At 34.7% G+C, this 127681-nt stretch overlaps 1 protein-coding gene across 1 annotated transcript; it reads left to right on the forward strand.

Annotated features, from left to right (window-relative positions):
* The first annotated feature begins 6397 nt into the window (after positions 1 to 6397).
* On the forward strand, positions 6398 to 115803 carry LOC148954880 (uncharacterized). Its single transcript, XM_089099003.1, is given in 7 exon segments — positions 6398 to 6537; positions 73718 to 73820; positions 107122 to 111296; positions 111299 to 111824; positions 111826 to 112789; positions 112792 to 113159; positions 113161 to 115803. Coding segments are annotated over 5 exon segments (6891 nt in total). The 5' UTR covers positions 6398 to 6537; positions 73718 to 73820; positions 107122 to 107250; the 3' UTR covers positions 114148 to 115803.
* The last annotated feature ends 11878 nt before the right edge of the window (positions 115804 to 127681 follow it).

Raw genomic sequence — 127681 nt, forward strand, 5'->3', positions numbered from 1 at the left:
GTTACGTATTTAGTATATGCTATGTTTTACCCCCCGTCCCCCTAATGTGCAAATATATAGCCCAATTTTTTTTCTGAACTATTATATATTATTTGAAAAAACTACGTTTTTTAAAGAGTTAAAGAGGCTGAGTCACAAGTTCGAACCTTAAAACGTACAGGGATTAGGAGGTACAGTAGGGGGGCTGCCCCCCCCCAACCCCCCACTTTTGCAGCTTCTTTTGTTAAGATTTTTATTTTGGGGGTCTGCCACCCCCCTCAACCCCCGCTTTTTCCCTTGCAAAGAAATGCTTTGCAACACAAATGAAGTCTGCTTTAATTTTTTACTGTAAGAACATCCTATTACATCTCTTTGATTAGAAACAGTACTAAGCCTGTTTGCTGGATTTTTTTACAGGAGATTTTTCCCTAACCGATAACAAGCTATAATGTGATGAACTTGGTACAACCAACTGATTGCAGGCTACATAACTGAAAAAACCTTAACAAAAGAGGCTGCAAAAGTGGGGAGGTTTGGGGAGCGGGAGCCCCCCAACTATACCTTCTAATCCCTGTACGTTTTAAGGTTCAAACTTGTGACTCAGCCTCTTTAACTCTCTAGAAAACGTAGTTTTTTTCAAATAATTTCTGCACGTTTTGTACAGTTTATTACTTATTATTGCTTGACTAACTGTTAGCTGATCCTGTCAGGAGTTAAAGTTGGGGAGCTGCCGCCCCCCAAACCCCCCGCTTTAGAAGATTCTTTTGTTAAGGCTTTCAATTCCTGAATACTCAAATCAAATGCACAATAAGATTTTCTTTTTTCAACTTTTCTTCAAGCATGCGGGTATACGGCATGTTATCAAAGTAGTGGAGACTTATATGTAAGCTGATGGCCGACTGTGATATTCTTCTGGAGACTTCTTTTGAGCCGAAAGATTTAATAGATTGGATTTAAAAAGGAAACTGAGTATCTTTTTTTGAACTTTAAATTTAAGAGATACTACTTTAAATTCAATATATAAAAAATTTACTCTAACGGGGAATCGAACCCGGGTCTTCCTCATGACAGACAGAAATAGTGACCACTGTACTAACTGAGTCTCCTGGTAAAGTATTTTTAGTCTCTGCAATCTATTTTTGACGCAAGCAAATACAAAGTAAAATGTCGTTTTTCGACAAAAAAAAACTTCTGAGAAAGAGCTGGAATTTTTGGAAGCTTGCAGTTGGTCTTGTCAGGTTAAGAGGACTATTTTGATCTAATTTAATACTGAAATACTATGCTTTTAGGAATTTCAAAAATTAGCATGGGCTCTTATGGGAAAACGAGGTTTTTCGTAAATGTGAATTCAGAGGATAATTTTTTGGTCTGAAAATATCAAAAGGCCCTAACAGGTCAAATTGCGGTTCGAATGAGTCCTCAATCACCCGGATTTGTTGCCAACTGTGGCCTGTAGGCGTGGCTGATAAAAAAAAATTGATGAACATTAAGTGGCTATATTTAGTTTTTGGAAAACAGGGAAGGAAAGATCGGATTGAGCTGAAAATTTTGAGGATAAGCTCCCAGGCCCTAGGAAAGCTTATCCTCTAAATTTCAGCCCGATCGTCAAAAGGGAGTTGTGGTGGGAGGGTCGAAACTTCCGGCCCACTTTCCCCCATGAAGATAAAGTTTCGGAGGGGTGAAATTTTGTATGTTTCTTAGTTTGAGCTTAGGCTACAAAATGCGATCACCGCCGTCTCTCTGCGACCGCTAGGACCAGAAATCGTTTAACATTGTGGTGGGTCGACTCTTTAAAGAGGCACAAGTGTGCCTCCTTGATTCATCCTATTTTATTGTATTTCATTAGCATTAACCAAACTTGACTTCTTTCGTGTGTACCATATAATGCACATTTACCTGCACAAGTACAAATTAAAATATATCTCAAATCTCAGGATGCAAACAAACAAACCTGTTTTACGCAGACAGATCAAATCAAAATTCCTGTATGGGGTCGCTATAATACATAAATACCTTTCTGGCTATTAAAAGAATCAACATATAAATATTTTTCCTGTGTGTCGGTTTCATTTTTAAGTGATTTACCTACTGGGCTTGGAAAGTGTCGCATAGGCAAGCGGGTGGGATTCTCCAAAAGATTTGGGAAAGTAATCTTAGACACCATTGAGGAAGGCTCATCTACAAATGGAACAAAAAATGATAGCCGGACGAAAGAACAAGCTTTACAGAGGTTGAGGAAATCATCTCAATCAGGATTATGATTAGTATCGGTGAAAGTTCGATAGAAAAAGACGTCCATTGTATTACACATACGTTGGATAAGATATCTTGCGTAAAATTACTCTTTGTCAAGACATTTTGTCACTAGAGTGAAGGGTATCTGATTAACTTCCTTGGTTGGGATGGAAAATTGACCACGGGAAAGGAGGTGGTGACAAACGAAACTAACCTAGAATGCCTGGTCTTTGTACCAGGAGATGCACATCTGATGGCAGCTTTTGTGTGAAGGATACCTTGATTGGGCCCGACGCCGGAAAGGCTAGTTAGCTTTACGGTCTCCTGTTCAAGTTCCTTGGTAAGTTCAGTTAATTTAATTATGATTTTACATAGCAGATACTATCAATCCAAGTGGCCGTTAAAGAAAGATATGAAAGCATTTGGAATGAGAATAAAGTATAACAAGTCTCAAGTCAAGGGAAATGGGAGATTTAATAACTTCGCCACTGATTTGACACTAGTTGAAGAAATTGAGAAGTCTGGTTTCTGGCCCAATTGGGAAAAGGGGATATATGTTTCTCAAACTGGTTACAAAAAAAGGCAACAAAGCCTTCTAGCACAAAAAAGTTATGACTTTCACCCCTCCTCCCCTCTGGGAATGGGACAATGAATGCTGGCAAATCAATCATTCATCATTCTCGGACCATCGAATCAAAAAATTCTTTTTCTATATGTCTCAAAAGCAAAAAAATCTTAAAGGAGAAATAAAGAAAACAATTTGGCTCACCTTTACCTAATAACACAGGTGAAACCAAGAAAGACCCACATACAGAGGTGAGAACACTTGTTTTCAGTCAAGCAGCCCCGCTGACACTAATCGAGAAAGGTGAGGAAATAAATGGTTGATGGACTTCTGAGTTAAATGACAGAAGAAAAATCTACCAAAGCTAATGAGAATTGCAATCCAAACAATCTACCCAGGAAATTGGCAGATATATCTAGAAGGTCCAAAACTCTTTAAAAAAAGAAATGAGGAGAGTAACGAGAATCTAATTAAAGAATTTCCTTGAAAACATAGACCTGAAAGAAGTTAGTATCAAGCTAGAGAAGACTAAGAAAAAGGACACCCGGGTCTACATAGATAGTGTCTCGAAGGAAGATAGCACTCCCAAACTGAGCCAAGAAGAAACCCTGGACCGTAAACCTAGTAGTTATTAGCCATAAACCAAGGTATCTCAGGTTTTAAGGGTTGATTGAATCAAAAAGCTATGTATATTTTCCAACCTTTCCAAGGCTCAGGCGCTCAAAGGATTTATCTCATCATTCTCCAAAAAGAATGGAAAATGTAGAAATGCATTGAATCGCAAGTAGAAGAAGGAGTACCAGCACTAGGGGGAGTCCATACATGGGCATTGACCTACTAATGGGAGTGACGCAACACGCTCAGTGAATACAACCGGGACAAGATCTTTGACCTCCAATCAGAGGACTAGAATCCTGTGCGAACAAGATCAACGACCGGGACATGTGACATCATCAGATAAGGAAATTTCACTTAGTGAACATTCTCATCAGGGAGTTAGAAATACTGACGGGACAAGATATCGGTTTAACACAATTTTTCTGTGAAACATGTATATAAATTTGGAACGTTTCATAGGAATTTAAAATGTATCTGTGCACAGTTGCCAGAACATGGGAAACGTCAGAGATAAATTAATGTTTTATGGGATTTGAAAGTAGAAACAAAAAAATTAAGGCATCTCAGGGAATGCTAACTCTATTAAGAGATACATTTTTTTTTTGAGGTATGTATTGAGAATTATTATTTTAAATTTCTGAAACTTTGGTAGCCTTGATGTAGCATTCTCCTTCCCGAGCCTTTACCAAGGACACTAAATCTCGTCCAGGCTTTTACCAAGGATAGTAAATCTCGTCCAGGCTTTTACCAAGGACATTAAATCTCGTCCAGACTTGTACCAAGGACATTAAATATCTTCCAGACTTTTGGCAAGGACATTAAATCTCCTTCCCAGGCTTTTACCAAGGACATTAAATCTCGTCCAGCCCTTTACCAAGGACATTAAATCTCGTCCGGGCTTTTACCAAGGACATTCAATGTCGTCCAAACTTTTACCAATGTCATGAAATCGGGTCCAGGCAATTACCAAGGAAATTAAATCTCGTCCAGACTTTTACCAAAGACATTAAATTTAGTCTAGACTTTTAGCAAGGTCATTAAATCTCGTCCAGGCTTTTACCAAGGACATTAAATCTCGACCAGGCTTTTACCAAGGACATTAAATCTCGTCCATGCTTTTACCAAGGACATTAAATCTCCCTCCCAGGCTTTTACCAAGGACATTCATTCTCGTCTAGGTTTTTACCAAGGACATTAAATCTCGTACAGGCTTTTACCAAGGACATTAAATCTCGTCCAGACCTTTACCAAGGACATTAAATATCGTCCGGACTTTTACCAAGGAGATTAAATTGCGTCCAGGGTTTTACCAAAGAAATTAAATCTCGTCCAGACTTTTACCAAGGACATTAAATCTCGTCCGGAGTTTTACCAAGGACATTAAATCTCGTCCAGGTTTTTACCAAGGACATTAAATCTCGTCCGGACTTTTACCAAGGACATTATATCTCGTCCAGGCTTTTACTCAGGACATTAAATCTCGTCCTTCCTTCTAAACTAACTATAATAGCAAAGTTTTACCCTATATTATTAGTATTTTCGTTGGTTGTTTGGTACTATGGACTGAAAATTCTTCCTACAAATTAACTACAATAGCAACATTTAACCATATACTATTACCGATTTCATGTGTTTTTGGTACCATTGATTGAATATTCTCCATATAAACTAGGTCCAATAGCAGCATTTTAGTCTATATTATTAGTATTTTCAAGGGTTTTTGATAGCCTTGATTGGAGCATTTTCCTTCTAAACTAGCTATAATAGCAGCATTTTACCCTATACTATTAGTATGTTCAAGGGTTTTGATAGCCTTGATGGACCCTTCTTCTTCTAAACTAGCTGCAATAGCAACATTTTACCCTGTATTATTAGTATTTTCAAGGGTATTGGTAGCCTTGATGGATCATTCTCCTTCTAAACTAGCTACAATAGCAAAATTTTACCCTATATTATTAGTTTTTTCAAGGGTTTTTGGTAGCCTTGACGGAGCATTCTCCATCTAAACTAGCTACAACAGCAACATTATACCCTATATTATTAGTATTTTCAAGGGTTTTTGATAGCCTTGATTGGAGCATTTTCCTACTAAACTAGCTACAATAACAACATTTTACCCTATATTATTAGTATTTCCAAGGGTTTTGGTAATCTTTTTTCACTCCCAACATTACTTTACGACTTTTTGCATACCCCAAAACCAAGAATTTAGAGGAAAGTTCAAATTTTACGTTCAAATAAAGGTAATTTTCATAATCACCATGATTTAATGCCGTAGTCTAGACCTCGATTTTGTTGTTGTACGCCTGTATATAGAAATATGAATTTTACCTCTTCAAAATGAACCCCAACCTCAAAAAGATAATCTTTTTTTTTGTTTTGCGATGAAATAAAGATGATTTCCATAATCACCATGATCTAGTACCGTATTCTAGACATCAATTTTGTTGTTTTATGCCTTTATATGGAAACATGAATTTTATCTTCTCAAAATCAGCACATGTTTTTTTTTCTGTTTTAAGTCAAAATAAGGATGATTTTCAAAATCACCTCGATCTTGTACCATATTCAAGACATCAATTTTTTTGTTATACGCCTTTATATGGAAAACGAATTTCGCCTCCTCAAAATCAACCTCAACCTCAAAAAACCTGATTTTTAGTTTTACGATCAAATAAAGGTGATTTTAATAATACCCAGATCCTGTACCCTGTTCTAGACATCAATTTTGTTTTTGTACACCTTTACATGGAAGCAGGAATTTCACCTATTTAAAATCAACCACAATCTAAAAAAAATAAGAATTTAAATTTACTTTCAAATAAAAGTGATTTTCATAATCACTGTGATCTATTACCCTATTCTAGACATCAATTTTGTTGTTGTAAGCCAATATATGGAAACACGAAATTTACCCCATCAAATTCTTCCTCAACCTAAAAAAGTAAAATCCATGATAAAAGCTGACGTCAGACAAGTACACAACTAGATAAAAAAAAGTAAATAATGGATATCAGTAACTTAGTATTAGCAAACACTAAAGTAAGAAAACAAAACAATTTCTATCGCTTATCTTACCACAGTGCCTCAATAGATACACAAAAAAGGTAGGAATAGACAGTTGCAGAAATCAAATCTAAGTAAGGAAATTGCTTTGTTTTTGCATTTTAATTTTGTTTTATCATTCTGGATACTTTCAGAATCAACAGGTCGTGTAGACTAAATTTAAAAATTTTCATAGATTTAAGGGAAACCTAATTATTTTTGTCAGTTTCAATCGTGTGTTGAAACAAGACATTACAGCGCTTGGAAATTATTAATGGGCAAAGTATTAAAATTTAAATTTTCTAGCTATTTTTGGGGCCTAAAAAAATTCAATAAATCCAATCAAAATTAGTGATGAAGGCTTGTACTGCTTAAAATATTTCCTGAGTAAAGCAAAAGTTTCAAAACTCAATATAGTGGCCTTTTTCATTTTTACATATGTTAATTGAAAAAATATTGTTTTTCAACTCAGTGTAAGGAGCAACATTGAAACTTAAAGTAACCTAAATTATATCTATGAACGGTGCTGCCCCCTCCTCAAAACCCCACTCTTTACGTTAAAAGTTTTGTAATTTTAAAAAGTATTTGTTTCGGAGGAAGCAACAATTGCGTGTCAGGATTAATTCAAAAAGAATTGGGACATAAAATCAGCCTTAAGCGTAAAAAAGGGGTACAGAGGGAGGCAACACCTTCCCAATATGGAGCAATTTCCGTTCGTTTTACGCCTTTCCGTTGAAAAAACACTTGTTTTTTATTCAATTTCTGATCATTTTTCAAATAATGCCTGGTAATTCCCCCCCTCCCCTCCATGGATAAGCTTTCCCCCTCCCCCAAAAAATATTACTCCCTGGAAAGTTTCCCCGTGCAAAGTTTAATCCCCTAGAAAATTATCCCTTGACAATTCCACAGTCGCTATGGAAAATTTTGCCACGGAACTCCCCCCACCAAATGTAGAAATCTTTAAGAAAATTCCAACTTTGGCAAATATTTTTACCGTACAATTCCCCCAGAATGTCTCCACACATAAAACCAAGTCATCAAAGAGAAAGTAATACAAATAAAACGAAGTTCCTATGTATGTTCTAGCCATGTCCCACCATGTAAAACAACTCCTGGGAAATTTAACCCCGAAGACTTCCCTCCCAGCAAAAAACTCCCTATTATCCCCCCTCCCCCCCCCCCCCGCTGAAAATTTCTCGTTCCCCTGAAAAGTCTGTATACTTTCTATTAACTAATACAATATTTAAATAATGGGCAAATTTCATATCTTACAGCCCTTTCATCTGATTAAATAAAAAAAACAAGTTTTTTAAACTGAAAGTAAGGAGCGACATTAAAACTTAAAACGAACAGAAATTATTCCATATATGAAAGGGGCTGTCCGCTCCTCAACGCCTCGCTCTTTACGCTAAAGTTTTTTATTGTTTTAAAAAATAAAGTTGTGAGACAGAGTCAAACTTTAGCGTAAAGAGCGAGGCGTTGAGGAGGGGACAACCCCTTTCAAATACGGAATAATTTCTGTTCTTTTTAAGTTTTAATGTCGCTCTTTACTTTTAGTTTAAAAAACTTGTTGTTTTTTTATTTAATTTCTGATCGTTTTTTAGTTGATGTAGCTTTTATTTTGTCTCACCGTTATTGAATAAGCAAACAAAATTTGGATAAAAACTTTACTTTTCTTTTGCTAAACGGCTGTCTCTAAATTTTGCTCTGACGTGATTTACAAATTAACTTACATAACGAAGTTCTATATTCGTATATTTTGCTCCTGGCAAAAAATACTAAGTTGCAGATTTTTGCAGATATGAGATTGGAACCTATGTAATAGGGTTTTTTGATACGCTGAATCTGACGGTGTGGATTTTCATTAAAATTCTTTCACTTGTAGGGGATGATTCCCCCCTCTTTAAAAAATCAGGTAAATTTTCTGAGGCTCGTAGCCTTTGATGAGTAATATTACACTTAATAAAATTTATATATTTAGAATCAGCATTATAAGCCCATTCTTTTGATACATCAAAATTCTGTTTTTAAAAGTTTTGATTACTATTGAGCCGTATCGCTTATTTTTTATTATTGTTTTGTTTATTACGTATATGTTATTACGTATATGAGGGGGTTCTCCCCTTAGTCAATACCAAGCTCTTTACGTTAAAAGTAAAAAAAAAATTAATTCACAAACCCCTGAATCACAGAGGCCGTTTAATTAGAATAGATAGCTCTTTCGAAAGCACTAAAAAAAAAACTGGAGTGTAAAGAGCAAGGTATTGACTTGGGGGAGAACCCCTCATATACGAAATAATTTCTGTTCGTTTTAGGTTCTAATGTTGCTTCTTACTTTCAGTTGAAAAAACGTGTTTTTTTTAAATTTAATTTCTGATCGTTTTTTAAATAATTCTTGGAAATCCGGCGCCCCCTTCATAGAAATGTCCCTTACTCCAAGGAAACATCCTCCACGGAAAGACTCTCCCGAGTAGCTCCCTCCTCCAGCCCCCCACCCCACCAGAAATAAATCCTTCCTGAAAATGTCTGTATGCTTCCCAATAACCAATACAATATGTAAACAATTGGCAAAGTTCATAACTTGCAGCCCTTGGGAACCGTGGGGGATTAAGTCATCCTAAAAGACATGAGTAGTAACCGCCCAATTCGTTTAAAACCTAAACGCAAACCTACGCCTAAGGCATGGATATGTGTGTAGGTTTTAAACGAATTGGAGGTTACCATGGTCATTTGCATAGAGGTACCGTTTCTAGAGATGATATAGTAATTTGAAATAACATGAGGAATTTGCTTGAAGGTTTATGCTTTGCATACTGGCTCCTACCAGAATGGTTGGTTATAATCTGTTCTGGTTCAAGTTTTTTCTGACACAATTAACTGAATTTCTATTTCATGACAAGCAAGTTTTTTTTTTTTAGGTTAGATCCGTGTTGGAAAAACCGGTGTATCTTTTTAGTTTTCTTTACATTACATATTAGTAAGAGAATTGAATTCAAAGAGAATAGTTTTTATTTGCAGGGATATTAGTAGAGGAAAAAAATGAGGGATGCATTTACATTATTGGAGATTAATGATGGAGCTAACAACAGTGATGTAATTACTTCTTTAGTTTACGAGATTTGCGAATTTTTGCGAAGAGGTATTAGCGTAAAAGTATTGCAATGGTTAAGAATGCCTCACGGGATACTTAAAGAATGGGGTGCTTACATCAGATACTTAAGAGATTTGACGATTACAAGAGACATTGCTAGAGTCAAATATATTTGGTGTTGGTGATATTATGACCCTCCAAGTCCCCTGAGGAAAGGGTTGCACAGTGTATCGGTATCGGACTTATTATTTTTGGGCGTATTGCTATCGCTGTTATCTATACAGATTTTTAGTTGCTCGTATAAAAGATATTATTCATATATACGTTACTCCTATAAATTCAACCATCAGCAACTTCAAAACTGCAATAAAAACGGCACTTTTGGTGCAATGTCTCAAGTGGAAAAGTTGGGGCTTGTGGACTACCAGCACTTTTAGATTGACGTTTAATGGGTCATTCGAAAGCTAATGCTCGTATCTACGTGATGTTTATCATTTCTACCATCAATAAAAAAAATACTTTTTATTTCAATTATTAATTATATTAAATAAAAAAAAAAAAGTTTTTTTTTTAAGATTAAAGCAAGGAACGACGGTAGAACTTAAACCGAACAGAAATTATTCCGTATATGAAAGGGGCTGTCCCCGCCGCAACGCCGCGCGCGTTTCGCTAAAGGTTTTTATTGTTTTAAAAAAAGAGTCGTGAGAAAGTCAAACTTTTGCGTAAAAAGCGAGGTGTTGAGGAGGGGACAGCCCCTTTCATATACAGAATAGAGTTTTATGGATATTGGTAAAAGTCGTATTTTACTTTTAAAAAGTTCAATATTCGAAGCTAGCTCCAGCAAGAGCTTATGTTAGTAGTGGTGACAATTGAGATATAAGGAGCAATTGCCCCCTATTTTTTGAAAAAATACATTTATGTGGCATTTATACTTTTAAAAAATACAAAGTTCAATATTCGAATCTAGATTCAGAAGGATCTTAGGATAGTAGTGGTGACAATTGAGATATAAGGAGCAATTGCCCACTATTTTTGAAAAAATACCTTTTTGTGTCATCTATAATTTTAAAAAATACAAAGTTAAATTTTCGAATCTAGATTCAACAGGAGCTTAGGATATTAGTGGTGACAAGTGAGATATAAGGAGCAATTGCCCCCTATTTTTGAAAAAATACCTTATTGTGGCATTTATACTTTTAAAAAATACAAAGTTCAATATTCTAAGCTATATTCAGTAGGAGCTTAGGATAGTAGTGGCGACAATTGAGATATAAGGAGCAATTGCCCCCTAAATTTGAAAAAATACCTTTTTGTGGCATTTATAATTTTAAAAAATACAAAATTCAATATTCGAAGATATATCCATCAGTAGCTTAGGATAGTAGTGGTTACAATTAAGATATAAGGAGCAATAGCCCCCCTATTTTTTAAAAATAAAAGTTTTTTGCATTTGTACTTTTATAATATAAAAAGGTCAATATTCGAAACGAGCTACAGAAGGAGCTAAGGATAGTAGTGGTGACAATTGAGATTTAAGGAGCAATTGCCCCCTATTTTAGAAAAATACATTTTTGTGTCGTATACAATTATTAAAACTACAAAATTAAATATTCGAAGCTAGCTTCAGCAGGAGCTTAGGATAGTAGTGGTGACAATTGAGATATAAGGAGCAATTGCCCCCTATTTTTGAAAAAAAACTTTTTTGTGGCATTAAAAAATTTAAAAAATAAAAAATTCAATATTCGAAGCTAGCGCCAGCCGGAGCTTAGGTTAGTAGTGGTGACAATTTATCTATAATAATCACGTTCACCCTTATCATGAAAAAAATACCTAGTAGCTTAAGTTTTTATAATATAAAATTCAAGATTCTATGCTATAGAAAGAGGTAGATAATGATAGTAGTGTTAAAAAGTTATATATAATGAGAAAGTGCCACCTATTTGTGAAAAATAACATTTTGTTGCATATACAAAATTAAAAAATACAAAATTAACTAGTATATCCGATCTACAGCTGAAGTTTAGGATAGTAGTGGTTACAAATAAGAGATAAGGAACAATTGCCCCCCTATTTTTTAAAAATACCTTTTTGTGTCATTTATTCTTTTAAAAAATACAAAGTTCAATACTCGAAGCTAGCTTCAGCAGGAGCTTAGGATAGTAGTGGTGACAATTGAGATATAAGGAGCAATTGCCCACTATTTTTGAAAAATACCTTTTTGTGGCATTTATACTTTTAAAAAAAATACAAAGTTCAAAATTAGAAGCTATCTTCAGCAGGAGCTTAGGATAGTAGTTTTGACAATTGAGATAGAAGGAGCAATTTCCCCCTATTTTTGAAAAAATAACTTTTTTTTGCATTTATAAATTTAAAAAATACAAAGTTCAATATTCGAAACTAGCTCCAGCAGAAGATTAGGATATTAGTGGTGACAATTGAGATATAAGTAGCAATTGCCCACTATTTTTGAAAAAAATAAATATATGAGGGGGGTAGCATCTTCGTCAATACCTCAATCTTTAGGCTAAAGCTTGTTTATTGCTTTCAAAAGAGCTATTTATTCTAATTAAGCGAGCTGTTTGATTCAGGGGTCATTTTTAAAGAATTGGAACAAAATTTTAACTTAGCGTGAAAGGCGAGGTGTTGAGGAGGAGGGAACCCCCCTCATATACGTAATAATTTTGATTCATTTTAAGTTTTAGTGTTTCTCCTTACTTTCAGTGGAAATTTTTTTGTGAATATTTCTAATGTACTAAAACATAGCGCGCTACAAAAATCAGAATCAACTTTAGAGGGAAAATTTATATTTAAAAGTAGGGTTATTATTTCCTTACTAAATTTTTCTTCTTCTTTTTTTTTAAGGAGGATGTGGTTTATTGCAATTACTCTCCCACTGAAAAACGAACGAGATGGAACGATACCACATCGATGCAAGCTACCAAAATACATGGTGAAAATATCCCTTTACACATTGACAAAGATTCGAGTGAAACAAGAAAACAGTTAAGGGCACTTCTAAAAACACAGAAAAAGGACAAACATACCCTTCTGTATAATGGTAGATATGTTATACGCTTTATTATTTTAAAAAAAGAAAATAAATAACCGTTTATATCTTTTTACCCCGGTTTTTCTTTTTTCAAAGAATTCCAAAACAAGAAAATTCTTACGCCAAAAAAGAGATTTTTTTTTTTTTTTTTTTTTTTAATTTTTTCTTTAAATTGTGTTTTATAAATTAAAGGATATTAAATTTTTAAAAAGTTAAAAAAGGTTAATATTTTTTTTTAGATTTTGGGTTACTATTTAGCCTTACGTGCATGAAATAATGAATTAGAATATTTAATTAGCTGTTTGGGTTTTCAGACACCATAGCTAGTTGAAACTCTGCATAAATATCTTCATTTTTAACCTAATTGCGTACAGTTTAAATAATTCTAGGAGGATGAAGTATTTTTCTACTTAACAACTACATTAATAGCTTCCAAGATGACAGGACAGTATGACACAGAATTTATCAGTTACCGAGAGTTCAATAACTCCCCTCGCAATGACTTCCAAGGGTTGTATGACTCCTCCCCACAATGAATTCAGATGGTTTTAAGACTCATCTCAATAGTCATAACTCCATTCAACCTTGAGCGAAGGTATAAAAGTTTGATGAAGTATTTCTCTGCTTAACAACTACATTAATAGCCTCCAAGATGATAGGACTGTTTGACACCGAATTTATCAGTTTGAAAAAATCATCTTGCGGTGTTCTATTCGAATGTGCCTTTTTATTATTGTCTATGGATCTCGAAGAAATTGACTGTTATCATTGGTTAGTGAACTCTAATCTGTTTGAGTATGATAAAAGCTTGTGGAGTACTACATTACGTTATATAAACAGACTGGGATTCTATGATAGAGTGATTACACCACTTATTAATACTAGTCAGGAACTGAGAAATGTCCAGGAGGAAGTCAGTGAAATTTGCAGCTTTTTCGGAGTTGAAGCGCTCTACGTAAAGGGCAATGTACCTACAGATAAAGTTTTAATTCAAAAGTGTGACCCTAGGATTCCACTTTTCAATCTAGAAGCGTTTAAGTGTCCTAAATTTGAATGGGGCTATCACCGTCCTGAAGACGAGGTTAGGTTCTTCGCACAGTGGATACCTAAGAACATACCTGATCGGGATAAATCCATAAGACATTTTAAAAAATATCTTATATCATGGGACCATCGTGTGTTGATGTTTAAGAGTGAACTCTAAGTACTATTTTTATGTAAACATTTGTTGTTGTTGTTTTTTTTCTCAAAAAAAAAAAAATCTGTTAATACATTTAGGAAATAAATATCTTTAAGCTTAAACCCTTCAAGTTATTTATAATAGTTATATTGTAAGCAAGTGACAAACTCTTTCGTGAAGTCACCTCTTGGATACACAATACAGAAATTCCTACTATACCTTAAATACATTCAGATATTTTCTTTATAAAACATGGTTGTTACTAAATAAGATGGTTTTGTGATGCAGTGATTTGTTACTATTATTTGAAATTTCGTTTTTTTTTTTTCAAGCCATTCATAATATACCTTAAATGAATTCAGATATTTTATTGATAAAACATAGGCGTGACTACATCAGATGGTTTTGTAGTGCAGTGAGTTGTTACTAGTAGTAGTATTACTTTTTTTGAAATCCATTCATACTATACATTAAATTCATTAAGATTTTTTATTTATATACCATTTAATTTAATAAATCATTTTGGTTTGTAGTAAAGTTAGCTTTTAATTGTATTAGTAGTATTTTTTTTTTTGCAATCCCCTCATACTATACCTTAAATGCTTCCAATATATTATGTATGTAAATCCTTTTCTTACATCTCCGATGTTTTAATAGACATTCTAAACGTTTGATATGCTAGCTTACTCTAAAAATAATGAACACATAACAATGTAAGGTATAATATATTTTTAATGAAATAATGTCATGTAGAATTGAACAACTTTGGACATTTTGAATCTGTTACATAAAATGCTTCACCATGAACTCTCTTGATAGTATAGCTATTGTCTTCTCTTAGTTCGTAATCAGTAGAATAACCATTATTCCATTTTGACTCATACATTATTTTAATAGGTGTGTCATCGACAGGGTCAATATGCTTTTCGTCTTTGGTATTATTTGTATTCATTGACTGTTTGATCAATGGCAGTAACGTTTGCTGGTACTTTGTTATTCATCGATTCATCTTTATATTCCTTAGTGATATTTTCTGATAATGCCCTTTTTATTTTTCTAGAAATTTCACTATCTATTTTCACACTATTTTTACACAGGTAACAGTTCCGACACGTAGACAGGATATGGTCTATGATATTAGTAGAAGAGTAGGCCTTTCTTTTCGTCTTTGCTTTCGTTTGAATGCTAATACCCGAAAGCTGACGATATGGTTTAACACTGGGTAACATGTTACCACAAGCACTAGCAAGAAGATACCCCTCTTTAGCAAATATTATTTTTATGTTGGCAGTCTCTTTGAGTGTAATTAGCCCCGGATATCTCCATCTTGTATATCCACCATCATAAGAGTGGAATTTTTTTTGGTACTCCAAAAAAATTCAATTCCTTACTGTCATGAAAACACAAGCATACGTTCCCGATCGTACTACCACCTGTACTTATTTCATAGTTTACATACTTCTCCTTGTCAGCATTCAATGCTACAATAACACGATCATGTGAACACACTTTCTTAAAATGCTTCATCTTCACTTTTTTAGAGATATTAGTTATGTGTTTATCGTTCCACTGTGTAAGAAATACTGATTTAATATATGCAATAAACTAGGTAGTGTCGATAACCGGTCATAGAGCAATAGTGGGAAATCCACATCGTGTCTCAGGGACAAGCATAGAGTACAATTCATTCAAGAAATTGTGAAAATATTTGTAAGCAAGTAATAAACACGTTTTGAAACTACATGCTATTTGCATGCCTTTCCTTGGCACCTTTTCAAAAATGAGCGGGGATCCCCCACTGGTTCCTGCACATTGCAAAAAGTGAGCAGTACGAAAAACTTGAAACCTTTCCAAACGAGTGGGGATTCCCCACTGATTCCTACACCTTGCAAAAAGTGAGCAGTACGAAACTCCATGTTTTCAACCATCCCGGTTTTTTAGGGACCAATCAGGAGAGACATGCAAAGTCGACATAGCTTTATTTCATTTTTTTTAAGGTTCATTTAGACTAGGTTACGTGCGCGCACGGAACCTCGTCTATATGAACCTTCAAAAAATGAAATAAAGCTATGTCGACTTTGCATGTCTCTCCTGATTGGTCCCTAAAAAACCGGTCTGGTTGAAAACGTGGAGCTTTCGTACTGCTCACTTTTTGCAATGTGTAGGAATCAGTGGGGAATCCCCGCTCGTTTGGAAAGGTTTCAAGTTTTCGTACTGCTCACTTTTGCAATGTGCAGGAACCAGTGGGGATCCCCGCTCATTTTTGGAAAGGTGCCAAGAAAGGCATGCAAATAGCATGTAGTTTCAAAACGTGTTTATTACTTGCTTACAAATATTTTCACAATTTCTTGAATGAATTGTACCTATGCTTGTCCCTGAGACACGATGTGGCTCCCCATTGCTCTATGACCGGTTATCGACACTACCTAGTTTATTGCATGTATTAAATCAGTATTTCTTACACAGTGGAACGATAAACACATAACTAATATCTCTAAAAAAGTTAATATGAAGCATTTTAAGAAAGTGTGTTCACATGATAGTGTTATTGTAGCATTGAATGCTGACAAGGAGAAGTATGTAAACTATGAAATAAGTTCAGGTGGTAGTACTATCGGATACGTATGCGTGCGTTGTCATGACAGTAAGGAATTGAATTTCTTTGGAGTACCAAAAAAATTCAACTCTTATGATGGTGGATATGCGAGATTGAGATCTCCGGAGATGATTACACTCAAAGAGAATGCCAACATAAAAATAATAGTTGATAAAGAGGGGCATCTTCTTGCTAGTGCTTGTGGTAACATGTTACCCAGTGTTAAACCACATCGTCAGCTTTCGGGTATTAGCATTCAAACAAAAGCAAAGACGAAAAGGCCTACTCTTCAACTAATACCATAAATCAGATCCTGTCTACGTGTTGGTACTGTTACCTGTATAAAAATAGTGTGATAATAGACTGTGAAATTTCTGGAAAAATAAAAAGGGCATTGGCAGAAAATATCACCAAGGAATATAAAGATGAATCAATTAAAAACAAAGTACCAGCAAACGTTACTGCCATTGATCAAACAGTCAATGAATACAAATAATACCAAAGACGAAAAGCATATTGACCCTGTCGATGACACATCTATTAAAATTGTGTATGAGTCAAAATTGAATAATGGTTATTCTACTGATTACGAACTAAGAGAATACAATAGCTATACTATCAAGAGAGTTCATGGTGAAGCATTTTATGGAACAGATTCAAAATGTCCAAAGTTGTTCAATTCTACATGACATTATTTAATTAAAAATATATTATACCTGACATTGTTATGTGTTCATTATTTTTAGAGTAGGCTAGCATATCGAACGTTTAGAATGTCTATTAAAAAATAGGAGATGTATTAAAATGATTTAAATAAATAATATATTTTAAGCATTTAATTTATAGTATGAATGGATTGCAAAAAACACGAAAATACTACTACTAGTAACATATCACTGCACTAAAAAACCATATGATGTAGTCATGGATATTGTTTATAAAGAAGATATCTGAATGCATTTAATGTATATTATGAATGGATTGCAAAAAAAAAATACTACTAATAATAGAAACAACTCACTGCACTAGAAAACCATCCGATGTAGTCAAGCATATGTTTTATAAATAAAATATCTTATTGCATTTAAGGTATAGTATGAATGGCTTGCAAAAAACACACGAAAGTTCTACTACTGGAAACAAATCACTGCATCACATAACCATCTGATGTAGTCACGACTATGTTTTATCAAGAAAATATCTGAAAGCATTTAAGTTATATTTGGAATTTATTTATTGTGTATACATGATGTGACTTCAGGAAAGAGTTTGTCACTTGATTACAATAGAACTATTCTAAAGAAAATGAAGTGGTTAAGCGTGAAGACACTTATTGCCTAAATGTATTAACAGATTTTTTTTTGAGAAAAAAACAACAACAACAAATGTTTACATAAAAATAGTACTTAGAGTTCACTCTTAAACATCCACAAACGATGGTCCCATGATATAAGATAGTTTTTAACATGTCTTATGGATTTATCCCGATCAGGTATGTTCTTAGGTATCCACTGTGCGAAGAACCTAACCTCGTCTTCAGGACGGTGATAGCCCCATTCAAATTTAGGACACTTAAACGCTTCTAGATTGAAAAGTGGAATCCTAGGGTCACACTTTTGAATTAAAACTTTATCTGTAGGTACATTGCCCTTTACGTAGAGCGCTTCAACTCCGAAAAAGCTGCAAATTTCACTGACTTCCTCCTGGACATTTCTCAGTTCCTGAATAGTATTATTAAGTGGTGTAATCACTCTATCATAGAATCCCAGTCTGTTTATAAAACGTAATATAGTAGTCCACAAGCTTTTATCATACTCAAACAGATTATAGTTCACTAACCAATGATAACAGTCAATTTCTTCGAGATCCATAGACAATAATAAAAAGCACATTCGAATATAACACCGCAAGATGATTTTTTCAAACTGATAAATTCGGTGTCAAACAGTCCTATCATCTTGGAGGCTATTAATGTAGTTGTTAAGCAGAGAAATACTTCATCAAACTTTATACCTTCGCTCAAGGTTGAATGGAGTTATGACTAGTGAGATGAGTCTTAAAACCATCTGAATTCATTGTGGGGAGGAGTCATAAAACCCTTGGAAGTCATTGCGAGAGAGTTATTGAACTCTCGGTAACTGATAAATTCTGTGTCATACTGTCCTATCATCTTGGAAGTTATTAATGTAGTTGTTAAGTAGAAAAATACTTCATCATCCTAGAATTATTTAAACTATACACAATTAGGTTAAAAATGAAGATATTTATGTAGAGTTTCAACTAGCTATGGTGTCTGAAAACCCAAACAGCTAATTAAATATTCTAATTCATGATTTCAGGCACGTAAGGCTCAATAGTAACCGAAACTCTAAAAAAAAAACTATTAACCGTTTTGAACTTGTGAAACATTTAATAGCCTTTAATTTCTAAATCACAATGTACAGAAACATTAAAAAAAAAAAAAAAATCTCTTTGGTCGCTGAAGCATTTTGTGTTTTGGAATGCTTAGCATAACGATATCACGGGGTATAACGATATCACAGGGTATTTCATTGCGTGATTTAATAGACTAAAGCGTCTCACATCTCTACCATTATACAGAAGGGTATGTTTGTCCTTTTTCTGTGTTTTTAGAAGTGCCCTTAACTGTTTTCTTGTTTCACTCGAATCGTTGTTAATGTGTAAAGGGATATTTTCACCATGTATTTTGTTAGCTTGCATCGATGTTGTATCTTTCCATCTCTGTCGTTTTTCAGGGGGAGAGTAATTTCATTAATCCAATTACAAAAAAAAAAAAAAAGTATAAAAAATTATAAAGTAAAAAAAAAAACCAAATTTAAATATAAATTTTCACTCTAAAGTTGATTCTGATGTTTGTAGCGCTCTAAGTTTTAGTGCATTAGAAATATTCAAAAAATTTCCACTGAAAGTAAGGAGAAACACTAAAACTTAAAATGAACCAAAATTATTACGTATATGAGGGGGTTCCCTCCTCCTCAACACCTCGCCTTTCACGCTAAGTTCAAATTTTGTTCCAATTCTTTAAAAATGACCCCTGAATCAAAAAGGTCGCTTAATTAGAATAAATAGCTCTTTTGAAAGCAATAAACAAACTTTAGCCTAAAGAGTGAGGTATTGACGAAGGGGCGAACCCCCTCATATAGGTATTTTTTTCAAAAATAGGGGGCAATTGCTCCTTATATCTCATTTGTCACCACTACTATCCTAAGCTCCTGCTGAAGATAGCTTCGAATATTGAACTTTGTATTTTTTAAAAGTATAAATGCCACAAAAGGTATTTTTCAAAAATAGGGGCAATTGCTCCTTATATCTCAATTGTCACCCCTACTATCCTAAGCTCCTGCTGAAGATAGCTTCGAATATTGAACTTTGTATTTTTTAAAAGTATAAATGCCAAAAAATGGTATTTTTCAAAAATAGGGGGCAATTGCTCCTTATATCTCAATTGTCACCACTACTATCCTACGCTCCTGCTGAACCTAGCTTCGAATATTGAATTTTGTATTTTTTAAAAGAATAAATTACACAAAAAAGGTATTTTTAACAAATAGGGGGCACTTGCTCCTGATATCTCATTTGTCACCACTACTATCCTAAGCTCCTGCTGGAGATAGCTTCGAATCTTGAATTTTGTATTTTTTAAAAGTATAAATTCCACAAGAAGGTATTTTTAAAAAATAGGGGCAATTTCTCATTATATCTCAATTGTCAACACTACTATCCTCAGCTCCTGCTGAGGCTAGATTCTAATATTGAATTTTTAAAAGTATAAATGCCACGATAAGTTATTTTTTCAAAAATAGGGGACAATTCCTCCTTATATATCAATTGTCACCACTAATATCCTAAGTTCCTGCTGAAGATAGTTTCGAATATTGAACTTTGTATTTTTTTAAAAGTATAAATGCCACAAAAAGGTATTTTTTCAAATATAGGGGGCAATTGCTCCTTATATCTCAATTGTCACCACTACTATCCTATGCTCCTGCTGGAGCTAGCTTCGAATATTAAATTTTGTATTTTTTAAAAGTATAAATGCCACAAAAAGGTATTTTTTCAAAAATAGGGGGAAATTGCTCCTTATCTCTCAATTGTCACCACTACTATCCTAAGCTCCTGCTGAAGCTAGCTTCGAATATTGAACTTTGTATTTTTTTAAATTATAACTGCAACAAAAAGGTATTTTTTCAAAAATAGGGGGCAATTGCTCCTTATATCTCAATTGTCACCACTACTATCCTAAGCTCCTGCTGGAGCTAGCTTCGAATATTTAATTTTGTATTTTAAAAGTATAAATTCCACAAAAAGGTATTTTTCAAAAATAGGGGCAATTGCTCCTTATATATCAAGTGTCACCACTAATATCCTAAGCTCCTAATTAAAATAGCTTCGAATAATTAAGTTTGTATTTTTTAAAAGTATAAATGCACCAAAAGGGAATTTTTTCAAAAATAGGTGGCACTTGATACTTATATATAAATTTTCACCACTACTATCCTAAGCTACTGTTGAAGCTTGTTTCGAATATTGAACTTTGTATTTTTTAAAAGTATAAATGCCACAACAAGTTAGTTTTTCAAAAATAGGGGGCAATTGCTCCGTATATGTCAATTGTCACCACTACTATCCTAAGATCCTGCTGAAGCTAGATTCGAATTTTGAACTTTGTATTTTTTAAAAGTATAAATGCCACAAAAAGGAATTTTTTTTTTCAAAAATAGGGGGCAATTGCTCCTTATATCTCAATTGTCACCACTACTAACATAAGCTCCTGCTGAAGCTAGCTTCGAATATTGAACTTTTTAAAAGTAAAATACCACTTTTACCAATATCCATAAAACTCTATTCTGTATATGAAAGGGGCTGTCCCCTCCTCAACACCTCGCTTTTTACGCAAAAGTTTGACTTTCTCACGACTCTTTTTTTAAAACAATAAAAAACTTTAGCGTAAAGAGCGAGGCGTTGAGGAGGGGACAGCCCCTTTCATATACGGAATAATTTCTGTTCGGTTTAAGTTTTACCGTCGTTACGTGCTTTAATTTAAAAAAAAAACTTGTTTTTTTTTATTTAATATAATTAATAATTTACATCAAAATTATTTTTTTAATTGATTGTTGAAATGATAAACATCACGTAGATAAGAGCATTAGCTTTCGAATGACCCATTAAACGTCAATCTAAAAGTGCTGGTAGTCCACTAGCCCCAACTTTTCCACTTGAGACATTGCACCAAAAGTGCCGTTTTTAGTGCCGTTTTGAAGTTGCTGATGGTTGAATTTATAGGAAGAACGTAGATATGAGCAATATCTTTTATACGAGCTACTAAAAGTCTGTATAGATACCTGCGATAGCAATACGCCCAAAAATAATACATCCGATACCGATACACTGTGCAGCCCTTTCCCCAAGGGACTTGGAGGGTCATAATATCACCAACACCCAATATATTTGACTCTAGCAATGTCTCTTGTAATCGTCAAATCTATTAAGTATCTGATGTAAGCACCCCATTCTTTAATTATCCCGTGAGGCATTCTTAACCATCGCAATACCTTTACGCTAATACCTCTTCGCAAAAAATTCGCAAATCTCGTAAACTAAAGAAGTAATTACATCACTGTTGTTAGCTCCATCATTAATCTCCAATAATGTAAATGCACCCCTCATTTTTTTCCTCTACTAATATCCTTGCAAATAAAAACTATTCTCCTTGAATTCAAGTCTCTTACTAATATGTAATGTAAAGAAAACTAAAAAGATACACCTGTTTTTCCAACACGGATGTAACCTAAAAAAAAACTTGTATGTCATGAAATAGAAATTCAGTTAATTGTGCCAGAAAAAACTTGAAGCAGAACAGATTATAACCAACCTGTTTGGTACAGGCACGTACGCAAAGCATATACCTTCAAGCAAATTCCATATGATATTTCAAATTACTATACCTTCTATAGAAATGATACCTCTTTGCTAATGACCCTGGTAACCCCAATTCGTTGAAAACCTACACACATATCCATGCCTTAGGCGTAGGTTTGCGTGTAGGTTTTAAACGAATTGGGCGCTTACTACTGACATGTTTATTATATTTTCAACTATGCTGAACAAAATGGCTAGCTCAAAATTTTAATTGGGTGACTTTGAGAAAAAAATGAACGTGGGAGGGGGCCTAGTTGCCCTCCATTTTTTGTCACTTAAAAAGGGCACTAGAACTTTTAATTTTTGTTCCAATGAGCCTTCTTACGATATTCTAGGACCACTGGGTCAATACGATTACCCCTGGGGAAAAGAAAAAAAACAAAAAAAAAAACAAATAAACACGCATCCGTGATCTTTCTTCTGGCAAAAAATTAAAAATTCCACATTTTTGTAGATAGGTGCTTGAAACCTCTACAGTAGGGTTTTCTAATACGCTGAATATGATGGTGTGTTTTTCGTTAAGGTTCTATAACTTTTAGGGGCTCTTTCCCCCTTTTTTCAAAAATCAGCCAAATTTTCTCAGGCGCTTAACTTTTGATGGGTTAGATTAAACTTGATAAAATTTATATATTTGAAATCAGAATTAAAATTTGATTCTTTTGATCCATCAATTGGTATCAAAATTCCGTTTTTCAAAGTTTCAGTTATCATTGAGCCGGGTCACGGGCCAAAGGCATAGACGGGGGGGGGGCTAGTTGCCCTCCAACCTTTTCGTCACTTTTAAAGAGCACTAGAACTTTCAATTTTTATTCAAATGAGTCCTGTCTCGATCTTCTAGGACTACTAGCTTGATATGATCACGTCAAGAAAGAATGATAATAATAATAAAAAAAAAACAGGCATCTGTAATCTTTCTTTTGACAAAGAAGAAAGATTCTACATTTTTCCAGACGAGAGCTTGAAAACTCAACAGTAGGGTTTCTAAGTACTTTGAATCTGGTTGTGCGATTTTAATAAGATTCCTTGACTTTTAGAGAATATTTCTCCCGTTTTTTTTTAATATCAGGTAAATTTTTCTCAGACTTTTAACTTTTGAAGCCAAAAATTAAACCTAATGAATCTATTTTTTTGGACCCTAGTCTTTCTTACATTGTTTCGATATTGTTTTATTTTGTTTTAATTGTTCTATTTAAATTTTTTATTCTATTTTGACTTAAACCAATTAATTATTGATATATGGAAAATAGGATCTAGTTTTTGGTCATCCTAAAGCCATTTTGTTTTTCATTATGTCCTCAGTTTGATGTATTTGAAAACGGTTATATCATGTTTATACGTTGTAAAATGTTAGCTTGTCTAGAGATAGTTTTAGTAGAAGTAATAGTAGTAGTAGCCGTAGGAGTAGTAGTAGTAGTAGTAATAGTACTAGTAGCGGTAGCAGCAGTAGAAGTAGTATTAGTAGCAGCAGCAGTAGTATTATTAGTAGTTGTAGAAGTAGTAGTAGTTGAAGTAGCAGTAATAGCAACACTCATAATTGCAGTTCCATTTAGTAGTTGTACAGACAGAGATTCAGCTCGCCTTTCTATCCCCTCACTTCTACAGCAGTTCATTTTCTAGCAGAGAAGTACAGAAGAACTCGCTTAAATCCTATTGAACTCTTTCCCAATCTTTCCCAATTGAAGTCGTTCTGGTCAAGATAGACACTAACCAAAGTGAATCCCTGACTACAGATCAAGAAAACAGCTTGTTTTCTAAGTTTCTCCACCCGACTAGGCTGCGGATGAACTCTTCAAGTAAAAATACTAACAATACAAGCACTACTCATGTAGCAGCAAATATTATCAAGGCACAGGAAAAGAGAGTTCTGTTTTTTTGTTTTTTTTAGTGAGAGTAGAAGATAAAAAAAAAACTCCGATTGACTAGAATTTTAAACTAACTACTTCTACACTTACCCGGAGTTAACTGAAATCGCATGCATGCATTTTGCAGTGCCTTGAAAAAACAGAGATATCTGTTAAAACGGCGCTTTGTTTCAATAAAACCGGCCGTTTGTGTTTCTCGGTAACAAAAAAACAGGGAAAAGTAATTGAGTTACATTTTTTTCTATTTTTGTTTCTGTTTATCTTTTTGATTGCCGTTTTTTTCGGTTTTTGTTTTATCCAAAAACAGAACCGGTGCCGATCCCTAACCCCGACACCCCTAAAAATTTCATCTTAATGCCCTTAACCATACCCAAAATTTGCAGATATGCTCATTAAACATCCATATTTAACTAAACATCCCTCTCAAAATGCTCTGAAAGCTTCAACTTAGTACTTTTATTGGCTCCTCAGATATAACAAATACTCGCTTATAAAAAAACTTGGATGCACACAGCGTATTTTGATTTTGTCCAAAATCTCCATTAAACTTGACTTGACTTAACGCTCATGCTCAGCAGGGTCACCACTCGCCAGCGAAGAGGAAAAAAAAAACAGCCTTCCGAACGAAGCTGTTAAGAACAACACCAACTCCTCCTATTCTTTTGGTTCCGCCAGACCAGAGGAGTGTCCGTCCTCCTCCGATGTCTTCTACGCCGATTCCAGTGAGGTGTGTTTCTGTTATGCTTACCATATCCACTTTGTATACTTTTAATTCTTTCGCTAAGAGAAGCTTTGAACCAGATTGTTTCTGTGTTAATACAGTCCAAGCGGCAATATTTATGCCACTTTTGCTATCAATGTTCAAAAGTATAAGGTTGCCCTGTTCTGAGGACCAGAAAAACACAGAGGTAAACAGAAGGCTTGCTCCTTCACCCCTTTTTAACGCATAGCTGTTGCCTTAAGCAGACTTTGGGTAACTTGCAATACTTAACTCTCTTCCTTAACGTATCGAATTGAATCTATAAAATTATTTACCCGAAGTTCTTAAGGGAACAATCAATTAATTCGGTACCGTAATTGACTGAGGTGATTTAGTTCTTTCTTAATCAAAATTCGGTGACAACTAAATGTTGCTGTTAAATTTGATAAGAGTAAAAAAGAGGAGAAAACGTCGTATTCCGCGGTATTGAATAAATATTCCCCAATAGTTTACGTCGGAATTGACTGGTGTGGTATGGTGTGTGCTGCAGTTACAAGGAAGTTTTCTCCACTGCTCATATGTCGTCGCCGAGAAAAAGAGTTTATAGTAAAGTTTAGGACTACCGAATATTTCTAATAGAGTAAAATACACTTAAATCAAACAGTTGGTGGTAACGAACTGTAAGCAAGGAGCGACCCGGCTCAATGGTAACCAAAATTCTAAATAACGAAATTTTGATACCAATAGATACATCAAAAGAATTAGATTTTAATGCTGATTTCATATATATTAATTTCATCAAGTTCAGTCGTACCCATCAAAAGTTAAGCGCCTGAGAAAATTTGCCTGATTTTAGAAAAAGGGGAAATATCCCCTAAAAGTTATAGAACCTACTTTTTGTGGGAGGATCTTTCCATGGAGGAAGTTTTCATGGGGAAATGGACATTGGTATGAAGAGGGTGCCGGATTTCCCAGTATTATTTAAAAAAAACTATCAGAAATTAAATTAAAAAAACAAGTTTTTCAACTTGTTTCCCCATTATTTAAAAAACGATCAGAAATTAAAAAAAAACTAGTTTTTTTTTAACTGAAAGTAAGGAGCGAAATTAAAACTTAAAACGAACAGAAATTATTCCGTATATGAAAGGGGCTGCCCCTCCTCAACGCCTCGTTCTTTACGCTAAAGTTAGGCTCTTTCTCACAACTCTATTTATTAAAACAATAAAAAACTTTAGCGCAAAGAGCGAGGCGTTGAGGATGGGATGGCCCCTTTCATATACGGAATAAGTTCTGTTCGTTTTAAGTTTTACTGTCGTCCTTACTTTCAGTTAAAAAAAAAACTTGTTTTTTTTTATTTAATAACTAGTTAAGGCTCGAGTCTGTGATATTAGAATCTTTTAGTCCAAATTATCAAATGAGGTAAATTCTACTAAATAGGTTAGAAATGGGGTACTACTATTACAAGTTATATTTGATCAGTCAAAGTGTTTCAAACAGTATGCGAGAAAGTAAATTAGAGGCTTCTAAGGTGAGCTAAAAACTTGGAGTAACAGCAATTGATTACACACAAATTTATCAGTTCAATTCAAAACAAGGTATTTACTAATTATTTCTTTTAGCAAAAGTAAGTGTTCCTTGGACTTTAGGTAAACTTTAACTTCAACAGGAAAGACCCTTGACTCAATTTACAGAGACTATGGAAAGAACTTTAAATTTCTAGCTTGACTAACAACAGTTCCTTCTCCCCTAGCCCCCCTGTATTGACATAGCGGCTAGCTTAGTTGTATAGACAGTAGAAAAAAGATTGGGGAGGTAAAAGAACAAGCTGGAAGGGACATACCTCTCCTCAGGATTCAGACTCTATCGTATAGACACTAGAGAACAAATATAGGAGTAAACAAAACTAGAGTCTAGGAAATTCCAATTTCTGTGCGTGAGATCTATTATAAACACTGTGCTTCAGTTCCAAGAAACACTAAGCTGAAAAAAAGGGGGGACAATGCTCTTATAACTTTCTATCCCTTGTTTTGAATTACTATATTAACAGCTGGTTATTCCAAGTTAATCCTCACTCCTGTACAATTAATAGTAATTTTAGGAAACGGACAAATCTTCAGATTAATTAACAATGCTGGTTTTAGATTGACCTGGGCCTGACTAAGAAAGGGGATAGGAGACAATTAAAAGGCCTGTAACCAAAAAAAGGAAAAATCTAAGAAGGATCTTAAGTTAATTAGAAGGTAATCACAGCCTTCTGCTGTGGTCTGAATATAGCTTAATAAAATGTCTTGGTCTGAATATAGCTTGATAAAATATTTGAATCAAAGGAATTAAGTCGGAGTAAACCTAATACCTCAAAGATGTGGTCCTCCAGGGTTAGATACTGCTCTAACTAAAGTGAAGGCTAAGACCCAAAATCGAATTCAAAAGGTTTAATTGAAAGCTTATTTCAATACAAACATATAATATCTCGGTTTAAACAAAGCGAAAAGGTCTTGTAATACTATTTTAACATTACATTCAAAGAAGTTGAGACCAGACAGGTGGTTGCCACAAATTAGTTAAAGAAAGGTTACTTACCAACAGCTCCCTTCTTTCTTAACTTGATATTAATACAAGACAACCCCCTCTCTCTTTCAGATCCTTCTGTTTTATTTGCTTAGCGCTGCTTTGCGCTTAATTGTGATTTTTTTAGAGACTGGTTTTGTTTCGTCCTGTATCAAAATTTTAGCCAATCACAGCTTTCAGTTAAATTAGCAGTTTCTTTTTTTCTTATTCGTTCTAAAATCGTGTATGTGTCGCAATTATTATTTTTGTCTTTTTTTCCTACTAGTAATGTTGGACTGAATTAGGTCTTGTTATTTATTGTGGGTTCAAATGTTGTTCAGTACTTGAAACAAAGAAATGTCACTTCAAATTTATGACTAGGTAATTTATGACGACCAATATAAAGGGAACGTATTCTCAAGTTAAGCTGTGTGACAATAGCGGGTTTATATCTGATTTATTGGACCAAGGGTGGTTTCAAATTGAGTTAATAAGGCTACATAAAAATAAGGCATTCTTAACAAAGAGTGCATACTTAGGTAGGCCTCGGTCCAATAAGGAAAGTGGGTGATGAATCCGAGGCTTTTCTAGTTTCTTTCGTAGCGATGAATTTCATAAGTAGGGCTGCAAACCAAACCGTCCCTATGTGAATTTAGTTCTCCGGTGGCTAACCAGATATCCAGAAGCAGGTGAAGTCAGCGTAAGCCACAAATCCGCGTGGGGGGGGGGCCGAACTTCGAATATGCAAATTCTAATAGAACGCTCTAAAAAATGCAACGTAGTACTTCAAGCTTTTACTGGAATGTGGCCTGTATACCCTGTTGACAACCTGGTACACACAGTACCTTTTGATTTAGTTTTGCATCACCTCAACTATCCCTAAAAAATAAAACTTAATAATCTTATCTGTTCCAAAAACATTGTATCTGTGCTAATTTGCAACCTGGGTGTGCTTCAGCAAATTTGATTTTCTTTTTTCAATTGTAGTTTCAACAGTGGCAATAATAGAAGCCTTGAAAGTTTCCACTTAACACCCTAAGCTGTTTTTTTGTAGAGACATCCTATTGCTCAGACCAGTAAAGCATCGTAAAGCATCCTATTGCTCATTTAGTGTAAAGCATCGTGAACTTCCCCTGAAAGTTTGTACTTAGTACCCTATTCCAGTCTTATTGTGCTTCTGTTGTGGCATTTTTTAAACATGGATACACCAACTATTTTGATTTAGTTCACATATAGCAGTAATTATCATAGTAGTTGTAGTAGTACTAGTAGTAGCAGTTGAAGTAGTATTAGTAGTATCCATGTCAAACTAGCCTTTTGGTTGGTTCTGTTGTGGCATTTTGTTGAGGGGGATATCCCCCTCAACATGCACTGAAAGTTTCAGCTAAATGCTCTAAGCTGTTTCTGGGATATAGAGGTTTGGTCATTCCAATACACCGCATCAAAATAGTGTGTTTAGATTCCTTTAGTAGTAGCAGGAGTAGCAATAATAGTGGTCGTAGTAGTAGAAGTTGTGGTATTAGTTGCAGTAGCAGTTGTACCAGTAGTAGCAGTTGTAGTAGTAATAGTATGCAAAATGCCGTTTCCTTAGCTCAAAGCCCCTTAACGTCTCCTAAAAGTTTCACCTTAATATCCTTTGTCTCAGTAGTAGTAGTCATAGTATTAGCTGTAGTAGCAACAGAGGTAAAAGCCATAGGAGCAGCAAAAATATGCACAGCAGCACAGAGTGCATGCTGGTTGGTCAAACAACAGTCTCAACATGCCGTGAAAGTTTCAACTTAATACTCCAAGCTGTGTCTGAGAAATAGATCAAAAATCCTTTTTTGTCAACCTGAAAGTAAACACCCTGTTTTGACATAGTTAATCAGCCCCCTAGATATTCTCTGAAAGTTCCACCTTAATATCCTTAACCTCAGTAGTAGTAAAAGCAGTAGAAGTATTTGTTGTTGTAGCAGTATTTGCAAAAGTAGTAGTAGTAGTAGTATGCACTTAAGAGCCTTTTAGCTAGTTCAGCATCTGGCAGTTTTGACTTAATAATTCAAGAAACTCCAAAGAAATCGCTCCTAACCCTTTTGGTAACCTGAATACACATGGTGTGTTTTCTTTTATTTTAAAAGCCTGCTTTCACCACGTGTATTTTGATTTACTTATAATTCCCCCCAAACTATCCTTGAAGGTATTATCTCAATGCCATTAGATCCAGAAATAGTAGTAATTGTAGCAGTAGAATGTTCGAAGCACCTTCTGGTTAGTTTAAGTTCATACCCCTCAAAATCATCAAAATATTTCAAGTCAATGCTCTAAGCCGATCCTGAAAATAGCTAATAAACCTTCTTGACAATCTACTTGTAGACATTGTGTTTTAATTTAGTTCAATATGCCTTAAAAATTTCATAAAAGCTTCATCTTAACATCATTAGCTTCAGTAGTATCAGTCACTAAATAACTAGCAAAAGTATTAGTAGCAGTCCGCTCATGGTGTTTTCAACATCCCTTCAATATACATTAAAAGTCTCAGATTAATATCCTAAGCTGTTCCTGGGACATCGCTGACATGAAAGTTTGTCAACTTGCTTACAAATAGTCAGTTTTTATTTATTTCAACATCATCTCAATATTCTCTGAAATTTTCTCCTCAGTACCCTTGGCACCGCTGTAAAACTAGATCTCAGCCGTAAGCAACGATAAACCAGACCTAGACAAAAAATCACAGTGAACTTTGAACCCCGTTTCTTTAAAAAAAAAAATTCAAATGTATATAGATATAATAGCCTTTAAAGGGCAAAGGACTGTCTTAGATAATACAGGACAATAATATCTGCATTCCGGCACCAGTTGAAAGTCAGCATACCCTTTTAAATTTGAATTAACTGCCATAACTTTGACAGATATCGTATTCCATTTTTCTAATAACACACCTTATATTTGACGCTATCTCCAACCATTTTGCTCGGAGCTGCATTGAGCTGAGAAATCTAAATAGTCTTGACCACTCTTACTTGTAGTAGAATTTAACCTGACGAAAACTTTACCTGCCAGCCAACAGTTGTGGGACGACAGGTTTTCATCTACCTCTGTCTGCACAACCCTAGCAATTCATTTCAGTCATTCCGTGTCTCACCCTCTTCCGTGTCAACAAAAACGTTCTTTGGTGTCGATGTCTGTTCCAGTCAATGATATCCACAACTTACTGTGCCCCCCCCCCCCACGCATTTATTCCATGTGACTTAATACTTTATTGACAAGTAGATCTTCCGGTCTGTCTTACACATGGCTGAACCAAAATATCCCAGTATTTTCATTGTTGAGAAAGAATCACTAGACGGATATTAGTGTTTAAGTATCAATGTGTTGTCAAAATGATATCTGAGGAAAAACATAAATTGCCAAGGACATTGATCCCCCCCCCCCCAAAAAAAAGGTCAGCGGAATCATCTTAGGTATATTCACAGCTGAAAATAGCGATTTTCCAAGATTTGTATTTGACTGCTACAAAATTATGAAGTGTTTAGGGCAGTGCCGTATTTTCGCCAGTGCTGCCACGTTGAAACGTGAATTACAGGATTGGCGCCAGCCCCTCCACCCCCTCTGCCTTCTTTAGACTAGACCGCAAATTGTACTTTACTAAAAACAATCTTTATTTCGAGCTATGTGTTCTTATTTCTCATCATAGGCAGCGCAATCGCGCTGCCTAAGTAAAGAACGATAGTGGAACAATGTATTATTATTTTTTTTCCATACCAGGGCACTTCGTATCGAAGGAGTTGTCGTACAAAATTCGAAAAGGGCTCATTCGATTGGAAATTGGAGTGGCTTGTGCTCTTTTTAATATACGAAAGTGATTGGAAGGCCACTAACACCCCTTCCACGCCCACCATTTCCTCAAACACATCCGATCAACATTTGGAGATAGCCATTTTGTTCAGCTTAGTTGATTTCCAGAGAATATATGTTTTTGAGGAGGACAATCCCCAATAACCCTCAGGGTAAGAGTTTTAAGTAATGCCCCGAGGGCATATAAAAACGATGTTGGCACAATGTATTATTTATTATTTTGTTTCCTTAGACCAGGGCACTTCGCATCGAAGAAGTTGTCGTAGAAACTTCAAAAAGGGCTCATTCAATTTGAAATGGGAGTGGTTTGTGCACTTTTTAATAGTCGAAAATGATTGTAAGGCAACTGACACCCCTTTCCCGCCCACCATTTCCCAAAACACATCCAATCAAAATTTTGAGATAGCCCTTTTGTTCAGCGTAGTTGATTTCCAGATAGTATTTATGTTTTTGAGGTGGACACTCCCCCAGAGCCTTCAGGACAAGGGTCATAAGTTATGCCTTGGGTGCATATAAGGTCTTAATAAAAAGCGTTGTCGCAGAAACTTCATAAAGGGCTCATTCGATTGAAAATTCAAAGGGCTAGTACCCTTTTTAATAGTCGAAAGTGATTGGAGGCAACTGACCCCCCTCTTAAGCCCCCCTTTTCCCTAAACCCATCCAATCAAAACTTTAAGATTACTATTTTGTTCAATGTAGTTGAAAGTTCTGGAAATTAGGTCTTTGAGGATGACAACCCCCCCCCCCCCACATCTCTCAGGGCAAGGGTTGTAAGTTATGCCCTGGCGGCATATAAAGTTTTTTTATAGAAAGCGTTGTCGTAGAAACTTCAAAAAGGGCTCATTCGATTGGAAATTGAAATGGCTAGTGCCCTTTTTAATAGTCGAAAGTGATTGAAAGGCATACAACACCCCTACAACACCCCTAAAAATAAGGTCTTTAAGGATGACGACCCCTCCACCCTACAGCCCTCAGGGCAAGGGTTGTAAGTTATGCCCTGAGGGCATATAAGGTTCTTATAGAAAGCGATGTTGTAAAAACTTCAAAAATGGCTTATTCAATTGGAAATGGAAAGGGTCAGTGCCCTTTTTAATAGTCGAAAGTGATTGAAGGGCAACTAACCCCCCTGTCACGCCCAGCATTTTCCCAAACTCATCCAATCAAAATTTTGAGATATCCATTTTGTTCAACGTAGTTGACAGTTCTGTAAATTAGGTCTTATAGGATGATAACCCCCTCAGAGCCCTCAGTGCAAGGGTTGTAAGTTATGCCCTGGGGGCATATAAGGTTTATATAGAAAGTTGTTTTAGAAATTTCAAAAAGGGCTCATTTGATTGGAAATTGAAATTGCCCTTTTTAATAGTCTAAAGTGAGAGGACAGTAATTAACCCCCCTCTCACGCCCACCATTTCCCCAAAAATATTCAATAAAAGTTTAGAGATAGCCATTTTGTTCAACGTAGTTGAAAGTTCTGGAAATTATGTATTTAAGGATGACAAACCCCACAGAGAACCCAGGGCAAAGGTCGTAAGTTATGCCCTGGGGGCATATAAGGCTATTATAGACAGAGTTGTCGTAAAAACTTTAAAAGGGGCTAATTCAATTGAAAATTGAGAGGGCGATTGCCCTTTTTAATAGTTGAAAGTGATTGGATCGTAACTAGCCCCCCTCTCACGCCCACCATTCCCCCAAACACGTCCAATCAAAATTTTCAGATAGCCATTTTGTTCAACGTAGTAGAAAGTTCTGGAAATAAGGTCTTTGAGGATGACAGCCCCCAGCCCTTAAGGCAAGGGTTGCAAGTTATGCCCTGGGAGCATGCAAGGTTTTTATTGAAAGCGGGGTCGTAGAAACTTCAAAAGGGATCATTTGATTGGAAATTGAAAGGGCTAGTGCCTTTTCTAATAGTTGAAAGTGATTGGAGAGCGACTAATGCCCCTCTCAAGCCCACCATTTCCCCAGACACATTCAATCAAAATTATGAGATAGCCATTTTCTTTAACGTAGTTGAAAGTTCTGGAAATTAGGTCTTAGAGGATGACAACCACCCTAACAGCCCTTAGGGTAAGGGTTGTAATTTATTTCCTGGGGGTATATAAGGTGTTTATAGAAAGCGTTGTCGTAGAAACTCAAAAAGGGCTCATTCGATTGGAAATCGAAAATTTGATACCATTGGCAAACAAATCTGTTTACTTTCTTTGATAGCTTGGATACACTTACGCTATTCTGATTTGGTTAAAATTTAATAGCAGAAGTAGCTCCGAAAATTTGAAAGTAAGAAAGCGATTGGAAGGCTTGACATTTTTATAGTACAGATTGACGTGGGTATAATGTATTATTTTTTGTTGTTGTTGTTGTTTAGACCAGGGCACTTCCTGTCGAAGGAGTTGTCGTAGGAACTTCGAAAAGGGCTCATTCGACTGAAAATAGAAAAGGCTGATGCCCTTTTTAATAGTCGAAAGTGATTGGAGGGCAACTAATTCCCCTCCCATGCCCACCCTCCCAATTGCCTATTGTTCGTAGTGCTAGCTACCACTGGCACCACTTCTTGGGGTGTAAGTACGGGTGTCGCCACTTATTGATGCAAAAATGGCGCAAAAAGGTTGCTATGCCACTTACTCGAAGGGGAGAACCCCTTGTTGGCCAAAATATTAGTGAGATTCCCGCTCTTACCCCAACAGTTCTGCAAATATCGGGTTTGGTACTACCCTATTTACAGTATACCCTGTCCCAGGGTGTGATAACGGGATCGAGTGGTCAAATGGCCACTTTCTAAAGCCAAATATACCTACCTTAGGTTACGGCTCTAAAATCTCTACTCTCTCCTTGGAGGTAATAACCCTCCCTTTCAATATAATAATGACGGTACCTCGTAGTTCTATTCCTACCCTGCCTGGGTTACGGAAAATAGTACACGGTTTGTAGAAAATACCTTACTTGTATTCTTCCAAAAAAGGGTCACAAATATCAATAGAAATATCCTTCCCCAATTGGGGTCAAAACGCAGAATCTTTCCCCAAGCGGGGTCAAAACATAGACTAAAAAATAATAATAAATTTTACAGCACTGTTTGTATGGGTGGACCTCCGCTTGGCCCAGCCAATCAGCTACCTCCCCATTCAAACCCAATTCATCCTCTTAGATTTATCTTTCAATGACTCCCAAACCAGGAAGTATACAAATAACTTGGTTCAAAGCTTCCCTATTGCAAAACCACTATCGCTTAGTAACGGGAATTTAACCTGTCTTTTGAAATTATACTATAAGCAAACGTAATTAAGAAACAGAAAACAGGTCATTTATCTGAAAGGAAAGAAACAGGGGTGGAACCCCAACACCTCCCCCCGTAAGATAAATGACCGCCCACGCCCTACCTTGTCCACCCTTACAAACATAAGCACTTAACTTCAACTTTACAAAATCCATTAGCCTTCTCTCTTCCACCAGTGTCTGTGCTGCTACTTCCACCGCTTGGCACTGGAACGGTCGTCCTCGCCACGTCTCTACTGTAGGACCACCATGGTCTAGATCGCCTGGCATCCACCTTAGATTTTGCAAGTTGAAGTTTTCAAGATTCATAGACAATGATTGTGCGTAGCACAATCAAAACAAGAAATTTTCTCGCTCTCACGAATTTACATTTGAGAAGAGCAGAGAATCAGTTTCTGGCACATTTGATGATGCCAGCCATCATGAAAAATTGGCTGCACTAGCCTCTTAATTTCCATCTGTGGAAACAACCCCACATCTCAATAAAAAAATGAATTGCCCCTTGGCAAAATTTCAAATAGTCTAAGGCAGAAAATACAAAGGCCTGTGAAAACGATAAGGGTTCAGGAAAATGAAGTAAAAATCTGAGCGAACCATGAATCGCTTTTCTCTGGGTCCCATCCCCCGGGATAATTAACTGAAGAATATATGTTGATGCTAATTAAAAATTAAATTTGGATACATCTCCCACTAAATACAATTTGCCGGAAATAATTGTCGATTCCCATGAAGAATAACAGCATTGAACAGGGTTGCAGGACAACGGTTTGGGTGATGTATGAAGTGACTGGGAAAGAGTATCCCCCATGGACTTCAGATCAGAAAGGCATCTGGAGTGGCATACCACTATCGCATAGTAACGGGAATTTAACCTGTCTTTTGAAATTATACTATAAGCAAATGTAATTAAGAAACAGAAAACAGGTCATTTATCTGAAAGGAAAGAAACAGGGATGGAACCCCAACACCTCCCCCCGTAAGATAAATGACCGCCCACGCGCTACCTTGTCCACCCTTACAAACATAAACACTTAACTTCAACTTTACAAAATCAATTTGCCTTCTCTCTTCCACCAGTGTCTGTGCTGCTACTTCCACCGCTTGGCACTGGAACGGTCGTCCTCGCCACGTCTCTACTGTAGGACCACCATGGTCTAGATCGTCTAGCATGCGCATTCGATTTTGCAAGTTGAAGTCTTCAAGATTCATAGATAATGATTGTGCGCAGCACAATTCAAAACAACAAATTCTGGCTCTCACGAATTTACATTTGAGAGGGGCAGAGAATCAGTTTCTGGCACATGTGATGATGCCAGCCATCGTGAAAAATTGGCTGCACTAACCTCTTAATTTCCATCTTTGGAAACAACCGCACATCTCAATCAAAAAGTAAATTGCCCCTTGGCAAAATTTCAAATAGTCTAAGGCCGAAAATGCAAAGGCCTGTGAAAACGATAAGGGTTCAGGAAAATGAAGTAAAAATCTGAGCGAACCATGAATCGCCTTTTTCTGGTTTCCCTCCCCTGGGATAATTAACTGAAGAATATACGTTGATGCTAATTGAAAATTAAATTTGGATACATCTCCCACTAAATACAATTTGCCGGAAATAATTGTCGATTCCCATGAAGAATAACAGCATTGAACAGGGTTGCAGGACAACGGTTTGGGTGATGTATGAAGTGACTGGGAAAGAGTATCCCCCATGGACTTCAGATCAGAAAGGCATCTGGAGTGGCATACCACTATCGCATAGTAACGGGAATTTAACCTGTCTTTTGAAATTATCCTATAAGAAAATGTAATTAAGAAAAAGAAAAAGGGTCTTTATCTGAGAGGAAAGAAACAGGGATGGAACCCCAACACCTCCCCCCGTAAGTTAAATGACCACCCACGCGCTACCTTGGTCCACCCTTACAAACATAAACACTTAACTTCAACTTTACAAAATCCATTTGTCTTCTCTCTTCCACCAGTGTATGTGCTGCTACTTCCAACGCTTGGCACAGGAACGGTCGTCCTCGCCACGTCTCTACTGTAGAACCACCATGGTCTAAATTGCATAGCATCCGCCTTAAATTTTGCAATTTGAAGTCTTCAAGACTCGTAGGTAAGAATTGTGCGCAGCATACTTCACAACTAACAAATTTTCTCGCTCTCACGAATTTACCTTTGAGAGGAGCAGAGAATCAGTTCTGGCACCTGTGATGATGCCAGCCATCATGAAAAATTGGCTGCACTAGCCTCTTAATTTTCATCTGTGGAAACAACCGCACATCTCAATCAAAAAGTAATTTGCCCCTTGGCATAATTTCAAATAATTAAAGGCCAAAAATGCCATGGCCTGTGAAAATGAGAAGGGTACAGGAAAATGAAGTAAATATCTGAGGGAACCATGAACCGCTTTTTTCTGGGATCCCTCCCCTGATATAATGTGCTGAAGAATTTACGTTGATACTAATTGAAAATGAAAATTGGATACATCTACCACTGAATACAATTTGCCGGAAATAATTGTCGATTCCCATGAAGAATAACAGCTATGAATAGGGTTGCTGGACAACGGTTTAGGTGAAGTAGGAAGTGACTGGGAGAGAGTATCCCCCATGGACTTCAGATCAAAAAGGCAAAATCTTGGTAAAGGGATCACAATTGGTCCGCCAGTTGTGCATTTAGAAGAAGTGCTACCTTTTGCAACTTTCCGCAGGGGATCTTCCTCAAGGAATTCCTTCCTCTCATACAGGATTGACATACTTCTTGGATTAATAATACTAATCTCAGATTCATTTTCAAATTTTTAGACTTTGATTTGACATTTGATATCTCCCAAATCTCCTCCAATCAGTTTTATGCCATCCATCTCTCTTTTGTAACCATCTTCTTTTAGTCCCCATGTGTCTTTGACCTTTTTTTTCCCCTTATTATCCATATTTTCAAGGCACAGCCCATCCAACATTTTATTTTTCTCCGTATTATTTATTTTAGCTAGGCACAGCCCAGATAATTTTTTATTTTTCGCCACTGCAGGCTGAATCTCCAAATTTTGTCTCTTTTTTACACTCCTCTTTTCGTCTCTACTTTTCTCAATTCTGTCATTCGCGCAAAATAATAAATCACCGTTATATCTAATTTGGACTCCAGTATCCACTATCTTTAATTGCATTACTTCATTGTAGCTTCATTAAATATCTCTTTTCTCTCTTTTAGTCTTCTTTATTTTTACCACCGAACCAAATAGTTCGTTATCAAATGGGAATTGAACTCTGACATTTGGTTTTTCATATTCTACCAAAATTTCTGGAACTTTCCGATGAAAAATGCGTACAATAAATTTCGTCTCCTTTTTCTCTGGTTCAATCAGCGTTTCATTCTGGCAAACATTTTTCGGCGTCTCACACTCATTAAAAGTATTCTCAAGTTTTCCATTTTCTGGGAATTCGGATTTCCGATTACCGATATCTCCAAAGTCTCCTCCTACTAAAACATCCACTGCTAGAGTATGTACTAAGCCTACTTTTATTGTTTTTCTCTGGACCGTACCGTCGTTCCTTGCAATTTCTATTCTTACCCAAGCAGACGGGCATTGGTTCTTATCTCCATAATAACATAATGTTGTAATATTATTTTTATGGTCTATTTCCGTCTTTTTAATTAGGTCCATCCGCACAAAAGTTTGCTCACTCCCTGAGTCAATTACCATTTCGGTCAATTTTCCGTTTAATTTTCCTCCTATTTTATGTGATTTCAAAAACTCGTCAATATTTCCTTGATTATGTGCTATAGCCCAATTCGATCTTCTATAGCTTACTTTCTTTTCTTTATTTTGGCAATTTTTAGAAAAAGGCTCAGAGAAATCAATTTTTTCAGATTATTATCATTTTGACTATCAAGCATTTCTTTTTTCCGATAGGACGGCACAGCCTTCCAATTTGTTTTATGGGCCGGTTCACCTCCCCCCGTAGTTAGTGAAGTTGTATATTTTCTCCTAAAAGTGTTTAATGTTTAGTAATTTTTTAATTTCTTGCGATTGATTCTTAGACAAATTATTATGGCTATCTGACAGCCTAGAAGTTAGTTGTGATAAAATCTCACTTTCTAGAATTAGACCTATCATGGCTCGTCTAAAAGCTTGGTGATGTCTTTCCTCTTTCTGTCTACCTATTTTATCATTCTCCTTTTTTTCGTTCTCTGGCTATTCTATCAGCCTCTTCCTTTCGTTCTCTGGCTATTCTATAAACCTCTTTCTTTCGTTCTCTATATACCCTCTCCGTCTCTCTTTCTTGTCTCTCCTTATTTCATTCTTGTCTCTATTTATCACTTTTTCGTCTATCTTTCTCACTTTCCCGTCTATCTTTTTCAGTTTTGTCCATAAGGGCCTGATGAAGTATTTCATATGCTTGACTATCTTTTTCTATTTGATATATCTCATTCTGTAATTTTTTCATATATTCTTGGTGCTCTCTCTCAAAGGCCTCCATATTAGCCTTTCTTTTTATTTTCCTAATTTTTCTATGGGCTTCACTAGCCCTTTTCGGTCTAGAGTTAATCTCATCTCTGTCCGACATAATTTCAAAATTCCGTTAACTTCAAATTACCTCTTCAGTCTAAATGAAAATTCTTCTATCCATTCAACTTCCGGTTCTCTCGCGGAAAATTGTTTTGACACGCAGCAATTTTAGCCTCATATTTTTGATCACTAATTAGTTGCGTGATATATTCATTTGTAGATTTTCCAATAGTGCTATCACAAGGCATAGCCCATAATAGATCTTCATAATTGTATTAATTGATTCAGTATTTCTTTCTTTTCTCTTTATATGTAACCACAATAGGCTACTTTTGTAGGCTAAATTAACCTGTCTCTTCGAAAATGTAGAATTCTTTTATTATCAATACTGTTAATAATTCCTGTTCTTGCTGCCACCAATGTTCGTGTTTACTTATGCCGCTGCCGCCAATGTTCGTAGTGCTAGCTACCGCTGGCACCACTTATTGGGATGTAAGTACGGGTGTCGCCACTTATTGATGCAAAAATGGCGCAAAAAGGTTGCTATGCCACTTACTCGAAGGGGAGAACCCCTTGTCGGCCCAAATATTAGTGAGATTCCCGCTCTTACCCCAACAGATCTGCAAATATCGGGTTTGGTACTACCCTATTTGCAGCATACCCTGCCCTAGAGTATGATAACGGGATCCAGTGGTCAAATGACCACTTTCTAAAGCCAAATGTACCTGCCTTGGGTTACGGATGTAAAATGTCTACTCTCTTTTTGGAGGCACCAACCCACCCTGTCAATATACTAATGACGGTACCCCGTAGTTCTATTCCTACCCTGCCTGGGTTACGGAAAATAGTACACAGTTTGTAGAAAATACCTTACTTGTATTCTTCCAAAAAAGGGTCACAATTATCAATAGAAATATCCTTCCCCAATCGGGGTCAAAACGTAGACTCTTTCCCCAAGCGGGGTCAAAACGTAGACTCTTTCCCCAAGCGGGGTCAAAAAATAGACTAAAAAATAATAATAATTTTTACAGCAGTGTTTGTATAGGTGGACCTCCGCTTGGCCCAGCCAATCAGCTACCTCCCCATTCAAACCCAATTCATCCTCTTAGATTTATCTTTCAATGACTCCCAAACCAGGAAGTATAAAAATAACTTGGTTCAAAGCTTCCCTCTTGCGAAACCACTATCGCTTAGTAACGGGAATTTAACCTGTCTTTTGAAATTATACTATAAGCAAACGTAATTAAGAAACAGAAAATAGGTCATTTATCTGAAAGGAAAGAAACAGGGGTGGAACCCCAATACCTATTATGTTTAAAAACTAAATGTTGCCTTAAGATTAAATCAAAATGCACTGTGTTAATGCTAATTACCAATAAGACATCTCAGCAGTATCCCAAGAACGACTGAGGGTATTATGTTCAAATTTTCGGGGCTATTTCTGCTCTTGAAGTTTAACCAAAATCAGGATAGCATAAGCGTATCCAAGCTATCAATCAAAGTAAACAGATTTTTTTGCCAATGGTATCAAATCTTCCATTTCAGGTCAACTAGAGGAGGTATGAAACTAAATTAAACACTACTATTTTTGTCTAGATTTTAAAAGGGTGTCTTCTGTTAAAAATTGCTGAAAATTTTTCTCCAGCATACAAATAGCAGGCCAAACTATAAAGTCTTAAAAAAAACGAAAAGATTTAAAGTATTATTTTCTTTTTCCCTGAGATAACAGTAGTAACCATCTATTGAATTCTGGGCCTCCTATGTACCAAACAGGCTTTTCTAGTAGGTATTCTATTCTACAGGTCATTACACTCTTTCAAAGAGGAACGAGTACGTAATACCGGTCCTAGTGTGATACTATCAGACTGGTTTCGTTTCATGGGTTCATTAATAGAACGACTAATGTTTTTGAAAAGGGTAATTACTTCTTTAGTTTACGAGTAGAAAAATCTAAAACCAGTATTGTCTATAACTTAATTTACGTAGATTAAACTTCCGATGGTTAAGAAAGCGTAACGGGCAATTAAAGTATGAGGAATGGGATGTTATAATTAGAATGGTTTTAAGTTGAAAATTGTGACGTAAAAATAACTCTATTTGCAAATTTTTTGTGAAAAGGTATTTGCGTAAAGTTATTGCGTTGGTTAAGAATGCCTCACGGGTAATTAAAGAATGGGATGCTTGCATCAACAATACAAAAAATATGCTCAGATACTTAATAGATTTGACGCCTACAAGAGACATTGGTAGAAGGTATTCAATAGCTTAATTGAAAAGTAACGATAGAATGACATTGTGACTTGACCTAGCTTTACCTATCCGATGTGGTCTGTATAATACACAAGTAACGTTTGAAAAGTATTGTCAATTTAAAAAGAAATGGCTGAAAAGTGTTTTGAGGGGGATGGGTTGCATGGAGGGTTGAGGTGCACGAGGGTTCAGTTAAAGGGGGTACAGTTACACGGGGGTTTCGGTTATACAGGGGTTCAGTTACAAGGGGGGTTCAGTTGGGGCGGGGGCTAACTATTTAGTTTAAATAATTCTAGGAGGATGAAGTATTTTTCTACTTAACAACTACATTAATAACTTCCAAGATGATAGGACAGTATGACACAGAATTTATCAGTTACCGAGAGTTCAATAACTCCCCCCGCAATGACTTCCAAGGGTTTTATGACTCCTCCCCACAATGAATTCAGATGGTTTTAAGACTCATCTCACTAGTCATAACTCCGTTCAACCTTGAGCGAAGGTATAAAAGTTTGATGAAGTATTTCTCTACTTAACAACTACATTAATAGCCTCCAAGATGATAGGACTGTATGACACCGAATTTATCAGTTTGAAAAAATCATCTTGCGGAGTTATATTCGAATGTGCTTTTTTATTATTATCTATGGATCTCGAAGAAATTGACTGTTATCATTGGTTAGTGAACTATAATCTGCTTGAGTATGATAAAAGCTTGTGGAGTACTACATTACGTTATATAAACAAACTGGGATTCTATGATAGATTGATTGCACCACTTAATAATACTGGTCAGGAACTGAGAAATGTCCAGGAGGAAGTCAGTGAAATTTGTAGCTTTTTCGGAGTTAAAGCCCTCTACGTAAAGGGCAATGTACCTACAGATAAAGTTTTAATTCAAAAGTGTGACCCTAGGATTCCACTTTTCAATCTAGAAGAGTTTAAGTGTTCTAAATTTGAAGGGGGCTATCACCGTCCTGAAGACGAGGTTAGGTTCTTCGCACAGTGGATACCTAAGAACATACCTGATCGTGATAAATCCATAAAACATGTTATAAACTATCCTATATCATGGGACCATCGTTTGTGGATGTTTAAGTGTGAACTCTAAGTATTATTTTTATGTAAACGTTTGTTGTTGTTTTTTTTTTCTCAAAAAAAAAATATGTTAATAAATTTAGGCAATAAATATCTTTAAGCTTAACCCCTTCTTTGTTCTTTAGAATAGTTCTATTGTAAGCAAGTAACAAACTCTTTCCTGAAGTCACCTCTTGGATACACAATGCAGAAACTTCATTTAAGAAACTATGAAAAAAATTGTAAGTAAGTAAGTAACAAATTCCTTCTTGAAGTCACCTCTTCGATACACAATATAGAAATTTTCATTAAAGAAATTATGAAAAAATTGTAAGAAAGTAGCAAATTCTTTCTTGAATTCACCTGCTGGATAAACAAAGACATTTCGTTCAAGAAATTATGACAAAATTCTAAGTAAGTAACAAACTCTTTATTGTTTACATGACTTAGATACACGATGTAGAAATTTAATTCAAGAAATTATGAAAAAATTCTCAGTAAGTAACAATTTCTTTCTTGAAGTCATCTCGTGGATACACAATATACGGAAATTTCATTCAAGAAATTATGAAAATATTTGTAAGTAAGTAACAAACTCTTTATTAATTTCACCTCTTGGATATACAGTACAGATACTTCATTCAAGAAATTATGACAAAATCGCAAGTAAGTAACTTTTTTTTCTCTGTATCACAAACAATTTTCACTTAGCTAAATGATGTAGAAATTTAATTCAAGAAATTATTAAAAAATTCTCAGTAAGTAACAATTTCTTTCTTGAAGTCAACTCTTGGATACGCAATACGGAAATTTCATTCAAGAAATTATGAAAAAATTGTAAGTAAGTAGCAAATTCTTTCTTGAATTCACCTGCTGGATAAACAAAGACATTTCGTTCAAGAAATTATGACAAAATTCTAAGTAAGTAACACATTTTTTATTGTTTACACGACTTAGATACACGATGTAGAAATTTAATTCATGAAATTATGAAAAAATTCTCAGTAAGTAACAATTTCTTTCTTGAAATCAACTCTTGAATACACAATACGGAAATTTCATTCAAGAAATTATGAAAATATTTGTAAGTAAGTAACAAACTCTTTATTGAAGTCACCTCTTGGATACACAATGCAGAAACTTCATTTAAGAAACTATGAAAAAAATTGTAAGTAAGTAAGTAACAAATTCTTTCTTGAAGTCACCTCTTGGATACACAATACAGAAATTTTCATTAAAGAAATTATGAAAAAATTGTAAGTAAGTAGCAAATTCTTTCTTGAATTCACCTGCTGGATAAACAAAGAAATTTCGTTCAAGAAATTATGACAAAATTCTAAGTAAGTAACAAACTCTTTATTGTTTACATGACTTAGATACACGATGTAGAAATTTGATTCAAGAAATTATGAAAAAAATTCTCAGTAAGTAACAATTTCTTTCTTGAAGTCATCTCGTGGATACACAATATACGGAAATTTCATTCAAGAAATTATGAAAATATTTGTAAGTAAGTAACAAACGCTTTATTGATTTCACCTCTTGGATATACAGTACAGATACTTCATTCAAGAAATTATGAAAAAATCGCAAGTAAGTAACTTTTTTTTCTCTTTATCACAAGCAATTTTCACTTAGCTAAATGATGTAGAAATTTAATTCGAGAAATTATTAAAAAATTCTCAGTAAGTAACAATTTCTTTCTTGAAGTCAACTCTTGGATACGCAATACGGAAATTTCATTCAATAAATTATGAAAAAATTGTAAGTAAGTAGCAAATTCTTTCTTGAATTCACCTGTTGGATAAACAAAGACATTTTTTTCAAGAAATTATGACAAAATTCTAAGTAAGTAACAAATTTTTTATTGTTTACACGACTTAGATACACGATGTAGAAATTTAATTCATGAAATTATGAAAAAATTCTCAGTAAGTAACAATTTCTTTCTTGAAATCAACTCTTGAATACACAATACGGAAATTTCATTCAAGAAATTATGAAAATATTTGTAAGTAAGTAACAAACTCTTTATTGATTTAACCTCTTGGATATACAGTACAGATACTTCATTCAAGAAATTATGAAAAAATCGCAAGTAAGTAACTTTTTTTTTTCTCTTTATCACAAATAATTTTCACTTTTCAAAATTATGAATAAATTTTATTAACGAAATTATTAAAAAACTATAGTTGAGTACCAGTTTATTTTAAGTAACTTTTTTTCTCTTTATCACAAATAATTTTCACGTTGATACATTATGCAGAAATTTTATTCCATAAATTACTAAAATATTCCCCTTAAGTAACAATTTCTTTCTTGAAGTAAACTTTTGAATACACAATACAGAAATTACATTCAAGAAATTATGAAAAAGTTTGTAAGTCAGTAACAAACTCTTTTTGTTTTCACCTCTTGGATATACAGTACAGATACTTCATTCAAGAAATTATGAAAAAATCGCAAGTAAGTAACTTTTTTTCCTCTTTATCACAAACAATTTTCACTTAGCTACACGATGTAGAAATTTAATTCAATAAATTATGAAAAAATTCTAATTAATTAACAATTTCTTTCTTGAAGTCAACTCATGGATACACAATACGGAAATTTCATTCAAGAATTTCATGACTTAGATACACGATGTAGAAATTTGATTCAAGAAATTATGAAAAAATTCTCAGTAAGTAACAATTTCTTTCTTGAAGTCAACTCTTGGATACACAATACGGAAATTTCATTTAAGAAATTATGAAAAAATTGTAAGCAAGAAACAAACTCTTTCCTGAAGTCACCTCTTGGATACACAATGCAGAAACTTCATTTAAGAAACTATGAAAAAATTGTAAGTAAGTAACAAATTCTTTCTTGAAGTCACCTCTTGGATACACAATACAGAAATTTCATTAAAGAAATTATGAAAAAATTGTAAGTAAGTAGCAAATTCTTTCTTGAATTCACCTGCTGGATAAACAAAAAGACATTTCGTTCAAGAAATTATGACAAAATTCTAAGTAAGTAACAAACTCTTCATTGTTTTCACGACTTAGATATACGATGTAGAAATTTAATTCAAGAAATTATGATGAAGTTCTCAGTAAGTAACCAAATCTTTTTTTGATTTCACCTCTTGGATATACATTACAGATACTTCATTCAAGAAATTATGAAAAAATCGCAAGTAAGTAACTTTTTTTTCTCTTTATCACAAACAATTTTCACTTAGCTACACGATGTAGAAATTTAATTCAGGACATTATGAAAAAATTCTCAGTAAGTAACAATTTCTTTCTTGAAGTCAACTCTTTCCCCACCGGTTCCTACACATTGCAAAAAAGTGAGCAGTACGAAAATTCCACGTTTTCAACCAGACTGGTTTTTTAGCTAAATCTTTGAAAACAGCCCAGCCTCTATTTCTGACCGTTTAAGTTTTGATGTTAGTGTTGTCAGTCAAAAGCTATGACCTTGAGAATAGAGCTTGAGAAAATTGCCTGATTATCGAAAAATGGGAGAAACATCCTCCAAAAGTCGACGTACGGAAATTTCATTCAAGAAATTATGAAAATATTTGTAAGTAAGTAACAAACTCTTTATTGATTCCACCTCTTGGATATACAGTACAGATACTTCATTCAAGAAATTATGAAAAAATCGCAAGTAAGTAACTTTTTTTCTCTTTATCACAAACAATTTTCACTTAGCTACACGATTTAGAAATTTAATTCAAGAAATTATGAAAAAAATTCTCAGTAAGTAACAATTTCTTCCTTGAAGTCAACTCTTAGATACACAATACGGAAATTTCATTCAAGAAATTATGAAAGTATTTGTAAGTAAGTAACAAGCTCTTTATTTATTTCACCTCTTGAATATACAGTACAGATACTTCATTCAAGAAACGTGATTAAACACGTTTTGAAACTACATGCTATTTGCATGCCTTTCCTTGGCACCTTTCCAAATGAGCGGGGATTCCCCACTGCTTCTTACACATTGCAAAGAAGTGAGCAGTACGAAAACTCCCCGTTTTCAACCAGACTGGTTTTTTTAGACAACACGAGAGACATGCAAAGTCGACATAGCTTTATTTCATTTTTTAAGGTTAATTTAGACGAGGTTGCGTGCATGCCTTTCCTTGGCACCTTTCCAAATAAGCGGGGATTCCCCACTGCTTCCTACACATTGCAAAAAAGTGAGCAGTACGAAAATTCCACGTTTTCAACCAGACTGGTTTTTTTAGACAACACGAGAGACATGCAAAGTCGACATAGCTTTATTTCATTTTTTAAGGTTAATTTAGACGAGGTTACGTGCGCGCACGCAACCTCGTCTAAATTAACCTTAAAAAATGAAATAAAGCTATGTCGACTTTGCATGTCTCTCGTGTTGTCTAAAAAAACCAGTCTGGTTGAAAACGTGGAGTTTTCGTACTGCTCACTTTTTTGCAATGTGTAGGAAGCAGTGGGGAATCCTCGCTCATTTGGAAAGGTGCCAAGGAAAGGCATGCACGCAACCTCGTCTAAATTAACCTTAAAAATTAAATAAAGCTATGTCGACTTTGGATGTCTCTCGTGTTTTCTAAAAAAAAACAGTCTGGTTGAAAACGTGGAGTTTTCGTACTGCTCACTTTTTTGCAATGTGTAGGAAGCAGTGGGGAATCCCCGCTCATTTGGAAAGGTGCCAAGGAAAGGCATGCAAATAGCATGTAGTTTCAAAACGTGTTTAATCACGTTTCTTGAATGAAGTATCTGTACTGTATATTCAAGAGGTGAAATAAATAAAGAGCTTGTTACTTACTTACAAATACTTTCATAATTTCTTGAATGAAAGTTCCGTATTATGTATCTAAGAGTAGACTTCAAGAAAGAAATTGTTACTTACTGAGAATTTTTTTCATAATTTCTTGAATTAAATTTCTAAATCGTGTAGCTAAGTGAAAATTGTTTGTGATAAAGAGAAAAAAGTTACTTACTTGCGATTTTTTCATAATTTCTTGAATGAAGTATCTGTACTGTATATCCAAGAGGTGGAATCAATAAAGAGTTTGTTACTTACTTACAAATGTTTTCATAATTTCTTGAATGAAATTTCCGTACGTCGACTTTTATAGGATGTTTCTCCCATTTTTCGATAATCAGACAATTTTCTCAAGCTCTATTCTCAAGGTCATAGCTTTTGACTGACAACACTAACATCAAAACTTAAACGGTCAGAAATAGAGGCTGGACTGTTTCCAAAGATTTAGCTAAAAAACCAGTCTGGTTGAAAACGTGGAATTTTCGTACTGCTCACTTTTTTGCAATGTGTAGGAACCGGTGGGGAATCCCCCACTCATTTGGAAAGGTACCAAGGAAAGGCAAGCAAATAGCATGTAGTTTCAAAACGTGTTTAATCACGTTTCTTGAATGAAGTATCTGTACTGTATATTCAAGAGGTGAAATCAATAAAGAGCTTGTTACTTACTTACAAATATTTTCATATTTTCTTGAATGAAATTTCCGTATTGTGTATCCAAGAGTTGACTTCAAAAGAGAAATTGCTACTCACTGAGGATTTTTTCATAATTTCTTGAATTAAATTTCTACATCGTGTAGCTAAGTGAAAATTGTTTGTGATAAAGAGAAAAAAAAGTTACTTACTTGCGATTTTTTTTCATAATTTCTTGAATGAAGTATCTGTACTGTATATCCAAGAGGTGAAATCAAAAAAAAGATTTTGTTACTTACTGAGAACTTCATCATAATTTCTTGAATTAAATTTCTACATCGTGTATCTAAGTCGTGAAAACAATGAAGAGTTTGTTACTTACTTAGAATTTTGTCATAATTTCTTGAACGAAATGTCTTTTTTTTATCCAGCAGGTGAATTCAAGAAAGAATTTGCTACTTACTTACAATTTTTTCATAATTTCTTTAATGAAATTTCTGTATTGTGTATCCAAAAGGTGACTTCAAGAAAGAATTTGTTACTTACTTACAATTTTTTCATAGTTTCTTAAATGAAGTTTCTGCATTGTGTATCCAAGAGGTGTCTTCAGGAAAGAGTTTGTTACTTGCTAACAATTTTTTCATTATTTCTTAAATGAAATTTCCGTATTGTGTATCCAAGAGTTGACTTCAAGAAAGAAATTGTTACTTACTGAGAATTTTTTCATAATTTCTTGAATCAAATTTCTACATCGTGTATCTAAGTCATGAAATTCTTGAATGAAATTTCCGTATTGTGTATCCATGAGTTGACTTCAAGAAAGAAATTGTTACTTACTGAGAATTTTTTCATAGTTTCTTGAATTAAATTTCTACATCGTGTAGCCAAGTGAAAATTGTTTTTGATAAAGAGAAAAAAAAGTTTCTTACTTGCGATTTTTTCATAATTTCTTGAATGAAGTATCTGTACTGTATATCCAAGAAGGGAAATCAAAAAAAAGATTTTGTTACTTACTGAGAACTTCATCATAATTTCTTGAATTAAATTTCTACATCGTATATCTAAGTCGTGAAAACAATTAAGAGTTTGTTACTTACTTAGAATTTTGTCATAATTTCTTGAACGAAATGTCTTTTTGTTTATCCAGCAGGTGAATTCAAGAAAGAATTTGCTACTTACTTACAATTTTTTCATAATTTCTTTAATGAAATTTCTGTATTGTGTATCCAAAAGGTGACTTCAAGAAAGAATTTGTTACTTACTTACAATTTTTTCATAGTTTCTTAAATGAAGTTTCTGCATTGTGTATCCAAGAGGTGACTTCAGGAAAGAGTTTGTTACTTGCTTACAATTTTTTCATAATTTCTTAAATGAAATTTCCGTATTGTGTATCCAAGAGTTGACTTCAAGAAAGAAATTGTTGCTTACTGAGAATTTTTTTATAATTTCTTGAATCAAATTTCTACATCGTGTATCTAAGTCATGAAATTCTTGAATGAAATTTCCGTGTTGTGTATCCATGAGTTGACTTCAAGAAAGAAATTGTTACTTACTCATAATTTTTTCATAGTTTCTTGGATTCAATTTCTACATCGTGTAGATAAGTGAAAATTGTTTTTGATAAAGAAAAAAAAAAGCTAATTACTTTTGATTTTTTAATAGTTTGTTGTATGAAGTATCTGTACTGTATATCCCAGAGGTGAAAACAAAAAGAATTTGTTACTTACTTACAAATATTTTCATAATTTCTTGAATGAAATTTCCGTATTGTGTATCCAAGAGTTGACTTCAACAAAGAAATTGTTACTTAATGAGAATTTTTAAATAATTTCTTGAATTAAATTTCTAAATCATGTAGCTAAGTGAAAATTGTTTGTGATAAAGAGAAAAAAAGTTACTTACAATAAACTGGTACTTAATGAGAATTTTTTAATAATTTCTTGAATTAAATTTCTTCATCATGCTGATAAGTGAAAATTATTTGTGATAAAGAGAAAAAAAAAGTTACTTACTTGCGATGTTTTCATAATTTCTTGAATGAAGTATCTTTACTGTATATCTAAGAGGTTAAATCAATAAAGAGTTTGTTACTTACTTACAACTATTTTCATAATTTCTTGAATGAAATTTCCGTATTGTGTATTCAAGAGTTGATTTCAAGAAAGAAATTGTTAATTACTGAGAATTTTTTCATAATTTCATGAATTAAATTTCTACATCGTGTATCTAAGTCGTGTAAATAATAAAGAATTTTTTACTTACTTAGAATTTTGTCATAATTTCTTGAACGAAATGTCTTTGTTTATCCAGCAGGTGAATTCAAGAAAGAATTTGCTACTTATTTACAATTTTTTCATAATTTCTTGAATAAAATTTCCGTATTGCGTATCCAAGAGTTGACTTCAAGAAATAAATTGTTAATTACTGAGAATTTTTCAATAGTTTCTTGAATTAAGTTTCTACATCATTTAGCTAAGTGAAAATTGTTTTTGACAAAGAGAAAAAAAAAGTTACTTGCTAGCAAATTTTTCACAATTTGTTGAATTAAGTATATGTACTGTATATCCAAGAGGTGAAATCAATAAAGAGATTGTTACTTACTTACAAATATTTTCATAATTTCTTGAATGAAATTTCCGTATATTGTGTATCCAAGAGATGACTTCAAGAAAGAAATTGTTACTTACTGAGAATTTTTTCATAATTTCTTGAATTAAATTTCTACATCGTGTATCTAAGTCATGTAAACAATAAAGAGTTTATTACTTACTTAGAATTTTGTCATAATTTCTTGAACGAAATGTCTTTGTTTATCCTGCAGGTGAATTTAATAAAGAATTTGCTACTTACTTACAATTTTTTCATAATTTCTTTAATGAAAATTTCTGTATTGTATATCCAAGAGGTGACTTCAAGAAGGAATTTGTTACTTACTTACTTACAATTTTTTTCATAGTTTCTTAAATGAAGTTTCTGCATTGTGCATCCAAGAGGTGACTTCAATAAAGAGTTTGTTACTTACTTACAACTATTTTCATAATTTCTTGAATGAAATTTCCGTGTTGTGTATTCAAGAGTTCATTTCAAGAAAGAAATTGTTACTTACTGAGAATTTTTTCATAATTTCATGAATTAAATTTCTTCGTCGTGTATCTAAGTTGTGTAAACAATAAGAAATTTGTTACTTACTTAGAATTTTGTCATAATTTCTTGAACGAAATGTCTTTGTTTATCCAGCAGGTGAATTCAAGAAAGAATTTGCTACTTACTTACAATTTTTTCATAATTTCTTGAATGGAATTTCCGTATTGCATATCCAAGAGTTGACTTCAAGAAAGAAATTGTTACTTACTGAGAATTTTTTAATAATTTCTTGAATTAAATTTCTACATCATGTAGCTAAGTGAAAATTGTTTGTGATAAAGAGAAAAAAAATTTACTTACTTGCTATTTTTTAACAATTTATTTAATGAATTATCTGTAATGTATATCCAAGAGGTGAAATCAATATAGAGTTTGTTACTTACTTACAAATATTTTCATAATTTCTTGAATGAAATTTCCGTATATTGTATATCCACGAGATGACTTCAAGAAAGGAATTGTTACTTACTAAGAATTTTTTCATAATTTCTTGAATTAAATTTCTACATCGTGTATCTAAGTCATGAAAACAATAAAGAGTTTGTTACTTACTTAAAATTTTTTCATAATTTCTTGAACGAAATGTCTTTTTGTTTATCCAGCAGGTGAATTTAAGAAAGAATTTGCTACTTACTTACAATTTTTTCATAATTTCTTTAATGAAAATTTCTGTATTGTGTATCCAAGAGGTGATTTCAAGAAGGAATTTGTTACTTACTTACTTACAATTTTTTTCATAGTTTCTTAAATGAAGATTCTGCATTGTGTATCCAAGAGGTGACTTCAGGAAAGAGTTTGTTACTTGCTTACAATAGAACTATTCTAAAGAACAAAGAAGGGGTTAAGCTTAAAGATATTTATTGCTTAAATGTATTAACAGAATTTTTTTTTGAGAAAAAAAACAACAACAAATATTTACATAAAAATAGTACTTAGAGTTCACTCTTAAACATCCACAAACGATGGTCCCATGATATAGAATAGTTTTTAACATGTCTTATGGATTTTTCACGATCAGGTATGTTCTTAGGTATCCACTCTGCGAAGAACCTAACCTCGTCTTCAGGACGGTGATAGCCCCCTTCAAATTTAGGACACTTAAACTCTTCTAGATTGAAAAGTGGAATCCTAGGGTCACACTTTTGAATTAAAACTTTATATGTAGGTACATTGCCATTTACGTAGAGTGCTTCAACTCCGAAAAAGCTGCAAATTTCACTGACTTCCTCCTGGACATTTCTCAGTTCCTGACCAGTATTATTAAGTGGTGTAATCAATCTATCATAGAATCCCAGTCTGTTTATATAACTTAATATAGTACTCCACAAGCTTTTATCATACTCAAACAGATTATAGTTCACTAACCAATGATAACAGTCAATTTCTTCGAGATCCATAGACAATAATAAAAAGCACATTCGAATATAACACCGCAAGATGATTTTTTCAAACTGATAAATTCGGTGTCATACAGTCCTATCATCTTGGAGGCTATTAATGTAGTTGTTAAGTAGAGAAATACTTCATCAAACTTTTATAGCTTCGCTCAAGGTTGAACGGACTTATGACTAGTGAGATGAGTCTTAAATGCATCTGAATTCATTGTGGGGAGGAGTCATAAAACCCGTGGAAGTCATTGCGTGGGGAGCTATTGAACTCTCGGTAACTGATAAATTCTGTGTCATACTGTCCTATCATCTTGGAAGTTATTAATGTAGTTGTTAAGTAGAAAAATACTTCATCGTCCTAGAATTATTTAAACTAAATAGTTAGCCCCCGCCCCAACTGAACCCCCCTTTTAACTGAACCCCTGTATAACCGAAACCCCCGTGTAACTGTACCCCCTTTAACTGAACCCTCGTGCAACTCAACCCTCCATGCAACCCATCCCCCTCAAAACACTTTTCAGCCATTTCTTTTTAAGTTGACAATACTTTTCAAACGTTACTTGTGTATTATACAGACCACATCGGATAGGTAAAGCTAGGTCAAGTCACAATGTCATTCTATCGTTACTTTTCAATTGAGCTATTGAATACCTTCTACCAATGTCTCTTGTAGGCGTCAAATCTATTAAGTATCTGAGCATATTTTTTGTATTGTTGATGCAAGCATCCCACTCTTTAATTACCCGTGAGACATTCTTAACCAACGCAATACCTTTAGGCAAATACCTTTTCGCAAAAAATTCGCAAATAGAGTTATTTTTACGTCACAATTTTCAACTTAAAACCATTCTAATTATAACATCCCATTCATCATACTTTAATTGCCCGTTACGCTTTCTTAACCATCGGAAGTTTAATCTACGTAAATTAATTTATAGACAATACTGGTTTTAAATTTTTCTACTCGTAAACTAAAGAAGTAATTACCCTTATCAAAAACATTAGTCGTTCTATTAATGAACCCATGAAACGAAACCAGTCTGAGAGTATCACACTAGGACCAGTATTACGTACTCGTTCCTCTTTGAAAGAGTGTAATGACCTGTAGAATAGAATACCTACTAGAAAAGCCAGTTTGGTATATGGGAGGCTCAGAATTCAATAGATGGTAACTACTGATAACTATGTCAATATAAAATCAACAGAAATTAATTTAAAAAAAAATCCACAAGATAAGTTTTTCAAAGAAAATTAATGAACTCCATTAAACAAAAAATTAGCAATAATAAAATCAAATAATCTACCAAGCCTGAAACTACCACAAATCAGCATCGATAAATAAATGAAACCCAAAACGAACAGAAACTACAGTAAATAACCTAGTCAAACTCAAAACGAGCAAAAATTAACATAAATTGGGCTCAAAACCCCTATGCCTTTTCAAGTCCAGAACAAAATTTGCACTTTACTGAACAAATACAAATGAATGTGCATTGTCATTTTAATACACATATGCTGATATTTAGTAATCAAAATGTTAATATTATTTGATTTATTATTTGATTTATTCGCTAAACAATCTTGACGTTTCACTTGATTAACTACAATTAAACGACAGGCAAGCATGAAGAAAACTACCTGAAAAGAGGGAGATTTCAGAGCCTTCAAATTTTTTAAACAAGCAAGTCTTTGTATAGTTTCCACCTCAAACGAACGGATCAACTGAATAACTGAAATGAAGAGCGTTGAAATTTAATAAAAAAAAATGAATGAAATAACATGTCAAATAATTTAGATCAAACAGTTCGTGGTAACTACTTGTAGGTAAGAAGCGACCCGGCTCAATGGTAAACGAAACTCTAGAAAATGGGTTTTTGATACGAATAGATGCATACAAAGAATCAGATTTCAATGCTGAATTCAAATATAACTTTCATCAAGTTTAGTCCTATTCATCAAAAGTTACGCGCCTGAGAAAATTTGGCTGATTTTCGAAAAAAGGGGGAAAGACCCCCTAAAAGTTATAGAATCTTAATGAAAATCACACCATCATATTCAGCGTATCAGAGAACTCTATTGTAGAGGTTTCAAACTCCTATCTAAAAAAATGTAGAATTTTGCATTTTTTGCCAGAAGAAAGATCACGGATGCGTGTTTATTTGTTGTTTTTTTCTTTTTCCCAGGGGTGATCGTATCGACCCAGTGGTCCTAGAATATCGTGGAAGGGCTCATTGGAATGTAAATTAAAAGTTCTAGTGCCCTTTTTAAGTTTCCAAAAAAATGGAGGGCAACTAGGCCCCCTCCCACGCTCATTTTTTTCCCAAAGTCACCTGATCAACCTTTTGAGATATCTATTTTGTTCAGGATGGTTGAAAATATGATAAGTATGTCCTTTAGGATGACTTAATCCCCCGAAGTCCCCGGGGGGAGGGGCTGAAAGTTATGAACTTTACCCAATGTTAGCATATAGTATTGGTTATTAGGAAGTATACAGACGTTTTCAGGGGGGATTTTTTCTGGTATTTGGGGGGTGGGTGGGTTGGGGGTTATTAAGGAAGATCTTTCCATGAAGGAAGTTTTCATGGGGGAAGGGACATTGCTATGAAGGGGGCGCCGGATTTCCCAGCATTATTTAAAAAAAAGATCAGAAATTAAATATAAAAAAACAAGTTTTTCAACTGAAAATAAGGAGTAACATCAAAACTTAAAACGAACAGAAAATATTACGTGTATGATTGGGTTCACCCTTTAGTCAATACCTCGCTCTTTAACCCTGGAATACTCTCGGTTCCTAAAAGTTGCATTAATACTGTTGTTTCGTAAATTTTATGACTTTGACTTTGAATGCCTGCAAAAAATCGAAATATTACGTGTATGATTGGGTTCACCCTTTAGTCAATACCTCGCTCTTTAAGCCAAAGATTTTTTGGTACTTTCATAAGAGCTATTTATTCTAAATAACGGCCTTTGTTATTAAGGGGTCATTTTTAAAGAATTGGAACAAAATTCGAACTTTAGCTTAAAGAGCGAAGTATTGACAAGGCGGCGAGCCTCCTAATATACGTATTAAAAATATTTGAATATAGAAGTTCGTTACGTAAGTTAATTCGTAAGTTAGGCATATTTATTACTAATAAAAACGTTCGTAAATAAAATTGAGCAACTTTTGAGGAAGCAATTTAACCCAATAAAGATAAAAGTTATATACAAATTTTTTTTTAATTATTCATGTACGGTGAGCAAAAATAAAAAGCTGAATTGATTTAAAAATGTTCAGAAATTAAATAAAAAAAAAAAGTTTTTTTAACTGAAAGTAAGGAGCGACATTAAAACTTAAAACGAACAGAAATTGTTCCGTATATGAAAGTGGCTGTCCCCTCCTCAACGCCTCGCTCTTTACGCTAAAGTTTGACTTTCTCACAACTGTAATTTTTTTTTAAACAATAAAAAACTTTAGCGTAAAGAGCGAGGCGTTGAGGAGAGGACAGCCCCTTTCATATACGGAATAATTTCTGTTCGTTTTAAGTTTTAACATCGTTCCTTACTTTCAGTTTAAGAAACTTGTTTTTTTTTAATCTGGATAGGACCAAATTTCTTGTAAGATGTAGACAATCAAAAAGAAACTTGGAAACTTGTTTTAATTGCGCCAGGGAAAAACTTTTTGAGCCCTTTATAGTGAACTTGTTAAACCCTTTTTAGGAGTAACCATCACTGTTTTCTATGTTTCTTTCTGCTTTAGGGTACCCATAGTTTTAATAATTTACCTTATAAGCTCCAAATTTATTTTAAAAAAAAGTATCTTTGGGCACCATGCCCCTAAGACATTTTCGTTGTCCTGTACAATAAATTACTGTTCTTACAAGAACTTGAGGCTTTGAAATTTAAACTGACGAGTAACAAACGTTTTTTATCTTACTTCATGATGCAAAATCCCCCTTCTCTTTTTTGTTTTTATTCTCTGTCACCCGCCACTTGTTTTTCACTGAGCGTAAGCTAATTGTCTCTTAATACAGACAGATGAAAAACCGGTTCTAGGTTTGTTCTCGAGTTGAGTGGGGTACATTCTAATAGGCCAGTACATTCATTGCATTCATTTCAATGCGCCATAAGTGCTACTTTTTCTACCGTGCACGTTGCACTAATAATCTTTTTTTTATCAAGTGCTAATTAAAGAAATTTATCACTACAACACTATGTAAGGAAAAACAGATAAAACATTGCAACACTATCAGACGAGTTTTGTATAATTTCAAAGTTCAATTTTCAGCAGCCAAGTCAATATTTACTTTGATTAAACGATCAATTTAATACAATTTAAAGACTTTGAGCCAAAAAGAAAAAATAAGACCTACGAATCCATGAACTCATAAACTTTGCAAACAAACACAAGTGTGGAATTATTTCTTATCATTCATCGTTTTTTATTGCATTATTTTACTTCCTTTTATTACTTCCTATTTACTTCCTATTTGTATTATTTTACTTCCATTATTTTTGAGGCTTTGTTACCAAAGCGTTCAACTCTTCATCTTCACTTATTCTCAGTCGAAGCGACTTAGTCTTTTTAACATTAATTTGCAGACCTATTCTTGAACCCTGAACTCTCAGGACCTCCAATAGTTTATTTATGTTACTTTCTTTATTTACTTATAGTAATTTTTAAGTTCATTTTCTTCATTTTAATATTATTTATTTTCATCTAGTTTACAAACTCAGTTCACCAGCGTCATCTAAGTTTTTCCTTGTTCGTTACCAAAGGACTTTAAAACTACTACTACTACTACTACTAACAGCTCATTGCAGCACCAAGCCGCCTGAGGCCAACACAGCTACGCACGCTCCTCCTCCATTCCAATCTATTCAAAGCCTCCCTTTTTACACCCGCCCTCGAAGTTCCCATTTCCTTTAAATCTTTCTTTATGACGTCCTCCCACCCCAGACGGGGACGACCTGCTTTCCGTTTAGCCCTAGAGGGTTGGCCGAAAAGAACAATCTTCGGCAATCTGTCATCCTTCATCCGCACAACATGCCATAACCACCTCAACCATTCTTTCATTATAGACCTAGAAAGCGGTATTGAACCACATTTTTCGTATAGCCTATTGTTTGAAATACGGTCAGCTAGCCGGGTACCCAGAACAATCCTTAAGCAATTTCTCTGGAAAAAATCTAGCAAATCTTCATTCGCTTTTCGGAGCGTCCATGCTTCAGAGCCATATTTGACCACTGTCATCACTGTCACCAAAGGCAAATAAAATATATATTCTACGAGTAGAAAAATTTGTAATGTTTGTTTATTCACTATTGACGATGGATTATCAAATATTATGATATTTTTCTTTGTGTTTTGTTTTTGTCCCCACAATGGGATGAACTCGAACGCCCCTCCTGCCCAGTATTTCTTTTCTTCCTTCCTTCTTTGTTTTTTAGGTTTTTGTCGTTATTAATTTGTTTGTTAATTTTTGTTATTATTACTATTATTATGACGAGATGTTTTGGTTTCAAAATTTTTAGCCACGGGTAACTTGCATAACTTACAGCCCTTAACTCGGGCCCTGTGGGGGCTTATGTCAACCCTGGAAGCAAGTATGGAAAAAGTTCCAAAGCTGCAAGTAGCGGAATTCGACAGAATTCCAAAAGCTGCCGGTACTTGAGCTGTAGGTCATAAAAACACTTTCTTTTCTTCCTTCCTTCTTTGTATTAGATAAAAAAAACAAGTTTTTTAAAGTGAAAGTAAGGAGCGACATTGAAACTTAAACGAACAAAGATTAGTGCGTATATGAAAGGAGCTGTCCCCTCCTCAACGCCTCGCTCTTTACACTAAAGTTTTTTATTGTTTTTAAAAATAAAGAAGTGAGACAGAATTAAACTTTAGCGTAAAGAGCGAGGCGTTGAGGAGGGGACAGCCCCTTTCATATACGGAATAATGTCTGTTCGTTTTAAGTTTTAATGTCGCTCCTTACTTTCAGTTTAAAAAACTTGTTTTTTTTTATTTAATTTCTGATCGTTTTTTAATTCATACAGCTTTCATTTGAATAAAAATTTTACTTTTCTTTTGCTAAATGGATGTCTTCACAATTTAACTTACGCAACTAACTTCTATATTCATATATTTTTCTTCTGGCAAAAAATAAAATGTTTCAGATTTTTGCGGATCTGAGATTGATACCTATTAAAGATGGTTTTCTGATATTCTGAATCTTACGGTGTGATTTTAATTGAAGTCTATTCACTTGTTGGGTATATATCCCCCCTCTTTAAAAAATTGGTTAAAGTATTTGAGACGCGTAGTCTTGGATGAGCAACACTAAACTTAATAAAATTTATATATCTAGAATCAGTATTATAAACACATTCTTTTGATACATTTATTGACATAAAAATTCCGTTTTTAAAAGTTTCGATTACTATTGAGCCGTATCGCTTGTTTTTTTATTGTTTTTTTTTATTACGTATATGTTATTACGTATATAAGGGGGTTCTCCCCTTAGTCAAGACCACGCTCTTTACGTTAAAAGTTAAAAAAATTTGATTCACAAACCCCTAGATCACCAAGACCGTTTAATTAGAAGAGATAGCTCTTTTGATAACACTAAAAAAACTGTAGCGTAAAGAGCGAAGTATTGATTCGGGGAAGCCCCCCATCTTCTGTTTGAAAATTTCTATTCATTTTGTTTTCTAATGTTGCTTCTTACATTTCAGTTGAAATGTAATTATTCCGTATATGAAAAGGGCTGTCCCCTCCTCAACACCTCGCTCTTTACGCTACAGTTTTTTATTGTTTTAAAAAATAAAGTTGTGAGACAGAGTCAAACTTTAGCGTAAAGAGCGAGAGAGATATCCAAAAAGTTGGGTTGATCTCGTTTCACTTAGTGTGGCGCGCCACACAAAGTTAACCTATAAAAACCCAACTTTTCGGATATCTCTCTCACTATGACTCTGTTTGTGTGTCGTGTCAAATTTTGACTGCACAATTTCGGAAAAAAGAGGCGTGAGAGGTGGCGTAGTTATCATCCAATCTTTTTAACATCAAAACTTAAACGGTCAGAAATAGAGGCTGTTTCCAAAGATTTAGCTAAAAAACCAGTCTGGTTGAAAACGTGGAGTTTTCGTACGCCTCACTTTTTTTGCAATGTGTAGGAACCGGTTGGGAATCCCCGCTCATTTGGAAAGGTGCCAAGGAAAAGACAAGCAAATAGCATGTAGTTTCAAAACGTGTTTAATCATGTTTCTTGAATGAAGTATCTGTACTGTATATTCAAGAGGTGAAATCAATAAAGAGCTTGTTACTTACTTACAAATATTTTCATAATTTCTTGAATGAAATTTCCGTATTGTGTATCCAAGAGTAGACTTAAAGAAAGAAATTGTTACTTACTGGGAATCTTTTCATAACTTCTTGAATTAAATTTCTATATCGTGTAGCTAAGTGAAAACTGTTTGTGATAAAGACAAAAAGAAAAAAAAGTTATAAAATTTACGTATTGTGTATCCTAGACTTGACTTCAAGAAAGATTTTGTTACTTACTGAGAATTTTTTCATAGTTTCTTGAATTAAATTTCTACATCGTGTAGCTAAGTGAAAATTGTTTGTGATAAAGAGAAAAAAAAGTTACTTACTTGCAATTTTTTCATTATTTCTTGAATGAAGTATCTGTACTGTATATCCAAGAGGTGAAATAAAAAAAAAAGAGTTTGTTACTTACTTACAAATATTTTCATAATTTCTTGAATGAAATTTCCGTATTGTGTATCCAAGAGTTGACTTCAAGAAAGAAATTGTTACTTACTGAGCATTTCTTCATAATTTCTTGAATTAAATTTCTACGTCGCATATCTAAGTCGTGAAAACAATTAAGAGTTTGTTACTTACTTAGAATTTTGTCATAATTTCTTGAACAAAATGTCTTTTTGTTTATCCAGCAGGTGAATTCGAGAAAGAATTTGCTACTTACTTACAATTTTATCATAATTTCTTGAATGGAATTTCTGTATTGCGTATCCCAGAGGTGACTTCAACAAAAAATTTGTTACTTAATTACAATTTTTTCATAGTTTCGTAAATTAAGTTTCAGTATTGTGTATCCAAGATATGACTTCAGGAAAGAGTTTGTTACTTGCCTACAATTTTTTCATAATTTCTTAAATGAAATTTCCATATTTTGTATCCAAGAGTTGACTTCAAGAAAGAAATTGTTACTTACTGAGAATTTTTTCATAATTTCTTGAATTAAATTTCTACATCGTGTATCTAAGTAATGAAATTCTTTAATTAAATTTCCATATTGTGTATCCAAGAGTTGAGTTCAAGAAAGAAATTGTTACTTACTGAGAATTTTCTCATAATTTCTTGAATTAAATTTCTATATCGTTTAGCTAAGTGAAAATTGTTTGTGATAAAGAGAAAAAAAAGTTACTCACTTGCGATTTTTTCATAATTTCTTGAATGAACTATCTGTACTGTATATCCAAGAGGTGAAATCAAAAAAGAGACTTGCGATTTTTTCATAATTTCTTGAATGAAGTATCTGTACTGTATATCCAAGAGGTGAAATCAAAAAAGAGTTTGTTACTTACAAATATTTTCATAATTTCTTGAATGAAATTTCCGTATTGTGTATCCAAGAGTTGACTTCAAGAAAGAAATTGTTACTTACTGAGAATTTCTTCATAATTTCTTGAATTAAATTTCTACATCATATATCTAAGTCGTGAAAACAATTAAGAGTTTGTTACTTACTTAGAATTGTGTCATAATTTCTTGAACGAAATGATAAAGAGAAAAAAAAGTTACTTACTTGCGATTTTTTCTTAATTTCTTGAATGAAGTATCTGTACTGTATATCCAAGAGGTGAAATCAAAAAAAGAGTTTGTTACTTATTTACAAATATTTTCATAATTTCTAGAATGAAATTTCCGTATTGTGTATCCAAGAGTTGACTTCAAGAAAGAAATTGTTACTTACTGAGAATTTCTTCATAATTTCTTGAATTAAATTTCTAGGTCGCATATCTAAGTTGTGAAAACAATTAAGAGTTTGTTACTTACTTAGAAATTTGTCATAATTTCTTGAACAAAATGTCTTTTCGTTTATCCAGCAGGTGAATTCAAGAAAGAATTTGCTACTTACTTACAATTTTTTCATAATTTCTTTAATGAAATTTCTGTATTGTGTATCCAAGAGGTGACTTCAAGAAAGAATTTGTTACTTACTTACAATTTTTTCATAGTTTCTTAAATGAAGTTTCTGCATTGTGTATCCAAGAGGTGACATCAGGAAAGAGTTTGTTACTTGCTTACAATTTTTTCATAATTTCTTAAATGAAATATCCGTATTGTGTATCCAAGAGTTGACTTCAATAAAGAAATTGTTACTTACTGAGAATCTTTTCATAATTTCTTGAATTAAATTTCTACATCGTGTATCTAAGTCATGAAATTCTTGAATGAAATTTCCATATTGTGTATCCAAGAGTTGACTTCAAGAAAGAAATTGTTACTCACTGAGAATTTTCTCATAATTTTTTGAATTAAATTTCTATATCGTGTAGCTAAGTGAAAATATTCATATAAAAAAATTCAAACGGATCGCGGTAGTGAATTTGTTAATCCCGATGTTGCAAAAGTACTAGAGAAATATAGTACACTGCTCTATCATAGTCACAGTCCTATAAAGGCTGCAATGGCCGAATGATTGATAAGAACTATTCGACTTTTAATTTCAAGATATTGTACATTGAAAAATACACCGGCTTTTATTCATGATCTTGATAAAATAATGTTGATTTATAATCAACGACCTCAACGATCATTGTCCAACTCTACGCCAACGGAAGTTCATCATTCTGATTATGATACAATTGACACCTTTCTTAAACAGTATTCCAATGAATCGTCGGCTGTCAAGAAGGAGAAGAAAAATAAATTTATTGTTGGTGATACTGTTCGAATTAATAGAACAACTAGTGCTTTTGAAAAGGGGAATTACTTGTGGTCCACGGAACATTTTAAAGTGTAAAAAATCTTAGATACTAAACTTACAACTGATCGCCTGCGTGATACCAAGGATGAAGAGAATTTCGGCGGCTTTTATGACTATGAATTACAAAAAGTTAAAAAGGCAAGAGAAATGTATTAAACTGAAAAGATATTAAAGACACGTACTCGCAGAGATAAAAAAGAGTTAGTGTTTCGGTGGCTAGGGTACGACTCTAATTTTGATTCTTAGATCGGTGTTGAAGTCTTTGACAATGATCCGTGATTTCTATGTAACATTTACGTCCAACGTTTCCGATCCTCTCTACAATGAATTGAATACGACAAGTGATTTTTGGACAAAACTCTCCCCTATCATCAAATTTTACAGTGCATATGAAGTGGCTCTTGTCGACTGTATTCTCAAAAATATCTATGACATTCTGAGAAAGGATCGTGTCTATGATATAAAAATTATACCATTTAATCGACATGTGAACGGGCTGGGCTATGCCGACTATGAATAGATTGAAGCAATTAAATCTAGTGACTATCGACATGTCAGATTGAAATAGATTGAATATGATAATATGGGGGATTTTTGTCGTACAATCAATAGAAACATCTCATATCGCAGGAATGGTACATTCCATTTTAATTATTCATTGGAACATTATAGGATTTACATTAGCTCACCTGTTGACACTGAAAAAATTATTCTCAATGATAATGTGAGAGATGTTCTTGGATTTAAATAGAATATGATCAATTGGAAAAATTCTGGCACCGTTGACATGACGATTCAAGTTATTTGTGCTGATTATCCACCTGATTTCGCCTCGAAATCTTGCATATTTCTCTATGCATCCCTTGTGGAAACATTGAGAGTCGGTAATTCAATATTTCCCCTCTTACGTTTTCTAGAAGAAAAAAACACTCGTGAACTTGTTCATCATTATAATATCAAGCATCTTCAATATATTCTTGTAAACAATTCATATTTTCAATTCTGTCGGTTAACACTACGTTATTAATTTAATGATCCTCTAGCAATTACTATGGGCTTAGCAGTGATTGCATGTAAGTTTCGACCGATGGTCAACGAGATTACAATCACCTAAAATGAACAATAGGGGAATTCCATTAGTCTGTCCCGATATCAACTGTTATGTTGGGGCTTTGAGTCCACTTCAAATAGGCAATGGATTGGACTACTACAAGGGGCGTACTACAATGTCTGGCTATGGTCTTGGTAGCTGGTTTTCTAGGCTATTTCGTTCTGCACTACCCCTTGCCAGAAAATAACTTGTACCTGCTGCATCAAATTTTGCTGCCTCCACACTACAGGACTGGGGGTCGGGCAAGAATTTCAATGAGAGTGTTGAGGAAAATATTAGATCTTCAGCAAGAGCCGTTAGAGAGCAACTAACATCTCGTCAAAATGGAGAGGTGTTGAAAAGGATGCGTTCGCGTCATTCACTTATCAGTTTCCACCCAAGCAAGAAGTAAAGGACATCAACAAGGACTTTGGGGAATAAAACAACGAAGCCCAATAAGCAGAAGAAGAAGAAGAAAAAGAAAAAGATTGTTAGATCAAAGAAGGATTTCTTCTCTTAAGATGACTTATCTCCCCCTAAAGGGATCACATCAATTAATCTGTTCCTCTTTAAATATATACAATGCTCAATATGCTGATGTCAGTGTCAAATTTGGACTACTATGAATAGTTGCACCCCCAACAACCTCTTTCAGAAAAGGTAAACTATCCAACATTTTCTAATGAAGACTATTTGATTGATTTGTCATCAACATTTATTGATTTAAATGTTGTAGTGAAGAAAAAGTCAGGTAATACAACTCCAAATGCTAGCGATGGTCTCTCCTATGAAAACTGTATTCTACACAACCTATTAAAAAAAATTAATGTATTTATTAATGGAACATTGGTGTGTACTAGCAATAAATTATCGAACTATGCTAGCTATATACAATTTATGATGATGACACCAAAGTCATAAAAGGAGTTGAGAGGACAATCATTGGGCTATGAATATCGATCAGGTGTTGATACTGACGGTGACTTGACTACTGCAGTGACCCAAGAGTATCATCTAGTTGGAAAATTAAATCATGAGATATTGAATATATCCCAATCGCTACCCCCCCAATGTCAAGATTGACATAAAGTTACTGATGGCACCATCGAAGTTCATTTTGAGAAAAACACTTCCTGCAGCACCTGATGCAAATTTCATTATCACATCGGCAATTCTCCACGTCCGAAAACAACAAGTTATGAGCTCTGTTGCATTGGCAGTGGAAAAGCTAAGAGCCAATGGTAACAACATTAAACTTCTTGTCACCCATACGATCACCAATCAACGTCACATTGCCACCGGCTCTCGTAGCTATAGCGATTCATCATTTATCAATGGACAAATCCCATCAAAATTGGCTTTGGCCTTTTTGAAAAGTGGCGGTGCCGTTGGATCCTGGACTGAATCCCCCCATGATTTTAATATTTTCGGTCTATCTAGCCTTGTGTGCAAAGTGAATGGTATTTCACTGTACACTCTATCACTTGACAAAAAATCCTATAGAACTCTGTACGAGTTTACCATGCAATCCCTAGTTCATGTTTCTCAACTATTTGAAAATGGAATAACCAATTCAATGTTTTCAAAAAATCATGGGGTTATTGTTTTGGACTTGTCAGGCACACAGGATATAAGCATAGTACGAACAGGGAATGTACGTTTAGAGTGTACATCTGCAGATGCTCTGACTGAGAGTATCACGCTAATATCACTGAGTCAATTTGAAACCTATTGGGAAATCAGACCCGACGGCAGTGCTCTACTAGACCTAGCACCATGAATACAAACGAAATAATCAACGTATTTAGTATGGATCCAAGTCCTATTGCATACCTTCGGACTTCATTGAGAAAATTCCAAATGTTAACAATACCCTAATCATTGTTAATAGCAGTCCATCGACTTTGAAGACCGGTAATTGGCTGTGCATCTTTCAAACAGCGAAGAATATTGAATTTTTTGATCCTCTTGGCCTATCGTATAAATTCTACGCACCATACATCAACAACTTTATTGAAAGCAGGGGGAAAACCATTATTCAAAATCAACGAAGAGTACAGGATTTAACGACTAAGACATGTGGCTTTCATGCACTACTCTTTTTCATGTTCAGATGTCGTGGCTACACTTACAAGCAGTTTTCGACATCTACGTTGACTTACGTCAATTGAACGACTTTCTAGTGGAGAATGTACTTACAAGTGTATTTAATATTGATTTTAGTGCCCTAAGAATAAAATGTTCTAAAGATGTATGTGAAATTGTTTATTGATAAAAAAAAATTTATATACTCTATAAAATGACTTTTCTACTCTTTATATTGCATCCACTACTAGATATTTGTCGACAACGACTAGTGTAAGTAGATTATCAGACTTCACAGTGTACTGATCCTGATGTACTGCAACGTCAGGGTCACATTTTCTACAGTAGAGTGTGACTTCACTCTTGTCATCATCTCTTTGTATATTCAATGATACTATTCTCGTTCATTCTATAGAATTCACATGTTTCAATTTGCTTATTTGAAGCACTTTCACAAACAATATCCTCAATTGTCGAATCACATTCTATCACTGCCAAATAAAAATCACTAGGGTTGTAATCATAAGACACAGTGTCTTCATAACGATGACATAGAAACCATATTCTCTTGTGGTTCCAGCAGTTGAATCGTTGACCTGGTTCCTCCTCACAGAACAATCTAAAAACAACGACGATACCAATCTCGCAGCAATAAACTAAAATCACTGTTAGGATTCTTTCCAATCATACCGGGATATGTATTCTCCCACTGATTACAATGATCATAATGACAATTGGAGCATAGGTGGCCTCTAGGATGAGAGTCACACACATCTTCAAGACAGGAATTACAACCTTTAATTTGTACAGCATATCCTCTAAGCAATTTACATGGTTTGCACCATCTACACTTTTCATCATACTCCTTAATTATAGTGCAATTCTCACATGATGATGATGACCAGCTGCCCTGCCTGTATATACATAACGGACATGTATGGAACATTTTGTCATGTGTTGACACTCTCACTACCACAATGAAACTGAGCTAGCAACAACAAAAATTGTCTGAGATAGAGAGAGAGAGAGAGAGGAGTAAATCATCCTTGAGCTCTATCTTTCTTATGAAAAAAAGTCTTTAATATCAAAACTAAAGTTTAAAAGCAAATCCACAAGATGATTTTGCCGTGTCTGGATCAATATATCCATAAATTGTGTAAATGCATTTGAATCACTATGTAGAAGCTTCATACAATAGTCTAATGATGGAGAATCAGTTTTCATTATATCAACAAGCATTCCCCGAGAAAATATCTTCCTTTGAATAGACAACTCTAGAAAATCGTCATCTAGAATCAAACGTTTTTCCATAAGAACTAGATTCCTCATGATTTACTCTTTCTCGAATCTATCCATTTTTTTAAAGTCCTAACTCTCTCACAACCAACTTCAGACTAACCAGAATTTCTTTTTGTACTCTAAAAAATATACTATAGTCTACTATAGAAAAACAAATCATTGATTTAGAAACATTTTTATTGAACATAATTATAATAATGATATTCACTGATGCATCTTGTTCTCATCAATATATTTCGATACGACATCTAATGCTGACCGAAGTTTATTTATATGGATGATATTCAATTTCCCAGCAAAACATAGTTGCTCCTCCTGCTTAAACTTCCTTAATGATGTCACGTATCTTGCATACATAATGTCCCATTCAAGGTATAGGCTACAGCCAGCGGTTATTTCCACAGCTACATTGGGTACTCGTATATCATTGCTGCTGCTGCTGTCGTTTCCATCATTAATCTCCAATAATGTAAATGCACCACTCATTTTTTCTCCACTAATATCCTCTCAAATAAATTGCTCTCTCACCGAAATCTAGTCTCCTTCTAAACTAAACTACAATAAAAATTACTCATTATATCAGAATCCAGCTACCAATCAAGTTTGTTTGTCCGCCACTCTCTCTCTCTCTCTGTTTGACCTCCAAAAATGAGTTTCATAATAGAAAACCCGTCTGGTAAGGTAAGTATCGTTCATTGTAATAGGTCACTGGCCTGTGGTAAGGCATATTACGCAATCACGTTCAGAATCAGCACCTCTCTTACTACTATTAAGTCATCCTAAAAGACATATTTATCATATTTTCAACCATGCTGAACAAAATGGCTATCTCAAAATTTTGTTCGGGTGACTTTGGGAAAAAAATAAGCGTGGGAGGGGGCCTAGTTGCCCTCCATTTTTCTTGGTCACTTAAAAAGGGCACTAGAACTTTTAATTTCCGTTCCAATGAGCCCTCCCACGATATTCTTGGACCACTTGGTCGATATGATCACCCCTGGGAAAAAAAAACAGAAAAAAACAAAAAACAAATAAACACGCATCCGTTATCTTTCTTGGCAAAAAATGCAAAATTCCACGTTTTTGTAGATAGAAGCTTGAAACCTTTACAGTAGGGTTCTCTGATAAACGAAAGATGATGGTGTGACTTTTATTAAGGTTCGATAGTTTTTAGGGGATCTTTCCCCCTTTTTTGAAAATCAGCCAAGTTTTCTCAGGCGCGTAACTTTTGATGGGTGGGACTAAACTTGATGAAAGTAATATATTTGAAATCAACATTGAAATTTTATTCTTTTGATATATCTATTGGTATCAAAAACCCGTTTTCTAGAGTTTCGGTTACCATTGAGCCGCGTCGCTCCTTACTTACAGTTCGTTACCACGAACTGTTTGATTTTAGGTTTTTGTAGTTATTGATTTGTTTGTTAATTTTTGCTGTTTTTACTATTATTATGACGAGATGTTTTGGGTATGAAAATTTGAGCCACGGGTAACTTGCATAGCTTACAGAACACAAGTGTTTGTGTTTGTGTTTGTCTTCAGATTTTTCTCAAATATAATTTTTAGGATAAAAATTATCTTATTATAATAATATATATTATCCTATAACAAAAGGGCTCCAATGTTAGCCCTTTTGAAGTTCATCGTAGTGACAATTGACTTTTTCTTAAACAATATTCTAATGAAAAGGCAGGGAAGAAAAAAATTAAGGGTGGTGATACTATTCGAATGAATCGAAAAAAAAATTTGAAAAGGGGAATTACTTGTGGTCCACTGAACTTTTTAAAGAGTCAAAAGTCTTGGACACGAAGCTTATAACATATCGACTTCGTGATATCAAAGAGGACGAGAATTATGGCGGTTTTTATAATTATGAATTGCAAAAAGTTGGAAATAGTGGATTGTACGAAATTGAAAAGGTATTAAAGACTAGAACTCACAAGGGTAAGTGACAGTTGCTTGTTCGCTGGCTAGGATACATTTGCTTGAAAATAATTCAGCATTGATGAATGCAGAAAAATACCCAAAAATACAGAAAAAGAATAATTAAAACGAGTTTTATGTTATCATTTATATTGAAGTGGGTATTTTAATCCAAGTGTTTTTTTTGGCCAACGTATTTTGTAAAAGTTAAGTTTACCGAAAGCAATATTTCTGGGTCATTGAAATATACAAAGCATCGCAGAGTGGAGACGGTAAAATGAAATCATAATTAATTACAATCTCGAAAAACGTCGATCGCAAATCAAGCAAAGGAAACTAAACCTTCTTTAAATCTTGCTTACTTAGTTCTGGATGCTACTGTATCAAATATTATTTTTAATTCCCCCCCCCTTCTCAAATAGTCACAAAAGTCAAAGTCAAAAATAGTAAAAAAGTCACACTTTTTTGTGCCGTCTTTAAAAATTATGACCCGTTACACTGGGCACCAGAGACGGCTGCGTGCCGTCTCTCATCTTTGGCCTTCGTCAAAAAGTAAAAATGGCTCAATCTCTGGAATGGCTTCAATTTTTGTTTTGTCTTTTTTATAAGACAGATAAAGAGAAAACTTTCAAAATTTATTCTGTTTTCAATAAAGTGCATTCTGTTGATTAGAAGGTACGAAGGGTGTCTGCCCTACTCCTCTTAGTTTCTGCTCATTTTAAATTTGACTTAGCGACTTGTTGTAATTTCTGCTCGTTTTGGGTTTCATTTTATTTATCGATGGTGATTTATGGGAATTTTATGCTTGAAAAATCATTTGACTTTGTTTGTGCCCATATTTGGATTAATATATTTCTTGCTTTTCTTTGAAAAGCTGCTTTTGTGTAAAAAGTGTTATTTTAATTAATTTCTGCTTATTTGTAATTGACAGTCTTTTTCACTGGTTAAGAAAAAGATATTTTAAATCATTTCGGTTTTTCCCAATAAAAATAATATTTTGTCTTATTTATGACATGTTAGACTAAGTTTTTATAATAGTTGTAGTTTTATATAATAGTATAATACCTTAAATTAATGCGCACGAGGAAAAATTTTCTAACATATGGATTGGAAATTTGCAAAATATTTGGAATTAAAATATTGGTGTAGACGGAATTATAGCCCAATCTTAAATTAGCCTCCAATAGTGACATAAATTAATCAACTCTCCCCCTCTGCATGCCCTGAAATGTCAACTTTATTCCCTTTACCTTTCCTGAGATATTGAAGAGGCACCCTTTAGAAGGCCTTAGATGCACTTAGTGCATTTTTATTTAGCTCAATTTCTCACTTAACATGCCCTGACAATTTACACTTAATACCCTCAGCCCTTCGTGAAATATTGCTGATAAAACCTTTTGACAGCCTCTGTTCACATAATGCGTTTTGATTTTGTTTATAAAAAATTGCTGAAGTTTGCTTGGGGAGGGGGAATCTATTTTATTCCCTTTCCCCTTAACATACCCTCAAAGTTTAAACTTTGTGCCCTAAGCAATTCCTCGGATGTTGCTGATTAGTCCTTTCGACAGCCGGGATGTACGCAATGTATTTTGATTTAGTCAAACATCCCGCCACCAACATTTTGTTTAGTTTTTACCTTAATACCCTTACGTAGTGGTAGTGGGAGCAGTAGCAGTAGCAGTAGAAGTAGTTTTAGCAGTAGTAGTAGTAGTAGTAGTAGTATTAGTAGTAGAAGTAGCAGCAGTAGTAGAAGTAGCAATAATAGTAGTAGTAGTACAAGTAGCAGTAGTAATAGCAGTAGTAATAACAGTAGAAGCAGCAGTTGTACTAGTAGTTGTAGCAGTAGTAATAATAGTAGTAGTAGCAGTAGTAGCAGTAGTAATAGTAGTAGTAATAGCAGTAATAGTAGTAGTAGTAGCTGTTGTTGTAGTAATGTTATTAATAGAAGTAGTAGTAGTAGCAGTATTAGTAGTTGCAGTAGAAGTAGAAGTATAATCATTCAAATATTTCCTTTTGGTTAGTTCAAGATCCCCTGCAACAAGCCCAGTAAGTTTCAACTAAATAATTTCAGTCACTCCTAAGATATTACTGATACGCTCTTTTGGCAAACTACCTGCGCACAGTTTGTTTAAAAACAATTTAACTTTCCTCTCCCAACATTTCCTGAAATATTTATGCTCATACCTTTAACCTTAGTAGTAGAATTAATAGTCAAAGTAGTAGTAAGAGTCTGAGCAGTAGTAGAAGTAGTAGTAATAACAATAGCATTACTATTAATGGTAGAAGAACCAGTGAAACTAGTAGTAGCAGCAGTTGGAGTATTAGTGGTAGTATGCTCATATTATCTTTTGGTCTATTGAATATATACCTCACCATACCCTGAAAGTTTCAACATTATACTCTAAGCTGTTTCTAAGATACTGCTGATACGTCCTTTTGAACATCTGTATGCAAAAAGTGCGTTTTAATTTAGTTCAACTTCCCCTTGACATTACCTGAAATTTTTACGTTAAACCCCTCAGTCTTTTTAGTAGTTGCAACAGAAGTAGTAGTTGTAGCAGTAGTAGCAACAGTGGTAGCAGACGTAGTAGCAGCGGTAGTGGCAGAACGCACATATTGTTTTTAAGTCAATTCATTATCCCCCTCATTATTTCCTGAAAGTTCCGACTTAAAGCCCTAAACCATTCCTAAGATACGCTCTTTTGACAACTTGCATGCATATAGTGAGTTTTGATTCAGTTCGACTTCCCTCCATTATTTCCTGATTTGTTTTTACTTTCAAATCCTTAGCTTTAGCAGTAGTCATAATTATAGCATAAGAAGTAGTAGTAGTAGCAGTAGTAGTAGTAGTAGTAGTAGTAGTAGTAGTAGTAGTAGTAGTAGTAGAGTAGTAGTAGCAGTAGTAGTAGTAGTAGTTGTTGTAGTTGTAGTAGTAGTAACAGTAGTAATAATGACAGTAGTAGTTGTAGTAGTAGTAGTAGTTGTTGTTGTAGTAGTAGTAGTAACAGTAGTAATAATGACAGTAGTAGTTGTAGTAGTAGTAGTAGCATTTGGGGAAAAAGCACGAGGGGAGGAGGGCTTTCATCCTTTGATCAGTTTCAACTCTTAAAAAGGGCAAAATAAATTTCGGTTTCCAATCGAATAAACTTCCTCTAAAGTTTATACAAACACGCCTTCCATAAAAGCTTTATATGTTAACGATGGGATGCTCGTATAACTTAGGCCGTCCTGGCTAAGTGGACGTACGCTGGGTTGAGAATTCTTTGTCCGAGGGGCGCGGGTTCGTTCCCTGGCGTGGCCAGCTTTTTGGATTGGGACGCGGGTCAGTGGTTTGACTCTGTAAGCTTAGCCAGAGTCAATACACTTTCGACTGAGTTCCAGGAAAAATCCTGAGGAAGGTAAAAGGGAAGCGTGAGCGAAAGTACAGGACGGCTAGCCCCCAGCCCCCCATTGCACTTCCTGGCTGAAGGGCCACGAAACGGAGATCAGCACCGCCGGTTTGGACTTTAAGGGTCAAGTGCCGTCATATTTACTTTACTTACTTTACTTAGTATAACTTACGGTCATTCCCCCCAGGGCTTTGGGGGGGGATTCAAACCCAGAACCATAGTTAATTGACATTTGGATGATGTTGAACAAAATGACTAACTCAGAATTTTGATCTGAAGCATTTAGGAAAAAAGGATATCGGGGGGGGGGGGTGGGGGGTAGCTTACCGTCTGATTACTCTTGACTTTTAAAAAATGGAGCTAGAAGTTTCGATTTAAATCGAGTGAGCCTTTTCCGAAGTCTATACGATTACCCCTTCGATAAAAACAACATATATTAACAACGGACAGCTTTCATATCTTACAACCCTTGCCCTTGGAGTAGTGGGAGTTTTTCCAACACTGGTGGCATAGTTATTTCAAATATTTCAACGTTGGATTACTGAACATAATGGCCTTATTAATATTTCGATCAGATGCATTTGGGGAAAAGAGGGCGTGGGAGGAGGATGGGCATGTTTCCCTCTAATCCCATTTGACTTTCTAAAAAGGGCATTAGAACATATGAATTCCAATTGAATGAGCCCCCTCCGAGGTTTGTAACACCCCTCTCCCTTGCCTATGAAATGCCCTTGGGGAAGAAATCATAATAAAATATTCAAGAATTTATTTTCAAAAAACAAAAAAAAACAATGCAAAAAAAAAAATTTTAAGATTTATTCATTCATATTTGCACCTGCTATCTTTAAGTTTGAAATGATTGTTAATTTTATTTTATTTTCGTTTCTGGTTTTATTTATTCTTTAAAAGATATTTCTGGTCGTTTTTAGTTTTAATTATAATAGTAAATAATTTTTGCTGGTCTTGAGTTCAATGTGGATTTTTTCTTTTATTTGGAAAGCTTCTTTTTATACAATTCCTTTTAATTAATATTAATAAAACATTGAAGTCTTATGGCTTATGCATGCCTCTGATAAATCATATTTGTTAAAAAAAGGACAAATATAAAAGGTTCAAGAGATTGAAACGAGAAAAATATCTTCAAGAAAGAGCTTCAAAAGATCTTCAAATTTGTCCTTTTTACAGACTATTGCCCTCTTGTCCCAATACAAACCTTGTATGTTAACAATGTGCTACTTTTGTAACTTACATATCTTGCCCAGTGAACTATAAGGGGTTATCACATCTCTTGAGGCATATTTATTGTACGTTTGGAAACTTCTGAACAAAATGGCGGCCTAAAAATTTGATCAAATATCTTGGAGGAAAAAAGAGCGTAATAACGGTCTAGTTTCCTTTTAATTTTCTGCCTGGTTTACTCTAATAAAAAATACTAGATCAATGAATTTCCAATCAAATGATCTCTTTGTGAAGATTTTATGACAACTTTTGCCGTATGAAGTAGATCTGGGACAAAAGGATGTTTTGAAGCCTTGTGTCTCTTTACTACAGGTAATGCTAAAGCGTTGCCTCTGAATGCAGGGCAATGATGTAATGATATTCTTTCACGGAAGTGTATACTCATAAACAACCAATTTCATCTTATAGGGAGCTCATATCTATCTGACGGGATATGTGGATGTACCTTATTGTGCTGACTAATGTGTTTTGACAAGTTCTAACAATTATTGTCAGTGCAATCCGAGCCTTGGTAAGTTTTCTTTATATTATTTTTCACTTTTATATGACCTTTTTTTTACTGAAAAAAGCCTAAAATCCCTAGGACAGTAGAAATTAAATCTGTTCGTTAAGATCGCCAAGTGGAATCTCACACAATCATACAAATCTTAAAGAAATAAGAAAAAAACGGAATTAATTTTTACTGAGGAATAGCTTGTGAATGCGGCTCTGGAGTGCTTGGTAGCACTTTGTGCCAAATTTGAATAAAACGAATGTGAATAATCAGAAAAAAATAGCTATGAACGTAAGGTATCAAACAACTTAAAGGTTTGTAACTGTCCTGTGAAGGTATATTTGTCTTTGGGAATCAAGAAAGTCTCTATTTTACGAACAAAAAGTATTGTCTTGTTTAACTAACCGATTCTGCTACATTATTTTCTGTCGTTTATTGTGGTTAGAAGGAATAAATATGATACTGCCATAAAAACCATAATTTTGAAACAACCAATTAAAAATAATTGCAAATTGAGATTGTGAGAGATTAAAAAGCTTAAGATAGGTCAAGGGAAAAATAGTTGTTGCAAAATTAAGTCCAAATTTAAATTCCAAGTCAAAATCTTAAGCAAGGAATTCAAAAAGAACAATTTTTAAATATCCTTTTTATTTACCAATAAAAGTCAAACTTTTCATTATAAGAAAAGTTTTCAGTCACAGCATGAATATTACACAGTAGAAAAATTTCCTTTACTCTCTGTTAACTGAAGCAACTGACCAAAGTCAGTTGCTTTGGTGTTCTCATCGAAGTAACTTTAATAGCTTCTTTTCCCTACATGGATCAGTTGCAACAATTGTATTTTAATGGTGATTGTTTTATTTGTTTTTAGTTTAGTTTGGTTTGTTATGTTGTTTTTCTTGTGCTAAAGACGCCTAGTTTTGATACAGGCAAAATATCCACGTTGTTTTAGTTTTTCCTCTTTTTCTCTCTACTGGCCGCAGTGTCATTTTGTCGTTTTTCATTGAGTTTTTTCTCTCTTTGTTAGTTTTTTATAGCACTAGTAACGGTAGTAATCGTGTTAGTATTAGTAGTAGAGGAAGTAATGGTAGGAGTGATAGCAGTAGTAAATGTGGTAGTATTGGCAGTGGTAATAATGTAGAAGTAGTACTAGTAATATTAGAAGTAGGAAGCACCTGAGAGTTGTAATTTCGTACCTTCAGCCGTTCCTGGCATGTTTCTGGTGCACCATTTTGAAAAATTTCATGCATATAATGTGTTCTAATTTTTTCACATTCCCTTTGACTTTACAGGAAAGTTTCAACTTAATATTCTATTCAAGTCCTGATATATCCTTACGTTGGTTATTTTAACAATCTCTATGTACATAAGCTATTTCGATTTTGTTCAATAGCAGTAGTAATAGTAGCAGTAGCATCATAGTAGAAGTAGACGTAGACGAAGAGGTAGTAGCAGTATTAGAGTATTGGTAATAGTAGTAGAAGTAGCAGTAGTAGTAGGACCAGTAGTAATTCTAGCAGTTGAAGTATCAATAATAGTGGTAATACTATAGGAAAGTTTTAGCTTAACGCCTAAGGTGTTGCTGAGATATTGTTGATACTCGCTTTAATAACCTGTGTGTATGTAGGGTGTTTTCATTGAGTTCACTATCCCCCTCAAGAATTGCTGAAAGTTCAATTGTCTTCATACCCTTAGCCTTAGTAATATTAATAGTTGTAGTAGTAGTAGCAACAATATGCACATAGGGCCTATTCGTTTGCTCAATTTTCCCCTCTAGCTGCCCTGAAAGTTTTAACTTAAGACTCTAAGGTGTTTCTGACTAATGGCAGACAAGCCTTTTTGATAGTCTGCATACACAGTCCGCAGTGTTTTATGAATTGGCTCAACTTCTTTTTGAATATTTCCTTAAAATTATACCTTAATTCCCTTAGCCTTGGCAGTAAAAGCAGTTATAGTAATAGTAGAAGTAGCAGCAGTAGTAGTAGCAGTAGATGTAGCAGGAGCAGTATGCACATAGTGCCTTTTGATCTCTCCAACATCTCCATCGACCTGCCCTGAAAGTTTTGATTTAAAACTTTCAGCGAGTCCCTGGGTGTTGCTTATACGCCGTGCCTTATTAGTCTTAGCATAAGCAATAAGAGTAGTGATAGTAGAAATAAAATTAGTGAAAGCAGTAGTAGTGATTTGAGTAATAGTACTTACATAGTGCTTTTTCGGCTAGTTCAATTTCCCTTCAACAAGCCCTAATAGTTTCAAATTAATACTTTACTCTGCCATTCCTGAGTAGAGTAGAGTAGAATATTTTTATTTATAACACGTACATAAATAAATGTCACAAAACAGCGCACATTCCTGGTGGCATACTTTAGCGCTGAAAATATTGCCAACCAAAATACACAGCCATTTTCTTACTAAATTTTACAACAACGAAAAAGAAAACCCTAATGAACAAAATGCTTAGCGTGTCGTAAGATATTTCTTCACCAGTCTTAGAAAATGTCACTTGTTGCTGCATTCTCGAACTGATGCTGGAATTGAGTTCCAGATTTTTGGGCCAATGTGACGGATGCCGAATCCCGCTCTCGATGTCGGGCGAATTTCGCACGAAACGTCTGAACGATGCGTAGTAGGATAATTATGAAATTGAGAATTAGTCGGAAAAATGCCGGAGAAATTTACAGGTAAATTACTATATTGATAATCGTGACAAATGCTAGAGATAGAAATTATATGAAGTTGGTCCAAGGAGAAAATTCCTGGAGTGCGATATAGGTGTCTAACTGAAGATCCGCAATCAACATTAAAAACAATCCTCATTGCTTTATTTTGAAGTATTTGGAGAGATTTGAAAACAGACGAAAAGGTAGATGCCCAAACCGAAATGCAACAGAGAAAACGCGGGGGGAAGAAAGAATAATAAATAGATTTTAGAATAGCTTTAGGAAAGAAATGACGACGACGAGTTAGCATGCCAATATTTCTGGAAATTTTTAACGTTAGTGTTTTTACATGTTTATGAAACAACAAATTTTCATCTAAAATAATCCCAAGATATTTGAACTGATCTACCCGTTTTAATTCAAGACCATTCAAGAAAAGAGAGAAGCTATCTGACACTACTGATCCAGTTCACGAAAATGACATATATTGGCATTTTTTTTATTAAGAGCTAGTAAATTCCTTGAATACCAATTAGATACAGTTAGTAACGTACTTTCGAGGTTCTGGAAAAGAACTGATAGGTCCCGGTGAGAAGCAAAAATTACTACATCATCAGCAAACATTATAATTTTACAAAGAGGCAAAACTTCTGGCAAATCATTTATAAAAAGAATAAATAGAATAGGCCCAAGGACAGAGCCCTGAGGCACTCCGTAATTTATTGGAAAAGTTTCGGAACGGATATCACGAGATTTATCAACACAATCTAGTCGTCTCCCAAAAAGGCAAGATGAAAAAAATTTAACAGCTTGTGTTGAAAACCCATAAGACTTTAGTTTAAAAAGAAGCAACGAATGATTTACGGTGTCAAACGCCTTGGTGACATCAAGAAAAATCGCCAACGCGTGTTGACCATCATCTAGTGAATTATCAATATTTAGTAAAAGCTCATGAATTGCCAGTTCAGGTGACTTTCCTTTTATAATACCATATTGAGACGTGTTTAAAATCTTACTATCAAATAAATATTTCTGTAATTGACTATTTTCATGTTTTTCCAAAATTTTGCTGAAAACCGAAAGTAGAGAAATGCCTATAATCTGAAGGGTCAGTTGAACTCCCAGCTTTAGGTAATGCTATAACATTTGCGATCAGCGAAGCATGTTTTCTTTAAAACTTTGCAACACTGAACATAGGGCGATGGCCAAGGTGATGGGCGATGGGCTATTACTTCAGGCTAGTCTAGGTTATAAAGTTGATATTTACAGAGCATATTGAAGGGGAAGTTAAACCGAAAAAAGTCTTAGAGTATTAAGTTGAAAGTTTTAAGGCAAGCTGATATAGATGCTGATCTAATTAAAAGGCAATATGTGCATCCCACAACTCCCGCTGCTTGTAGTACTACTGATACTGCTTATCCTACTGTTACTTCGGTTAAGTCCATTAATTTGATACTTCCATGGATTGTTGAGAGAGATGTTAAACTCAATCCAATACCCTATGTACATACAGGTTGTCAAAAGGGCATATAAACAATATCACAATATTTTAGCATGTCATAAGATATTTCTTCACCAGTCTTAGAAAATGTCGCTTTTTGCTGCATTCTCGAACTGATGCAGGAATTCAGTTCCAGATTTTTGGGCCAGTGTGACGGATGCTGAATCCCGCTCTCGATGTCGGGCGAATTTCGAACGAAAAGTCTGAACGATGCGTAGTAGGATAATTATGAAATTGAGAATTAGTTGGAAAAATACTAGAGATAGAAATTAAATGAAGTTGGTCCAAAGAGAAAATTCCTGAAGTGCCATATAGGTGTCTAACTGAAGTTCTGCAATCAACATTAAAAAGAATCCTCATTGCTTTATTCTGAAGTATTTGGAGAGATTTGAAAACAGACGAAAAGGTAGATGCCCAAACCGAAATGCAATAGAGAAAATATGGGTGGACGAAAGAATAATAAATATATTTTAGAATAGCTTTAGGAAAGAAATGACGAAGACGAGTTAGCATGCCAATATTTCGGGAAATTTTGAACTATAGTGTTTTTACATATTTATGAAACGACAAATTTTTATTTAAAATAATCCCAAGATATTTGAACTGATCTACCCGTCTTAATTCAAGACCATTCAAGAAAAGAGAGAAGCTATCTGACACTACTGATCCAGTTCAAGAAAATAACATATATTGGCATTTTTTTCATTAAGAGCTAGAAAATTCCTTAAATACCAATTAGATACAGTTAGTAACGTACTTTCGAGGTTCTGGAAAAGAACTGATAGGTCCCGGTGAGAAGCCAAAGTTACAACATCATCAGCAAACATTATGATTTTACAAAGAGGCAAAACTTCTGGCAAATCATTTATAAAAAGAAGAAATAGAATAGGCCCAAGCACAGAGCCCTGAGGCACTCCGTAATTTATTGGAAAAGTTTCGGAACGGATATCACGAGATTTATCAACACAATCTAGTCGTCTCCCAGAAAGGCAAGATGAAAAAAATTTAACAGCTTGTGTTGAAAACCCATAAGACTTTAGTTTAAAAAGAAGCAACGAATGATTTACGGTGTCAAACGCCTTGGTGACATCAAGAAAAATCGCCAACGCGTGTTGACCATCATCTAGTGAATTATCAATATTTAGTAAAAGCTCATGAATTGCCAGTTCAGTTGACTTTCCTTTTATAAAACCATATTGAGACGTATGTAAAATCTTGCTATCAAATAAATATTTTTGTAATTGACTATTTGCAAGTTTTTACAAAATTTTGCTGAAAACCGAAAGTAGAGAAATGCCTCTATAATCTGAAGGGTGAGTTGAACTCCCAGCTTTAGGTAATGCTATAACATTTGCGATCAGCGAAGCATGTTTTCTTTAAAACTTTGCAACACTGAACATAGGGCGATGGCCAAGGTGATGGGCGATGGGCTATTACTTCAGGCTAGTCTAGGTTATAAAGTTGATATTTACAGAGCATATTGAAGGGGAAGTTAAACCGAAAAAAGTCTTAGAGTATTAAGTTGAAAGTTTTAAGGCAAGCTGATATAGATGCTGATCTAATTAAAAGGCAATATGTGCATCCCACAACTCCCGCTGCTTGTAGTACTACTGATACTGCTTATCCTACTGTTACTTCGGTTAAGTCCATTAATTTGATACTTCCATGGATTGTTGAGAGAGATGTTAAACTCAATCCAATACCCTATGTACATACAGGTTGTCAAAAGGGCATATAAACAATATCACAATATTTTAGCATGTCATAAGATATTTCTTCACCAGTCTTAGAAAATGTCGCTTTTTGCTGCATTCTCGAACTGATGCAGGAATTCAGTTCCAGATTTTTGGGCCAGTGTGACGGATGCTGAATCCCGCTCTCGATGTCGGGCGAATTTCGAACGAAAAGTCTGAACGATGCGTAGTAGGATAATTATGAAATTGAGAATTAGTTGGAAAAATACTAGAGATAGAAATTAAATGAAGTTGGTCCAAAGAGAAAATTCCTGAAGTGCCATATAGGTGTCTAACTGAAGTTCTGCAATCAACATTAAAAAGAATCCTCATTGCTTTATTCTGAAATATTTGGAGAGATTTGACGAAAAGAACGAACAGACGAAAAGGTAGATGCCCAAACCAAAATGTAATAGAGAAAACATGGGTGGACGAAAGAATAATAAATAGATTTTAGAATAGCTTTAGGAAAGAAATGACGAAGACGAGTTAGCATGCCAATATTTCGGGAAATTTTTAACGACAGTGTTTTTACATATTTATGAAACGACAAATTTGCACTTTACTAAAAAATATAAATGTTTTTACTTTTATAACTTTAATAAATCAAATAATATTAACATTTTGATTATTAAATATCAGTATATGTATATTAAACTGACAATGCACATTCATTTGTATTTTTTCAGTAAAGTGCAAATTTTGTTCTGGCCTTGGGAAGGCATAGGGGTTTTGCGCCCAAATTGTGTTAATTTCTACTCGTTTTGAGTTTGACTCGGTTAATTATTGTAATTTCTGTTCGTTTTGGGTTTCATTTATCTATCAACGCTGATTTGTGGTAGTTTCACGCTTGGTAGATTATTTGATTTTAGTTTTGCTCATTTTTTGTTTAATGGATTCTTTACTTTTCTTTGAAAAACTTATTTTGTGGAAAAAGTTTTTTTTAATTAATTTCTGTTTGTTTTATATTGACATAGTCTTTTCAGGGAAAAAGAAAATAATACTTTAAATCTTTTCTTTTTTAAGACTTTATAGTTTGGCCTGCTATTTGTATGTCGGAGAAAAATTTTCAGCAATTTTTAACAGCATACACCCTTTTAAAAATCTGGACACAAATAGTACTGTTTAATTTAGTTTCATAACTCCTCTAGTTGACCTGTAATGGAAAACTTGATACCATTCGCAAAAAAATCTGTTTACTTTTTTTGATAGCTTGGATACACTTATGCTATTTGGATTAGGTTAAATTTTGAGAGCAGAAGTAGCTCCGAACGTTTGAACATAATACCCTCAGTCGTTCTTGGGATACTGCTGAGATGCCTTATTGGGAATTAGCATTATCACAGTGCATTTTGATTTAATCTTAAGTCAACATTTAGTTTTTGAACATATAAAAAATTGGATTTGAGGAAGACTAAAATCTATTTTATAAATCATATACAACAACTTTCTTTATAAACCTTATATGCCCCCAGGGCATAACTTACAACCCTTGCACTGAGGGCTCTGAGGGAGTTATCATCCTAAAAGACCTAATTTTCAGAACTTTCAACTACGTTGAACAAAATGAATATCTGAAAATTTTGATTGGATGTTTCTAGGAAAATGGTGGGCATTAGAGGGGCGTTGGTCACTCTCCAATCATTTTCAACTATTAAAAAAGGCACTATCCCTTTCAATCTCCAAGTAAATGAGCCCTTTTGAAGTCTCTACGAAAACGTTTCCAATAAAAATCTTATATGCCCCCAGGCCATAGCTTACAACCCTTGCCCTGAGGGCTTTAGGGGGAGGGGTTGTCATCCTTAAAGACCTAATTTCCAAAACTTTTAACTACGTTGAATAAAATGGCTATCTAAAAATTTTGATTGGATGTGTTTTGGGAAAAGGTGGGCGAGAGAGGGGGGTTAGTTGCCCTCAAATCACTTTTGACTATTAAAAATGGTACCAGTCCTTTGAATTTCAAATCAAATGAGCCCTTTTTTAAGTTTCTACGACAAAGATTTCAATAAAAGCCTTATATGCCCCCAGGGCATAACTTATAATCCTTGCCCTGAAGGTTGTTGGTGAGTGTCCTCCTTAAAAATATATTTTCTATCTGGAAATCAACTACCCTAAACAAAATGGCTATCTCAAAATTTTTACTGGATGTGTTTAGGGGAATGAGGGGTGTGGGGGGAGGGGCTAGTTGTCCTCCAATCACTTTTGACTATTAAAAAGGGCACTAGCCCTTTGAATTTCCAGTCGAATGAGCTTTTATTGAAGTTTCTAGGACAACGCCTTCTTTACAAACCTTATATACCCCCAGGGCATAACTAAAAACCCTTGCCCTTAGGGATGTGGGGGAGTGTCCTCCTCAAAAATGTATTTTTTATTTGGAAAACAACTACGCTGAACAAAATGGCTATCTCAAAATTTTGATTGAATGTGTTTGGGGGAATGAAGGGCGTGAGGGGGGGGGGGGCTAGCTGCACTCAATTCACTTTCGACTATTAAAAAGGTTACTAGCCCTTTGAATTTACAATCGGATTAACCTGTTTTGAAGTTTCTACGACAACGCCTTCTATAAAAGCCTTATAAAAAGGGCTATTGTCCTCCAATCACTTTCGACTATTAAAACGGGCACTAGCCATTTGAATTTCCAATCGAATGAGCCTTTTTTGAAGTTTCTACGACAACACCTTCTATAAAAACCTTATATGCCCCCGGGCATAACTTAAAACCCTTGCCCCGAGGGTTGTGGGGGAGTGTCTCCTCAAAAAGAAATTTTCTATCTGGAAATCATCTACGCTGAACAAAATGGCTATCTCAAAATTCTGATTGAATGTATTTGGGGGAATGAAGGGCGTGAGGGGGGGGGGCTAGCTGCACTCAAATCACTTTCGACCATTAAATAGGTTACTAGTCCTTTGAGTTTCGGATCGAATTAACCTGTTTTGAAGTTTCTACGACAACGCCTTCTTTAAAAGCCTTATATGCCCCCAGGGCATAACTTAAAACCCTTGCCCTGAGGGTTGTGGGGGAGTGTCCACCTCAAAAAGATATTTTCTATTTGGAAATCAACTACGCTGAACAAAATGGCTATCTCAAAGTTTTATTGCATGTGTTTGGGGGAATGATGGGTGTGGGGGAGGGGGCTAGTTGCCCTCCAATCACTTTCGACTATTAAAAAGGGTACTAGTGCTTTCAATTTCCAATCGAATGAGCCTGTTTTGAAGTTTCTACGACAACGCCTTCTATAAAAACCTCATATGCCCCCTGGACATAACTTAAAACCCTTGCCCTGAGGATTGTGTGGGAGTGTCCTCCTCAAAAACATATTTTCTATCTGGAAATCAACTACGCTGAACGAAATGGCTATCTAAAAATTTTGATTGGATGTGTTTGGGGGAATGATGGGCGTGGGCGGGGGCTACTTGGCCTCCAATCACTTTCAACTATTAAAAAGGGTACTAGCCCTTTGAATTTCCAATCGAATGAGCCTTTCTTGAAGTTTCTATGACAACGCCTTCTATAAAACACCTTATATACCCCCAGGGCATAACTTAAAACCCTTGCCCTGAGGGTTGTAGGGATGTGTCCTCCTCAGAAACGTATTTTCTATTTGGAAATCAACTACGCTGGACAAAATGGCTATCTCAAAATTTTGATTGGATGTGTTTAAAGGAATGATGGGCGTGGAGGGGGGGCTAGTTGTCCTCCAATCACTTTCGACTATTAAAACGGGCACTAGTCATTTGAATTTCCAATCGAATGAGCCTTTTTTGAAGTTTCTACGACAACACCTTCTATAAAAACCTTATATGCCCCCGGGCATAACTTAAAACCCTTGCCCCGAGGGTTGTGGGGGAGTGTCTCCTCAAAAAGAAATTTTCTATCTGGAAATCATCTACGCTGAACAAAATGGCTATATCAAAATTTTGATTGGACGTGTTTGGGGTATGATGGGTGTGGGGGGCTAGTTGCCCTCCAATCACTTTCGACTAGGAAAAAGGGCACTAGCCCTTTGAATTTCCAATCGAATGAGCCTTTTTTGAAGTTTCTACGACAACGCCTTCTATAAAAACGTTATATGCCCCCAGGGTATAGCTTAAAACCCTTGCCCCGAGGGTGTGAGGGAGTGTCCTCCACAAAAAGATAATTTCTATCTGGAAATCAACTACGCTAAGCAAAATGGCAACCTCAAAATTTTGATTGGACGTATTTGGGGGAATGATGGGCGTGGGGGGGGCTAGTTGCCCTTTAATCACTCGACTCTTAAAAAGGGCACTAGCCACTCCAATTTCCAATCGAATGAGCTCTTTTCGAAGTTTCTACGACGACTCCTTCGATACGAAGTGCCCGTGTATTGAGAAAAAAAGCACATTGGGCCCACATCTTTCTTTCTACGACAACGTCTCCTATAAAAACCTTATATGCCCCCAGGGCATAACTTAAAACCCTTGCCCTGAGGGATGTGGGGGAGTGTCCTCCTCTAAAACATATTTTCTATCTGGAAATCAACTACGCTGAACAAAATGGCTATCTAAAAATTTTGATTGGATGTGTTTTGGGGAATGATGGGCATGGGGGGGGGACTAGTTGCCATTCAATCACTTTCGACTATTAAAAAGAGTACTAGCTCTTTGAATTTCTCATCGAATGAGCCTGTTTTGAAGTTTCTATGACAACGACTTCCATAAAAACCTTATATGCCCCCAGGGTATAACTTAAAACCCTTGCCCTGAGGATTGTTGGGGAGTGTTGTCCTCGAAAATATATTTTCTATCTTGAAATCAAGTCGCTGAACAAAATGGCTATCTCAAAATTTTGATTGGATGTGTTTGGGGGAATGACTGGCGTGGGGGGGGGGGGGCTAGTTGCCCTCCAATAACTTTTCGACAATCAAAAAGGGCACTAGCCACTCCAATTTCCAATCGAATGAGCCCTTTTCGAAGTTTCTACGACAGCACCTTCGATACGAAGTGCCCGGGTGGAGAAAGAACACATTGTGCCCACATCGTTCTTTACTTAGGCAGCGCTAGCGCACTGCCTATGACAAGGATTTTGAATTTCTTAGAATTTCTCATAAACCTAGTTTCCAGAACTTTCAACTACGTTGAACAAAATGGCTATCTCAAAATTTTGATTGGATGTCTTTGGGGAAAAGGTGGGCGTGAGAGGGGGTTTAGTTGCCCTCCAATCACTTTCGACTATTAAAAAGGGCACTAGCCCTTTCAATATCCACTGGATTGATCCTTTTTTGAAGTTTCTGCGACAAAGCGCCTGATATAAAAACCTTGTATGCCCCCAGGGCATAACTTATTACCCTTGCCTTGAGGGCTGTGGGGGGAGTTTCCTCCTCAAAACATAATTTCTATTTCGAAATCAGCTACGCTGAATAAAATGGCCATCTCAAAATTTCAATTGGATGTGTTTGGGGAAATGGTGGGTGTGGAAGGGGTGTTAGCTACCTTCCAATCACTTTCCATTATTAAAAAAGGCACTAGCCATTCCAATTTTCAATCGAATGAGCCCCTTCCGAAGTTTCTACGATAACTTCTTCAATGTCTGACGTTCTTTCGGTTTTAAAATATTCATCTTCAAAGCTACTCTTCTTTGCTTTGACAATATTTAGTAAATTGTGCAAAATGTAACAGTTGAAAAAATCGCAAATAGAATTTCATTTTGAAAAACATGATGTATACTCCAGTTCTTAGAAGATGAAGAACTGTTTTCATCTAGAGGTTAATTTTTCAGTGAAGGTTTTTTTAGCTTGTCTAGAAGAAAAGTTTGCCGTGAAATGGCAAATAAAACTGATATGAGATAACAGCTTCAGAAATTAATATGCCTAACTTTACGAGGTGATTTGGCATATATCAAAGTTTATTTCATCTTGCTTACTTTTTAGAAATAAAGGCTCTTATATTTACGTTTGGGAAATTTTACCTTGTCCCGAAAAAAAATTCCTCTGGGAATTCAAAGAAAATGGATGTGTGATGATAGCTTAATAAATTTATTTTAAATGTAAGATATGACACCTTAAGAATTTATTTTTAAGTATATGCTTCATTTTTGCATATAGAAGAGCTTGCGCCTTTTTATTTTCTTTTTATAGCACAACTCGAACAAAAAAGGATGTGCATGAAAATAAAAATTCTTTCGACAAAAAATTGAAAATCAGAACTAAGTATTTTGAAATCGAGACTTCTGTTATTTTGTCCCATAATGGAGAAGAGATAACAAATTCTTTTTTTGAATTACAATCAAAAACGATTTTTGCTTGGGTTACCGATGAAATAACAAAGATATATTGCAAGAATATCATTTCTGATGTAAATGGGAGGTAAGTTTATACTTTACCCCCATCCCCCTAATGTGCAAATATATACCCTGAATTGGTATACAGGGGTGGGGGTAAAATTCATTTCCGACAAAAATGATTATTATATTTGGAACGAGCATAAAAAAAGGCATCGAGTGTGATATTCACTTTATTCGCAAGTCATTAATATGATTTGGTAAAAATTTACCCATTTTGGGATTTTGTTATTGTTATTTCCATCGATAAATCTTTGATTTGTGGATAGTGTTAAATGTTAGTAACGAAGAACCTGGGGGTAACTTGGAGTTTGCCCCAATTTTGCGTTAAATTTTTTGCTGTTTATAAGCTGAAAATATTCACAATCTGTTTGTTCTTCAGTTTTCATATCTAGTTAAATTTTCCGCTACTTATAATTGTTATCTCCATCGATAAGTCTTTGATTTTGGGATAGTGTTAAATGTTAGTAACGAAGAACTTGGGGTAACTTGGAGTTTGCCCCAGTTTTGCGTTAAATTTCCCGCTATTTATAAGCTGGAAGTATTCACAATCTTTTTGCGCGTCAGTTTTTATATCTAGTTAAATTTTCCACTATTTATAAGCCGAAAAATATTCACAATCTGTTTGTGCTTCAGTTTTGATATCTAGTTAAAATAATCTGTGAGAAAAAAACTTTTACCGTTATTATCTTTTGCAAAAATTATCTCCCGCATTAAACTGTTTTCGCTAGGGAAGATAGTTGCTGGATCAGCAGTGCGTTGACTTAAAGACGATCATTGTTTTTTCGTTGGTAGCTAGCTCTGCATTTACAATGTGTTCTTGGTGAACAAAGTTTAAGCCCCTCCCTTTGGTTTCAGGGTGCAAGCGGTACTTCATAGCACATTTGGGCGTGCTTTCATAGCACAGTGCGGGTGCTTCATAGCACATTTGTGCGTGGTTTCATAGCATATTGCACAGTGCGTGTGCTTCATAACACGTTTGGGCGTGCTTTCATAGCACATTGCGGGTGCTTTATAGCACATTTTTGCGTGCTTTCATAGCATATTCTACGTGTTTTCATAGCACCTTGCGCGTGCTTCATAGCACATTTGTGCGTGCTTTCATAGCATATTGTACGTGCTTTCATAGCACATTGCGCTTGCTTCATAGCACATTTGTGCCTGCTCTCATGGGACATTGCAGGTGCTTTATAGCACATTTGTGGGTGCTTTTATAGCACATTGTGGGTGCTTCATAGCACATTTATGCGTACTTTCATAGCACATTGCAGGTGCATCATTGCGCATCTGTGCGTGCTTTCATAGCATATTGTGCGTGCCTTCATAGCACACTGACTGTGCTTCATAGCTCTATGGAAACGCCTGTATCTCACCGACAGCCAAGTTCGCAGCTGTATAAGTCTGAAGGAACAGGATAAGAGCAAAGTGCGCAATAGATTGCAGAAACAGACAAAACAACGCCTAGCTAAGGACAAAACCAAGGAAATAGAAGAAGAACGTCTGGTGGCCATGTTTCGTGCCTCCATTAAAGGGAGCATGGAAACAATTCAGGCGGAACTAGAGCGAGAAAGGGAGATAAGCAGACGGTATATGCATCAGCAGCTGGAATTGTAGACTTCGCAGTTTACTCCTCTTGTTCGAGCTGTACAGAGAAATCAGTCCACCATTCAGAATGCATCAGTTACAGCTGAGAATACTTAAATCCAAATTTTCCAGTTTACAGATGGTATGGATATCGATGCATACCTCCCAACCTTCGAGTGAACTGCGACCCAAAATAACTAGAGTCTTGCTACCTGGATAGTTAGACTCCAAGTCTTGCTGACAGGTAAAGCCACAGAAGCTGCTGTAATTGTTCAGAGGGTCGATAGCTCGGAGTACGACCTCGTAAATGAAGCTATTCTTAGAAGATTTTGAATGACGTCTGAAACCTATCATCAGTTATTTCTTACGACCCAGAAAGAACCAGACCAGTCATTTCCAAACAAAACCAGACCCTCTCTTGGCCTGATTATTATCTATCTGGAAGGGTAAAGGGTGTGAGGCTAGGTGAAGTTTCTTCGCAGACCTTACCTGTTCAGAGTGGTGTCCCACAAGGTTCCCTTCTAGGTTCGACTTTCTTTATACTATACATTACTGATCTTTTTATAGATATAGGCCTTTCTCTATAGCCTGTATTATTTCCTTATGACAGTAACTTCTTCATCACTGGCACCAATTTATCATCGGCAATAGCCTCTGGCCAAGTGCATCTGAACAGAGTCCAGGCGTGGTGCCTTACGAATAACATGACCATTAATAGCAAAAGAAGTCAATTAGTGTTATTTAGAACCCCATACAACAAAGACGTAATTCAACCTGCTCTTGGTCTCCAGTACTCCTCCGACATCCTCCCACAAGTGGAGGTTGCCAAGTTTCTTGGTGTATTTATTGACTCATGCTTGTCCTTCTCTAATCATATTTCTTACATCACAGCAATAATTTTGAGACAAGTAGCTGTGATTAACCGTGTGAATTATTTTCTTCCTCGTGACATCCTAGTTACCCTCTATTATTCCTTTATTATTCCTTACTTTTCTTACTATGGATCAGGTTGGAGAAATACAAACCGCTCCTTCATTAAAAAACAAAGATTTGCCCAAAACCTTGCCATTAAAGCAGTTTTTTGTCTTTCCTATCTTTATCCAATCCATGATTTATATTCAGATTTTGGTATAGCTCCACGACATCAAATCATACTAAAACTAAACTTATCGCTTGCTTACTGTGCTTTTCACAATAATCTTCCACCTCAACTACTAAACTATTATAACATTAATAATTCGGAAGCCCACTGTCTCCGTTCATCCAATAGAGCCTTTATAATTCCTAAATGCGTTTCTAGTGCTGCCCAGCAATCTCCCATCTACAAATTCATTATTCAAGGGGACAAAATATCCTCCAGTGTTGAACTAGCCACAAGTTTCTGCAAGCTGTATTAATATATACCCAAACTTGATAGTATAACTTAATCTTTCAATTTTTAACCAATTTGCTTTAATTGCCAATGTTTTTTTATTCTATTTTTTTTTTTTTCAGTGTTATTTTAATTTTTTTTTTCTTAGGTCCTTAATAAGTTCTCTTCTAGGATCTTTATTGTTATTGATGTTTGTGTTATGTTTTTATTCGAATAAATTGAATTGAATTTACCGACTACGGTAAGAAGATAGAACAGCTGCTGACAAAATGGTTGGACGTCGCTGACTACAGACCGATCGCGACCGCAGATGGGTTGATAACGAAGCTTGCTGATATCCTTAGAAAACTGATGGTAAAACAATACATCACTCTCATCAAAAGTGAACATCTTCGCATCCGGTTGAAAAACCTCGAGGACTCAACTCTCGTTGCTGTTTGCAAGGTGGCTGAAAACTTATTTCTAGCCCGCAAAGATGACAGGAGCGAAGGATTGAAAAGAGGCTCACATCAGTTTTCAAGGAAATGAATGGCTCCGAGGCAAGCACAACAAGTTAAACCTGAATACAAGCCTGTGAATGCCGAGTCGGAGACAACGTGATCTAGCAGTTGAGATGCTCTGCGCCAGCAAAATAGCAGAGGAACACGAGGTTGTTTCAACTGTGGAAAGTTTGGTCACAAAGCTGTTGACTGTAGGGAACTGAGGAGGCGAGAAAATTTGTTGGCTTGCAGTCCAAGTCCGGAAGAAAGAATCAAGATGATATTTCATGTCGGTGGTATGATAGATGGGAAGCCACAAGAGCTCCTTATAGACAGTGGAGCACAAGGTTGTTTTAACTGTGGGAAGTTTGGTCACAAGGCTGTTGACTTTAGGGAACTGAGGAGGCGAGAAAACTTGTTGACTCACAGTCCAAGTCCGGAAGAAAGAATAAAGGTGAGATTTCATGTCAGTGTTATTATAGATGAAAAGCCAGCAGAGCTCCTTATCGACAGTGGAGCATCCATCACTATCGTCCGTAGAAGGTACGTTGGAAGCCTGAGTGAACAAATATCGTCCACCACTGAGATCTGTCGTGCCCACGGTGACTATATGCAATACCCTCTACATAAAGCCTATTTAGAGATAGGATGTGGCAATTACACCTTCCAAAGCAATGTAGAAGTTGCAGTTTCTCATGATCTACTCGTAAACACTATCATCGGAAGATCGTTGCCTGGATTCCTAGAACTTTGTAGCCGAAGTTCAGAAGTAGATAGGCCTGCTGTTTTTTTTCTTCTGGCAACTAGAGCGAATGACTACGCTGGAATGGAAGCTGAGACCCCAGGCATAAATATTCTGGAAAATTATGTTTCCCAGATTATGGTAGAGTCCGAGGATAGGAACGGCAACTTGAGACACAGAATGAGTCAACGATGCCGACGAAAGGAGAAAGCAGATTGGAGACGAAAAAACTCTCAAGAAGCACGTTCAGAAGTTGATCTGGAACAGCTGACTTCCAAGGAGTTGGATGACCTTCAACAACAATATTCTTCACTGACAAAGTGTCTCACTCTGGCTAGTTTAGGCCAGGACTTCGAGCTCGTCAACGTTCTGCTCTACTGGAAGATCGAGACCAGGTTTGGTAATGAAGAGATGGCACAGCTAGTATTTCCCAAGCCTTATAGGTCATTTGTACGGCGAGTCACCCATGATTTCCCAATGAGTGGCCACACTAGAGTTGCATGCACTCTGGATCGGATCATTCATAGGTTCTTCTGGCCTGGGGTAAGTCAAGATGGCAAACGGTTTTATGTACTTTTGAGCCCTGTCAGCTAGTTGCACAGCTGAAGTCAAAAGAACAGGTCCCCATGTTAGGACTGTTTGTCATTGAAGAGCCTTTCAGGACGATTGCAGCAGACATTGTGGGACCATTGGTATCATCTTGGAACTGTCATCGATTCCTCTTGGTGATATCAGCTTATTTTACTCGTTATCCTGAGGTGATACCCTTGAGATTGATAAATGCCAGGAACATTGCAGAAGTATTTGAGCAGAATTTCAGTCGGGCTGGTGCTCCTGAAGAGATCTTGGCAGACTAGGATTTGAATTTTATCGCTAAGAGCTCACTTGACGTGTACAAAATTCACGGAATAAAACCTATACGGACGTTGCCCTTTCACCCACAAACAGATGGCCTGGTTGATAGATTATTCGGCTTTTGAAGAAATTCGTTGTGGATAACCTGAGAGACTGGGATCGTTTTATCTCCTACGTCTTGTTTGCTTATCGAGAAAGTACTCAAGCCTGAACCAAGTTTAGTCCTTTTGAGCTTCTTTGTGGGCAAAGGCCAAGAGGTCCATTTGACGTCATCAACGAACAAGGGGAAGACGCTGGAAACTCTACCGTTGGACCCGCGCATGAACTCTTGTACCTGCAAGAACGACAGCGTCAGATCCTGGAAGAGGCCTATAAGAATCTTCTTTTAGCGTGTGAAAGGCAGAAAACCCAATACAACAAGAAGGCCAAGCCACGAGATCTACAAGTGGACGACGAAGTCCTCGTCCTTCAGCCAACTAAAACTCATAAATTGGAAACGAGATGGCAAGGTCCCTTCAGAATATTTCGGAAAGTCGGGACTGTGAACTACGAAGTCCTATTTCGGGAAAGGAAGAAAGAAGAAGAAGATTCTACACATCAATCTTCTTCAGAATTTTGAACGTCGGCCAACAGATTTCCTTCTCTTTCCTCACGAAGCTCCAAGTATACCTACGCTTGACCAGACAGATATTTTGTGTAAGTAGGATGACATTTAGATTGTGAAAGATTCGCTAAGTCACCATAGTGAAAAGAGAAATAAAGGACTTTTTGGCATACTAATGAGACTTAGCGAGTCCTTCTAGAAAATTCCTGGAAGAACACCAGTGGTCAGACACCATATTGATACAGGTAATGCACATCCTGTGCGTCAAAAGCCCTACAGACTACCACCTAGCCGACAACAAACCATTGAAGAGGAAGTCAAGCGAATACTGTATTTGATGATCATACATACGTCTTCAAGTCCCTGGTGTTTTTCGGTAATCGTGGTTACCAAGCCAGATAGAAGCATTCGTTTTTGTTTGAACTCCAGAGGTTTAAATTGGTTATCCAAGTTTGATGCCTACCCCCTTCCCGCATAGATGAATTTCTGGAGGAAGTAGTTAATAAAAAGTATTAAGTTTTTCTATCTTACCAAAGGCTTCTGGCAAGTAGAACTGAGGCCAGACAGCATGAAAAAGACGGCCTTCTAAACAAAGTCCAGAGTTCAGACTCCTTCCTTTTGGTGTTCACGGGGCACCAGCAACTTTCCAAGATGCCATGGATAAGATTTTGCCTGGATTGCGCTGCTTCATTAAGGCGTACCATGACGACCAAAAATAATACATTGTGCCAACAACGCCTGAACTCGTGAATCTACGAGTTCAGAATCCTTCCTTTTGATGTTCACGGGGTGCAGGCAAACTTCAAGCGTGCCTTGGATAAGATTTTGACTGAATGCCGCTGCTTCATTACGGCGTACCTTGACGACCTTATAATATTCTCTGATAGTTGGGAAGATCACGAGCAACATCGAAAGGAGGTCTCGGGAACTTCCTCTTGAACGAAGTTCAATATTTGGGCCGCAAAGTGGGAAATGGCTAAATCACGCCACTTGAAAGCAGGGATGAGGATGTGAAGACCGTTCCAGAGCCCACCACCAAAAATGAAGTGAGTTCATTCCTTGGTATCGCTTCATATTACCAGAGGTTTGTCCCTAATTTCTCTTTTGTATTGTTTAAAAAAAAATTGTGAGACAGAGTCAAACTTAAGCATAAAGAGCGAGGCGTTGAGGAAGGGACAGCCCCTTTCATATACGGAATAATTTCTGTTCGTTTTAAGTTTTAATGTCGCTCCTTACTTTCAGTTAAAAAAAATTTTTTTTTATTTAGTTTTTTAACGTTTTGATTTAAGGCAGCTGTGATTTTGGCTCACCGTACATGAATAATTAAAACAAAATTTGCATATGAATATTACTTTTTTTGGCTAAATGGCTTTTTCGAAATTTTGTTCTGACGTAACTTACGAATTAACTTACGTAACAAACTTATATATTCGTATATTTTTATTACGTATATTAGGGGGTTCGCCCCCAGTCAATACCTCACTCTTTATACTAAAGTTCAAATTTTGTTTCAATTCTTTAAGCATGACCCCTTAATCACAAAGGCCGTTAATTAGAATAAATAGCTCTGATGAAAGTACAAAAAAAACTTTAGCGTAAAGAGTGAGGTAATGACTAGGGGGCGAACTCAATCATATACGTAATAATTTCTGTTCGTTTTAAGTTTTGATGCTGCTCCTTACTTTCACTTGAATTTTTTTTTTTACTATTTAATTTCTGATCGTTTTTTTAAATAATGCTGGGAAATCTGGCACCCCCTTCATTACAATGTCCCTTCCCCCATAAAAACTTCCTCCATGGAAATATTCCCCCACGTAACCCCTGATCCAACCCACCCTCCAACTACCAGAAAAAATCCCCCCCAGAAAACTTCTGTAAGCTTCCCAATAGCCAATACTATATTTAAACATTGGGCAAAGTTCATAACTTGCAGACCTTTTAGCTACTGTATTTTTCGACCATGCTGAGCAAAATTGATATCTCAAAATTTTGATCGGGTGACTTCGGGAAGAAATGAGTGCTGGAGGGGGCCTAGTTGCCCTCCATTTCTTATCACTTAAAAAGGGCACTAGAACTTTTAATTTATGTTCGATTGAGTCCTCCCACGATATTCTAGGACCCCTGGTTCGATACGAACACCCCTGAAAAAAAAACAAAAAAAACACGCATTCGTAATCTATCTTCTGGCAAAAAATACAAAATTCCACATTTTTGCAGATAGGAGCTTGAAACTTCTATAGTATGTTTATCTGATCCGTTGAATCCGATAGTGTGATTTTCAATAAAGTTTTATGACATTTAAGGGTGTTTCACCCTTTTTTCCAAAATAAGGCAAACTTTCTCAGGCGCGTAACTTTTGATGGGTAAGACTAAACTTAATGAAACTTCTAACTTTTGAAATCAGCATAAAAATCTGATCCTTTTGATGTATCTATTGGTATAAAAAATTCCGTTTTTTAGAGTTTCGGCAACTTTTGAGCCGGGTTGCTCCTTACTTACAGTCACAAACTGTTTGATGTACAAAATTTGTGTCTTGTAAGGATCAAATATTATTAATATTTGAAAATTAGAGATAAAGAGAAAATATGAATTTAAAAGAAATGATTATAGGGTGGGGCAAGAGAGTATATAAATGTATCAGCCATTTTTTTAGAATAAACTAACATTAATATTTAAAAATAAAGACGAAAGTTAAAATCATAGCACATAGTATAAAGTTGAGTCAGGACTAGGGGTACTGTAAATGACAAGTTAATTTAGCTAAATCACAGATGCAAAAAATATGGTTAACTTCTTTTAGCCTTTACCAAGATCAAAGTCCCTTTTGTGTTTGTGTAACTTCGTAAAAACATAACCGTTATTTGGTAATTAACTTAAAAAAAGTTTTATTTAACTGTGAGTAAGGAGCAACATTAAAACATAAAACGAACATAAATTACTCTGTATATGAAAGGGGCTGTCCCCTCCTCAACACCTCGCTCTTTACGCTAAAGTTTTTTATTGTTTTAAAAAATAAAGTTGTGAGACAGAGTCAAACTTTAGCGTAAAGAGCGAGGCGTTGAGGAGGGTCAGCCCTTTTCATATACGTAATAGTTTCCGTTCGTTTTAAGCTTTAATGTCACTCCTTACTTTCAGTTAAAAAAAAAATTTTTGTTAATTTCTGAACGTTTTTCAATTAATGCAGCTTTGATTTTGGCTCACCGTACATGAATAATTAAAACGAAATACGCATATTAATTTTCCTTTTTTTGGCTAATTGGCTTTCTCGAAATTTTGTTCTAACGTAACTTATAAATTAACTTACGTATCGAAGTTCTATATTCGTATGTCTTTATTACGTATATTAGGGTGTTCACTCCCTAGTCAATACCTCTCTTTTTACGCTAAAGTTCGAATTTTGTTCGAATCACAAACCCGAGAATCAAAAAGGCCGGTTAATTAGAATAGATAGCTCTTTTGAAAGTTCTAAAAAAAAGTTTAGGGTAAAGAGCGAGGTATTGACTAGGGGGTGAACCCCATCATATACGTAATAATTTTTGTTCGTTTTAAGTTTTAATGCTGCTCCTTACTTTCAGTTGAAAAAAGCTTGTTTTTTTATTTAATTTCTGATCGTTTTTTATATAATGCTGGGAATTCTGGTGCTCCCTTCATAGAAATGTTCCTTCCCCCAAGGAAATATCCTCCATGGAAAGATCTTCCCCCTTAACCCCTACTCCGACCTCGACCCTCCACTAGAAAAAAATTCCTCCTGAAAACGCCTGTATACTTCCCAATAACCAATGCTATATGTACACAATAGGCAAAGTTTATAACTTGCAGCCCTTCCCCCGGGAACTCTGGAGGACTAAGTCATCCTCAAAGACATAATAATTAGATTTTCAACTATGTTGAACAAAATGGCTATCTCAAAATTTTTATTGGGTGACATCGGGAAAAAAATGACCGTGAGAGGAAATTGCCCTCCAATTTTTTTGGTCACTTAAAAAGAGCACAAAAACTTTTAATTTTTGTTATAATGAGCCCTCTCACGATATTCTAGGACTACTGTATGGAAACTATCACCCCTGGGAAAAGAAATAAATAAAAAAAAAATAAACACGCGTCCGTGATCTTTCTTCGGGCAAAAAATACAAAATTCCACATTTTTGCAGATAGGAGCTTGAAAGCTCTGTAGCAGGGTTCTCTGACACGCTGAATCTGATGGTGTGATTTTCATTAAAGTTCTATCACTTTTAAGGGTTGTTTCTCCCTTTTTTCAAAAATAAAGTAAATTTTCTCAGGCGCGTAACTTTTGACGGTTAAAACTAAACTTGATGAAACTTATATATTTCAAATCAGCATAAAAATTTAATTCTTCTGATGTATCTATTGGTATCAAAATGCCGTTTTTTAGAGTTTCTTTTACTGTTGAGCCGGGTCGCTCCTTACTTACAGTTCGTTACCACGAACTGTTTGATATGCTAAAAATAAGGGCTTTCCGTGAGAAATTTTAGCTTAAAGTGATGAAATCATTTAGATTGGCTTGAAATTAGAATTTTTGAACTTATAAGCATCAGGGCCCAAAAACAAAATGAGCACACTCGAAATTAGCTGTTTGTTCAATAAGGGTTGTGAAAAATGAATTTGTTATAAAAAGCAATAAATTAGTCATTTTATAATTCCAAAATTATTAATAAATGCTCATAGCAGCACAATAGGGGACCCAGAATTTGAACCTGTATAGCAGCATAGCAGGTATAGCAGCATGCTGGAAGGGGCAAGCCTGTGGAAACAAATTGGGCTTACCAGTGAAAATTAAAAAATAGGCTTCAAGTCAATAAAAGACAGACTTCAATAGTATGTTAGTAAGAAAGTTCTGTAGCGAATAATAATGTGAAACAACTATGCTTATCAGTCTAAATTGGAAATGTGTTTTGACATCAATCAAGAATTTACGCTAAGCTTGCTGTATTCTAGAAAAACTATCTAAAAACATTTTTTAAACAATTAAAAAGTAAGGAGCAACATGTTAAAGAAACATTTAATCTTTCTCAATTCTTAAGAAAATTAAATAATAAAAAAAAATTTTCAACTGAAAGTAAGGAGCAACATTAAAACTTAAAACGAACAGAAATTATTACGTATATGAAGGGGTTCGCCCCCTAGTCAAGACAGTAAAGTTCGAATTTTGTTTGAATCACAAATCTGAATCACAAAGGCCGTTTAATTAGAATAGATAGCTCTTTCGAAATTACAAAAAAAAAACTTTAGCGTAAAGAGTGAGGTATTGACTAGTGGGAGAGCCCCTTCATTTACGTAATAATTTCTGTTCATTTTAAGTTTTAATATTGATCCTTACTTTCAGTTGAAAAAACTTGTTTTTTTATTGAGTTTCTGATCGTTTTTTAAATAATGCTGGGAAATCCGGCACCCCATTCATAGAAATGTCCCTTTTCCCAAGGAAACATCCTCCATGGAAAGATCCTCCCACGTAATCCCCTCATCCGACCCCCCTCCCCCCAGAAAAATACCTCCTGAAAACGTCTGTATACTTCCCAATAACCAATACTATATGTAAACATTCGGCAAAGTTCATAACTTGTAGCACTTCCCCCGGGAACTGTCGGGGACTAAGTCATCCTCAAAGACATATTTATTAAATTTTTGACTATGCTGAACAAAATGGCCATCTCAAAATTTTGATTGGGTGACTTTGGCAAAAAAAGACCGTGGGAGGGGGTCAAGTTACCCTCCAATTTTTTGGTCACTTAAAAGGGCACTAAAACTTTTATTTTCCGTTCGAATAAGCCCTCTCACGATATTCTACAGCTACTAGATCGATACGGTGACCCCTAGGGAAAAAAATAAAAAAAATAAACACGCATCCGTGATCTTTCTTCTTGCAAAAAATACAAAATTCCAGTTTTTTGCAGATAGGAGCTTTAAACATCTACAGTAGGGTTTTCCGTTACGCTGAATCTGATGGTTTTGATTTTCATTAAGATTCTATCACTTTTAGGGGTGTTTCCCTTTTTTCGGAAACAAGGCAAATTTTTTCAGGCTCGTAACTTTCAATGAGATAGACTAAATTTGATGAAACTTATATATTTGAAATCAACATAAAAATCCTATTCTTTTGATGTATCTACTGGTATCAAAATTCCGTTTTTTAGATTTTCGGCTACTATTGAGTCGAGTCGCCCCTTACTTACAGTTCGTTACCACGAACAGTTTGATAAAAATTGTTAATGAAAATGTAAAAATAAAAATATTATTTGAAATGAAAATAAGACACAAAAAGAAGTCATTACTTGCAGAAATCCTGCAGTTTTAAAGGAGTCTATAGGAGTTGTAGGGGTGTAGCATCAAGCTGGAGGGGCCAGGCGATGGAAATAATTCAGGGCTTAAATTGCAAAGTTAGAAAATGTCCCTTGAAATTAATAAACAAAAGGCTTTTAAATGTTGGTTGGCAAAAAATTCTATTTTTTCATAATATCAGACACACGGCAATTGTGTGAGAGACATGAAAAAAAGCTTGTTTAATTTAAGCCCACATCTTCGTTTGTATAAACGACTATACTGCCATCCATAAATATAGGTGTAAAGATTGTAGCAATAGTCTCTTGATTCTGCGAATTATTGTAAGATCCTTTTTGATGCTAAGAAATGCCTGTGCAGTTGAAATTGTTCTATGCAGAAGTACTTTTTTTTCATGTCTTTGAGAAAATTCAGAACTGAAGTGGAACATTTTTTTTTTGTTGGAAAGAATTAGAATTGAACTGGAACTTTTTTGTTTTCTTTTCTTTGAGAAAATTCAGAAGAGAACATGAACTTTTTCATAATTTCTTGAATGAAAATTCTGTATTGTGTATCCAGGAGGTGACTTCAAGAAGGAGTTTGTTACTTACTTACAATTTTTTTACAATTTTCTGAATGAAATTTCTGTATCGTGTGTCCAAGAGGTGACTTCAAGAAGGAGTTTGTTACTTACTTGCAATTTTTTCAGAATTTTCTGAATGAAATTTCTGTATTGTGTATCCAAGAGGTGACTTCAAGAAGGAGTTTGTTTCTTAATTACAATTTTTTCATAATTTCATAATGAAATTTCTGTATTGTGTATCCAAGAGGTGACTTCAAGAAGGAGTTTGTTACTTACTTACAATTTTTTCTTAGTTTCCCCAATGAAATTTCTGCATTGTGTATCCAGGAGGCGAATTCAAGAAAGAGTTTGTTACTTACTTACAATTTTTTCATTGTTTCTTGAATGAAATTTTTGTATTTTGTATCCAAGAGGTGAATTCAAGAAAGAGTTTGTTGCTTACTTACAATTTATTATAATTTCTTGAACGAAATATCCGTATTGTGTATCCAAGAGGTAAATTCAAGAAAGAGTTTGTTTCTTACTTATAATTTTTCATAATTTCATGAATGAATAGAACTATTGTAAAGAATAAAGACGGGTTAAGCTTAAAGATATTTATTTCTTTTCTTTTCTTTGAGAAAATTCAGTAGTATAAATTGTTCTATGCATAAGTACTTTATTTTTTTTCATATCTTTGTGAAAATTCAGAACTGGAGTGGAACATATTTTATTTCCGTTGGAAAAAATTAGAATTGAACTGTAACTTTTTTGTTTTCTTTTCTTTGAGAAAATTCAGAAGAGAACTTGAACTTTTTCATAATTTTTTGAATGAAAATTCTGTATTGTGTATCCAGGAGGTGACTTCAAGAAGGAGTTTGTTACTTACTTGCAATTTTTTCAGAATTTTCTGAATGAAATTTCTGTATTGTGTAACCAAGAGGTGACTTCAAGAAGTAATTTGTTTCTTACTTACAATTTTTTCATAATTTCATAAATGAAATTTCTGTATTGTGTATCCAAGAGGTGACTTCAAGAATGAGTTTGTTACTTACTTATAATTTTTTCATAATTTCCTCAATGAAATTTCTGCATTGTGTATCCAGGAGGTGAATTCAAGAAAGAGTTTGTTACTTACTTACAATTTTTTTATAGTCTCTTGAATGCAATTTCTGCATTGTGTATCCAAGAGGTGACTTCATGAAAGAGTTTGTTACTTACTTACAATTTTTTTCATAATTTCTTGAATGAAATTTCCGTATTGTGTATCCAAGAGGTGAAATCAAGAAAGAGTTTGTTACTTACTTACAATATTTTCATAATTTTTTGAATGAAATATCCGTATTGTGTATCCAAGAGGTGAATTCAAGAAAGAGATTGTTACTTACTTATAATTTTTCATAATTTCATAAATGAATAGAACTATTCTAAAGAATAAAGACGGGTTAAGCTTAAAGATATTTATTGCTTAAATGTATTAAAAGTTTTTTTTTGAAAAAACACATATTTACATAAAAATAGTACTTAAAATTTACTGTTAAACATCCACAAACGAGGGTAGTTGAAATTGTTCGATGCAAAAATACTTGTTTTTTCATGTCTTTGAGAAAATTCAGAACTGAAGTGGAACATTTTTTTTTTCGCTGGAAAAAATTAGAATTGAACTGTCACTTTTTTTTCTTTTCTTTGAGAAAATTCAGTAGTTGAAATTGTTCTATGCTAAAGTACTTTATTTTTTTCATGTCTTTGAGAAAATTCAGAATTGAAGTGGAAAAATTTTTAATTTTCGTTGGAAAAAATTAGAATTGAACTGCAACTTTTTTTTTCTTTTCTTTGAGAAAATTGATAAGACAACTTGAACTTTTTCATAATTTCTTGAATGAAATTTCTGTATTGTGTAGCCAGGAGGCGAATTCAAGAAAGAGTTTGTTACTTACTTACAATTTTTCATAATTTCTTGAATGAAATTTCTGCATTATGTATCCAAGAGGTGACTTTAAGAAGGAGTGTGTTACTTATTTACAATTTTTCCATAATTTACTGAATGAAATTTCTGTATTGTGTATCCAAGAGGCGAATTCAAGAAAGAGTTTTTAGCTGACTTACAATTTTTTCATAATTTCTTGAATTAAGTTTCTGTATTTTGTATCCAAGAAGTGACTTCAAGAAAGCGTTTGTTACTGACTTACAATTTTTTCATAATGTCTAGAATTCTATATCCGCATTGTGTATTCAAGAAGCGAATTCATGATAGAGTTTGTTACTTACTTGTAATTTTTTCATAATTTCTTGAATTGAATTTCCATATTGTATATCAAATAGCTGAAAACAATAAAGAGTTTGTTAGTTTCTTTGAATTTTTCATAGTTTTTTGAATGAAATTTCCATATTGTGTGTCCAAGAGGTCAATTCAAGAAAGAGATTGTTAATTACTCACAATTTTTTCATAATTTCATGAATAAACAGAACTATTCTAAAGAATAAAGACGGGTTAAGCTTAAAGATATTTATTGCTTCAATATATTAAATTTTTTTTGAAAAAACACATATTTACATAAAAATAATACTTAAAGTTCACTGTTAAATATCTACAAATGAGGATACCATGATATAGAATAGTTTTCAACGTGTCTTATCGCTTATCCCAATTAGGTATGTCCCTTGGTAACCATTGCGCGAAGAACCTAACCGCGTCTTCAGGACGGTGATAAGTCCCTCCAAATTTAGGACACTTAAACTCATCTAAATTGAAAAGTAGAATCCTGCGGTGACATTTTCGAATTGAAACTTTATCTTCAGGTACGTTACCCTTTACGTATAGTGCTTCAACCCCGAAAAAGCTGCAAATTTCACTGACTTCTTCCTGAACATTTCTCAGTTCTCGACCACTTTCATTATGTGGTTTTATCACTCTATCGTAGAATCCCAGTCTGTTTATATATTGTTATGTACTACTCCACAAGCTTTTATCATACTCAAACATATTATAGTTCACTATCCAATGATAACAGTCAATTTCTTCGATTTCCATAGACAATAATAAAAATGCACATTCAAATATAACACCACAAGATGATTTTTTTAAACCAATAAATTCTGTGTCATATAGTCCTACCATCCTGGAAGCTATTAATGTAATATTTAAGCAGAGAAGTACTTCATCAAACTTTTATATCTTTGCTCAAGGTTAAAAGGACTTATGGCTTGGGTGAGGAGTCCTAAAATCATCTAAATTCATTGTTGGGAAGAGTCATAAAACCCGTAGAATTCATTGCTGGGAGGAGTCATAAGACTCTCGGTATATATTGCATGCAAATGAAGCATGGAAATTGTTGCGTAACTTAGATTGTAAAATATTACATGTTTGTGAATATCATCATAAAAAATTGAATGTTATGAAGTCGTTCCATGAAATGATTCATCATGTTCTCTCTTGACATGACACTTATTGCGTTTCCGGGTCATACACAACTTTTACCATCGTTTTAGTCGTTTCGTGTCTATGAGCAAGCATAGAGTATGATTGGTAAAGCCACAAACATATTTCATTTAATTTTTCATAATTTCTTGGACGAAATGTCCTTATTGTGTATTCAAGAGGCGAATTCAAGAATGAGTTTAATATGACTTTATTAAAAATCAAATATTATTAATAAATCAGATGTATTTTAAACGTGGATGTTCCTGTCTCTGAAAACTGAAAACTCTCTTTGCGTGTGTGTGTGTCTAGACGGGTGTTTGCTTGTCTAGGGAGATTTTTGAGAAAAAAATTCATCTCTCTCAGACTATGGTAAAAGTTCATTTAACCTAACAGTAGTAGTATCTACAATTAGGAAAATTCCTTTTCTTACTTCTCCAACTTTTTAATAGATTTTCTAGGCGTTTGAGTTGGTAGCGTACCCTAGAAATAATGGAAATATAATAAAGTAATGTATAATATATTTTTAGTGAAGTAATGACATGTAGAATATTAATATAAAAATATGTTTCATACATTATTATACATTATTCACATCGTTGAACAACTTTAGACATTCTGAATCTGCTCCATAAAATAATTTATCGTGCTCTCTCTTGATAGTGCCCTCTGTAGAGATATCCATCTTATCTATGTCTCTTCTTTAGATCTTTCTTTTCTGCCATATCGAACCTCTTTTGTGAGAGCTTCCGTGTGTTTCTGATCTTCCTTGTAATGGAGAGAATGTCCTTTGTTTGTATTGTTTCTTGTGATAATGGTCACTCTCTTCCACTGAAGAAACTGATGAACCTACCCTTTTTCTCACCATTTCATCAAAGAATCTTCTTCTCATTTCTTAAAGATTGTCCTCTAATATTTAATTTCCATGATTCCTAAATTTTCTGCATTGTTCTCATACGAATTACTGAAGTCATGATAGTGGCCATTACAAATAGCACACTCAGAATAAAAAGATATTTCTAACTCAACACTTTGATCCATGTTAAAATCTGCTATGTTGTTGATTGATGTAGCTTTAGTTCTCAAATGGTATAGCCGCGTGGTGTCGATAACCGGCCATAGAGTACCATAGGAAAAGCCGCATCTCGTCTATGAGCAAACATAGAGTATGATTGGTACAGCCACAAGCATATTTCATGTCATTCTCTTTTATAATTTCTTTAATGAAATGTCTGTATTTTGTATCCAAGAGGCAAATTTAAGAAAGCGTTAGTTATGACTTTATTAAAAATCAAATATTATTAATAAAATCAGATGTATTTTAAACGTGGATGTTCTTGTTTCTGAAAACTGAAAAATCTCTCTGCTTGTGTGTCTGGACGGATGTTTGCTTGTCTGTGAAGATTTTTGAGAAAAAAAATCATCTCTCTCTCTCAGCCTTTGGTAAAAGTTCTTTTAACCTGTTTAATTTTTCTCATATATCCTCTATGAGCCTGCTAGTAGTTGTATCTATGTTTCTTGAAATTCCTTTTCTTACATCTCCAACTTTTTCATAGATATTCTAAGCGTTTGAGTTGCTAGCTTACCCTAAAAAAATGGAAATATAACAAAGTAATGTATAGTATATTTTGGATGAAGTAATGATATGTAGAATATTAATATAAAATATGTTGCATACATTATTATATATTATTAACATCAATGAACAACTTTGGACATTTTGAAACCGTTCCATAAAATAATTCATCATGTTCTCTCTTGATAATATAGTTATTCTCTTCTCTTAGTTCATGACCAGTAGATTAGTCTTTAATTCATTTTGAGTCATGCACACATTTTTACTGGGGGGTCATCCACATGTTCAATATGCATTTCATCTTTTCTATTATTAGATTGATTGACTATATTGTCAATGATGGTAGTAACGTTTGCTGGCACTTTGTTTTTCATCGATTCATCTTTATATTCCTCAGTGATATTTTCTGTCAATGCCCTTTTTATTATTCCGACAATTTCACAGTCTATTACCACATTATTTTTACGCTGGTAACAGTTCCGGCACGTAGACAAGATATGGTTTATGATATTAGCTGAAGAGTAGGCTTGACCTTTCTTCTTTTGACCTTCCGTTGAATGCTAATACCCGAAACCTGACGATAGGGTTTAACACTGGGTAATATGTTACCACAAGCACTAGCAAGAAGACACCCCTCTTCATCAACTATTATTTTTATGTTGGCATTCTGTTTGAGTGCAATCAGCCCTGGAGATCTCAATATCACGTATCCACCATCATAAGAGTTGAATTTTTTGGTATTCCAAAGAAGTTTAATTCCTTACTGTCATGACAATGCACGCATTTATTTCCGACAGTTCTACCACTTGTACTTGTTTCATAGTTCAAATACTTCTCCTTGTCTGCATTCAATGCTACAACAACACTATCCTGTGAACACACTTTCTTAAAAGACTCCATTTTCACTCTTTTAAACATAAGACTTATGTGTTAATCCTTCCACTGTGTGAAAAATACTTATTTAATACAAGCAATAAACTAGGTAGTGTCGATAACCGGCCATAGAGTACAACTTGGAAAGCCGCGTTGTGCCTATGAGTAAACATAGAGTAGGATTGGTACAGCCGCAAGCATATTTCATGTCATTTTAAGATACGTAAAAAAAGTTGAACAATTTTTCAAAGCCAAAAAAAAATTCAGTCCAAAAAAAAGTGCTACTACAAACATTATTTTTCTAATAGTAAAAGTCAAAACATCATATTTATATCATTCCCATTTTTTATTTCAAAAATATTAAATGTGGATTTCTTGTTTTAAGTACATTTCATATCAGTTTAAGACATGTAAAAACAAATTTGAAAAAAAAATTACCATGTAAGAAAAAAATAATGGGGAGATGGGGCCACAAAGTTGGAGGGAGGAGGCCCCTTGGAGATTTGGGAGAAGGAGCCTTTGGAGGTTGAGGTCCTTGGTGGTTAGGGTCATTGTTGGTTGTGGTTCTTGATGGATCAAATCCATAACCATCTCACTAGTTGATTTCTAAGGATTGTCCTGAATTTTTATATTAAAATTCTTTTCTTGGCATGTACATCTTTATTAGTTTCAACTTTTTAGTATACGACAATGCTAAGGCATATTTTGTATAGACAACACTGTTCAATTGATACTTGTGTAATATACAGAACAAAGCCAAGAAGTATAGCTAAGTCAAGTCACAAGATCATCTTGGCACCTACGACTCTATTAGTTTAATCTTTTTAGTATATTACAATGGTAAAAAATATTATATATTTCCCCCATCTAACATAATATGCTTGTTAATTATACAGAAAACAGGCAAGGAGTTTTACCAGGTTAAGTCGCAAGATCTAACCAAGATCTAATATCTCAATGGAACCGTTTCCATTGATTGATATCAATGGTGTTATTCCAAATTTATATTAAATTGCGTAAGAATTACCAACCCCTCAGACTTACCTTAACTGCTGTGTACATTTAACCCTTTTTACCACTTCCATACAATCCAATCAACAATAAGAATATAATCTAACTCTCTTTCACCCCTAATATTCAATCATCAATTAAGATCATTCAGAGCAGAGTTATGCAAATGGAATAAATTTTCGCAAATTGAATCCTTTTTACCACTTTCATAGAATCCACTTAAAATAATTTTCGTATTATTCTCATCTTGGCTTCATCATTATATTTGTCCTAACGATACAAGATAAAACAGTTCTGACTGCATTCCTTTCATCGTTCTGAATTTACCCATGACGTGTTCCTAATCATACCCGTCTTGGCATAGTTGACAAGATCCCAGATACCTAAAACCTACAGGTTATTAACCTGTTTGAATATCTAGTTCCACAATATAACGTGTTTGGTCGCAATATAGTTCCAAAATATAATGTGTTTGTTTGTATCATACAATCACCCGTGATATTGCGTATATACACACTACTTGCAGGTCCCAAGATATTTCTCCAAAACTGAAACTTTTTTTTTGAATGATCCTAAACGTTCAGATTGTACAAAACAAACCTACGAAAATCCCCTCCCATTCACATAAATGATAATTAAGTAAGGGTGGGCTGTTTCTATAGTGAAATGAAACCTTTATTAACAAGATGAAACTGGAAATCCTATGCTGATAGGATATCCTTACACAACAAAACAAAATTGTTATATGTGAAAATCTTTTCATATATATGTTGGCTTTCTTGTGAAGATAATTTTTTTTCCCATATCTATGTCGTGCGCAAAATCTTTATCATAAGTGCAATAGTTCGATTTTGTTTAATTTATTTACACCTTTCAATCTGAGCGTGAGAAATTTGGAATTGAACTAAAAAGATACTGCAATGCTTCTAGATAATTCAGTAAAAGAAAGTTTGACACATTTAAAACTTGTAAGAAAATTATTTTGCATGTTATAGTGAAATACATAGTATAAAATTGGCCATCTCCTCAAATGTTTAACCATAAGACTTAAACATTCATCTGAAGTATAAAACTACATTAGTTTTAATTCCATGCATAAAAGTAACAACAAGAATGTGCCTTACCCTTGAATTAGGACCCTGAGTTATAATGTGAACATGACATTTTTCTAGATATAGGATAAATGCCAATATGTCAGGTTGCCTCCTATTTATCTTTCACAAAGTAACCATAGTCCTTCTATTTTGAATTTTTATAAGTTGTATTTTCATTATTTTGAATTTATGTTCAATTTTTCTGCCTTTTTCTGACTGCTGCTATAATCCCATGGGTTTTAGCAATAAAGTCACACAGTGTTTAATAAATCACATTTGACATAAATTCTCTAAGTTGGTAAATGAGATAAAAACAAACTGAAATTATAATGATTAATCAAGTCAAACTTGAAATAAACAGAAACTACCACAAGCAGAAAAGTATATAACGTCCCATAAGTCTTTTAAGACCAGAAGATCATTTGTGGTTTACTGAAAACAATTTGTGTTTACAAAATTCCTCTTTATGTTACATTAATGGGCTCAAAATCAATGAAATTTACTATTGAAGTTTTCTGTTTTTCTTTGCATCACTTTTTTTGTCGTTTTCGTGATCAGGGCTGATTAATTGACCTTCTGATCCTTTACTGGAATCTTAGTACAATGTTTTAAACAGTGCATCAATATAAAAGCTAGTTTTTTGTAAATCAAAATCTTTTCAAAATCTTATATTTTCTTCCAGATTTTTTGGAAATATCCTAATGACAGACTGGAAAAACGTTACACTGCTCACCATTTAAGTTCTGCTTAATTTGATAGAGAACACAGTAGTCAGAACAGTCCATCCTCATCAGCTTAACCAGAATCCCTGATGCAAAACCAAAGGGTAGAACTTTCTGAAGAAACCAAAGCGTTATTTGAGGCATTATCACATAAGTCAGCAGAATCTGAAGAAGATCGATTGAATAAAGTAAAAAACTTAGCTGAACAAGGGGCAGACATCAATGCACATAGTGCAATTACTGGTGATAACAAAAATACTCCGCAACATATAGCTGCTCTAAAAGGCTATAAAAGTGTTGTTACATATCTTCTAGGCTATCCTAACCTGCGAACTGATATCAAAAATGACAAAGGTGAAACCACATTGAATCTAATGGAAAAAAGAATAAAAAACAAAAAACTAAAAAGCAGAAATATTTATGAAGACATTAAAAAAATCCTGGAAGATCATAGTGACCTTGTAGAAAAAACTGCTCAAACCTTGAGAGGACAAATGGCGGACAAATATGAAGATATGGTATTCTGCATGATAGAAAGAGCAGGACGAACAAAGTTTTCGAATAGTGAATTTAATATTGGTAGAGAAGTTAAAACAAGGGACACAAATAATCAAAAATTTGATGATGAAGTTTTTAGCTATAAAGAAAGTGGCAAGAAATATATTATTCCAATCCAGGTTAAACACAAAGGAGAAACAAAAAAAATAAACAATTCTGATTTAGAATCTTTTAAGGGTGAGTTTGGTGTTCAAAAATACTTCCTTTCTTACCTTGACCTTGAACAGGATATTAGAGAATTTACAAACAAAAAGAGTTTTAATACAGAGGATAATGAAGAAGCTAAGAAGAGAAAGTATTTCGAAGATGGTGAGATACAGTATGTGGTGTTATTTACCAGTGCTAATTTCGACACTCAGCTAGAGGAAGCAAACTTCAAATTCAAAAAGGATGCACCTCTAGGTATTATAGATATTTTTGATTTGTCGCCCGGAATACCTCAAAAACATAACTATGAAAAATATAAGCAACTAGATGTGATAAGTGATAAACTGAAAACGAGTCTATTGCAAACAATTTCTGAATTTGAAAGTCAAAATAACCACCAACGAACCTTAACAAGAACTGAGAAAGAAGATAAAATAAAAAACTTTTTAAATCGGTTAGTTTTTGTAATTAATCAACCTAAGGCAGATTTTCTAGAGTTGAAACTTAGTGGTCTAAATCAACAAGAAATATTGAATGGTACTCCTTTCAATGAAATATTTGATAATTCATTTAAACAGTATCGACAAAATCTAGAAATAGGCCTTTTTAAAAAGGGGGGTCGTCCTTCTGGCTGGATTGACGGAGAAACTGTAGTAAGTTACTTCAAAGAATTGAAATACAACGTTCTCACGTCCGTAATAGTAAAAAGCATGACTATAATGTATAACAAACAAACCCTTGGCTATGGTTCATTTGAGAACTTAAATGTATTAACTGAACTAGATCAATTTCTAGATGATGATAATGGATGTATATTGTATGTACAAACTTCAGAAACCCTTTTCGGTAGCATAAAACTTATGCAGTACCTTAACACCAGGAACGACTATAGTTTAGAGGAAGGTAGTAGAATTTCTATAGCCCTAGAAGAAGTTTTACGAAGTGATCAACATAAAGAAGCTGTAGTACACGCATTTAAGAATTTAGCCATCAACTTATTGACGATAGAATGTGACGATAAGGCTCATAGTCAAGAAAGCCTATTAGGTCTATTTAATTCATTATTGTCCAGCATAACCCAACTAGGTTCTAAGAAAAAGATCATTTTAATTAATCATAAAGGAAAAACCAATGCTTTAGCTGAATATTTTCGGAGTACAAATGCACTAAAGCATTATGAAGTAGATGATGAAATTAATCTGCTGGATTTTAAACCACGTGAAGACCCTTTTGATAAAAGGCTATTACTTCTTCAAAACAAAGTAGAAAGAATAAGTTTAAATCGATTTTTTTATCCATTTCCTCGAGATATTATAGATATGAATGCATTTTCTGATCTTGTTCGAGGTAAAGAGATAAATATAGGTTCTGAACTGACAGATTTAGGTGATATTAAGGATTACTATATAGATCGTAAATTCCGTCAAGTTGAGATAAATGCAGAAATAGAAAATGATAGATCATTTCAGGATAAGCTGGCTTATACAAAGCAACGTTTTGATCTGTTATGTGAAAAAAACCCTGATGCTAACATTCATTGGGTAAAAAGTGAGCCTGGAAAATTAATTTGGCTGAAATCACAAGGCTCTGTATCTTTATTACGTAAATATGTCAAGCCTGGAGGAAGTTGTATTGATCATTATTCAGAGTCAGAGTTCTTAGACCAAACTAAAGAAAATAAAGTAGTAATCATTTCTGATACAGCAGGGATGGGGAAGACGACAGTTCTGACTAGCCTATCTAAGAAAATAAAGGAAAGATATTCTGATAGATGGATACTAAAAATTGATTTAATCAAGCATACGGGTCAGTTAAATATTCTAAATAATTTGGCAAATAGAGGTCAACTAAATGAGGATCAAGCAATTGACTTTTTGCTCAAAAAGCTATTAAAGCTTGAAGATGGTCTAGAGAAGAAATTATTAGATAATATTCTTCGCATCGATTCTGATAATGGAGTGCAGGTAGTAATTCTAATTGACGGTTTTGATGAAATTTCCCCAGACTATAAAGATATAGTAATTAATCTGCTTTGCGAGTTAAAAAAGACTAAGCTGGAAAGATTGCTGGTAACTACTAGGCCAAATATGAAAACGGATCTAGAGAGCTGTTTTTGTGTTCTTGCTTATGATCTAAAGCCATTTTGTAAAGATACGGATCAAGTAGATTTTTTAGTTAAATTTTGGAAACAAAAATTCAAGCAAGAAAAAGTTGATCAGGTTGATGATCAACAGCTAGAAATTTATGGCAATGAAGTAATTACAGGATTTTCTGCATCAACTAGGAGTATAGAAACAGAATTTACTAGTATTCCGTTGCACACTTGGATGGTAGCAAACGTTTTTTATGAGAACAAAGAGAGAAAACAAACAAAACAATGGCAAGGATGTAAAGAATTTTTAAATACTACTAACATTCTGAATCAAAAACCAGTCCTACCAAGTCAACTTAACATTGCAGATTTATATGAACGATTCGTAGAAACAATATTCTATGATATACATTTTAAAGAGAAACAAGAAATAGATTTCACAAAACCAGGGAATAAAAGGTTACTTGAACAAGAGAACCAAAAGTTTAAAAAACAAAAACAAGAACTAGCACTTTACACATTGTTGAATAACGAAGATTTTAAAAAAGTGTCGTCTACAGATGAAGCAGAGATTAGTGGTTGGATCCATGATATTCAATGTGGAGGAGAAAACAAAGGTATTATTGATCAAATTATAGGTGATAAACCGCATTTTACCCATGCTACTTTTGCTGAATATTTTGCCTCTTTTGCTTTTGCTAAGAAAATGGTCGATGATATTAGTGAGACACTTGAAATCATTAACAAAATTTTGCCTTTTACCTCTCGCATTTTCATTAACAGTATAATGAAGCAATTAGAAAATACAAAAAGAGAAGAAATTCTTCCATTGTTAACAGGGTTCCATTGTTCCCATTGTAACAACTCTTCCATTGTAACACTAGTAAACTATGCCACTCAAAAAGGTTTTTTGAACGTTGTTGAAGCTCTATTAACATCTGGCCATGATGAGTGGCCGCAGCCTGATGAGGAAAGGAAAACACCGTTACATTATGCTGCTCAAAATGAGCATAGCGATATTATGACGTATTTACTAAGCTATTATAATGACATCTTAGAAGAGAATATTTTAGAGCATGGAACCTTTAAGAAAGAGATACCTTTAAGAAAGATAAGAAAGAGGAACAATAAAGTGTCAAAATTAGTTCGTTTTGTAAACAAAAAGGATATTCATGGTAAAACTGCTCTGTATTATGCTATCGAATGTGGATTTTATGGAAATTATGTAGAGTTAGGAAATTATTATATAGGAAATTATATTGCCTGCGATTTATTATTAAAAGTTGCTGATAAACGTAAACTTAAACGTTTACGTAAAAAATTAGAGGTAAAATATTACGCTGTTTAGTCGACAATGGAGGTATAGAGACAGTCAATAGAGGAGACAGTTACTATACAGAAATTCTAATGGCGGCAACTAGAAATGGTCATATAACCTTTCAACAATTTGAAAGTCAAGACAAAGAAAATCTTAATAGACATCTTTGTATAGCGTTTCAAACCAATAATTTCAATATCATACAATATCTATATGATCGTCTCATAGAAACCACTGCATTGCAAGAAAATGGCTTTGCATTGCATGGTGCAATTGGTATTTGAGCTAACCTATAAATTATTAAGTATATAATCGGCAGAGGAGAAAATGTTAATGTTAAAATTAAGGGGGGTCAATCACCTTTATTCCAGGTGATATGCAAAAAACGTAGATTGAACATAATAAAATATTTGATCGACCATGGAGCTGAAGTTAATATGGAAGATAATTCAAGTAAGACACCTTTGTTTTACGCTTTGAAGACTATAAATGATGAAACTGAACTTCAAAGAGATGTTATAACGTGTCAAGCAGAGGATACTCTTAACATATTTGCTAGTCCATTGCAATGCAGATATTCCTGAATTATTCAGGAAACAAGCTGAATTCTTTGAAAATCGAGATTGATATAATTTGAATTTTGATCTAGAGAGGGTGCCTCGTTTGCATAACGCTATTCAATTCTGGCCTACAGATTGGAGTAAATTCATTATACGTAAAGGTGGAGATGTTAATATTACAGATAAAAATGGGAAAACACCGTTACATTGGGCTATCCAGTTGCAACGAATTGAAATTGTTCAGCTACTGTTGCAATATGGTGCTATTTATGATGCAGTTGACTTACAAGGAAGGACACCGCTTGACCTATTAAAAGCAAGAAATCCAGATTCATTGAATACAATAGAAAAAAGGATGGTTTGGTTACTGAATACATTGGATCAACTGTTCAATGGTGAAAATCTAACTAATCAGTTATTATTAAGTACTAAAATTGGTTATTACTTCGAAAAGAAAGACTTTGTGCCATACAATGACTTTTATAAAGAAGATTATCCAATAATATTTATGCTTAATGCACAAAATAATCAAAAGAATTCATTGCTACATTTAGCTACTAATATGAATGATAAACAAGCCTTGACAATTTTATTAAAAGTTAACCTTGATTACTTGACATTTAAGCGATTTTTTCATTTTTTCAAAGACTATCTTCAGTCTTCTTCGCCTATCAGCCTGTGTCCTTCGTCTTTTTTTAATGACTATCAGCCTATATCGATAAGTTCAGCTAACAAGGAAGGTAATATGCCAATACATATTGCAGCCAGAGAAGGCAATGCTGACATTGTTCGTTTACTTTTAGAAAATGATACTATTTTTAATGCTAAGATTGAAGAAGGTCGGTCTCCCAAGGAACTTTCAAATGATCATAATGTTGATCAACTATTACAATCAGCTAACGTGTTCTTTAATGTAGGCGATTCAAATAGTAAGCAAATAATCGAAGAATATATAAAAAACAGGGGGCATCGGTATTCGTTAATGCTAGGGATAATAATCATAAAACAGCTTTACACCATGCTGTTTCAGCTAGTAGGAATGATATTATAAAATTTTTACTAGAGAATAATGCAGATCCGAATGCATTAGATATTAACCATCATACGCCACTCCACTTTGCTGCTGGAAACAACAATATGGAGGCGGTTGAGCTTTTATTGAAACACGGTGCATTTTACAATATTAAAAGCAAACAAGGAAAATCACCATTTGAACATATTGAGAACGAAACGTATGATTCTGCTAACAGTTCATATTTGAATTTACTAGGCTCCATCAATGAATTATTTATTGGTATAGAGACTTACGATCCTGAAAGTACTAAAAAATCATTTCAAAATCATAAGTCTACAAAAAACTTCTAGAATCAAGATCGAAACTATTATTAATGTTCGGGATAATCTTGCAAACACGCTTCTGCATTATGCAGCTGATTATGCTTATATGGACATCGTTAAACTTTTGTTACAGCATGGTGCTATTTTTAATCGAAAGAACATATTTGAAAGTCCTCCAAAAAGTCCGCACAAAGATATAAATGACATACTCGGTTCAATTAAGGAAATATTTGGCCAAACTAATTGTGTGTATTCAACACAAGTTGACATGAAAATAATTACAAATGTTCGTAATGATGAAGGTATGACAGTTCTGCATGTAGCTCTTAAGGAGGGAAATCTTAATGCTGTGATAGCATTATTAAAGGCCGGTGCAAGTATTGATGCTGAAGATATCCATGATAATAGACCTCAAGATTATGATCAACAAGGACACATAAAAAATATTTTAGAAGCTAATAGAGAGCTGTTGCGAGAGGTACGGAGTAATATTGGGAATAACGCGGAGAAGCTGATTGCAAAAGAAGCTGTGGTTACTCCTTCGACTGTGCATCTTGCGGTTAAACATGGCTACTGTAATATTGTCAAGACTTTACTAAAAGGTCTCAAAGTTAATGGAGAGCTAGAAAATATTCTAAAGGTTACGGATGAGGATGGAAACTCAGGTTTGCATCTAGCCCTGGAGCATGGACATTATGAAGTTGCTAAAACATTACTAGTTTATGCTTAAAATATCAACGATAATGGGAATACACTTAAGCAGCTTATCGAAAATGCTAACCATGCTGATAAAAAACCATTTAGCTTATCTAAAGATAAAAACAAAGCAAAAGAAGTTGCAAGAAGTTTAATGAAGTTGAGCAAGAAAGATATAAGGATGTTATTACTGTATTTTCAACTAGTCTCAATCCTTAATTCAAGCATTGAGCGTTTATTTGACATAAAATCAACAAACACAGAAATAAAATTATAATATGAACAAGGATTGTACAAAGACCCAATGAAATGCAGATTAACTGTTTTAAATATATTGACATTTATTCCTAAAAGTCTGAGCAATATTGTATTTATTAACACTTAAAAATGAATTTCTTAATAAATGTATTTGTTAAAATACATTTATTTTAACAAATAAACTCTTGGTCTTTACAAGATATAAGGAGTGTTAGTTTACGTTAGGATTGTTAGTTCTACTCGTGTATATATTTTGTATTATAAATATATATACCCTAGTTATGCTTAGAGTTAGAATATAGGATGTTATTTGTCTTACGAGTGTCGCTTTTGCTTCTACTTTTGTCACTTTTGTCGCGACCAAACGAAATTGTGACTATGACTCCTTACATCCATCATTGAAGCCAATTATGAATGAGACTGCAAATATTTGTGACTCTAAGGAGATGCAACTGTGATAACTTAAAAACCATTGCCTTTTCTGACTGCGACTACTTGCAACAGCAACTTCTTTTTACTGTGTCTATTTACAACTATGAGTACTTTCAACCATGACTGCAGCTTCTTTTAACGCCACTCCTTGTGAATGTGACTAAGACTACTTGGTACTGCAACTGCTTGTAATTTCGACAACATGCACTTGTGACTGCTTACGACTGCGACAACTGGAAACTCCGACTTTTGGAGACTGCCTACTCTTGAAGTTTTGATTACTTGTAACTGTGAATGTTTCTGCTTGCGAAGGCTTTTAGTCTCAACTTTGACTACAACTGCTTGCGGCAGGAACTGTTGAAGACTTTAACTTCTTGCGATTACAACTACATGCGACCGCAGCTGCAAATACCAGAAACTCCACCTAGGCGTGACTGAGAAGATGACTTCTTGAGGCTGTGGCTTCTTAAAATTTACGTTAGCCCGTATGCCCGTATTTACGTATGTAGTAATTTCTCTTCATTTTAAGCATAACTGGATTATCTATTTAAATTCTGTTAGTTTTAACTTTCGCTTATTTAATGATTAAGATTTCCAGCATTTTCGACATGACTGCAACATTTTAACGCCACTGCTGCAACAATGCGACACACGTGTCTGCGACAATGTCACTATTTAACACTGTGACTTCTTAAGACTTACGTTAGCCCTTATTCAGTGTGTGGTAATTTCTTTTCATTTTAAGCTAAACTTGATTAAATATTTAATTTCTGTTAGTTTTGGATTTCCTTTATAGACGTCATTTATGTTCAATTTACGCTAAATTTACCGTTGGCTTTATTTCTGCTCGTCTTATGTTTAATGTAGCTCCTAATTTCTTCTGCAAAACTTATTTTATGGAAAAAGTTATTTCTTTGATCTTAACTCAGCTCGTTATTGATTGACACAGTTTTTATGTGTTTATAAAAGAAGTATTTACTAGCAATTTTTCTTTTTTCATCAAGGATCAAGACTGGCTTGCTACTTTTATTTTGTAAAAATCTAGAAAACTTTTTGTCATAGTTTTATCAGTGTAAAATTAGATTAGTGTATTTGCTCTATAATTCTGTCTTTTAAAGCTGTTGTAAGTTGAAATTATATATTAGTCTATTTATACAGTTTTGAATGTATATTGTGTCGAACATATTGTGTATATTATCTAGAGGAAATAAATTATTCAAATAAATTCATCATTCAAATATTATTCGTGTGTTTTTCATAATTCAAATATCGTCAAATGTTATTCAGATAAAGAGATTAAATTTCTCTTTAAACTTTGGACATATATAGGGTAAATGTACGTCTAACAACAATCATCATACAGCCCTAAGAATAGACATATATGAATTGACCATCACATAAAGAAAGAAAAACGAGCAAAAATGGGGTTTTTAAAGGCCAAATGAAAATACTGAAAAAAACACAACAAAGCGAATATTTCGAGACGACAAACGCCTCTCTTCTTCAGCGCGAAGCGAAATATTGTATTCAAGGAAAGTGCAGAAGAAAAAAAAACAATTAAAAACAAACATGGAAATTCAATTTGAAAAGAACCAAAACACCAAAGAAAAAACCAAAAACTTAAAAGATGAATAAAATTCAATAAAGCCAAAAATTATGAGAATTAAAACCAAGTACATAACAACCATAAAAGCGAGTTATTTGCTAATATCCCTGATTTGCACAAAATCCAAAAAATTGTGAACACCTGCCATCGACGGATACTAGTGAAAAACTGATGAATAAAAGAAAAGAAAACAATTCATTCACTCAAAAACAAAACGAACCAGCAATTAAATAAGTTGGAGAACTTTAAGGTCGCCCCTTCTTAATCAGGGCTAAACTTTGGTAGGGTGTTATATCTGAGGCTTGGGTAAGATCGGTACTCAGAATCCAGTGACAACTGATATTTATTATAAAAGGAAAATATTCTAACTCTAATTATTTTGAATACATCTAAACTTCTTCTAGGTCTGCTGTCTAATATTCTATGGGTCTGCTTGTTCAATCCACAAATGTTTACCGACAAAAAAGGATTAAGTTAATTCTAGGCTATCGAATATTTTTAATTGAATGAGTTAAACTCGAATAGCTAGTTAAGTCTTGAGTTCTGGGGAATTAAAATCCTTTAGTTCAAATTATTGCTTCTCGAGTGAGCCAAACTAGGAATAACCGTACTTAATTAGTACCATTTTATTCAATTAACCCGATCCAAGATATCCTATTGTTATATCCTGTAAAAGGGTTTTGTGTTCCTTGGACTGTTAATAAGTTTTAACTTCAGCAGGGTTAACTCTTAATTGAATATATCTAGACATAAAGGGCTGGAAATTCATAGTTTGACAATATTATTTCTTTTTTCCCTAACCTGTCTGTATAAACATTGAGGCCACCTTTGTATAAACAGATGACTAACAGATGACAGATTGCTAAACAGATGACAGATGAGATGGCAGGAGACGGATGACTCCATTGACTAGTTTTTTTATAGAATGATCTTAAATTGACGCGTTTTTTTTCCAGTCAGAATCATCCAGTTTATATAATAAGCCATTCACGGGAACCAAATGGAGATCTCCTAACCTTTTCCTAAAAAAAATGGGATTTCCTTTTGTTCCTAAATTCAAAATTCTTGGTTCTGAGCTCTACCCAAAATGTCAAATCTTGGAAATATTTAGGTATCCTGCTTACTTTAGAAGCCGTTTCAGTAATGTGCTTGCTTTCTTTGTCTCAATTTTTGGCCTGGGAGACTCTAATCCAGGTTCATGATCATGAATACTCTGTGAGTATATGCATATGCAGCCTTTGCGCGCTGGGATGCAAACCTTTTTGCATCCCTATTGACGCAGACCTTTTTTGCTTCATTGAAATATGTATGTCACCCATTCTCACTGCCATGAGTGGTAGAAGCAGCCCATTTCCGCATCTTCGAGATGTTTCTCATCAGCACCCCTCTGAAGTACATGAATCCATATCATGACATGTCTGTGACTCCTAGTCACACTAGGTCTATCCCTAACGGTTAACCTATATCTACAAAACTACGGAATCTGGGCCTGTGCCTTCCGGTGGTTCCCTTTCTATTGCTTGGAGGCCGCTGGACTTTCGGCAAAAATTTCCCTAAAAATTTTCTTGTGGTTGGTTTATAGGTGCTGGGGCTAAACAATATTTTGCTTTGTGTCCTGTTTCACCACAGTGGATACAGGTTGGAGGTTTTTTACATTCTAATTGTCTATGTGGTTCCCCGCAAGTCCAGCGTTTTATGCGGGCGTTTTTTCTTTCACTAAATTTATTCTTGGAATAATAACTCCTCGTTGGTCTTGACATATCTATTCTAAAATAGCTAGACTCTCCAAAGTTCAAACATTTCTTTGGGTTGTTTTTATAATTTCCTACGTTTTTAAATTCTACTCTGGAGTTATCTCTTTGTCCACCAGGTGAGGTGTTGTCTCCTGAATCAACCCCCGTTGCTCCCAAAGACATGTCTGAGGAGTCCCAATACATTAAATCAATCGATTCAAATCTCTTTGCCAGCGCTAATAATTCATCTTTGTCATCTGTTGCTTTAGTTTGTTCATGAAATTTCCTTCCAATTGAAGGGAGCATACCACTTTTAAAAATACTAACAGTTATGTCATCTGCCCCTATACCAGGATAATTTTTTGCATACTCTATTGACTTTCTACTAATTCAAGAGTAAAATTGATTACTCTGATGGCCTTTGTTTCTAGGATAGGAGTTCTTGTAGTTTTTGCGCGGCTGGTTTTTAATATAAAAAGGCTTCTTCTAAAAGTTTGTCTAAATAGTTTAAATCTCTGATCTTGGACATGTCTGAGCTCGTCGCGAATATTTGAATTGCTCTTTGTGCGTAGCAAATAGCTTGATTATTATCCAAAGCAATGTCATTTTCTTCTAAGATCCTAGGTGTTTGTCTAAGGATAGTAATCAACGAATAGATATCAGTTGCATATGTCAGTAACGGGATTGGAGGGGCCTGTTCTAATAATAGATTTTGAAGCCTACTTGTGACGGTGGCATCTCTATATTGCCCTTCTAGAGCGTTTATTCTAGACTCTGCTCGTTGTAAAGCAATTTCTAAGTCTCTGATTTTATTTTCAGTTTAACTCATGATGGCTATAGCCTTATAAACTCTTACTGTGGGAAACCTTTTGAACCATTAAATTGTTCTAACCTACTAAAATCAGTTGGTTCATAAATTGCTTAAGAATTAGCTCAATACTTTGATTTAAATTAATCCTCAAGATTAATATTTTGATTACACTTTCGAAGATGATTAACCTATGACATTAGTATTAAAAAAAAATTTAAGCAAACTACAGACGATACGGACACTGGAACTAGTAACAAAGAGAAAGAAAAAGAGAAGAAAGCTAGAATTTTAGGAAGGTAAAACTGTCTAAACTTAATTTCAAGTCAAGTTATGCTGCTTAAATGAACACTTTTTCAAAATGTCTGTCACTGCTAGGCTTGACGATAATCGTCACCAACTGAACACACACCTTCTTGGGAGGAACCGAGGACTAAATTTTACCAAAATTTATAATTTCATACTTCCTAATCCCCCCCCCTCTTAAACGAAAGTTGCACTGATATTGAGTACCGCTGACACCAGTTGTAAGGTTACCCCTTCTTAATCAGGGTTAAACTTTGGTAGCGTGTTATATATGAGGTATGGGTAAGATCGGTACTCAGAATCCAGTGACAACTGATATTTATTATAAAAGGATATAAAAGGAAAATATTCTAACCATGGGCGTAGGGAGGGGGCAGGGGGGCAGCTGCCAACCCCCCCTAAAGACCTTCAAATTTACATTAGATATGGCTGAAAAAGCAGATGGTTTGGAAAAACCAGTTGATAAAACTCCATCACACTATCGATTGCCCCATCCCCTAGACAATATGCTGCCTACGCCCATGATTCTAACTCTAATTATTTTGAGTACTTCTCAACCTTTTCTAGGTCTGTTGTCTAATATTCTATGGGTCTGCTTGTTCAATCCACAAATTTGAACCGAAAAAAAGGATTAAGTTAATTTTAGGCTATCGAATGTGTCTAATTGAAAGAGTTATGCTTGAATAGCTAGTCAAGTCTTGAGTTATGGGGAATTAAAATCCTTAAGTTAAAATTGTTGCTTCACGAGTGACCCAAACTAGGAATAACCGTACTTAGTTAGCACCAGTTCATCCTATTATACCAAAACAAGATATCCTTTTTTTTGCTCTTGTAAAAGGATTTTTTATTTCATGGACTTTTAATAAGCGTTAACTTAAACAAGGAATACCCTTAATGGAACAAATTTAAACATAAAGAACGTAAAATTCATACTTAGACAATATTATTTCTTTTATCTCTAACCTATTTGCATAAAATGAGACCACCCTTGTTAAACAATCAGTACGGGGTTAACGAAATGAGAGAATGACTAAAAAGAGAATAGGGTTCGCATCCGCATAAATGTCAGAAGAATCCACAAGAGTGTAAGTAATGTTTTTGTACAATAATTTCAATTTTCTGGGTGTAAGATCTTTATAAACGTCAAGCTAAGTTCCAAGAAACACTAGGCTGGGAAAAGAAAGCAGAAAACGCTTTCCTGACGTTGACCTCTTGGTTAAAGTTCCCTCCCTCTTTGGACCTTCGGTTATTCGAAGTTTCTTCTACAAGCTTAAATTTCTGGGAAGAAATTATTCTTGGCTTATTCTATCCTTTAAAATGCTGTGTTTTGTCTAAATTGCTCAAGCCTTGGCTGAGTAAAATATACTAACCAAATTATAAACCCAAATCAAATTATAATAAAATGTCGTGCTTTGACTTCAGCACTAGTTTTTATGTCTCCTATAAACGTATTAAATTTATTAACTCAACTCAGCATAAGATCTGAGTTTAGCACAGACGACAGAAATCTTTTTGAAGCTTATTATCTTATTTGAGTGGTTCTCAAAGGAAATCTGTGCAGGCTAGTAGTAGCTTTTTATCCTAATTCATAAATAAAATACTTACTCATATTTTTTGGTTTCAAGGCAAAACTACCCCGATTTGTCTCTCATCCACAAGTAATATTCATTTTGCCACTTGATCCGATTATTGACCTCCCCTGCTCTTTTAGCTAATAAGGAACGTTTTGTTAAAAAGTAGTTTTTTTCCAGTATTTCAAGGCCTTGCATTCCATTTTGTTTTATACCCAAAACAGGTCTAAATTAGGTCTTCAAATATTTATCACGGGTTCAAAAGTTGTTCGATTCTTGGACAAAGGAGTGTCACTACAAGATTTATGACTAGTTACGCAAAGTAAAGTTATTTTCAAATTCAAGCTAATTTGAAATCGTCACTATATTTCTGATCTATTGAAGCAAAGGGAATTCCAAATTTTACTGAAATTGAGTTACCAAATTTACGCAAAAATAAGGCCTCCTTACAGAGAACTATGTCATTTAATTTCGGATTTTAATTATTGCATTTCTTGCAGACACCCTTTGAGACCTAAGGGGTTGTTCACGTGTTTGATTATATGACTGGAAAAGTGGTTCAAGGTTTATTTCAGGGATTACTGAAGTATCGGCTTCTCTTTTGAGAAAACTGAAATATGACTCGTTTAGTCCAAAATCACAGGAATCACTGCTTAAAGGTAGACCTAAATGTTGGTATTTATAAATTTCAACTGCTTCTCTGTAGTGCTGGACAATACCTTTGTCATGCGAAATTAAGCTAGCTTGATTAAACAAAATAGTATGGTCTGGGTTTTCCAAGATGTGCTCTGCAACGGCAGAGTCAAAATTGCAAGGTTTTTTCTGCTTTTTAAGCGTATTATTAATTGAAATAGAGTGCTGAGTTAATCTATCCGTGAGTCGCTGATCAGCTCTTGTGATATACTAAAGACCACACGAACAAGGAATTCTGTAGACACCGGAGTTTTCACCTATCGGGATAGGGTCTTTACCTTAATAATTTAGGACCTGATAGCTTTTCTGGGTCTATAGAAAGTGTAAATGTTATTTTTTCTTAGATTTTTTGAATTGTGGTCTGAAACCCCTTTAACGTATGGAGACCAAGATAAACTGAATTTTCCCTTTGATTTGTGTTTCCTGTGTAGCTATCTGATAATCATTTAATGCGTTTTGCATTTACAGAATTTATTAAACTAATTAGATAACCATTCCCAAATAGAATATCTCTAAGGTGGTTGAGCTCTAAATTCAAGAAGCGTGTTGAACAAACTTTCAATGCTCTATCAACTAGAGAAGTGACAACTCCTCTTTTCACAGAAGGAGAATGATTAGAGGAATAATTTAAGTAACGGTCATTATGTGTGGGTTTTCTATAGACACCAAACTCGAAACATGTATCATTTCGGTGCACCAGAACATTTAAGAAAGGAAGACGCCTCTCTACCTCTGATTCCTAAGTAAATTTAAGTTTTGGATCCAAGGAGTTGAGCAAGTGAAGAAAAGAACCCAGAGACTCGTCACCATGTTCCCACAAATAAAAAATATCATCTTTAAAACGAACCCAAAATTCAGGTTTACAAAAATTTTGCAAAATAGCCCTTTCTTCAAGGTCTTCCATGAAGATATCAGCCTGTATTGGAGAAAGGCGGGGGCGCCCATGGAAAGCCCATATTTCTGTCTATAAAAAATGCCTCTATAATGGAAGTAAAAAGAAGTTCTGTTACAAAGGGCTGTAAGTGAAAGAAGTGTCTGACTCGAAAGAGTAGATTTTTCAGATATAGATGGGTTAGAATTAAGTTTATGCTCCAAAACCAGTTCGGCCTTTTGAGGATCACAATTGGTATACATTGAATCTGCATCAAAACTGCCAGTTCTTGTAAAGCAAGTTTCGGTTAAACTAAATACAAGAATTGACAGTTTTGATGCAGATTCAATATATACCAATTGTGATCCTCAAAAGGCCGAACTGATGATTTTTTGTGATTTATTCTAAGAGAAAATCGTGATTTTTTATAACGTTCAGTGGCAACCCTGGACATAATAGGGCATATTTTGCAAATTTAAGACATAAAACAAAATATTTCCCCACTGGATATATATATTTTTGTAAAAAAAATGTCACTTTTCACCAAACTAGTGCTAAAACTGCTTATCGTGTACTAAATCTACATGAATACTTACTTTAAACTAATTTTGCACATTTTTGGAGTTACTTGTTACAGCATAGTTGTAAGGTACAATAAACATGTTTTTTGAGATGACATGATCCCCAAAACAACCAGAGGAAGGACCGCAAGCTATGAAATTTGTCCATTGTTTATGCCTAGTATTTGTTATACCGAAATTTTTCAAGTAGGTGAGGGAAGATCTTTTGGGGAAGGATTTTCTACGGGGAGAATTTCCCATTTGGATGGAAGTTTCCGGGGATGAACTCTTGAGGGGGGATTTTAAAGGGAAGGAACCGTTCCAGAACTCGTGTGCAGAATGGAAAAATTCTCCATGGGGGAATTATTACCAATCAAACTTTCCATCGGGGGATTTCTTGGAAGTATTTACCAAACAGAGGAGACTCCCCCAAGACCTTCAAAATGATTGGAATTTAAATGAAAACAAGTCTTTCTTCAAATGAAGGTATGCTAAGGATTATTTTTCAGGCAAAATCGTAAGCAAGAAATTTTCTGGGTGGAATTTGCGGCGAGGATGGACTTGTCTGGGAGTAGCTTCCCGCTGAAAGAATTTTAAATGGGAAGGACTTTCTAAGGAGGAATTTTTTGTGGGGGGGCTTTCCATGGAGGGGGCAGATTTCCTGGGATTATCTAAAAACCAATTAGAAAGTAAATAAAAAAACAACTTTTTTTCTACTCAAAGTAAGGAGCAACTTTAAAACTTGTAACGAACAGAAATTATTCTGAATGTGAGGGGAGGTGGGGCTGCCCCTTTCCCCCTCAATAACCTGCTCTTTACGCTAAATTTAGGCCTTTTATAAGAACGATTCCTGAAACACAAGGTCCATATAATTAAAATAAAAGAACTTAAAGTTCTTAAAAACCTTCAGTAGAAAAACAGGTTTTTTCTCTGTTTAATTAGGAACGAGCGATATCGTCACAATCAATTTTTTTTCTGGCCATGGCACTTTGTATAGAAGGAGTGAGTAGAGTAGTACCTTATACTTTCCTTAGACACATAGGAATTACCATGATATTTGCTTGAAGCTATAGGAAAACATTTCTATGGAAGCTATACACCTTTTTAAAGAGAGTGCGTACCCCCTCACATGGCCTTCCATTTTGCTTAGACACATAGGAATTACCATGCTATTTGCTTAGACACATAGGAATTACCATGCTATTTGCTTGAAGCTATAGGACAACATTTCTATAGAAGCTCTACACCTTTTCAAAGAGAATGAGTCCCCCTCACATGGCCTTCCATTTTGCTTAGACAAAAAGGAATTACCATGCCATTTGCTTAGACACATAGGAATTACCATGCTATTTGCTTGCAGCACGTTCCTTAGTACCTCGCCATGCTATATGCTGGTTTCAACTTTACATGCAATTACACAAGAATATACAGCTCAGTTTGAAGAGCACATTGCAAAAAGCGACCAATCCCTTTATATTATATACCTATAAAGTGATCAAACACGTTTTGAGGGTATGATTGAGATTATATAACACAACCAGACTGGTTTTTGCTATTGATATCAATTGCACATGGACTTACACAAGAGTATACAGTGTAGTTTGACGTGCATATTGCAAAAAGCGAGCAAACCTTTTATATTATATACCTATAAAGTGAACAAACACGTTTTGAGAGTATAATTAAGATTATATAACGCAACAAGACTGGTTTTTGAGCCAGCACCCATTTTTTAGGGCCAATCAGAGAGAGCGAAGGTTACTCTATATACGATAACTTCATTAGTAATCGGATTCGAATAAAAGGAGTGATTTTCATTCGCCCTTGAGATTTTGTATATAACGGACATGCGTTACGATTAAACTTTCATAAATTTGTAAGACACCATGGATAATGCATTCGATATTATTGACTTGGAAGCTTTGGCTACAGCGATTTATAATGTGAGTTCAGTTTAGTAAATTTTCTTAGTTTACGGAACTTAGTTTTCGTAGTTTAAGGAACGAATTGCCAACAATTTTGCTCGTGGAATCGTATTTTCAACAATAAAATTCCTATAGACGTCCTTGTCGAAATTCTTATCCACATAGAGCGTGGGTACTCCTTTGCAACGTTTTTTGATTTCCTCGTCGTGTGTCTGTATAAAGTACACCTTCGGACTTACAAACCTACCACGGGAAATTATGTCCCTTCCCGTTTCTGATTTAGAAATAAAAGCTGATTTGGCGCCCGACGTTTAACTAGCTCTGGGTAAAGCCCACTCCAATTGGTGTAGTCTCTTTGTGAGCTGATGATTTCACCCTGCGACAAATCACCAAGTAGGTTTGAAGTTTTTCTTTTAGCAGTAGAGAATCTGTGTCCCCGTAGCAGACCTCTGCTTGCTCCTTCTCCGGCCACTGTACCCTAGCCACATTGTAGTAGAATTCCAATATAAGGTTTTAAGAGATCTCCAAAATGATACTGCTTGCAGCAATATTTTTATTCAATACAATACTTTTTTTCTTATTCAATAGTACCATGTCCGGGCCAATGATTGTAAAGGAACTTTAATTTGGATCGGCAATAATTCAAGCACATTATTTGGAATCGGTCAGAACCTCGAAACGAACCCTTCTGCGAACACTTTCGCACATTTTACCAAAAGCCGAATTTAAAATGAGCGGCTTTTTCGGCTTTTGTCTGCGCTTCAGAACGTCTCTTTACAAAAGTGTCAACAAACGTTTTCAGATAGGGTTTTTGACTAAACTGGAGGGCTCTGTGAGCCTTTGTGACGTTGAAACCGTTGTTGCACATCCATTTTAAAGCCACATGATGTACAACAATATTTTTCTTTGCCAGAAGGTCGGCAATAAGTTTTTGTTTTGAAGGTGACCAATACAATCATTCCACCTCAACCAAACGTCTGTTGCGAGGGCTCAAAGAGTCCCTGGACACAGGTCTATTGATGCATGGAAAAACAAAGTCCTTTACCGAATCATGAAGCTCCACTGGTATCTCCCCATCAATTTCAAAAAACCCTTCAACCGGAACATTGTCCCCAACACTGTCACTATCAGGGAAATGGAGCGCTTGAGGGTCATTGAGCCATTTATAGTCATCACAGGGTAGCGCATAATGGGACATGGCCGAGGGGTAGAGGGAATTCATACCAAGGAAAACTGCATCTGATTTTGTCCCCGTATTCTGCAGTTGGATCAGTTTCCAAGATACGATCCCCGTGAAAAACGTATCCACCCCTCATTGACCTCTCGATGAACAGGTACTGATCGATTTTAGTGATCATCCCGATTTTTTCCCCATTAATTCTCAGGACGAGGTCAATTACCGGATGATGAGATAAAAAATAATATCTAAAATCAATATTAGATTCCTCATACATCTTGTACATAAATTTTAGGCATAATGTCTAACAAAGTTAAAACATCACTCTGTAAATATAGTTTGCAGTAGTCAAATCCATTTTTACACCCTTTACCTGTCACAACTTTTTTAGCCAAATATTTTCATCAGGGGTGCACCTACGATCGTGCAGACTGTCGGAAAACAATTCGATTGAGGGAATAGTTTTCTCGGTGAATTTCGACATGGAGCAATAATAATCATAAGGATATATGCTCTTGAGAGTCAACAAATAATGTCAATCAATTGGAAATTGTTGCTTGAGGATGAGGAAAGTGTTGTAGCCGTCATTGTTTTTCTGAATTTGAATTAATTAACTCAATGATTTGGTTAAAAAACTGTAGCAATCTAAAAAGCGAATTTTATTTGTGTACTCAATGTCGTCTACAACATATCTCCACATAAATTCCAAAACAAGCAACTTTTCCAATGATTTAGAAATTATTTTGTAGGAAAAGCTGTCTATCACCCATGCATCATACACTGTTCCATTTCTTTGAAGATGTGCCATTGCTGGTAGCACATACTTCAGATCGTAGTTAGAATTATGTATAAAAACCGGAAGAAAGAGTTGCTGTTTAATTTTAAATTACGCGAATTGTGCACCCACCCCTAAAACTTTTCCCCGTTGAATTGGAGTTAACAAGATGACTGCGATCCTGGAGTGTGTCTTTTTAGACAGGAGCACTCCCACGAATCCAACAAACTATTTCCTTTTCTTATGCTAGTTTCTCCTTCTATCTGATAATGACATTTGGTAATTGGTGTGACACACTCGGGAAATTGCACCGTTAGCTGTTTTTATTCAACAAACCAATAGCGTCTCCATGCCAACTTCCTCATCCATAGTAAAAAAACTCTTCCAATTGCATTTGATTGTTGGATTCGCAACGGGCATGTGCATAGGAACACGCAACTAGTTTGTACTCCTTGACTGTATTTGGCCATGATGGGTCCGATACCTTGTGCAGTCTTGATTCCCAATCTAAAGATATTTTATATACTTCTAACAGGGAAATTTGGAAGTTTTTAAATTGTAAGGTATCTTTGCCTTCTGCCGGGATTTCTATTCTTTGATTCCCATGAATTTTACAATATCTCATGAGATCCGTGAATGTTCGTTCAGTTGTAAATGGGGAAAGACACATTGGACAATAGTGACGTTCCCCTTTCTTCACACCTTGAGATAAGAATCAGCTAGGTGTTATAGCAGGGAAAAAGAGACCATAGGAATTTACATCATCGGGGGGATCATAGACAATCAAAGCTCAATTTTTAACCTTATCAACCAACGGTTTCTTAACTGAATATAAAACCCCTTTTTTATTTGGTTTTTTTCCCCCATTTATAAATTCCGTGTCATAATGGAAAACAACCACCCCCAACCCAAGAGTTTCGTTTGCTTTTTCATATATAGTTATTTCTTTTAAGGATACCGGATGCTTTCCCTATAAACAACCAAAACTTACATTAGAGAATTTTTTTCAATCGTTACGTGCAAGGATGTTGATATTTTTTCTCGATGACTATCCTTTCAATGTTTTATGAGCTGCTGCTAAAAATGTATCTTTAAA

This window comes from Artemia sp. Qi Xiang Cuo, chromosome 2 (assembly GCF_049724085.1).
Source record: "Artemia sp. Qi Xiang Cuo chromosome 2, ASM4972408v1, whole genome shotgun sequence".
Classification (NCBI taxonomy): Eukaryota; Metazoa; Arthropoda; class Branchiopoda; order Anostraca; family Artemiidae; genus Artemia; species Artemia sp. Qi Xiang Cuo.